The sequence below is a fragment of the Oculina patagonica genome, chromosome 7, assembly GCF_052425735.1.
Source record: "Oculina patagonica isolate OP01 chromosome 7, crgOcupat, whole genome shotgun sequence".
Lineage (NCBI taxonomy): Eukaryota > Metazoa > Cnidaria > Anthozoa > Scleractinia > Oculinidae > Oculina > Oculina patagonica.
The window spans coordinates 8,711,102-8,853,572 of record NC_135764.1 but is presented as its reverse complement, the minus strand read 5'-3'; the positions used below and the strand labels follow the sequence as shown (position 1 = coordinate 8,853,572).

Below are 142,471 nucleotides of genomic sequence, written 5' to 3'. Positions count from 1 at the left end.
AATTTTTAATGTCCTTAACGCACTTTTATGCCCTGTTGCACTTTCACGAAATGTTATAATTATAATATTTTGGGCGCGCACAAAAACTTTTAAAAAGGACCATTGTTTAGCTTTTAGAACTTATTGTTTCACATACTCACCAGAACATCTTTGCAGCCAAAACCTTCGCTAAAGTTTGTGCAGGGATTCCAGTCAAACACTGACCTTGAACCAGGAGGCACCTTAGTTAGAATATTTTTAAAACTAGAAAATAAAAAGAAGTAGAAATTAGTTTTTTTAAAAACCTGAAAAGAAATCAATCAGAGAAATAAATTATCTCAGTGTGTTATAAAGCGCGACGGAAGTGCCGTGTGAACTACCCATTTTTGTCAAAAAAGTCTAGTCGCAGACCAAAGTTTGGTCCCTGCGACTAGTCCTATACAAAATTTAACTGGTTTTAATCCGTAGGACTAGTGGTAGGGACCAGTCCCATATAATTTTACTTATCCCTTGTGTGTTCTGCTCGTGCGACTACTCCTTGCAACCAAAAAAAATTACCAGCCAATAAAAAAACCAAAGCGGTCGGTCTCTGCGACTAGCCCCTTCGTTTAACCACTACAGAGGACATATCCCTGCGACTAGTGGCACGCTTTTAGGCGGATTAGTCCCTTCGTGTGTACTGTGTGTGACTAGTCACAGGGACTGGAACAAGTCCCTTCGACCAGTCCCCTCGTGTGTGCCGACCTTACCAAAAGTACTGCTATCGCAGTGCGCCCGAGCTAATCCTTACCTTTCGAGCAGGGTTCCCTTACTAGATCTTCCTTGAGAAAACACTGGGTTTTTTCTGAAGATCGAAGGGAGGTCTGCTCATAGGCTGGCTAATTCTGGAAGAAGGACAATGTTGAGAAATAGGGAATGTGGTCACCCATAAGGCAAGATAATTTGAGAATTTTTAACTCTCTTCGTGAGGTAGATTATGTTCGGTGTGATAAACAAAACACTTTTTTGTAGAGCCATAGTTGTCCAGCGCGCTTGTAAACTACTTTCTCGATTTAAATATTCCCCCCACAGGCACTGCAGTACACTTGAGCCCTCGTCCTATTCATTGGCATATATTAGGAAATGAAAATGAAAACTGTAACTTACGCTGGCCCTTGATGACCTCCATCAATTCTCCTCAAACTGATGACTTTCCCGTTGCTCTTAAGACAGGTGCAGTCGTCAATCCTTCGACAAACTTCGGCAAGAATCTCCATGAAATAAAATCCAAGCAGAATCCAAATAACGAGAGACGCTTTCATTGAGTGGAAATTTCCTCTCGCCATCATAAAATACTCGCAATATGTGTATCGCGCAAAACAAGAAAGGTCCGTTGCGTGACTTGAAATTCTATCTGGGCACTCGTACAGCAAGTGTTTGATGTAAACATTGAATTCATAGTTAGCATTGTTAGGGACGGACCATTATTTAAAGGAAGGGGGGGGGGGGGGTGTCGGTTGGGCAGTTTTTCTGGGCAAGAAATTTTTTTCACTTTCAAGTTGTGCAAGATTTTTTAATTTTTGATATATTAAGTCCCCATGGCTCCCCTTCCACGATATTTTTTAAGCTGTGTTTTCCGTGCAGGGTCTCTTTTTTGTAAATTGCCCAGTCTTCTCCTCTCGTCTCCTTCTCTCTGACGATACACTATGTTCTGTGAATATAACTTGTCACAACGACAATATAAAATGCACTCATTCTTAAGACCTTACGTTTCAAAAAGCAAAACCGTTTCTTTCGTTACCTTTGAGGCATAACGAACTTAAATTGTAATTATTTTAAAAATCTGATTGGAATTCCCATTGGTTCTAAAGCAGTTAGACATTTAACATTTCATGGTCTCGACCAAACACGAACACTTTACAAGTAAGGCAACAGAATGTCCCACAGAAAAGCGTATAGTAACGCTGCTTCCGGCGAAACATCCAGTAGGTGGCACCTCTCATAGTGTGGGATGAGTGGGTGAGTGGAGGTGGGGGGGGGGGGTGGGGGTGGTAAAGAACGTGAGCTAACGTCTCTCTCTGGTTGGAAGCTTAATTTAAACCTCCAGTAGGATTTGACACCTCGTGTGTCTTTCTGCGAGAGGATTCGGCAATTTTTTGACTTACTGCTTGCTGCCTGTCTTAGAATGCCCAGGGAAGTGAGTCACTACTAAGGAAGATGTATCAGATTTTCTTGCTTATTATCAAACCTTTTTGTAACAATAGTTTTGAGAACTTTATTTTACCTTTAAGATAATATTACTAAATTTTGCTTATTAGTAGACACTGACTCAGCCGTGTGCTATTCAAAATCTGCGAATCTGATTGGTTCTAGCATCGTTCTCTATTCAACAAGGACAGTCTAGCTAGTATCAAAAATCTTACCGCCCTTGCGTAGCTAATCAGATCGCGTGTTTCCTTTATACTCGGTTGGTCACTGAGTTATGCTAATCGCTGATAGAACCAGCTGTTGATGTTAAAAGGGAAGTTAGGATTCCTAAGTTTAAAATGCACAAAATTTTAGGTTTTCAACTATAATCCTTTGGGGTGTCTACTTAAATAATACACTACTCGCCTTGGCTTAGCAGTTTCTTGGTGTTGCGGATGGTACAATCACGTGGACCAAATGACGTTAAACATAGGATTCAAAAGACAATAAACAATGCTCAAGCCACGGCACAATAGCTAACTAAAGAAGGGATCGCCCAGTTATTATACTTTAAAACATAATTCTCCTAATTGAGGACAACGAGCAAGCGTTTTCACTGGCTAAGCCACTAATGAGACAGCACATCCTGAAAAACAAGTTAAGAGGAAAAAATTACATGAGTGAAGTATGGGTAAACTAATCTGAATAGCCTGTGGCCTAAGTGAACGAAAGAACCAAAGAACCAAAGAACGAAAGAACGACAGAACAAAAGAAGGAAAGAATGACAGAACGAAAGAATGAGAGAACGAGAGAACGAAAGAGCGAAAGAACAAAATGAATGAACGAAAGAACGAAAAACAAAAAAAGCAAAATGACGAACGAACGAACGAACGAACGAACGAGCGAGCGAGCGAACGAACGAAGGAACGAACGAACGAACGAACGAACGAACGAACGAACGAACGAACGAACGAACGGGAGGTATAAACAATCAAACAAAAAACAAACGAACGAGCGAACGAACGAACGAACGAACGAACGAACGAACGAACGAACGAACGAACGAAGGACGAAATGACGAACCAAACATCAACTTCATTAGCATGATATCTTGGCAGGTCTCTAGCTTGTTTCTATTAAGTACTCTGACCATTCAGTGGCCCTGCTTTTCAAAGATAACGACGACAGCTTGCGAAAGAATATGTTACGCACGCATTGAATATATAGCCGTTATACTTACAATTTGTTTATGAAGTTCCCAGTCGTCTCCAGGAAACCTTAGAACATCACATCATCCGAAATACAACCATCATCACATGCACACTTGGATGTAAGAGTAGCGCTCTAGGACGAGATCAATTGCAATTTTATAGGATGGAAATAATATGTAGGAGAAGCCACAAAGCCTGCTCGTGAAACAAGTTATCTCTCGAATTATCGATAACGGCAAAAGTGAAGGTGTGAAGTAAATTCAATAACAAAATATAAAATTAATAGTTCTTGTCTGTCCAGGCCCTAAACAGCTAATAAGTTTGTAAATCAAATTATTATTATTAAATAAGCAAAGAAAAACAAGTTATCAAGTTATTTTTCATGTAATAAGAACGAGAAAATGCACAAAGTCAGTTCGTCATGCTGTAACTGGTTACTTAATGAAATGAAAGAAATCTGCTTCGAGCTAAAACAGCCTAGTCCCTAGGCGTTCTCGGCTCAAGCGAGTCTGGGCTTCATCGTGAACGGTGACGCCACCAGCTCCCGCCCCAGGCTTCGCGCGGTCTCCGAAACAAGAGAGAACGCCTAGGACTGGGCTGCAGCCAAGGTACATACATAGGTTGAGTACATCAGCATGTAATCTTCTGTAACACCGCTCATCTCTCCAGGCAATTTGTTTTCATCACATTTTAGATTAATCCTGACAGCCCTGACAAAGGAAGTACACCTGCGGTAATACATTTGAAGAAACCTAATTTTGAAATTTGGAGCGGGTACGGGTGTAGATTTCTAGACATTAAATTTTCACGATTTGACCTAATTTCTTGAAACCAGGGAACTCAAGTTTCCATCATAACATTCCATGAAACTAACTAAATATTACCATCCGTCCCACCAATCACCTCACCACCACGCCCCAAATAATCCCATATTATTGGATTTTACGGTATACTGTTTAAAAAGGATTATATACACGAAACGCGTTGAAAAACAGAAACCGGGCATGACCATAAACAAAAAAACTAAACATGAAGGAAAAATAAAATGTACTATAAGGCATCTCACTGTTTATACTCTCTTCACTGAAAACATATAAACAAAAAACAAGAAAAAAAAGGAGAAGGACGAATGGCATTTTTTTAGCATGTATTCTCAGGCTTTTAAAGCCGCTGTGATTCCTAGCTTGGTTATCAGTAACTGAACGAATTTGTTAAGAAATATATATATATTATTTTCATGTATTTATTTTGCTTGTTGCCCTCAGGCTTACAAAAGCACAATCACAAGACCGACATAGGCATAAGCACTAGCATAAGAAAAGGAGAAGCCACGAGCCAAGCGGCCCACACTGCCGGAGCTTATCCCAGTTTCCGTAGCATTAAGCGGCTAGCATAAGAAAGCAGCGTATTAATTATTCTACCTTTTTATCGGGTTATTATCATTATTTAGGTACGGCACGAGTAAAGAGGGACGTGCGATAGCCCAGGCTGAATACAAGGATAGGCGCCACGACTTCTTTAGATTTCTCTTCAAGTAGAATCACGAAAGCGTCTTTTTTTTCTTTATGTGACTAGAAAGCCAATGATTATGGCTATTAAGCTAAAAAATAACAGCCATCCAGGGGAATAAGCACGTTCCCATCCACCTTAACACCAGTCCCCCCCTGAATGACATTAATGACACAACCTTGGCAGAACTTACGTATGGTGACTTTCACATTTCTTTTCTCTAATAAGAGTTTTGTGATAGGAGACTTTACCTCGCTTGGCTGTAAAAGAGTTGTAAGATTTTTTTTTCTGGTTTTATAAGTCAACGGCGAATCTCAGTGAAACGCACCTTTTGAAACCCGTGCTATCAACAAGTGGCTCATACATTATGGTGGTAGTTCCATCACTCTGCACTTTAAAGTCAACAACAGTGCTAGCACATGGGTGGGTATCTGCAGTACTATCAGGATCTTTCTGACACATCTTGAAGAAAAGGAAATTCAACAGTAATCTCTCGAATTCTGCCGCAAATGGCAGCATTACATATCAATTAAATTATTAAGACAATTTGTCTTTTCGATTGGTAATTCAAAGAGCCTTCGTACATTTCAAAAGTTAAAACATTCAAAAGTTTCACAGTCCATTTAACAAACTAGCGTCGGCTTTTTATGCGTCTGTCTTCTTATTGATAGTAAAGTATTGTCGAGCCGCGGCTCGTGGATCCGCAACAAACATTGACAATCTTATGACGCAATTTATCATCAATAAGAGAACAGACGCATAACAAACTGACATCAAGTTTTTTTTAGATAAAAAAGGCTAAAAGGTCAAATACAAGGTCAAATGAAGAGAAAGCATAAGTAAACTTGAACTGTTACAATCAGGGCGCAACTATAGTCAATAACTTTTCTCGCCTCCTCATTGGCTCCTGACAACACACAGTAGAATTTCATTGGTTAAAAAACTGACAGCATGCTTATCACTACCTATTTTTAATTTGTATATTTCAGTACCTCGCGAACATGGAGATCTAGAGCCGATTGCGTACTATGAAAACGATTAATGTATGTTTCCGTTTCCCCATTTACTTTTGGTTTCTTTGTTATTTTTTTAAGTGTTTATCTTTGTTAACTAAACGTACAAGTAACTTAACTAAACTTACTAAACTAAACGAATGAAAAATATATTTTAGATGATACTGTAACTACAGTCAACTTTCGCTCGGGGCGTCGTTTAGTATCCGTAATAGCAAGAGTGCGTAATAGCAGGGTGCGAGGCAAACATGTGCCTTTAACATACGTTATATAATATAGACTATGAAGAGCTTATAGTGGATCTGATAAGTAGTCGCTGGGAATGGAGGATGCGGGCTTGATAAAGAGTCTGAAGGGAAAAGGCAAAGTCATTTGTACCAACTACCAAAGTCCACAAAAACCGAGAGCGAGCCTTTTAATTGTTGTAGCATAACCCGAAAGAATTGATTAATTTTGTTATCCCTTTGAGTTTCCTTTTTAGTTCCCTAGTGACTTCCCTACTGAGTTTCCTACTGAGTTCCCTAGTGAGTTCCCTAGTAAGTTCCCTATTGAGTTCCCTAGTAGTGGGTTCCTTAGTGAGTTCCCTGGTGAGTTCCCTTTTGAGTTCCCTTGTGAGTTCCCTAGTGAGATCCCCAGTGATATCCTTTTTGAGCTCCCTAGTGAGATCCCTAGTAGTGAGCTCCTTTCTGAGTTCCATAGTGAGTTCCCTAGTAGTGAGTTCCTTTCTGAGTTCCCTAGTGAGTTCCCTAGGAGTTCCCTTGTGAGTCTTGTGAGCTCTCTTTTCGACTCTTTTGAGTTCTGTTCTGAGATCCCTTTTGCATGGTTTCCTATTGAGTTCCCAGTGAATTCCCTTTTGAGTTCCCTTTTGAGATCCCGAGTGAGTTCCTTGGTAAGTTCCCTAGTGAGTTTCTTAGTGAGTCTTTTGTACCGTTACTGATGGAATTGATGTAAAATAAACATTCCTGTAGTCTTTTGAAGTGTGTTTTGACAAACGACTAGCATTAAGACTGCAATTTTATGTTTTATAACTTATATGACAAGTTCATGGTGTACCGCTTTATCGAGAGTCTAAACAAAAAAAACTGTGATGTTGGTAACAACAAAATGTCCGTAATTTCGTAATAGGGAGAGTCCGTAATAACGGAAGTCATTTTCAGTAAAAGCTCTATTGCCACCGAGGATGTGGATTTTGTTCCCGATAGCGAGTGTAATATCGGGGTGTCCACAAGGCGAGAGTTGACCTTGACCTTAATACAATCCTGCATTATTTGTCATCGCCGTAATGCCTTAACGTTTTGCTCATCACACAGCCTGGTAGATACTTTTCATGAGTTAAACGTCTCTTTGTTAATTCCCTTTCCCAGTGGTACGTCGCTGTTAAGTTAAAATTCGTTCTTGTTGCTTAGCATGCACCTTAAAAGGTGTTGGAAAATAAAAAAGGGAATTTTCAAACATGCCAGAATGTAGATCTTATGAAACTATTACTGAAATAACTCTAAGGGACGGACCATTATTTTTTTAGAGGGGGGGGGGGGGGATGAAAAATATTGAAAAAAATTGTTTGCAGGGCCTGGAAAGACAAAATAAATTGTTTGCAAACACGATATGTATAACAAAAAATAGCAAGAATTTCGAAAAAAAATGTTTGCAGAGGTGCATAAACTAAAAAAAAAAGTTTGCAGAGGAAAATTTTTCATCCCCCCCCCCCCCCCCTCCAAGAAAATAATGGTCCTTCCCTAAGGTCAATCACATTTTTTTACGAGAACTAGCGGCTACGATGACGGTCTGTCAGCTCTTGATAATGTAGATTAAGAGGTACATAAAAGACGAAGTAAATCTATCAGGGCCGTTACCATACCTTGGCATGACCGCCAAATAATTTTGACATCTAGAAGCTCTGAAACTCTTTCTTCAACATTTTTCATAAGGTCAGTTTCTTGAGAAAAATCAATCTTGTTCAACTTGGGATTTTTTCAACAAAACCTATTTCGTTTTTATTTTTGGATTAACAACCAAAACAAAAAGAACATGCAAAATAACATCCGTATGCAGCTGACTTCGTAAGGCAAGCATTACCAATCAAAACTAGAAAAACACGACTACTTTTAAGGCAAAGTTAGCCTTGGTTCTAATTAAGGAAAGCAGTAGTCAAAGTTGCAAGAAAGACAAAAACATGTTCACAGGTGAGGTGTTTTTGTGAACGTAGAATTACTGAGCAAACAGGAAAAGTGTGTCGGCTAATCTCAGCTTGCCAAAACGCCCTTTGATCAAAACTTAAAAGTTACAGTAGATGCACATCCAGTTGGTCATGTGACGATCCATATTTTAGTAACTGAACAACAACAATAATAGCACAGGGAGATTATAGCCTTGAAATCTACTCACCATCGACCTCGAAAAACGACGTTCCACTGAACATTGAATAACACCTAAACTGGAAGCCGTGACTAAATCTTTAAAAACAAAAATTTCTTCAAAAATCATTTGAACCAGGAGCCAATGGGCTCCTGTTTGAACTAAAAGAAATGAGATCATGAGCTAAACATAGTAAAATAGATGTTTTAAAAGCAAATAGTATTTCACAAAAACGCCCTCTATGCGCTGACCAAAAGTTACGAGGAATAGAGGTACGGAATGAAAACTAAGAAATGGTTCAACTACCATAACATAAGAACAAATATTTATAAATTCAACTATGTTATCAATTTCACAAAATAAAAATCGACCTGAAGGTAAAAACAGAAAAACGAAAACAAATCAAGATATTGCCAAGAAAAAGCACGAGCAACACTAAATATAAGAGAGTTTGCCTAGACAGTTGGCAATCAACAGCAAGCTTTAAGTTAACATATAACCCGCTAACTGAAGCTAACCGAACAGCTTCAACCTCATCTAGCTGCCTAGAAAAAAAAAATACTTGGTGTTAATTACGTAGTTCATATAAGTGTTAAACAATGTTCAGTTCGTGAAAGTTTCTTTATGAAGTATTGGATGATCGTCTTTTCCAAACACCTTTAAGGCTGGGCTTCCTGTTTAACTGAATGCTCCTGTTTCTTCTTGAACGTAATAACGTTCAACGTCTTCGTAAACACTATCGTCCCCTAAATCGGAATGATCACCAGCACAAAACGAAATTTCCGAACCTTTACTCTGGGTAGGAATGATACTCTCGGGAACTAAAGCAGGCGGTGGGGTGTTTGTTCTCGGCGAACTGAATAACTCGGCTTCCTTAAAAGTCTAAATGGCTTTAAAATACATCGTTTTTGCGGCTCAGGCCTAGGGGGAGGAGGATCGGGCCATATAAATGAACCAGTTCCAGCTACAGAATCTAACTCGTGACTTTGATTTTGCTAGGCCAGGGCTCGAGCTTTCTCAGTCTGTTTAAAACCGGCAGGAATGAAACTTAATTGAAAATCTTCTTCTTCAGCAATCTAGCCAACTAACAAGCTAACTAACTACCTTTAACTTGTACAATGTGCAAGCTTTTTATGACATCCTAAGGTACGCTTTGGACGACAGCAAAGCCTTAGCCAGGTGGCTAACAACAAAGTATTCGGATGCACATCCCAAGCGTATACAGCTGACTTCCTAAGGCAAGCAAAAATTAACCAATCGAAACTAGAAAAACACGACTATTTTTAATGCAAAGTTAGCCTTGGTTCTAAAAGTAGTAGTCAAAGTTGAAAGAAAGACAAAAACAAGTTCACAGATGAGGTGTTTTTTGTAAACCTAGAATTGCTGGGCAAACAGAAAAACTGTGTCGGCTAATCTCAGCTTACCAAAACGCCCTTTGATCAAACGGTTAAACGAAGGTATTTGGCTTTATAACAATAGAGGGTAAAACATTTTACTTAATGACAATTTGAATGATTACATGGACGATCTGACTACAAACAATATTTTCGGCATGACAGAAAAAAAATTTAAATTGAAAGGAGAACAAACGCCATTTGTTGGCAGAAGAATTTTGAGAAGGACCGTGGTATAGCTTTTGAGAAGTTGTTGTTCAAGTACTCACCAGAACATCTTTGCAGCCAAGACCTTCGCTAAAATTTGTGCAGGGATTCCAGTCAAACACGTACCTCACACCCAGTGGTGACACAGTATTAATATCTTTAAAGCTAGAAATAAAAACAATCAAAGCAAAAATAAAATATTAGTCTATCTATACAGCTCAAAAAAATTCGTAAAGGAAGGTTGAGGGCAGATTTGCGATTTCAAAGGCTTATCCTGACGGAGAAAATGAAAAAAATAGGTATGGGGTCATCCCTCATATTTTTAGGATCGCGAACTAATTTTTATTTTCCCAACGGAAACAAAGTGTACTGGTCGCCTGGGCTTAACTACTGAAATATTCCTACACCACCACCACCATTCATATGGGTTAAGGCAGGACTTTATTGTAAATACGACTTCCAAAACGAGGTAAGCAACCGACGAATATATGTTCTTTGTTTTAAAAGCCACCAGTGCAAACGGAATAAACCATCTACGACTCACTACGGGACTTCAGACTGCAACAACAGTTGATTATAATTATAATTTCACATTGAACCACTACGAGACTGGAGGCTGCAGTACAAAGATGATTTCAGCACTTGCCAAACTTTACAGTGAACTACTGCGGACCACGGTCCGTGCTTTTCATGGTAATGCACCCTAATCAGGCTGGATATTTTATAGTGAGGTTTTGGTCAAACGTGACATGAAGTTAAATTATTCTAAGAGGCAATCAGATCGCTCATCTTCGTGACCTGAAAAGACGAGATTTAAAACTATCCCTTGCGATCACTCGATCACGAGAAATTGAAAAATCAGACCGTCCCATTGAACACCCCTCTGTAACAGACCTGGTGAAACCCGACCTGGTGGGTTATTTTGCCCTCCCTGGTGGAAATTTGACCTCCCTGGTACCTGGTGGTTTTCTAAAAAATCCCTGGTCAATTTTATTTCTCCCTGGTGAAGAATTGTGTTTACCTGGTCAGGAAAAAATCAGCCAAAATCTTTATAAACAAAAGAAAACGACGCGCGGCTATAACTTGATGTAAATATATAGCAAAAAGTAATTGTTAACTTTTTTTCTATTGTTTTTGTCGCTTGTTCTGCTGTCATGCACGTCTGCTGTCATGAAGAAAAAACAGATCTGTATCCTTTTCTGTATGAAATACGAGCTGGTGAATAATTCAGAGCGATTTGAACAGCCCGCGCAGCTCAAAATAAATGTGTAGAAGTATTTTTGATCCAGCTTTCTACAACATTTTATCGAATAACTACGCAGAGGATTATCAGCTTAACCGACATAATTCTTGGTGAGTATTGAGGGGCTTTTTTCCCGTCGCTTTAGCAGCCTTGAGCAGTTTGGGAGGCGTTTGTGCATAAAATGTCGTGTTTAACATTGTAGCCCGCCGACAGAATGTAATGCAAAAAATACGAAAGTTATTCAAGTTCGATTTAAGTACATACAAGATCATTCAAGCGGCGTATTACGGTAAATTTTAATTAAGCTGCCTCAAATTGTAAGTACTGTCTAAATATTACTTTGCGTAGCTTTCACCTGCATGAAATTATTGATGCCTTGCTGGAGGACTGCAGTCATCATAACGTATTTTTCCTTGCTCGCTTAATCCGAAAAAGAGACAATTTATTCGACCTGTAAAGTATATAAGCAAACGATTTTCCTATTTTGACGTCTTTATTCTTTGACCTTCTGAAAATGGAAAAACGAATAAGGGCCGGAATTTTGAACATTTTGCAACATTAACGGTAAACGGACCGTTTAAATTTAGGGACTGGTGGGGTGGAGGTGGGTCAACAGTTTCTGAGCCCTCGAAAAGGGGTGGGTTATGTAATTTTGAACTACACGTAGGGGGTGGGGCATCTTATTTTTTAACTAACTTTAAATTTATCAGTATATAAAACTGATAAATTTCTCCAAATAAACATTTTAAAAAAGAATTTCTAGCCATTTTTAGAAGGCCCAAATATAAAAATTTCCCAGGGGGAGCAAACCCCCTGACCCCCCTAGATGGCTTTTGATCATAACATCAGGTTTGCCTGTCTTTCTTCGACCTGCATAGAATCACGCTCAGCTTTTAGCCTTTTAAGAACAAAACTCCCTCTTTTACCAGTAAATTCAAACTCTTTGCAAATATGGATGATGGACAGTGGTTTTAGTTTCTGTTATCAATTTCCGTATAAAAATATGAACTCTTAAATAGTTGTTTATGAATTAATATTGCATACACAGTTTCAGTTTTCGCATATGTTTTTGTCTGGACAAAAATACGGAGCTTTGGTATTAACTGAAAAGTTCGAGAAATAATGGTGCTTTTTTAAGTTTACTTTAAGCTGCCTAGTTACATATGAAACTCCCTTCAAAACTCACGAAATGTTATTTCTGCATGTATAATTTTCAAATTATCCAGGGGAGGCATGCCCCCTGGATCCCCAGTAGGTTACATCTTCGGCGTTCATGTTTCAGATCTTTGGCGCTCCGAAGAACCATCGTTTTAAATCATGCGTATAGGCCTGCTAAGAACTGGAAAAGTAACATGCATCTAGAGGAATCATTTTAAGGCGATAACGTCAGTCCATCGCCTTATATCATAGACGGTCGCTTCTGCATGCATTGCGTGCCGTGTATGATACTCTGATCGACAACAACGTGCTAGAATAGCCCAATTTCGATATATTAAAATTCAGCCTAAAACAATAGACCTCAGGACGAGGCTCCGGGGACTAAAGTATAGAGTTTGTGGGGATTATTCCCCGGAGCCTCGTTGTGATGTCTATTGTTTTAGGCTGAATTTTAAAATATCGAAATTGGGCTATTGCAGAAGATTTCAGGAATACAACCCCGGCGACTGATTCACGTTCAAGTGCGTATTGACAGTGTAAATAGTATGATAACTCATTGGCTCATTGTGACAATTACATTGCGGATCTAGTACAGTGGTGGTAATAGAACGAAGAACGCTCGGGGATCGCAAAACGGCCCGTTTGCCATATAACGCGAATGCTTAAAAGGACTTTTATCATCACCCTTACCTGGTGAAAAAAAGTAATCAACCTGGTGGATATTTGACTTCCCTGGTCGATTTTGGTTAAAAACCTGGTGGAAAATCAGATGTCACCAGGTCTGTTACAGAGGGGTGTCATTGATGAGTCATTTATCTATCTATCTATCGATATGTGGCGTATTCAGCTGCATTTGAAATTAAATTTGCTAGAAAACAGGTTAATTTCGGCCAGTTTTCTAGTTACGTTTCGTTCAAAAAAATGGAATAAATAATTAACATTTTTAGGCCATATTCCAATAGCTGTCCATGGCACTTTCCAGCATTGGATCACAAATGCTCTTCTGATGGACTGCTTAAAATTATTTTTCCCACTACAGTACACTCGTGTACACATGCATTCTCATTAATGGCATAGTTTAGGAAATAAAAATGAAAACAATAAAACTGTAACTTACGCTGGCCTCCAACCTCCATCGATTTCCCACAAGCTGATGACTTAACCGTTGTCTTTCAGGCAGGCACAGTCATCAATCTTTCGGCAATTATCGGCAAGACTCTTCACGAAGTAAAATACAAACAGAATCCAAATAACGAGGGAAGCTTTCATTGGGTTGAAACGTTTTCTTCCCATCTTAAAATACAGCAAAATGTGAATCTCGCAAAACAACAAACTGTCTGTCGCGTGACTTGTAATCCTATCTGGGCACTTGTACAGGAAGTATTTGATGTAAACAATGGATTCATTGTTAGCATTGTTAGGGTGTAGATGCTGGGTTTGGGGGGGGGGGGGTCTAAGAAACAAAGTGCTTACTTGTGGTAGGAAGCCTGAGTACACGATTTTTTTTTCACACTCTTACTATGCATGAACCCCCCCCCCCCCCCCCCCCCCCCCCACCATTCGCAACGTCCAGCGCTGTTAATCGCTGTTTTAGAGTCTCGCACTGCCGTCCTTCGCTCAAGACCACGATTTTAATATCGGTGATCGAAATGTCAACAGGACGGGTCGAGTTGCTATAGCCAAGCCTGTCATTTTGAGAACGACAGTGACATCACCTAAGTGCCAATGGCACACCTTCCTCTCCCGGGGGGGGGGGGGGGGGGTGGACAACTCTCTCAAAGTGCAGCACCAAAGGGTATCGTTTTCGCGCAGTTTTGGACCATCTAAAATAGGGCATGGTTTGTGTACTCAGGTCGGCAATTTGGTGGGTGTGCTAGAATCTAAGGTATTTCAATTTTCGATAAATTTTTCAAATTTTATATTTCAGCTATCACTGATTTTAACACCACCCAGACCTAATAAACAGGGGGAATTCAAAGTCCTTATTAAATTTTCAGGCAAACCGAAGCAGTTTCTTCGTAGAGTCTGGTATGAAACAGGGTATCGACTTTTAGGTAAGGTCTAAAATAGGGTTGGGAAAATCGCATATAGTTTGGTCTGCAATGAGTTAAGGGAAGTTCAGCGCACACACCGCACACCCCATCTAAAATTCCGTGAGTAGGCCTTTCCTTGGGGCAATATACCAAAGTTCGAGGTATGTATTCACCCACAGTTTTAAATTCTTTAATCACATTTTAATTCATACATTCTTTTACATAGTTCAGTGACTAAATTTTTAAGGCATTCCAACAACTTAAACATTCATTCAGTAGTTCGTAGAGTGCGATCGTCCGGTTGAGAGTGGTCTCGCGACGTAAACAAAACCAACAACGAACCACATACAGAACGGCTTAATTTGACTAACAATAGACGAATCGAAACTGATCAATTACTGTTAATAAACTTTACATGTTACGTAACGTAACTTAAGTAAACTAACTTACTTAACTTGACCTAAATTAACTTACTTAACTTAACTTAACTTAACTTAACCTAACCTAACTTACTTAACTTAATTTAAATTGACTTGACTTGACTTAACTTGACGTAAAGGAATTAAACTAAACATAGAAATCCCCAACAGTCACCAAGACAGTATGGCTTTGAATCACTCTCCCTGCAAACCAAGCGTATGGGGGGAAAGTTAGCAATCTTGAAGCGCTAGATTTAGGAGTACAAAAGAACTTAAAAAAACAACACGTTTTTTAAAGATTAAATTGAATTTTTTGTCGCTACGGTGCTAAATTTTTCTGAACTTTGCTAGATATGCACTTTCGCACACGGCAGCAAGAGTTTGACGAAGATTTCATGTCAAAATGTACAATGTGCAAATTGATGACGACACAAGTGGTTGAATGACCATTCCTCCAAACCCCGGAAAAATCCGGGTTTGGCACATAAGGGTCAAGTTTGCTGATGATAATATCATCCAGACGATCATAAAAAAACACGGCAAAACAATGTTTTTGTGCTTATATATAAACTGGAATCTGTTCAAGATAAAGTTTTGCCATCATCAAAAGATTGCCGGCTCGTGTTCATGTCTTTTGGTCATTGATTTTACCTTCTGCTGAGGATGTGATTAATCCTCGAATTACACTTCGCTTAGCCGACTTACGCTGGCTACGCCTAGAACCCGCCGATAAAAAATGCTACGCACGCCTTTTTTTATGAAATGGCTATTGTACTTACATTATGAAAAATGCTTCCAGTGCTAAATCCAACAGAATTCTTAGAAAACTCCATTATCAGGAATACAGCCATCGTCACATGCACACTTGGATGTAAAGGTTGTATTCTAGAGCAAAATCAATTGAAATTACATAAGATTAAATCACAATGCAATAATAACAAAAGCTAAAAAATCCTGAAAGTCACGCGACGCAGCAAAAACTGGGGAATAAATATACAATAGCCTCCACTTGGCAAAAATCTGCAGTGATAATCGTTCGCAGACATAATCTTCTTCGAGGAGGGAACAGTTTTCCGTAAACGAAGCTCAAGGAAAACTGTTATTGCGGAACAGATAATATCTAAAGACAAATATCTAACAATTATTCTACGAAATCGCGCGGAATATAGCCTGATACTTAGCCGTAGGCCGACGAGGCCGTAGGCCAAGTTGGTTAAAATCAGACGACATTCCGCAAGATATATTGGGAAAGATAGTTGTTTTATAAATCAACAAATTGTCAACGAAACTTATTTTGCAGATTGAAAATCTGTAATTAAAAAGCCTTTTACAAGTCTTCGGAGGAACATCGCAGGATATATATCTGCTATGTATGGATGACAGAGAACGTTAACGTTTTGACCATATATGGGCCGCGCGCGCATTTGTTGAATAATAACAGTGCATAGTTATTATATGGACTCGTTCTGGAATGAAAGTCATTCCGGAAGTATAAACTATAAAGGTACATACATAGATCGAAGACCTAAGTGAGAGCCATTCTTCAACACTGCTCATCTCTCCCGGAAATTTGCTCTCATCGCACTTAAGATTAATGATGACAGACCTAAAATGTAAACAGGCGTAAAATACACAAGACCAAGGCCAGTGTAAAAAAGAAAACATTCCATTATTAAAAAAGCAATAAGCTAAGTTAAGGAGGCTCGATGTTGTTTTATAACGCCATGGATTATCAGTAAAACGACTGTCCTTTTACTATCCATAATTAGCCCTAGGGTGGTTGTTTAAAAAATGAAAATTATCCAGGAAGCCAATCTTCGATGTTTGCCAAAATACACCATAATGATCCAATATGATCAAAGTTTAATTTTTACTGGTCACTTATTCACAAAGGTTAACTTAGCAACGATTGTTCTGAAACTTCTGCGACTCCAAAAACGGGCAGCTAGGATTATCCTCGACGCCGAAAGAACAGCATCTTCTGTCAGCCTATTTAACACTTTTAAGTGGATCCCATTCTATGCAGAATCATATGTTAACCGATGTACCTTAATCTATAAACGGATAAATGGCACCACGCCAGAATATATAAACGATCTAGCCTACTCATCAGAAACTCTGATACTCATAAAAGATCAACCCGTTTTTGTAACCTAAACTTAAGTTGCCCTCGATATAAGAGGAATACTGAAGGCGGCAAGACGTTTAGTGCAAGGACAATCAAAGAATGGAACTCACTTAGCGCGGACTTAAAACGGAGCCCAAGTGTTAACTTTTTTAAGCGTTCTCTTTTTAAACAAATTTTAAATAATCAAATCCATACGCAATCATTCATGTAATTTTAATTCTTAATTGTCTTATTGTATTTAATGTTGTACATAGTTTTATCTAAATCAATATCTATTTTTAAAGTTTATACCATTGTTATATTTCCGTTATTGTTATATTTTTATGAGGGCCACAAGTTTATCAGTTTGATTACTGTCAGGTGTCACCCTCGTTAAATAAAGTCATACTTACTTACTTACTTACTTACTTACTTACTATTTTACTATTATAGTTTTTTAGTTTTCTTTTGTTTTCAAAAAAGCCTGATTTTCTCAAAATCTAGATGGATAATTTCGATATTATAAAATGTTTACTTGGCGGCACTTAGGAAAAAAAGCATACTTAATCATCCTTCAAATCCTTCCATCCCTTGAAATGATTTTGCTTTTGTTTTTATTTACGTTAAAGAGGTACTGCGAAACTTTAACAAAGGTAGTTACAGACACTCAGGGGGGATGGAATGGATATACGAATCGAACAATGAGATTAAATTAAAATTTTCAGAAATCATAGACTCAGCTGCAAGGAATATATTAAGTACGATTACCCACCAAAACAGGGTAAGATATTTTAAGGGTGACGTTAATTCCTGAGGATTTCTCCCTGTAGTTGACTATATAGTAAGGCCCCGCCCGAAAGGGGTGCTTTTTTTTAAGATGGAGGTGTATCAAATGGTAGAAATTTTACGAGTTATCCGTAGTTATTTGTTTGTTTTACAGTGCGAATACTCGAACCGGGGCAGTTGGAACAAAGTTAACCAATCACAACGTTAATTGAGAACAAAGAATGGCGACCTTTTTCGTTAACGGACCAATGACGTTCAAGAACGCAAACAATAGATTTATAACAAATTTTAAAACTCAACAACGTTGCAAATCGTTGCAGACCGCTCAGGAAACTCACCTTGTTTTTGATTGGTTAGTTTCGATCCTTAATTTTCAAGAGGTCAATATGTATGTGACCCTATTTCGCAAAAAGTGAAATCCCCAACGTTTCTATTTATTTTCTGCTCACAACACGCAACATGAGCATTTGAGACGTTCCTTGAAACTATTCCATCCCATTTGCGCGTCTTCACTTGTTGTGATAAAAGCGTCCTGCGTTATTCTTTACTGTGCTATCATCAACGAAGAGCGATTGAATTTTATCAGAAAATTTCTTCTGAAGAATTTTTCAGCCAGTGAATGCAGACTTTTGATTACGGTTAAAAACAAAACGAGCGCTAAAATTCGGTACAGTCAGTGAAAATTAGCATCGAAACTAACCAATCAAATACGAGTCAAGTTTCCTGAGAGGTCCGCAACTGTTTCAAACGTTGTGACTGTTTAAATTTTGTTGCAAATCTATTGTTTACGTTATTGGACCTTTGTTCTCAATTAACGTTGTGATTGTTTAACTTTGCTCCAACTGCCCCGGTTCGAGTATTCGCACTGTAAATGTTTGCACAACTTCTATGTACATCTAACTAAAAAAATATGCAAATAATGAAACAAACCTGGTATGGCCAGAGTATGTGACGGGCTGGTAAGTTATTTGGGTCATTCCATTGTCGTCTACTTGGAAGTCGGCCACCGACATGGCACATGGATACGATATAGAAGTATCAGCGAATACTTGACACATCTTGTAAAAAATGAAGAGAAAAATGGCGTAAGGTTCTTTCACACTAAAATGGGGGCTGGGCCCGAGTTGGGATGTCACGTGTCAAACCATAGTTAATAGAGGGAACTGGTTATGAATCTCGGTAAACATCAAAGCAAGAAACAAAGAGGCCAAGATTTAGGTTGAAAGGTCCACGAAGGTGCACATCTTTTGTTTTTCACTCATACACTATGCATGAATTACGTAATCGCAATGTTTCTATTGGTTAGTTGCATGAACTCACGTAACCACCTATTACGTTTTGCCATGTTTTGTGCACTCTCAACGCCCAAAATAGCGAACAAAAACCTACAACAAAGAACTTTGCGGGGTTTCATAACCATTTCCCTCTATTAACTATGGTCAAACTAAGTGCTGTAACTCAGTTTTCTGTCTTTTTGACATACGAACAACAGCTTTGTTTTATTCGTGAAATCCAGGGTCACTAAGCTGTTTTCTGTTTATTTTCTTGCGAGGCAGACGAATGGCGTTCAGTGTGTGAGAAAAACATAATTTATTTAACCCCTTTTCGGACGACCAAATTGAATTGCTTTATCTTTCTGTTGTAGAGGCAATTGTAATTTTCTGTTTGAGAATTTTACTATTTTTGGTACTTTATACCAGTTATCACACGATTTCTAGTATAAATTAAAACAAATAACCAGGAGTAAAACGAGTTGTTGTATTTATTAAATAAGAAATTGAAAATTTCTGTCACGCTTTGGTAATCTTCATGACAACTTTAACTTGACAACTTTAACAACTTTAACTTTAACTTGATTAGCTAATAATTCTTCATGTTAATGATGTGCATTCTCGTCCAAGAGCCGCTTGTCCCTCTTGGCCGGCAGAGCCTGGGGCACGAGGAACAAGTAGCTCTGGGAACATGTGATTTGATTGGCTAGATTTTTAACAAAGATAATTTAAATCTTTAAATTTGTTAAAACCTGGTTTGTGTACAGACTGGGCCAACGTTTTCAAATAGCCCTTATGCATGTTTACGTCAGACTGGCTTGTTTCACCATCAAGCCTCGCTTTCAAAGTGCAAACTTATAAATATTATCATGAACGAATTCCCAAAGCAGCAAAGATGAAAAGAATACCCACGTGAAAACTGCATGAAGGTGGCGAAAGGTTGCGAATAATTTGCGTAAACGAGGCTTGGTGGTGAATTTTGAGCTTATGACTTATCATGCATAAGGCCTATTTAAGGTCGCGGGGGATAGACAGTAAAGACTGCGAATAGTTTGCGTAAACGAGGCTTGGTGGTGAATTTTGAGCTTATGCCTTATCATGCATAAGGCCTATTTAAGGTCGCGGGGGATACCTACAGCATGAATAAATTCATGAAGGGAAATTTTGCTTGACCTGCATCTTTTAAAACGCTTATTTCTCAGCTGTTATGGGTGCGATTAAGCTCAAATATTACAGAGACATAAAAAAATGATGAAAGATTGTGAATGCCATCTTTTATTTGGTAGATTGCATTTAACGGCGATGTTATAGCCTCGTTAGTGCCAAATTGGGAAAAACATGATTTTGTGGCAGAGTTTGCGGAACGAGTACGAGACAGCACACTGTGATTTTGTCAAAAACTAATCAGTCAAAACCTCTAGAGTGTCATAACAGAAGCGGATTTTTTAATTTAAAGTTTGCCAGCAAGTTATGGCGGTTTAAGTGCGCAAATTTGAATTTAATGTCTTCTACCTCTTTCTAAAAGCGCTCATTTAAAATTCCGCTTCTGTTATGACACACTACAGTATTCATAGTTTACCTATCTGCAGTGGCAAGTCATGAAGTTCTGCATCCGTGCTGTATTCTCTGCCACAAAATTGTCGGAAAAGTCCAAACTTTGAGATTTCCGAAGGTGTCCCGACCTAAATACGATCATTTTGCCACGGAGAGATGTAATTATGGTAATTATATTCCACGCTTTTATGGTGAGAACAATGCGTTTTTAAAAAGGACACGATTGTTCATGCCAAATATTTTTGTGATTACTCTGAGTTGCAGAAATATTCAAATTTAAATGAAAATAAGCTCAAAGACTTCCTACAATCTATATGAACGTATATCGCTAAGTGTTGTTTTAAATTGGTTAAAATATCAAAGAAACAGGGATTTTTTACAAATCACGCGCACACGCCCATATTTTTGTCCAGTCTTAAATATCTCGTAAAGTTGTCGATGTCAGTCGTTGCACTTCGTGCATACGCTTTAAATAAATGCATAATGATGAGCCTAAGGTGTCCCCCGCGACCTTAAAGTCTTGGAAGACAATTTCTTGAAAACCATCGATTGTAGGGTATTTACATCTTGGAGAATGATTTTTTTTTTATTTCAAAAGTTATTTTGCTTAACAGTGAGTGCATCCTAGTAGTTCAAGAATATTTTACACCGGCAAAACTTAGAAGAGGGTCTGAATGGGGCTTAGTGTTAAGGGTTATTTGCCCAAAAATTTTTAAGTTTGCTGTTAAATGCGCGATTTTTTTAAATATTTACTGTTTCCGGAAAAGATACTGTTAAGTATTTGGAGGGTACTTGAAAACCCATAGTCTTTGTAATTCTTATCTGCTCTTCGAAAATCGGTAATAAAATCACTCATGAACTTTGAGCCTGCGCTATTCGTCTCCTCGGAAATCTTCGGTAGTCTTCGTTCTTCGTCTTTCATCTTCGTCAGCCGCCTGGAATCCTCGGTAGTATTCAGAAATATTCCAAAATGATCGGGAATCTTTGGAAAATGGCCGAAAACTTCTTGATATACTGAACAAAATAAAATTGGCATTTTTTGAGCAGTTTTTTTTTTGCATTCTGGATAAAATTTACTATTACAGTGATTATTTTGCTGTTAGCGTTTAAATACTTAAATTTAACTGTATTATGTTACAGAGTCAATAAATAAAGTGTTTAGTGTTATCGAGGTACCCCCGTTGAGACCCTCTTGGAAGATTTCTTGTGACGCTGTCACTTTAACCCTCGGACGTACAAGCAAACTCATACCCCCATCATCGTACAATGGGGGGGGTGGATGGAACCCCTCCCCGGAGTTTTCGTTATATTAAGGCATAGCGAAATGATTTTGCTCTGACAAGAAAGCCCTTAGCTTACTCTACAAGATGACATAATTTTAATTGGCTGTGACGTCATATGACGTCACGTGACGTCATAAGAGCCGCCATCTTGGATCCGCCATCTTGGATTTCAACATTTTCTTAGAAAGTCACAAAATAACGGAAATTGATGCAAAATCAAGCTAGAATGCTTATGGAATGTAAAAATAAACAAATCTTGCACTTTTGTTTTAAAAAACTGGAAAAAATCAAGAAAAATGTTAAAAATGACGATTTTTGGCAAGACCTGCTTGTGTATATGACGTTGCCATGGCAACGTCATATACCATGGGCACATGGTTGACATATCAAAATTTCCGCAAAGGATGAATGAACAGCTACCGAAAGTTTCAGCATTGTAGGGTAAATGCTTTTTTCAAAATTCGGAAAAAACCTTACGGGGGGGTGGCATCCACCTCCCCCCTTGTACGTCCGAGGGTTAAATCATCTACCAGAGCTGTTACCTGCACTCACCAGTGTATCTTTGCAGTCATAACCCTGGCTAAACTTTGTACAGGGATTCCAGTCGTACAAGTACCCATGTTGGGGGTTTAAATCCGTAATATTTCTAAACCTAGTAGCAAACAAAAATCGTAAAATGAATAGTAATTTCATAGCGATTGCTGTTGAGGCAGCAACAAACAGATAACCCGGGATAAAACACATGCGGGGATTGTAACCAGACACGAACACTAACACATAGGTATTTTTTTGGTTCCAGACCTCACATTAGCCAACTGCGTATTTTAAACTCAAAATGGCGGCCACAATTAACCCTATTCAGACCGGGGGGGGGGCTTTTGAGGCCCGCGCTGACTTTGATCTTTTATAACTTTTTTAAGATTTAACCAAACGCTGCCAAACTTTCTGAGTTTTCCTAAAATTTATCTGGCAACAATTTGGTAAGGTTGGATGATGCGTCAGGAACTTGACATCACCATGGCAACGGCATTTTGACAGGCATGTTTTCCCAAATTTGTAATTTTGCGTGTTTCTGTTAATAAAAATCAACTTAAATGAACCTATTTTTACATTTTTACGGGTTTAAAGCACATTTTTATTCATTTTGAGTACTTTGCAGTGATTTTGGGTGGTTTTCTGGCATTTTGGAAAAATTTTGAAATCCAAGATGGCGGATCCAAGATGGCGGCTGTTTTGACATCATGATGTAATTGTCACGTGATGTGACGTCACAATCCCACGTGACGTATACCAAAAGAAAGAGTTTCGGACGTACAATACATCCTATAAGTTTCATGGTGATTGCTTAAATATTCTGGGAGTTACATAGGGGGGCTTCCGAAGCCCCCCCCCGGTCTGAGAAGGTCCAAAAAAAGCCCGGTCTGAATAGGGTTAATTGACCTTATAGTTTCAACTTCATTTCAGGTTAGCTGTCCCATTTCAGGCCATGTGATGGTACTCTTGAGAATTAGTTCTTTCAAATTTGAATAAATCCACGTGGAAATGAATAATAATTTTTAGATAGATGTTGAATGGATATTCCAAAATCAGAAATTCGCCGAGAGGCCGGAAACCATGCACTTCAGTGTGTCTGCGGTTAGTTCCACACCGGGTGCTTGCGGTTAGCTAATTTATTCAAGTCACGAACAAAACAAATCTTGAGAACATCACATGATTTAAAATGGGCAATTTACATATGAAACCTAAAAGATCTGTTTTGAGAGTTCCGTACTCCTCTCGAGTAGAACTAACTAGCCTAGAGGTGCAGGAGGGGGGGGGGGGGGGAGGCACTCAAATATATACGGGGAGGCTTCGCCCCGAGCTCTAACCCTTACCCATACCCTTTTATATACCATCTTGCTCTTGTCGTTTTCATGTAGCGCGTAAGAAATTAAAATAATACAGCCATAAATTGCAGCTGTTCCAAATATTTTAATTACAGGCCCTTTTAAAAACCTAAATGGCAGATTTCCATACCCTTTCGTATACCTAAACTTTTGAAATCCCTACCCTTTAATATACCTAAGGTACCCCTTTAGGGCGGAGCCTCCCCGTATAGGCCATTATAGGGAGTACCCCCTTTCCCCCAGCACAGAGGCGGCGGAGCACATACTCCCCATCAGAGGGGAGTGGGGGACGCATCCTCTAACTTGAATTTCCAAAAATGTCTTAAACAGAGTCTGGTGTATCTGTAATCGATTTAGAACAATGCACAGCTTCATGTTGCTTTTTGGGTTGTTCTTTAGAAGTCGGAGAACAGAAATGTATGCTCTGAAGTCGCCGATGCCTGTCACATACAATTCTAGCAGACTGCGGGCCACTCCAAGTAGCATTTTCGGGAAATCACAAAAAAATAGTGTCTTGGGAAACCAATTTTATGCTGCGCTAGCGATGCTTTCGGCATTGGAATGTGTTGGGCCATTGCCCCCAAATTTATGTCTGGGGAGGTACAGCCCCCCCCCCCCCCTCCCCTTCCCTCCCCCCACAACTGCTGTGCTGACTTTGTAGCCAGGATTATTTGAGAATAAAACTATTTCCATGTTTATAGAGTATTCTATAGCTATGACCTATGTCCTATAGCTATGCCCCCTGTACCTCGTTCGAATTTAGCACTGGGTCAGAATTCACGCTTATTAATTGACTTATAGATTTCCCAAAAGAGCAGACATAATTGGAGTATATTTTAAGAAAAAAAATGATAATAAAAACTGTAGCTTACGCTGGCCCTTTACAACCTCCATCGATTTCCCTCAAGCTGATGATTTTCCCGTTGCTTTTTATGCAGGTACAGTCGTCGATCTTCCGACAAACTTCAGCAAAGCTCTTCACGAAGTAAAATACAAACAGAATCCAAATAACAAGGGAAGCTTCCATCGAGTTAGAACGGTTTCTCGCCATCATAACAGCAAAATGTGAATGTCGCAAAACAACAAACAATCTGTCGCGTGACTTGGTCCTAAGCCTTAAATTCCATCTGGGCACTTCTACAAGAGGTGTTTGAGGTAAACAATAAATTTGTTGTTAGCATTGTAAGAGGAGAGGGAATAGAGCTAGAGGTCATTATGCATAGGGCTGAAGTGGGCCGGGGGGGGGGGGGGAGGGATTTTTTTGAAAAATGACTGTTTACTTTTACGGCTGAGGTGAGTGAAATTATTTTGAGGAATGACTTTTTATTTTCACTGCACTTTTAGTGGCGGAGCTGCAGCGCGCAAAATACGCCAGCGGAGCACCATGGTTAAGGAAATTGGTAAAACTATGCAGCTGAAAAAATATGCTCACTCGGGCGGGTGGGAAAAGAAAGCCACAAGGCCAACCGAGCGGGGGAGGGAAATGCCATCTTATCATACCTAAACGAACGTTAAGGTTAACGTCGTCCAGTTGATATTGGGCATCTTTGTTATGGTCAATTGACAGCTGTCAAAACAAGATATCCGCTGAGCAATATCACATGACCATATCGGTGGTTCGGGTGTACAGCTTATCTAGGTCATGAGTTATTTAAGCTGACCGCTGAGCAGGTTGTTTTCCATTGTATCGCGGGCTTAAATCTTACGGTTTTGTCTGGGGGCAATGACAGGATTTTGCAAGCGCAATTTCTGCGAGTTGGCGATTTTTTCGGCTATGGATGTTGCTTGAGTAGTGAACTTTTTTATAACTTCAATTACAGTAATTTCAATGTGAGTATTTTCACAAACGTTCAAAAAACCAGAACGAAGTGTGGAGCGTCGCCTTTAGGCTTGGTTAATTCTAGATATTTAGAAGTACTTACCTCACTTCATTGCCCCTCTTCATGCCAGGCGGGTGCATTCGTCAATTTGTACTACTGCAACGTAAACAAGTGTTGTGTCCGCGCAAACATTAAGGGGGAACAATGATTTCGCAACAATCTGTTTCGGGTCAAAATGCCGAGAAGGTGGGGAGGGCGTACTGGTTAAAATTTATATACGGTGAGGCTATGCCCTGAGGTATAAACCCTTACCCCCTTCATATAATTTCTATAGAAAACGTAACCCTTTCGATTCGTAATCATTCGATAGGAAAATGGTACCCTGTGGCTTTCATATACCTACATAACGGATATTCAATCTCTTTTCTTAATGTTTCACAAGAAAAAAGCCCTTAATATAAAATACTTCAATGAATCGACTTTTCGTTGGATCTGTTAGAGCTATTTTGAATGGGCCTTTTAAATACCTAAACTATAAAAGTTTTTCCTACCTCATTGTATACAAAACTCGTGTGAAATCCCTACCCTTTTCGTACACTTACAGTCTCAAAGAGGTACCTCTATCGGGCAAAGCCTCCCCGTTAAGACCGCTATAGGGAGTACCTCCAACACAGGGCGACAGTGTTTTCTCGTTTGCGGGCCCTAGAGAAACCCTTCGTGAATCGTTCCGTGATATATTTTCTGTTTGTAAACGCCCTACAAAACACTTACACTGAAAGAATTAAGTTACCAAGTTTATTTGATGTTTGACGGAAAATTTATTTGAATAGCACTTACATTATCTTACAAATGGTTCTTGCTTAAAAATATTTTATATGACATTTTTTCTTAATTTAAGCGTCTATCAATTTAAATAGAATTTGTTTTTATCCAATGCCGCTTGATCCCATTTCTTTAATGGGTTCAATGTTTCTAATTCTATACTGCGGCTCTCTCCTCCGAATGAGCCTCTGCGGAGGAGAGAGATACTGCAGTCAATCTAACGGAAGAACCTTTGTGAACTAATTCGATCTCCCTTGCTGGGCTTATGCTAAAAAATAACAAAAGGATTCTAATAAATAGCTGTATTACAGTTGAGTTCCGATAATATATCCTTATTCCTTTTTAAGAAGGCATACAAACGAGGAGAAAGGGTCAACGGGTCAACAGATCTGACCGTCAACAAAATACAGAATAACGTATTGTACTCGTTTGCATGTCAAGCCGCTGAATATTAAAGTAACAGCAGCTACAACGAATCACGTGTTTATTGTGCCCATCGAACACAGCCATGCCCACTAAAACTTTAAACAATGCTTCACTTGATTATTTTATGAAATGTTCGCTACATAAATACTGTCGAACGATTTCTTTGTGACATTTCTTATGAGGGAACCTCTCCGATGCAAGCATTGATTCGAGGTTTTGGCTACACAATAACAAAATAACTTGTAAGTTAGTGTAAGAACATTAGCTATAGTCTTTTTAGTCACCACTTATGGTGGTTCGCCTATTATTATTGTGTACAATAAGCGTCGGTAATTATAATTTAAAGTCGGAGTGCCTAACTTCTTAGTGCGGCTATGTCTCAAAGTACGAAAAAGCATAATTATCTCCTACATGTAAATAATTAAAGCTGATTTCCAGTCCGTACTGCGCAGACTCGGGGTTTGTTTTCGTTTTTGTTTTGAATTCGTTGAAACGTTACACTTCGGTGACAGCATACATGAAGATTTTTAGTACGCCATTGCAGTTCGTTTCGTTCAAGATTTTCCGATGAGCTGAAACGTCGGTTTAAAATAGCGTCAAGGTTCCTCTACTCGTTATTATTTGTTCTGCAAGGATATCTGGCGTTAATAATGAAGAAAAAGGTAAGTTTGTCGCGGAATTTTAAGTTTTGCTTATAAACATTACTTCGTGTTGGGCTCACATAAACATTGCAGCCGAGATTGCGCAGTACGGACTGGAATTCATCTTTAAACCTTTAAACAATCACTATCTTAGAGATACAAAATATAATAAAACCAAAAAAACTTCTGCTTTTTGCATGTCAGCCGTTAACTGTAATCATTGCTTAACTCACTGATACGAGTTTTTACCTTTAAAAATATTATTAGCCGAGGTAGCTATTGCAACCATTCTTTCTTGATTGAAGTCTGCAAAAACGGCGGTTACACAACACAATAACAATTTCAACTGTGCATCCCGACTCTAAGCATTCATTACTTCTTGTTTTCTTCCTCCTGTTGTTTTTTCGGCTGTTTACAATTTTATTATACAAAGCAATTACCAAGTGACTATATTGCGGCGTAGGAGTTTCCTTTCATTTTCAAGTAGCAACTTCTGCAACAAGCAGATACCCCTTGAAACGTGAAGACACATCCATCCTGTGTAAACAAAAGAAACAGGAAGATTACTCTTTCGGTCCAAAAGACGGGTTATTTACCCGCCCTTCTGGACCATGATTCTTATCTGGATCATCCCAAAGTTACCATTCTTAGTTGAGTATCGTAAAACCAAACCAAAGTAATCCTTCTAGCTGATTACAAAGGACTAAGGCAATCTAGGGAAGAATTAAATCAAAACTGGAAGCAAGTACGTACACTGCAGCCGGCGTAAAGCGCGGCAAAACCTGTGTGGGCAAATCATGATTTCTTTTGATTTTCTGATAAGTCGAGAAAGTGGCCCAAATGGAATCATCATGTGATCTGAATAGCATAGCAACAAGGACGTATACATGCTAGCCGAATCCGTCTAGTACTTTCACAGGCAGACCACCCTATGTGTTCGTGGTTAATTTATTGTTGTTGACATAAGACGAACAAAAGAAACTTTGAAATCTATAAAGGCTAGCTACTGAAATAAAACTCTGGAAATTACATATCTAAACTACATTTTAGAGCGAAATGTAGTTTAGATATGTAATTTCCAGAGCTTTATTTCAGTAGCTCTTATAGATTTCAAAATTTCTTTTGTTCGTCTCATGTCAACAACAATAATTACCGTATTTATTCGATTAAGCGCCCTGGGCGCTTATTAAATTTCTGGACCTTGAGAGTGGGCGCTTAATCGAGGTGGGCGCTTATTCGAGGCTGGGCGCTTATTAAATGTTCACGATTTTCAGCAAATAGTTAGTTTATTTTCGTAACAAAACAATGAATAATAATAAAACGTGGAGATGTACCAAAGCAGAATTTTAACTGTTCATTAAATGTTTCTGCAAAATACTAAGAAAACTCGGTCATGGGGGAAGTCCCTTAGTAGTACTTAGTCAATTTCAATAATCAATACTCCTCTTGTGCACTTCAGTTGTTTTTGTGGGGTGGAGGGTGGGCGCTTATTCGAGGCTGGGCGCTTATTAACTTTTCCTATCTTCAGGGTGGGCGCTTATTCGAGGTGGGCGCTAATTCGAGGTTGGGCGCTTAATCGAATAAATACGGTAACCACGAACACATAGGGTGGTCTGCCTGTGGTACTTTTGACACTCAGGTGAAAATCGCTGTATACAAGTAATCAAGTAATCGGGATATCCAAACACCGAGAAGAGAGTTGAAAATACGACGCAGAGCGGAGTATTTTTGACGAAATTCGAGGTGTTTGGATAGCCGATGGAACACTGTCTCGAGTGTTTGATATATCTTCTCACTCGAAACAAAATCTACGTAGTAAGCGGAGAAATAAACTCGTAAAAATCTATGCTAATTAAAACCAGGTATCCAAACCTTCTTCACGGTTATGATTTTCTTTGTTTTAACTTGATGAATAATTAATGAGTCTGAGAAGAATCGGGTGAAACATAAAGACTACACTGGATCTGCGAGTTGAAGGGCTTTTCTCGATAACACAGTTAACAACTGGCTCAGTCACTTTGATTTGTAAACTGACTTGTTTTGTACGTGCAAGATCTCCGTACATGTTCGGTGAACACAAGAAACGAGTTATGTCAATCAGTTTACCGTATGACTTACCTTGACCAAAAATGAGAAATCTGCCCAGAAAGAATGATTTGGCATCATTTCTGGAAAGCTTTCAACACCTCTATTGTATTTATTGAATAATAAACCGGCAACAATATAAAACAGAATTAGCAGAAAGAACCTACAGAAAAAAAGGAAAACGAATTAGTACAAACAAATCAAAACAAATAACAAATAAATAAAAAATATTTTTTGCGTCTTGACGGGACTTCTTTGAGGTAAAAATGCCTTTTTTAAAGGCGACGTTTCGAATAGTTTTACAATATGAACGTTAACATCTTCAAAGTATAAAATAACCGCTTCAGCGGACTAGTAAGTGTTCATTAAACGATAATACACAGATCTAAATGATCACCAAAGGTAGCCAATAAGTAAAACAGCAAGGATGATGGTGACATTAAGGCACCATTAATAGCAACACAATTGTGCCGACCACGACTGGGGACAACTTTCGTTCCGTTTCGAAAGTGGTGTATTTGAATGTTCAATTAATGAAAGAAAGTCAAGTTACCGTATTTACTCGAATAAGCGCCGCGGCGCTTATTAAATTTTTCGCGCCTGAAGTGCGGCGCTTATTCGAGGGCGGCGCTTATTTTAAATATGGACGCCACAAAGAATCTAATATTTTGCAGTTATTGAAAATAGCGTCTTCTGATTTTCAGTATTCGTCTCTTGCTGAAGAGGGAAGTGGCGCTAGCTCTCCTGGTAAAGTTCGCGGCCTTCACGACCTACAGAACTATGTATTGTAAGAATGTTGGATAGAAAACTAATGGGCGAGCAGTAAAACCATCACTGTGAACTGCGAAACATCGCTTTTGATGAAAAGAAATGTCCAAGTTTGTTTTAGATTTGCTTTGTAGTGCTGTTTTAAGTAAAACGGAATTCATCGAATAAGCACCGCGTCAGGACTGCAGTGCTTATTCGGAGGCGGCGCTTATTAACTTTTTATCCCAAATGCGGCGCTTATTTGAGGGAGGTGCCTTTTCGGGGGCGGCGCTTATTTGAGTAAATACGGTATGTTAATCTAACTTAGGCTCAAATTTACGTACACTATCAGTAGAATACTGCCAGTACTCAGCCCTTTACTTTGTTCAGCGTTTCCTCCAGGGTTATCTGGGCAACCTCCATCACATACACATTTGGAACGAAACGTTGTAATCTGTAAATCAAAAGGGGAAAAAAACTCTTGTTAGGTGGGAAACATCTCCTGGTGGAAATTAAACCCGTTACTGTAACTAACGTTTTTGTGATATGTCTTGGAATGTTGCCGATCTGCTCCCCCAACAAAACTTGTTAACAGATGGTTTTATTTCCTCTGTTAACATTTCATCTTGAAGTAGTTTTCAAACAAAGTATGAAGAGCAAAAAAGTCGATGAAGTACTACCCTAAAATATCTAACAACGCCGGGCATATTTAACGCAAATGTATTTAACAATATAATCAGTCAATTAGATTATTCGCTTCAGCCTCAGCAACAAAATCACCCCATAAAAATGTGGGACTTGCACTGGATGAGCTGTGTACATCCAATTGGATTGAACTATATTTCTAAATGATCCGGCCTACATCTTCCTCCAGAACTTTAATTAATTTTGGAGAAATGAAAAACACGCGAGAATTTTGTAGAGGACCTCCAGCCTTATAATGGCTGGTGGTAGAATTCTACTAGTATACTAACATGATACTAATACAACTGTGACAATCTGGCAATCTACTCATATACTATCAGCCATTATAGTTCACCACTAAATTTTCTCCGATTCTGATTGGTTTAAATTGAACACGTGACGCGATAGTGCCCGCGCGCCGGAGGGCACTATCAGCCCATAGTGCCCTCCCGTGAAAATTGCCCGGATCGATAGTGCCCGCCCGTGACTGTTTTTTGTAAACAAGCTGCCTGCAGACAAAAAAACCCAACCAAATTCACTGCATTTAGTGGGTTTCTCGTCTGGTTTTGTTTTGTTTGTTAAATTTCGGCTTTCAATTGAGTTTTTTATCTTCCAAAAGTAAAAATAATTCACGATGCTTGTTTTTGTATGTGCGCGCGGAAGAAAATTGAGTGGTGAACAATAAAGACAATAGAGTGTTTCTGTCTCGGAACTATTGGTCTGATAGTTGCCCCTTGGAAATTTGATGTTCTTAAAACTAGCATATTTGCCCTCGAAGCTTCGCTTCTCGGGCTAATATTTGTTTTAAGAACATCAAATTTCCGCGGGGCAACTATCAGCCGATAGTTCCTCGACAGAAACACTCTATTGTTAAATTAGCATAAACCACTGACCATCTATTAGTTTGGCTATAATGTGACCTTGCACGCTTTTTCGTTTAACGACTTAAATCGTTTGTTAGTCGTTAGATTACCGTTAGAACGACTTAGAAAATCATTAGAAGCGTTAGAATGGTCGTTAAAAAAAAATTCTTTGTCGTTAAAAGCGTTAGAAAAATCGTTAAAAAAGATCATGCAAGTCGTTAGATGTATCAAGAAAGGCCGTTCAAATCGTTAGCAATACACAGTTGTCGTCTATTGATTGTTAGATGGCTTTTGAAGCCCGCGCGGCTCAGTTTTTGCTGATTTTTATCAATCAAAACCTTCAATAAATCATTTCTAGCGACTTTCTGCGTTCAATAGATCAGTTCAGTAGATCGGTCAATGGGTTATGCTAAAACAGTTTGATGGCTGGCTTTTGGCTTCTATCGACTTTGATAGTTGACAGGGAGCAAAGTCTCGAGCCAACCGTCTAATAATTTTGCTAATAATTAGTAAATGAGTTTGACAGAGCTCAGAATGTGTGAAGAATAATTTTGCTTTATAATGCAGAGATATTTAGAAATTGTTCAATTGGACGTACTTTAGTGAGAATTCTTGTAAAACAGTTACATGTACTAGATTATTTGCTCTCCATTTTGAGCAAAAAATCTAAAAGGCCGAATACATGATCTGGTCACAAGGTACACAATCAGCCATGCTTGCTCCCCAGGGCGCAAGTTATGCATACCATGCAGTAGACACAAGGTACATGAGGTCTATATGTCTGCATGTCTTGCAAAATAGGCATAAAATTAACAGCGTTTTTATAAACCTGTTATTTTTATTTGACAGCATGAATGAACAGTAGAAGGAATTGTAAGTGTAACAAGTCATGTTAATTAATCTGATGCAAGAAACAAAAAGCATCCCTTGGTACAATGATGCAATTCTACAGTTATACAGGTATAATACATATATAACATTAACTGACTTGTATGCAAATAACTACAGCAGGCACAGACATACACAGTGTGAACAGATTTCTTCAAAGGTACTTACATACTGCGATATATCTGTCCCAGTACCCTTCTCCTCTTTAAATGTAGCAGGCTTCCCAGGATTCTGGCTTTCATCACATACCAAATTAAATTTCGCTATTCTAGAAAACAACAGTGACCAAATAAAGTACTTTAAAAACTGTAATTAAATGAAACAATTAACCCCTAATTAGAACATCGATTGAAACAAAAGGAAATATAGATGTAGACAGCTCACACATCAGAAAACCTGTAGACAGACTGCACAATTGCCTGTTATCCATTTCTCCTAACTAACTGTCAAAAAACTTCAGAATAGGCTATAAGGGCAATTTGCAACATTTTTTTCAGGTGGGCTTTTATTTTCAGGGGCAGAGATTACGGGGGAAGGGGGGGGGGGGGGGGGGGCAAAGGAAACAGATTTGAGCCTGTGCAACCAGAGTATATGTATCTTATCCAAGTGCCATACCAGATAAAAGTTCATTTTCTCTTAAATACCGTATTTACTTGAAAATGCGCCGCAGCGCATTTTAAATTTTTCGCAACTCAAGTACGGCGCTTATTCGAGGGCGGCGCTTGTTTGAGGGCGGCGCTTATTTAAAATTTGGATGCCACAAAGAATCTTATCTTTCACAGCTATTGAAAATAGCTTTTTTGATTGTCAGTATTCGTCTCTTGCTGAGACAGAAGTAGCGCTAGCTATCCTGGAAAAGTTTGCAGCCTTCACAACATTTACAGAACTACATATTGTAAGAGTGTTGAACAGAAAAACTAATGGGAGAGATGTCGCTTCTGATGCAAAGAAATTATCAAGCTTGTTTTAGAGTTGCCTTGTAGTGCCGTTTTTAGTTAAACGAAATTTTTCAAATAAGCACTGCATTGGGACTGCGGCGCTTATTCGGGGGCAGCGCTTATTAACTTTTTTGTCCCAAATGCGGCGCTTATTCAAGGGCGACGGTTATTCAGGGGGGGGGGGGGGCGCTTATTCAAGTAAATACGGTAATTATTGTTGGTCCCTAAATTTTTCCTATTATATTTCACAGAGTTTGGCTTTACCTAGTGTGGCCACTATAGAGGACTTTCTCGTAAGTCAAAGTAATAGAACCATCATTGTTTTCAGCAAAGCTGCTAGCTGTCTTTGCAACTGGGTAAGTTAGCTTTCCACCACCATCTTGTTGGCATAACTACATGAATTTAAGTAAGGAAAAAAAAACATGAATAAGCCAATGTAGAAAGTACAAGTATTGCATATTTCCTTGCACATTTGTAGTTAACATTTAAGATGAGAAAAGTGGATCTCGCCTGTCATCTCAGGAAAAAAGACAGTCAACCAAAAAACTAAATTTACACAAGGATAGATAAAGAGAGTTAAAATAATTTTGGTTATACATGTAGGGCTACAAGAAACTGCTTTGTTATTATGACATTGTCATGGCAATGGCAAAAATCATGGACACATAATTGACATATGAAAATTTCTGCAAGGGATGAATAAGCAGCTACTGAAAGTTTCAGCATTATAGAGAAAATCCCTTTTAATTTTCAAAATTATAAAAAAACACCAACCCCCATTGCACATGCAGTTAATTAACAGGTTACAAAAATATAGAATGTACAATGTTCAGCACCATAATTTTCTAGTCAAGTTGTCCATGTAAATTATACTCCAAATTTCAAAAAATTGTTTTCAAGCCAATACTACAAGAATTTTTTCCAGGGCTCTCCCTGTTTTTGAAAGTATTAAAAAAATATCTTTACATTTTTACTGCTTATCTTTTGGCTAGACTTTGCACATATTCTACAGAGAAGCACAGCCCAAGCATTACTCACCAAAACATTTTCACATTTGTCATCAGTAAATTTTGTGCAAGGATTCCAGCTAAATGTATAAGTTTGAAGTTTGCCTTCTTTGGTCCCTTTTATACCTGTAAATCTGAGAAAATAACAAGGCAGTGCTTACAATCATATTCAAAGGTGCAGAAACTGTTTATTAAAATATTATTCAACTACAGTTGAACCTTCACAAACAAACTCCTCAGAAATCATAACCAAAGCTAGTTGTTTTTGAGAATTGAGCACTCGTAAGCTATCAGTCAGCACTTTTTTCAGTCTATGGTCAACACTCTTCGTCCAGCTGTATATTATCTTGAACTTTCAATCCGACATCTTTGTCAGCAAACATACAGTCATGTAATACAGGCAATGTTCTATAATTTTAGTAACTGTAGTGGTTGAAGTACTGTATACTTCTTTTAAAATGCTCACTAATAATTTGAGTGCATGGTCACTCATGAGAGCTTTAAATAAAACAAAGTAAAAGACCAGTCGGTAATTCGCAAACGTGGCCACAGTTGTTCACAGGAGCTTTTAATTGCAGAATTTGAGTAACACCTCAAATGGAATTTCACAGCAGTGGTCCTAACTAGAGCTGCATGCTTATAAGGGAGGGATCAGTCAACGGCAGCTTTGGCTATGTACATGTAGTAGGAACCTACTATGTATCTCAAACTACCAAGAGAAAGAAAAGTTGTTTGAGACGACAGGCAGTTTGAGATACTGGGTTATTTTAACAGTGAATAACTGAAAAAAAAAATACAACTAGGGAAATGACAGCCGGCCGAGAATTTGAGATAAGCAAGTTCAAGATGAGTCCCACTGTATCCCATATTACAAGGCAGGCCTGATCTAGTTAATTGGAACCGGCTCTCCGAGGTTGAATGATCTTGAAGAGGCTGAAATGTCACAAATTCTTGTCACTTATTTTTATTGCAAGATGTAAAAAAAGGCCAAGAAAAACTTAGCTGGCACATTAACAAGCCCAGCCAGCCCAGGTCTCTACAAATTTTTTTGCCAAAGATCTTGAAGGATCCTCAACTGGATCTTGCCTATATTTTTGCAAGAATCTTTGCTACATGTATGTAATTTTTGTATCATCGTTAATATCAAGAAAAATATCTTTAAAAGATTCTTTATGGATCCTTTAAACGTCCTGATCTTTTGGGGCTAGGGTGTTTAGGTTATGACTTTGCTCAAAGTCATCACCAGTAGATTCTGAAGATTTTTCGCCAGAGCTATCCTAATCACTTTATGCTATAAAAACCGGGATAAGCTCTGTTGGTGAAGGCCATAGTTACACAAGTAGAGACTCTTGATTAAAGTTGAAAGCGAAACTAAACAGAGTCAAGCTTACATGTACAAAAATTGTACAAGTCATTAAGAAGAAACAATTAGTAATGAAACTTAAAATAACTACACAGTATTGAAAGTGTGCAAAGGATTATTTTCTGCAAGAAAGTTCTTCTCGATACTATTTTCAAATATTAATTCGATGTTGAAAAACAGACCTATCGCTGCATGCTTAAGATTATAAAAAAACAAAAGTTCTCTTATAAAGTTTTAAACTATTTCATCACGCGAAAACGGTCACAAATCTGACCTTACCCGGGCTTTGAGGTCCCACTATCCACTGCCTTTAAGCTCATAACATTACCATTGCTCTTTTTACACTCGCAGTCGTTTATCTTCGTACAAACAGCCGCAGTTGTTTCGTCAACTGCGACAACAAACAGGAACCAAAATATCAACTTGCAAGCCGCCATTTTGAACGAAACGGGAAGTAAACCACACCGTGGTAGCCTGGGACGAGGAAGTGCAGGTTCCAATGATGGGGAGTCGGGCAAGGGGGCAGGGTGGAGCGTCAAATAGTCAATAGAACAAGAAAATGTAATTCTCAAGATAATAAAGAATCATTTGAAGTTGCTGGTTGCTGGGATCGAATCAGAAGCGCGTTTCTCCACTAAACCTCCCTGAAAGCCTGTCACGCATGCTAGCATTCTACCATCTTGCCGCGATGGGAACAAAAATCCTCATTACAAAGGGCGATGTGCTTTAGTTATATACCTGCCAACTTTTTCTGGGTCAAAGGCGTGAGATTTTTACCCTGAGAGTGCCAGGATTTCCGAAAACAACATGACCATGTCATGTTGTTTCATGTCATACTTCATGTCTGAAGTATTTCCATTCTCGTCCCCATAGCCCTTTTCGTTTCTCCTAGCCGGCAGGGCCTTTGCACGAGAAACGAAGTGCTCTGGGGACACAGGATTTCCAGTCCTAGATCCTAGGACTTCCGTTCTTCATGTATGCAGTCATGACGTTTCAAAAGAATGAACGAGAGAGTCGTTACGTTTTCGACTTCCGTTTAGGAATTCTTTGTTCCAAACAGCCAATCAAAAAAATTCGAATTAATTCAAAAATCCTATGTCAAAATCCAAGTCACTCACTGACACCCACCCCTGCGGGACTGTTTGCGCCGTGTCAAATGTTACTCTAACCCTCTCGGCGGGGAAAATTAATTATAACTCCGCTTTCGCAAAAAATTAAATTTCCCGCGAGTGCAGTAATCGGAAACGTTGAATCTCCCTCGTGTATTAGCAAGTCATTGTTTTCGCCACTCCTCACGAAATGGACCTATATGGCCCTTTAACAACCGGTTAACAATACCTATTGTTTTCGAATTCGAAACCCAATTCTTGATACGAAGATGTCTTTTACGACCAGCTACAGAAGGTTACAGACAATTAATAATGGGTGACTAGAACGATTAAGTGGGAGAGAGAGGCAAGAAAAAAACAGGGAGTAATGGCAAAACAAGCCTTGAAATGCGCAAGAAATGACAATGGAGAAAAGTTGGCTGCATTTGCGCAACAAACAACCTTGTAAACAAATCTACAACATTTCCACACAAAAGTACACTAGGACATCACCCAATGGCCACACACGTAGGTCGTACAGAGGTGCCATGGTTTCGGATCGATATGCGTCTAAAGCTCAGTAAAGTCTTTAAGATTAGAAGGCAGAAGGCACAAGTAAATTTGCATGCAGCAAACTCAGGAACTGCAGTGGGACAACAAATTGAATTAGAACTGAGAAACAGATTCAGTTGTCTGATAGATGATCATGAACGTTTATTCGTTTGTCTCACGATAGAATCGCTTTGAGATGTTGATCGCGACGTTTCGACTGCAATACTGCTAGTCTTCATCAGGCGATGAGGTCGATTGTTTACGCGTCGCTATTTATGCACGTTGGTTCGCTGTGATTGGTGCATTTCGATCCTCATTATTATTCCGACTAACAGATGATGTTCCCTCATAGGTCCGCTTTGTAGTTGAACGGCTGTTATATATACTTTGCCGCATTCACATGGAATTTTGTATACAACACCATCTTGTTTGCCTGGTTCTAGGGCGTCTTTCGGTCGTACTAAGTAAGACCGAAGAGTTGTGTCAGATTTAAAGACGGTGCGAACGCCTTGTTCTTGTAGGCAGCGGCGAAGAACCTCTGATACACCTTTAATATAGGGTAAAACCGCAGTAGATTTAATTTCCTGCGTGGGTTCGTTGTTGGCTGTTGGTCTTGTGGTCTTAGTAAGTTTTCGTATGAACGAAGACGGATAACCGTTAGAAACAAGTACCGACGATAAATGTTTCTTTTCTTGAGAGATAACTGATGGTTTTGTTATCAGGTGTTTGGCTCGGTCATATAGACACTTAACAATACCACGCTTCACTGACTGAGGATGGTGTGAGTCATAGGCTAAGTACTGATCAGTGTGTGTGGGCTTTCTATATACACTGGTAGTAAGAAGGCCGTTTGAGTCCCTTATAACTGACGTGTCGAGAAAGGGAATGCTGTTATCTTTCTCGGTTTCCATGGTAAAACGAGACCACAAGACCAACAGCCAACAACGAACCCACGCAGGAAATTAAATCTACTGCGGTTTTACCCTATATCAAAGGTGTATCAGAGGTTCTTCGCCGCTGCCTACAAGAACAAGGCGTTCGCACCGTCTTTAAATCTGACACAACTCTTCGGTCTTACTTAGTACGACCGAAAGACGCCCTAGAACCAGGCAAACAAGATGGTGTTGTATACAAAATTCCATGTGAATGCGGCAAAGTATATATAGGGGAAACAGGGAGAGCGATGCAAGACAGGATAAAAGAACACGACAGAGACATAAGGCTTGCTCATACACAATCCTCCGCAGTTTCGGAGCACGCAAACGAAACGGGGCATATTCCTTTATGGAATCAAGTCAAGTTTATCGATCGTGACCCTCACCGATACACACGCAGGGTCAAAGAGGCTATCCAAATAAGACTTCATTCTAATAACATCAACAGAGATAGCGGAATTGAAATTCCTGAAGCATGGATACCTACGATCAGAAAGCATAACAGCCGTTCAACTACAAAGCGGACCTATGAGGGAACATCATCTGTTAGTCGGAATAATAATGAGGATCGAAATGCACCAATCACAGCGAACCAACGTGCATAAATAGCGACGCGTAAACAATCGACCTCATCGCCTGATGAAGACTAGCAGTATTGCAGTCGAAACGTCGCGATCAACATCTCAAAGCGATTCTATCGTGAGACAAACGAATAAACGTTCATTACCTATCTTACACCACGATGAACAATATTCACATCTTTAATGACATTGAACTGAAATATGGGCGCACAGCCCTAAGGTTGATTCGTCGCCACGAGCGTTGTTCACGCAAGCTCGCACGTTTCAGCAACCATCTCACCTTTCTAACAAGGTGTATTAAGAGCCACATTATTCCACGAGACCTTCGGGTCCAACCACCTGTTCCAACTAAAGGCGCTTGCAGAGTAGCCGAACTAGCCTCTAAAAGATTCTTGAGGGAAAGAATACGACTAACTCAGAGAGCTAAGGGAGATGCGAAACGAGAAACTGAATCCACAGCCGAGGGAATAACAGCCACCCTTACGGCAAACGAAGCCAGTGAGATACTTGAAAAGATCAGAGTTAATACCCAAAGAGTATTTAATGCCACCAAAGATCGACAACAACGCAAGTTCTTAAAACTTGTACAGGAGAAACAGGCCTCTGTTTCACCACATATTGACCCAACACCGCGAGTCGACAAAAACAAATGGGTGATTAACTTATCATCACGGCCTCTTAGTGATGCTGAGGTATCATTACTAGAGAAAGGGTTAAATTTCGCAGTAACACCAACCACCATTCCAGCCACTGAAATAGTTGCTAAAGTTGAAACAGCCATAAGAACGCTTGACTCAGAACAAGCTGACACAATAAGGAGAACCGTTAATAGCGTCCTTCAACAGGCTGAACCACCAAAGCCTAACATCACGAAGGAAATGCATGAAGCCCTTAACAACTTAAAACAAGACGATTCTATTATGATACTACCAGCCGACAAAGGTCGCGCAAGTGTAGTTCTAGACACTAACACCTACCATGATAAAATGAAGGCACTAATCGAAACGGGTCCATATCAACTTCTTAATAAAGACCCCACGGATCGACTCAGCCGTAAACTCACTGAGAAGCTTCTTAGCTTAAAACGAAGTGGACATCTATCAGAAACTATCTACAACAAGATCAGGCCCAAGCACAAACAGCCGCCTAGGATCTACGGTCAGCCTAAGATACACAAATCAAATATACCTTTGAGACCTATTGTATCGTGTATAAACACCTTTGCTTATGACTTGTCGGCTCATTTAGCTGACATCCTGTCCCCACTGACAGGCAAATCAGAGTACGCAGTTACCAACTCTACTCATTTCGTGAATACCATCAACCATGAACGAATACAAGAAAAGGAAATCATGGTATCATTTGACGTAGAATCTTTATTTATATAGGGGAAACAGGGAGAGCGATGCAAGACAGGATAAAAGAACACGACAGAGACATAAGGCTTGCTCATACACAATCCTCCGCAGTTTCGGAGCACGCAAACGAAACGGGGCATATTCCTTTATGGAATCAAGTCAAGTTTATCGATCGTGACCCTCACCGATACACACGCAGGGTCAAAGAGGCTATCCAAATAAGACTTCATTCTAATAACATCAACAGAGATAGCGGAATTGAAATTCCTGAAGCATGGATACCTACGATCAGAAAGCATAACAGCCGTTCAACTACAAAGCGGACCTATGAGGGAACATCATCTGTTAGTCGGAATAATAATGAGGATCGAAATGCACCAATCACAGCGAACCAACGTGCATAAATAGCGACGCGTAAACAATCGACCTCATCGCCTGATGAAGACTAGCAGTATTGCAGTCGAAACGTCGCGATCAACATCTCAAAGCGATTCTATCGTGAGACAAACGAATAAAGGTACAATTCAGTCTGTGTTTCGACATATGGAATGCGTGACTAACTACACGACACGATGTCACGCTTGACTACTTATTGTAACATCTCCCCTCTTTTGAAAACTGAACGAAGGCTAACATAACAAAAATGAAAATGAAAACTAACTTTGTAAAAATAAAAATAAAAACTTATACATAACCATGGTAGCTCTACAGTCTTAGAAATCAATGTCTCTTTGTGTGCAGAGTTCTTAACTTGATAGACCTAGCTAAAATTTTTAGTTCCTTTGTTTTCTGAACTAGACTAAGTGACATAGTCTTTAAATCTTGAGGGAACCTTGACTACTCGGGTTCTAGTCTTCAGGACAGCAGGAGGTGTCTTTGCAGCGGTCTGTTTGCCTTCAGGAACTACTGGCTGCGTACTACTGCTCAAGGGCTGACTTTCCTCCACTGGAACTGGTTCTGAAACTGGTTTGTGAGAAACTGAGTCAGAGGTAGGAACTACTGGTTTCTCAGCTGGTTTAAGGAACTCTCGATTTCGACGAACGACTTGGCCGTTTCCTTCAGGTTTGACCAGATAGGATCTGTCTGACAATTTCTCCAGGCAGGTGCCTCGTTTCCAAGTTTCGTTCTTCTGTAAGGGTGCAACTCGCACTTCTTGTCCTACTTCTAGCTCTGGTAAAGTACGGGTGGAACGGTCATGATACCACTTCGCTTTTTGCCGTTTTAACTTTAACTTCTCGGTGACACTCTCAGGAACTTTCGGATAAAGGAGGCTTGTGGCTGTGGGCAGTCTGGTTCTGGTACGACGACACATTAATCTCTGCGCTGGGCTTGCCCCAAGTGACTCGGTTGGTGTGTTTCTTTGATCTAACATTGCAAGCCAAGGATCTTTGTTGTCCTTAAGTGCTTTCTTCAGTAAGGACTTAGCCACTTTCACTGCTGACTCCACTTTACCATTGGACCTGTGGTGGTGCGGAGAGGATGACACGTGTACAAATTCCCAATCACGTGAGAATTGTTGAAATTCATAGCTAGTAAACTGAGGACAATTGTCAGTTACGAGTGTGTCTGGTATGCCATATCTGCTGAATTGCTCTTTGAGAAACTCGATCACTGAACTGGAAGTGTTCTTTTGCAGCTGCTTGACCTCAATGAAGTCTGAATAGAAGTCAACAAGGACAATGTACTCTTTGCCATGAAGTTTGAACTGATCGGCAGCAACTCTGCTCCAAGGGCGATCTGGAATCTGATGACTTTGCATAGGTTGCTTCTGGTTCTTGGCCTGAAATTCGTTACAGATGGAACATTGCTTGATCAGGTCCCGTACCTCTGCGTTCATGTTAGGCCAAAAGACTGTGTCTCGAGCTTTGCGGAGACAAGCTTCAACTCCCAAATGGCTGGAATGTATTCTTGATTTCACTTCGGGTCTCATGACACGGGGTATGACCACTCTTGAACCTTTAAACAGGATCCCATTGTGTACTGTTAACTCTTCCCAATATGACCAGTATTCTCTGATGTTGACAGGTACTTGCTCTTTTTGCATTGGCCAACCAGTCAGGACTGTGGTCTTTAAGGTTTGCAATGCTTCGTCCTGTCCAGTACACCGCTGTAACTGCTCCAATCTCTCTGGAGTTACCTTCAGGGCTTGCATAGGGTTTAGGCTCTCTAACTCCAAGGAAAACACTTGGAAGGACTCTTCTGGCATGGTAACTTCATGCTGTGCTGCTCTTGACAAGTGGTCAGCCAAGAACATCTGAGAACCAGGTTTGTAACTGACTGACAAATTGTATCGCTGAAGTCTGAGTAACATTCTCTGAAGACGGCAAGGTGCTGATAACAGCGACTTCTTGAATATGGCCTCAAGAGGCTTGTGATCTGTCTCCACTGAAATGTTCTCTCTACGAGCCAGATATTGGTTAAATCTTTCACAGGCAAAGACGATTGCCAGGCATTCTTTCTCTATGGTCGCATATCTCTGCTCTGTCTGAGAGAGGGTTCTTGACGCGAAGGCCACAGGTTGTCCGTTTTGAGTCAGTACGGCTCCCAACCCCTTGTTGCTGGCATCTGTCTGAATGGTGACTTCTTCTTCTACGTCATAGAATTTCAGCACTGGATGCTGGATAACCAACTGCTGGATAGCGACAAAAGCTTCATCGTGTTGTCTTGCCCATGTGAACTGAGCTTGGTTGGCAGTGAGTTCTCTTAATGGTGCAGACACATCTGAAAGCTTGGGTAAGAACTTGGAGAGGTAATTCACAAAGCCAAGCAAGGTGAGTACTTCAGACTTGGATGTCGGTTTGGGCATGTTCTTAATAGCGGTGACCTTGTCTGTATCTGGCTTCAGCCCGTCCTTCGAGATCACATGGCCCATGAATTTCACTTCAGCTTGTCGAAGCTTGACTTTAGACTTGTTGAGCTTTAGGTTCACTTGTCTTGCTCTTTCAAGTAGGCGGATGACATTCTGATCATGATCGCGTTGCGCCTCTGAGTCGTTTTCCCCATAGCCAACTACCAGGATATCATCTCTGATGACTTTCACACCAGGCAGGTCAGCAAGGCACTCTTGCAGTTTACTTTCAAAAACTTCTGGTGCAAGACTTATTCCAAAAGGCATTCGTAAGTATCGGTATCTCCCCAGGGGTGTCCAGAAAGTAGTCAATTTACTACTGTCCTCATCGAGACTGACTTGATAAAATCCATCCTTTGCATCGAATGAACTGAAGATTCTGGCTTTGCTAAGTTCAGGTAAAAGTTCTTCAAGAGTTGGCATTTGGAACTTTGGACGCTGAATAGCACGGTTTAAGTCCTTTGGGTCTAAGCAAATCCGAATCTTCTGTGGCTTGGCTACTACCACCATGCTACTTATCCATTGTGAGGGCTCCACTGCTTTTGTAATGATTCTTTTCTCTTCTAATTCCAGAATCTTCTTCTCTACATCTTTCCGTAAGGCTACTGGTACACGACGAGGTGAATGTTGGACTGGTGTAACACTCTGATCAACCACTATCTTGGCATCGCCAATGTGTCCTAGCCCATTAAAAACATCATGAAATTTGCTCATCAGTTCTTCCTTTGACAGAGGCTCTGGAACAACACTGTCCTTTAGCTGGTGAACACTATCCGTAACACTGGCATTTAACTGGATGAGCTGTAACTTCTCACAAGTTTCTGCTGACAGCAAGGGTTTGCACTTATCTTCAATAACTTGAAACTTCAGAACATGTTTCGTACCATTGTGCTTGATGTGCAGGTCACATTCTCCAGCTGGCTTCATTGTTGAACCACCAAACAGCTTCAACTTGACTGTGGAGTTTTTCATAGGTGGGTCTCCTAACTGTGTAATGGCTGAAAGATCATCTAAGCATAGTACATTGCAGGTAGCACCGGTGTCGAGTTGACATGCCAAAGTTGTTGAGAACTCTTCCTCAGCAGAATTGAAGAATATGATATCTGCAAACCACTGTCTTGACTTTGTTTGAACCATGGATACTGTTTCAACTCTCAGGCAGCTCTCATCTGAACTTGACTCATTGCTGTCTTCTACCTGGTGTACTTTTCTGGAAGAAATGCACACCGACGCGAAATGACCTTTCTTTTGACATTTGCTGCATGTTTGTCCGAACGCGGGACACTCCGTTCTTCTTACATGACGTTGTTTACGACCACAATATCTGCATTTGGTTTCAGAGCTTTCACGTTTCGTCTTCTCGTCTTCATTCTTCTTCGCTTTGGACGATTTTTCTTCTTCCTTCTTACGATGAGGTTTTTTTTGCTTTTTCTTTCTGTCATTAAACTTCTTAACTTCTTCTGTCTGCTTGTCTTCGGCGCCTTGAATGTTCTTCATTTGCCGCGAGGCGACTTCACTCGTTGTGCACATTTGAATCGCTTTTTGTAAATCCAGCTTCTTTTCTCTCAGCAACCTGACTTTATCTCCTTTGTCCTTTAAGCCGATGACTAATCTGTCTCGTATAAACTCATCCGTCAGTTCGCCGTATTCGGAAGAAGCGGCCAACTTTCTCAATCTTGTGACATAACTTTGTACGGATTCTTCGTTTTGCTGCACGCACGTATTAAAGACGTATCTTTCGTACACCACATTTCTGCTGGGCTTGAAGTAATTCTCCAGCGCTTCCAGACATTTGTCGACTTTCTTTTTGTCTTCCTCTGTAAGGTTTAGGTTGAGAAACATTTGAAGACATTCCCTGCCCATTGCCGATCTCAAGGTCGCGAGGCGGACCGATTCGTCTCGCTTGTCGAGGCCAGTTGCTATCTCGTAATCACTCCACTGCTGTTTGAAGAAATCCCAGTTTCCGACGACATCTCCATGACATTTCATTGCATGTGGCAGCGGGAAATTGTGCGGATAAACTTGAGGAACAGCTACTTGAGGAACAGCTTGTGATGGCGCTGGAACTTGCGAACTCGACTCCACGTGGTCGGTGTCTGGCATCTTCGTAAACTTTCGACGTACGTATCCCTGTGAAAATTAAATACGGTCGACAGAAGAGGATAGCATCTGCTTTCCGTTGACAGCGTTTTTGCCCGTTAGAGCGAACGTGTTCGACGTAAAATACGCTTTTGTTCTGACACCATGTTTCGACATATGGAATGCGTGACTAACTACACGACACGATGTCACGCTTGACTACTTATTGTAACAGTCTGCTCAAGAAACAGAAGATGTAGAAGGAGAAGGAATCGAAGAGAAGTCTGTAAGGCTACGAGGAAATTGTGCAATGACGAGTTGATATTAAAGGGCAGGGGAGGTAAATTGCTAACAAAGGAAGATAAAGCACGGAAGAGATGACAGGGCACTTCATAGAAGTGTTAAAGAGGCCTGATCCAAAACGACAGCATTTAAAGGTCGTGGATGACTGCGATATCAACGATATTAGCGTAATCAGGGAGCAGGAGCGGTATTTGACAAACTGATGAGTATCCGAAAAACAGCCAACTGATTAAGTGTTGTTGTAAGATATGAATCATGGAGGACGACAAAGGGACATTTTTAATTCGAGGGCCGCTTGTTTAGCAGTTTTTTGATTGTTTGATTGATTGATTGATTGATTGATCGATCGATCAATCGATCGATCGATCGATCTTTATTGAAGGAAACTCCTAGGCTACTCTACATCAATTTAAATTACTTTAAGGTAATGGGCTCCTGCTATTTAGCATGGTTTTTTCCATGCGCTTAAATGTTCGGATTGGCTGTGCCTACCACATTTAAGTTATTTTGCTTTGCGAGACTCCATCGTGACACTTTGAATTCCTTGTCCCCCGAAACACGTGATGTGGCAGCGCGTGATTCGGGGGACAAGTGAGTTCAAAGTACGGAACTTGATACAGTGTACGGGTTATTGGGCAATTTATTTGCGTTGGCCCTCCGAGCTGGCGTCATTTAGATTCGCTACACCGCACTGAAGAGTCCCAATAAGGACGAAACAGCTGTCTGCGGTTGCAATCCTGCTGTATCGGTTCTAGTCGTGGTGTTGTCTCGCAAAGTCTATCTTTCAAGTAATATGATCAGCCTTGCTTGCAGTTGTTTGTTCCTGCTACTTTCCAGTTTCAAAAAATAGGTTTGTTTGGCATCGATGTTGCCATAGCAACCCAGTGAATACGTTATGTTTTTTAAATATCAAAGCTTAATTAACGGGAGCATGCAGGATCTACATGTATGTATGGGGCAGGGTTGAGAGAGAGTTCGCATCCCAACAATGTGGCCCGGATTCGATTCCCTGACCCGGCGTTTTATGTGGGTTGAGTTTGTTGTTGGTTTTCTTCCCTTTTCTGAGGGTTTTTCTCAGGGTTCTTCGGTTTTCCTCCCTGCACAAAAACCAACACTTCTAAATACCAATTTAGTAGAGAATCCGGAGGCCACAGGTTTATCAGTCGCAAGACTTTTAAGTGCAACCACAGAACCAAAGACATCCCAAGCTCATAAACGGTAGGCGCTACGAGAGGAACGTGACTGTCTGGGGAAAGCGGTGTTGTGTTACATTGTAAAATGATGTGAGGAGCGGAACGCTCTTGTCTCGATAAGAGATACGATGTCGGCTGTTGAGAATTTGAACTTTATTACCGTGAAATTCGGCGTTTAAGGGTGATTTTTGGTTTCTTCTGTTTTTAGCATTAATAAAGGAATAATTTAATAGCGTTCCTCTGCAAATCGAGACGAAGAAGAAGCTTGAAGTCGGCCAGGATGAACTGAGCTCAGTGTGAGCTGAGCTCTTACTACAAATTTCGTAACTTAACGAAATTATGCAGGCAAATGATTAGTTTGAAAATCATTCTGGAAATTCACTTACCATTAAACAAAAGTTGCGTGCTTGTCTGTCTTTCTTTCCCTTTGTCCCAAACACAATCGTTTCAAAAAGGAAAGCCCTGGCTGCTCAACGAATACCAGAATGTTTTATCAATAACTGAATTCCATTCCTTGGCACGCGTCTTCAACAACTGCAACATGGGAAAACCCGTTTGCTCTTGAAGTCTTGTTGTCTCTGCTGTTTGAAAGCCCTCTGCCTATGAACCTCCGGGATCAAACGATGGATAATCAAGGACATCGGAATTTTGGTTGAGGAGAAGCGAAGAACGATTATCCATATCTTAAAACGATGACCCTTGTGAATGTCCTTGAAGATCGCCCGCTATTATGTTACAAGCATAACCGCTGTGGGTCACGGACTGCTGTTATGTGATGTCGTCAGATATAGTACAACAGATCCTACAAAACAAGTTGTTATTGGAGGGGCCGGGGAGTTAATAGGGGTACGCAAATCCTCTGATCTTTGTTGTTTGTTTGTCTGTTTGTTTGTTTGTGGCATGGTTTTAATGCATCTGACTGTAGATGCTTATTTTTTAATCCCGATTTTTATGCCGATTTCTAACGACGTTCTCTTGTTTATAGGAATGTAATGTGACAGCATTATATAACAAGATTATAGATCATTTGAGTCTCGCCCCCCCCCCCCCCCAAAAAAAAAAAATAAAAATAAAAATGAACAATTACTCGTGTATTCAACGAACTGCGCCAGAAAAACCGACTCACTGCCGACTTACGAATTTAAAGCAGTGATATGTATACTTTGAAAAGATATGGACCATGTTCGATTCTCAAGAGGAAACTGAGATGAAAAAACTTTTACGAATACTCAGGAGCTCTCAGGGAAATAGTGCCAAGTGCAGAAAATGATTTTTTTTTTCTTATTATTATTTAGAACACACATATATAAATCATATATGGCTTCATGTAGGCCACACGCAGCAGTCAACGCTCACCGCTTCCAGAGCACAAAAAATCGTGGATTCAACCAAATCTAGTTGTTGTTATATAGTTTGTCTTGTTTTGTTTTGTTTTTTGTTTGTTTGTTTTTCAAGCCTCGGCAAAGTACAGTAATTAATTTGACTGTCTAAAAATGGGGCAAGAGGCACTGCATTTTCCCTTGAGAACTACGAAATATTAAAATATAGAATATCTTACACTCGCTTCAAAATCGGAAAACAATGGTCTACAATTTCAACAGGAAGTGCGTTCGTAGCTTGCGCAGTTGATGGAATTCGTCTGAAGTCAATATCGCCTACAAAGATCAAGTAATCTTGGCTTTTTATTAGGATATTATAAACCACTATCAACTTGCGTTTTAGGCTTTAATATACTGAGAATAGAAAATAATGAAGCAGGAGTGTTTGAGTTTTTATCCACTCTGATAGGACCTAACAGCAATGCGTGACTCAAAACTGACATCTGTAACATAATATAATAGCGTTTAAATAAAACCTGGCTATCTGCTCGGAAATTTTCATAGGTCACGTCCACTGTACAGCTGTCGAGCTATGAGTGATCGCTCCTCGCTTCTCCGCAACAAAAAGTATCCCAAAGCCCTGGGCTACTCCACGTTTGATCCTGGAGGTTCTACAGACAGTGGGCTTTCAAATAGTACAGGCGAGAGAAGTTCAAGGGCAAATGGGTTTGCTTATGCTTCGGCTGTTGAAGACGCCAGGGAAAGGGTTTCGATTTCTTGGGAGAACATTCAGGTATTTGTAGAGCAGCCTGGGCCTTCCTTCCTGAAGCGATTGTGTTTTGGAACAAAGGAGAACGAAAGACCGACGAACAAGCAAGTTTTGTTTAATGGTAGGTGAATTTTTAAAATATTTTTCAAATTCAAACTTAAAATGATCGCGTGAGTCTTCGGTTGTGAAATCAGCAAAAGCTTCACCATGGACGGATTTCTATTTTTTTAACCTTCGTCTGACCGCTTCGCAGAGTCTTTATTTTCTTTATTTATACAAGAAACAGAGTGCAAAATCTTGGAAAATAGCACCTCAAAATTTCGTTTTGCCTTCTTGTCGATGTTCTATTTTGAGTATCACTACAAACAGACTCTCGGGTCAGCTTGTCACGTGACTCGCATGCTTTATCCTGTAAGATGATCCTGATGCCTTCTTTCCCCACCACTTTTACCGGTCACGAACATTTTAACTTTTTCAACATTTTAACGTTTTTGAAAATTTAACTTTCTTTAATTAGTTAAAATGTTCAAAATTTAACATGGAAAGCAACAGTTAAATACTGCCTGTTTACTATAAAACGAATTTAGGGCCATGATTCACACGTCAAAAAGATTTCCTTTCCAATTTTTAAAGGGCTATTTTGAAAGCTTTTCATGAAATGTTTACCACACGAAAATAATCCTCTTCTCTTTGGAACATTCGCTAAATTATTTATTACAGTCAATTCATTGAATGCAGTCGCTCTCCAATATGTAGATTGCTGACTTGTCTCCAGTCGTCTTCATATAGCATGCGGCAAAGGGAGAAAAGCGCCAGAGGTGGGGGAGCAGGGTATGATTCCCATCTCACCTTGCGCTCCCTTTCTCGGTACCAATCTCTCCTTGCGCTGTATGAAGACGACAGGGGACGAGTCAGTGTAGATTGTTAGTCGGTGAGCCCATTCTCGTCCCCAAAGCCCTTTCGTTTCTCTTAGCCGGCTGGGCCTTGGCACGAGGAAAACGAAGGGCTCTGGGGACACAGAATTTCCAGTCCTAGATTCTAGGACTTCCGGTCCTCATGTATGCAGTCATGACGTTTCAAAAGAATGTATGAGAGAGTCGTTTGGTTTTCGACTTCCGTTTAGGAATTCTTTGTTCCAAACAGCCAATCAAAAAAATTCGAATTAACCCTATTCAGACCGGCGGGGAGGGGGGGGGGGGGGGGGGGGCTTTTGAGGCCCGCGTTGACTTTGAACTTTTATAACTTTTTTTAGATTTAACCAAACGCTGCCAAACTTTCTGAGTTTTCCTAAAATTTATCTGGCAACAATTTGGTAGGGTTGGATGATGTGTCAGGAACTTGACATCACCATCCCAAATTTGTAATTTTGCGTATTTCTGTTAATAAAAATCAACTTAAGTGGAATTATTTTTACGTTTTTACAGGTTTAAAGCACATTTTTATTCATTTTGAGTACTTTGCAGTGATTTTGGGTGGTTTTCTGGCATTTTGGAAAAATTTTGAAATCTAAGATGGCGGATCCAAGATGGCGACTGTTTTGACATCATGATGTAATTGTCACGTGATGTGACGTCATCATCCCACGTGACGTAAACCAAAAGGAGTTTCGAACATACAATACATCCTATAAGTTTCATGGTGATTGCTTAAATATTCTGGAAGTTACATGGGGGGACGGAAGCCCCCCCCCCCCCCCCCGCGGTCTGAGAAGGTCCAAAAAAGCCCGGTCTGAATAGGGTTAATTCAAAAATCCTATGTCCCCAGCTGCCCAGAGCCCTCCGTTTTCTCGTGCTAAGTCGGCTAAGAGAAACGAAAGGGCTATGGGGACGAGAATGCGGTGAGCACAGCCACAGCTATAAACCGTCATCTTAATTAAAGCTAAACAGTGACTCTTCACACTCAGTAAGTAAACTAATGAACGGTTTTTTTTTTTCTTTTTTGGCTTGTGTAGTAAGTGGAAACGTAGAAGCTGGTACTTTATTGGCTGTCATGGGTGCAAGGTGAGGCTAAATGTATCAATTTGCTATTTACATCTAATCTGATCTATCTACATCTAACTTTTTTGCAGGAGCTGTCTAGGGACTGCAAAAAAGTTACAAAATCATCGACGTTGATTCCAAATTGTAAAGAAAAATAGATAAACATAGAAGTTTGATGAAATCGACAATACTTCGAAACAGTAGCCTCCTTTGAACGCTGCCCGTTTCATCAGCGAAATTTCACTGGCAAAATTTGATTCAAGTCTTAATATTTCCGGTCAAAATAGGGGGTGGTGGAGAACGAGTCCCCTCCTGTCCCTCTCCCTGTTATAATTACGAGCCTGTGTTATTGTTTCTTCAGTCGTCAATGTCAAGCTCGTACCCGAGAATTTCCCACGAAAAAGGGAAACACCCTGGCAACGAGGTTCGTCGATGTTGGGGTTGACCGGGGCTGTTACTGTCGATGCTGTCTTTTGTATCGTGGTTGATTTTTACAGTCGATTCTCGTTATAGCGGACACGCTCGGGACGTCGTTTAGTGTCCGTCACAGCGAGAGTCCGTGATAGCGGGAGTCATTTCCAGTCAAACCTCTTTCGCCTGGGATCTGAATTTTGTCCGTACAAGCGAGTTTCCGTAATAGCGGGGTGTCCGCAAGGCAAGAGTTGACTGTATATGCAACCCAGTAGGGGTTCTTTAGTTGAATTACAAGAAATTGCAAGTAATTCCTTTTGAGAACCCCTTGCACACTTCGTAGTAAGTAAATTATCTGCATATTTTTCAATCTATTTTTTTTTTTGTTTTCCCCCCTCCATAGCGGGGCCGGTAAAACCACTTTGATGAATGTCCTAGCTCATCGTAACATCAATCAGATGGACGTGAGAGGTACTGTGGAGGTTAACGATCGACCAATTGGAACAGAGATCACTTCCATGTCCGCTTACATTCAACAAGAAGATATCTTCGTCGGATCGCTGACTGTTAGGGAACATTTAATTTTTCAGGTGAGTAATGATGTCCCTTTGTTCGAACTAGGGCTGGGTATAGGCAATGGAGGATGTAGGGAGTAGTTTAGCAACTTGAATTTAAAGCGTGTAGGACGTCTGCCTCATTCTGCCTACTCTCAATCCTTCAGTCTTCCATTTTTTGCTGAATTAGGTTTTTCTTATTTTACAAAGGGTTAGTGATCCTTAGCGAATCTCCCACCTTAAGCAAACTCTATTTTGAAAAACTACAATGAAAACGGACACTAAACATTAAAAAAAAAAGCGTTTTGAGCGGTTTTCAATTGAATTTCTAAAGATATCTGCAATTGCTTTTCTTTTTTTTTTCTTTTTCTTCTTATTTTTTTCTTTTCCTTTTCTGGGCTTTTTCCCCCTTTTTTTTTCCTACGTTCTGTGGTGACTCGACCAATCAAAAACAGGCAAGATTAAACCAATCGCATCTCAGTAAGACGCGTTTTCACGCGCTTGGCGCTAGTTTTGGTTTTATTGCCTCGAGTTCTCGTTGCTTAATTGCTTTCTTAATGCAAGTTCAGACTCGTGCCCAGTCCCTACTTTGTCACGCTACTGTTTTCGAGAGTGGATTTAGTGTGTGGGAATTCCTTTCTGAGTCATGTCCGTATGTTTTCTGCTTTTGTTTTTTTTTCCTGCTCCCTTCCCATCACTCATCGCGTGCCACGTTTTAATCGATCCCAATCTTCCCTAACCTGAGAATCAAATAAATAGCAATGTTTCATTTTGACTTTTCAAGGCTTTTCTACGCATGGACAAAAAAGTTCCTGATGATCAGCGGATAGGACGTGTCGAGGAAGTGATACTTCAGGTATGTTGCATCAATCGTCCAGGTATTTCTGCTTACAAAACATAGCAACGCCTTAGAATACAGATAAATATACGAACTTGCTCAGCTTCGACGTCAAAATGTAAAAAAAAATGATCCTTACCCAGAATTATTCGGAAAGAAGACCCAAACATTTTGTTGCGGCGTTCGGCCTTCTACACAAGGGATATAGGGTAACCGCGACTAGGCTCTTACCGATAGTGCTCGTAAAAAAAGCATAAAATGCTTAAAGCAGTGCTTGTTTTTTGCCAAAAAAGTGCTAAAATAATGCTAATTTTTTTTAAAAAAGTGCTCGTGGGTTACATAAAAATGCTTACTTTTTTCCATTTTTTTTAAACATATAATATTACATTTTTCAGTTTTTCAGTTACATTTTTCATTTTCTGACTTGGCTGGCTGACTTTCATTGTTCCTCGATGACAACGTGGATGACGTCATCTTTGGAGTGTGACGGACTGGGTTTCTAGATGGCAACCGCTGACCTATCAAACCTATTCCCCAGGCCTCCACGGCTCCTTTGACTAAAATGAGAGCAAAATGCATCTGGGAGGCTTTGGACGCCATAAATAAAGTCAGACTGTGCTTTTTAACACAACATTATACAAATAATCAGTGGAAAATCAAAAATAATGCTAGCAGTGCTTTTTGGGATAAAATGTAAAAGAAAATGCTCGCGAAGCCAAATAATGCCAAAGAAAGTGCTAGCGCTATCGGTAAGAGCCTACACCCAAGATTTCTTCTCTGAACTGCTTTTGAGAGAGCAAGACTTGAATTTTCGAACACAGAACCGGCAGCCTGAAAAATCATCATGTGGTATTTGTGCCTTTATTATAACGTAACCAATCTTTTCAATTGACTTTTTGGGAACATCAGAAGAAAAGGAAAACAAAACTGGGAACACCGGTATAAAAACATATATTAGGGAACAGGGCACACCAAAATCAAGGCAATACTTTTAGGGAATACGGAAAAACGCGGAAACGTTCGTTGTGAACAAGGAAACATCCCCTCGGGGCAGGCCCTCTGTTGTTGACTAACATCGGGGTCCATTTCTTCCTCTTTTTAGCTTGGCCTGACGAAGTGCGCTGACTCATACATAGGAATACCAGGGAGGATGCGAGGGATCTCGGGAGGAGAAATGAAGAGACTGTCGTTTGCTTCCGAGGTACAATATATTCATGTATCATGTCATCAAGGTCGTACTATTTATAGTCTGAACATGATGTGATGTGGTTTGCTTAATTTTCAAGGTTTCATGTAATATTTGCCAGGTCATCACAGATCCTCCACTGCTGTTTGCTGATGAACCAACTTCCGGTCTTGACTCATTCATGGCTCAGAGTTTAATCGCAGCACTGCAGCAGTTAGCAGAACAAGGAAGAACCATAATTTGTACGATTCATCAACCTTCGTCACAAGTGTACGCCATGTTTGACAGGTAAAATCCTGGCTAGCGCTAACAAAAATGATACAGCCAAAGTGCTGTATCTTTTCTTCCCTTATACATAACTGTAAATAAATATTAATGTGAGCTAATTATTAAGGGTTTATTTTCTCTACCAAGTATTCTGTTACTGGCTGAGGGAAGAACAGCTTACATGGGGTCAAGAGCTGACGCCATCCAGTATTTTGACAGGTAAGGGTGTATATGTATTTTCAGTTTTCAGTGTGCCTGCTTCAGGAAGATTTCATTTACTCTAAATCTAGCAAAGAGATGGAAAAAACCTTGCTGAATTTCCCATCCAGCCAACTTTTTTTTCAATTAATTTTTAAACGTTCAAAACTCCGTGTAATCTTACACCTGAACATGAATGGTCTCAAAATTGATAAACTTTAAAATCAATCGCGCACTCTCTTTTTGATCATACTGCCCTTTTCCTGCTGTAATTGACATGAGCAAATGACGGGTCTCTACAGAAGACCTATTTATATCAAGCCAAGATGTGTCTTGAATGGGCTGGTTAAGGTAATTTTCCCCATAGCGCAACCACACGAGCTTAAGTTGAACACTCTCTAGACTGTCCAATTGGACCATAAATTTATTTTACTCTTTCCGTTTAATTTCGACAGCTTGGGATATCCTTGCCCCGTCAACTATAACCCTGCTGACCACTTTGTTCATACGTTGGCAATTGTTCCTGGTAATGAGGAAAACTGCCGCAAGAGAGTCCAGGTTAGATGTCTAGTGTTTTACGGAATATAAAACGAGACGGTGGCCTAATGGTTAGTGCTCTGGACTCTCGATCCAGCACTCCGAGTTCCAGCCTTGGCCGGGCACTACGTCGTTGTTCTTGGGCAAGCAACGTTACTCTTATAGCGCCTCACTTCAACCAGGTGTATAAATGGGTAACGGCGAATTACATGCTGCGGGTAACCCTGCGGTGGAGTAGCATCCAGTGTATTGGGGGGGGGGGGGGGGGGCTACGGATACCGGGATAAGCGCCGGCGTGATGGAACAGTTGGCTATGGAATAGTTGGCTCGAACGCAGACTCAACCTTTTATTTTAAACCGCACCAAAGCATAAGTCAATTGTAGGGCGAGGCTGATTTGGCAGAGGAGCAAATTAAAGTTCAAATAATATTTCTTTCATTTAGAGCTAAGTGCCGTCAATTTTCTCTCTAATATAATACGCACGCAGAATGGGCTGGATTTATCACAATATAATGTTTACTGGAAGTACAGTGTTATCGAAGCAAATCTAGTCTTGTCGAGAAGATTATTGATTTTTTTTTTCCTAACTTCAACTATGTTTATTCAGGACATCTGTGATGTGTACAGTGCACACGAAGCAGAAGTCACCGAGCCGGAGACTAGAGAGAGACAGGCGAGATTCCAATACTTCGAATTATTTTAGTTAATCTAACTAAGTAATTTACTTGGGTTTTGATATAGGTTGTTAATTGAAATAAAAGAAATAGGTACAGGGAATAACAAGAAATGAAAATACCCCAAATTTTTCAAAAAGAGACTGATTTAGCAAATTAAACTAGGCCAATAATGGCGAATCAAACGAAAGAAAGATCATAAGATAGACATATATTTGACAGATTTTATAACGTAGACTAAAGGGGAGTTTTATTTGCCTTTTTTAAAAAAAATAAAAACAGTATCGATAAAGAAAGTTTTATTTTAACTTTTATTTGAAACTTTGTTCTCCTAGGACTCTTTTAAGGATGATGTTCACGCACTGTCTCGTTCACCGTAAGATTCCCTTGTCTATTTATTGTCACCGTACAATTCGCACTTTAATCAGTTGGACATCATCCCGATTTTGGAACAGCTTTCATTTAATTATCAGGCTCTGTACTCTAAGTGAGAGTAAAACCCTTAATTAGAGCGGTTTTCACTTGAGTGTCGGTGACTTACGCACGCTCCTCGTCCCCCCTCCCTACACTCTATACTACAGGCCGACTCGACTCGACCGAACTTCCACCACATCTCCCCTCCAGTGAGAAACAACTGGGTCATCATTCGCCTCCACAAGAACGCCACTCTGGTCCTACCACATACTGTCTAACAAACCAACGGCAAACCTACGCAACAAAAACAACAACCATACAAACAACGTACAAACAACAACACCCCACCACACCCCACGAGACCGCGCTCATTGGTTCGTGAAGAGGCCCGTCTCCCTCGGTCCGCGGTCCGGTCTCGGGTCGGTCGGCTGTCTATTATTGTGTAGAGATCGGCGCGATCTGTGGAGGGTCTCTGTGCTACTGGGCGCGACGAGAGACGAGCGCGGGAGTGTCACTGGGCTCCGATAGTTTTTTCGGACTTTGGGGGGAAAACATAGGTTCTAGGCAGGAAGATGCCAGTGCGCGCGGTTTTTATCCTTCTTAATTGCGTTTGCTTTGGTGCATACTACGATCGGTGATTGGTTAAGCGCCTCGAAACATCTGATGCTCCGCACTTTTTCCCCGCTGCGTTTGATTGGTTCATGTGTCTTTTCTTTGTGTTGGCAGAGTAAACTTTGGTTTGGACACTCAATTGAAAACTGCTCTATAACAACAATTTCTGCATGACTGGTAAAGAAACAGAATGCTTTGCTGATACTTTCGGAAACATGCAGTTTATTGCTTCGGGGAGAGCAGCTATTTTTTGCGTGTGGTTTCATGCCGATGGCATAGCCCCATAGTAATCCATATCAGTCTTATTAGAGAGCTTAAGGAGGCTCGATGTAGTTTTTTTTTAGCCCTAGGGTGGTCGTTTTAAAAATGAAAATTATCTAGGAAGCCGATGTTCGATTTTTGCCAAAATACACCATAATGATCAAATATGACCAAAGTTTATTTTTTTACTGGTCACTTAGTCACAAAGGTTACCATAGCAACGATTGTTGATTCCTTTTGTTTTAAAACAAGCCTAATTTTCTCAAAATCTAGATTGACTTTTGGTATTCATTTTTTGATATGTTAAAGATTAGTAGATTAACTAGTAAATGATAAATATGGTAAATTTTAAGCTCGGTAATAAATAATGAAGATGAAGTATTCAACATGACACGAGCACGGGACAAAGAAAAATTCTGAGTCCCCGACGGGAATCGAACCCATGGCCTCCCAGATACCGGTTGGGCGCTCTAACCAACTGAGCTACGAGAGACTCGTTGTGAGCTGGGCCATTTAACTAGGTTAATAAGTGACACGCGTCCTGCATACTGCTAGGATCAGCAATGTCGAATTCATCAAGTTTGCAGTAAATAATAAAGATGGTAAATTTTAAGCTCCGTAATAAATAATGAAGATGAAATATTCAACATGACACGAGCACGGGACAAAGAAAAATTCTGAGTCCCCGACGGGAATCGAACCCATGGCCTCCCAGATACCGGTTGGGCGCTCTAACCAACTGAGCTACGAGAGACTCGTTGTGAGCTGGGCCATTTTCCTAGGTTGATAAGTGACACGCGTCCTGCATACTGCTAAGATCAGCAATGTCGAATTCGTCAAGTTTGTATTAAATAATAAAGATGGTAAATTTTAAGCTCGGTAATAAATAATGAAGATGAAGTATTTAACATGACACGAGCACGGGACAGAATTTTAGAAAAATCTGTCCGAACGTTTTCAAGTAAATCAAGCATGAAATTTTCAGAAACATTTTGTTTTAATGTGAAATAGGTGCTTTTAAATTGTTTCGTAGTATTTGAACGCAGTTATTCAAAATGGAATATAAATACTTACACCATCAAAGACCATTAACTAAAAGCAAGAGAGTTTTTCTTTAATTTGTTTAAATATATCGACTGCTAATTGTAGGCGGAAACTACAAGAAGTTACAAAAAACTTCACTCTTGATTAACTCTAAAACGCTCTTACATATTTTTCTGAAATTTTGTCTACAGGTAGACAATCCACTGTACGTTAACATATCAAAAAATAAATACCAATTGTCAATCTAGATTTCGAGAAAATCAAGCTTCTTTGAAAACAAAAGAAAACGACAATCGTTGCTATGGCAACCTTTGTGACTAAGTGACCCGTAAAAAATTAAACTTTCGTCATGGTGTATTTTGGCAAAAATCGAAAATTATCTTCCTAGATAGTTTTCATTTTCAAAACGACCACCCTAGGGCTAAAAAAACTACATCGAGCCTTCTTAAGCAAACTACAACGACAAGGTGCATGAACGAGAACGACCGAAGAAAAGGTAAGAGCAGACAATAACTCTGTAGGTGCGTTTTGCATCTTGGTACATTTCATGGCCGTTCTCTACAAAACAAAACGTGAAATGACGTAATTCTACGTATCTTGGAGAACGTGAATGATGACGGTAAAATTTTCGTGTTTCTATTTAGGGTTGAACGCTCTCTTTACATATTCTGCCGGAGCAAGTTCCTAAACCAATAGATACACTGAATTGATTGATTGATTGATTGATTGATTGATTGATTGATTGATTGATTGATTGATTGATTGATTGATTACGTATGGATAATCGCGAAATTCTAGAATACAAAATAAGTTCATTTTTCACTAGGCGCTGTGCTGGGCGTCACCGTTGTTGCTGCTTTATCTATCGTCTTATTTGGCGAATTGGATATTTGCCCTAAATTGTCCGTATGAAAACGTGTCTATCCCGGAACTGCGACAAGCTTGCATTTTCCTCAGTTAACTTGATATTCGCTTTTTATGTTGTTTTAGGTACAAAGCTTCTTGGTGTAGACAGTTTCGTTCCGTTCTCTGGCGATCTTGGCTTACCAATAAACGAGATGTAGTCATTTTGAGAATTAGACTCTTCCAGTGTTTAGTAAGTGCCATTATCCAAATTATTATTCAAAACTCGTCTTTCATTTACTTCCCAGCCGGAATTTCTAAAATTGCCTTTTATTTTTATGATATTTTTTTTATTATTATTAACTTTTGTAAATGATAAACAATCTGTACCTCTAACATTTTTCGACATTTTCCTCAAGTTTGTAGGCCTTATTACAGGAGTAATCTACTTCCAAACAAGCATTGACCAAGATGGTGTTTATAACCTCTATGGGGCATGTTTCTTTTTATGCACTACCGCCACCTTCGCCAACATCGGAGCAGTTACATTTGTAAGTGTAACCCTAATAGTAAACCCTTCGTTCATTCGTTCGTTCGTTCGTTCTTCCTTCCTTCCTTCCTTCCTTCCTTTCTTTCTTTCTTTCTTTCTTTCTTTCTTTCTTTCTTTCTTTCTTTCTTTCTTTCTTTCTTTCTTTCTTTCTTTTTCTTTCTTTCTTTCTTTCCTTCTTTCTTTTTTCTTTCCTTCTTTTGTTCTTTCTTTCTTTCTTTCTTTCTTTCTTTCTTTCCTTCTTCCTTTCCTTGCTTCTTTTCTTCCTTCCTTTCTTTCTTTCTTTTTTTCTTTCTTTTTTTCTTTCTTTCCTTCTTTCTTTCCTTCTTTCCTTCTTTCTTTCTTCCTTTCTTTCTTTCTTTTTTTCCTCTTTTTCTTTTTTTTTCTTTCTTCCTTTCTTCCTTTCTCTCTTTCTTTTTTTCTTCTTTTTTTTTCTTGAATTAATTCCTCTGTTTTTTTTGGTTGGTTGGTTGCTTGTTTTTAGTGTATATTTAAAAATCAGATATAAATATACTAATTCATTCATTCATTCATGCATTCATTTATTTTTATTTATTTATTTATTTATTTATTTATTTATTTATTTATTTATTTATTTATTTATTTATTTATTTATTTATTTATTTACCTGTCTGTTACTTTGTTTGCCTGTTTTTATCAGACATTCCCTGTAGAACGTACTGTGTTTTTACGAGAACACCACAACAGAATGTATCGAACAGATGTTTACTTTTTGGCCAAAACCATTGCCGAGGTAAGTACCCGGTAAAAAAAATTACGCTATCACACGGTAGCGGGAAGATATGGGGTTTTTTTTATTGGACAGTCAGACAGACAGACGGACAGGCAGACAGTTTTTTTTTAACTCGACATTCCTTTATTTCATGTAATTACAGGGAATTGGTTTCCAAGAAAAAAAAAGTGGATCGAAAATTGTATACAAACAATCATTGAAATCGTATACGACAGAAATAAACAATAATAAGCTAGGAGACTGATAGTCAAAGTTTCCAGGTTAGGTAGCTCACTTGGTTTGACGAGAATATTAACCAGTTAATGTTTGATCGTACTTCTCTTTTTCAATTGTAGACTCCGCAGTTTTTTCTTGGTGCGTTCCTTTTAGTTACCGTTGCCTACTGGATGATCGGTGAGTAGCATAATAAAGAAGCTAGCTACGCAGGAAACACTATATTTGGTAATATGTGACACAAAATGAAACAGCTATACCAGACATGCTCCAAAACAGTCTTATTATCTTCTCAAAACAGGAACAAATCTAAAACAAATTATGGAAAATTTAATATTCGATTTCAAGGCCCTAAGATATTGAATGCTATTAATTATGACATAAAGCACTTGTCTATATATTTCGTTATTCAAAGACAAACTGAAACAGAACTTTCTCTAGAGCTTCTAGTCAGCTCTTCCACTACGATTATACCAAGTTTTTTTGCAATGTCCTACCATCTGGTGTACATTTCAGTTTGATATGTTCTTACATTGACATATATCTACTTTTTTTCTCTTTAATGTTAAAGTTTACTGCTGTAAGTTTTGGCTTCCTTTTTTTCTCTATTTAACAATTAGATTATGAGCTCACGATTTCAATGAAGTGACAGTTCTGTAAAACAACAGCAACCAGGGAAATCAGCCTTGTTACTAGCTAGTTTTATTTTTACGTTCTTATGTTCCCTTTTTTCTTCAGGACTGCGAACCGACGTGCTCAGGTTTCTTATCGCGTATGGAATACTAACCTTAGTTACCATGGCAGCGGTCTCATACGGTTTGTCAACTAATTTTTTGTTTCGTTTTTTCTTCTATTGCAAATTGTTTCATTGACAGCTACAAGTCTCACTACACTTCTTAAGGAACAGGAATTGCTAAAACTCTAAAATGAGAAATACATCTACAGGGAAACCGGCCTTTGTGTAATGAATGTTCTCAAAACATGGAAAACGATTTCTGGAAATCCAGTAACTTGAAGCAGTACAAAACAAAGAAAACACAGTCATCTCTAAACTCGGTCGAGCAGTTGCAAAAAATATGCTCCCCCGACGCCCGACACCTCTATTTTATTGACAGCTCACTTGTTTCCATAGAAACCAGAACTCATATTATATTTACCTTTATAATACAGATCGGGCACATCTGTAATACGGACACTTGGCTCTGTCCCTATAGTGTCCGTATTAAAGAGACTAGCTGTATTTTGTTTTATATTTCAGCTTACGTCATATCGACATTGTCACCAACCGACTCAATTTCAACCGCGCTCTCCGGGCCGTTGACTCTGCCATTGTTAATTCTTGGTGGTTTCTTTGTTGAAAACACGTGAGTAGACGAGTGTAAATTAAAGGAGGCATGGTGAAAAACTCTTAAAATGAATATCAGTGAGACTTGATGTAAACACTCATATTCTCATATTATACAGAGAATGAAGAAGCAATTGGTAATGGTCTATTGGGCTCGATTGCGGACTCAGTGGCTGCTAAATACGTCTTAAACTGTGGCCTGCCGTGTGCGGGGCTTTTTATTGCAAGAAAATAATAATTTCACGCAAAATCGTGCATTCTTAAAGGTCGTTCATCAATCCAAATATTGTATATGACAATTCATACATGGACTATTGTTTTTCTTTACTTTTTAGACAAGAAATAAGTAACGTTATGTTTCACTAGTCACGAAGTGTAGGTGATCGAAAATAAATATACAACTTTGAAACACAATACAAAAAAGAAAAGTTCGTGTACATAGTAAACACGGATTCAAATAGATTCAGATTCAGATTCAGATTTTATATTTCACACTATATATTACTGGATTCAAAACTCCGTCATTTTACAAGTTTCTTTAACTTTGCGCACTTTAAATTTCTTTTCGCTTGCGTTTTATTAGGACTATACCAGATTGGCTGTTCTGGTTGAAGTATCTGTCTTGGTTTAACTACGGATTCGAGGCCCTGGTTGTTAATCAATGGGACAACTATGGCAATATAAGTATGATATTTGAATTTGAATTTAAGTAAATATTTAACATAGCCAGAGAATTTTAAATAAGTACAGTAGAATCCCGATTTTGTCGAACTCTCGGTTTCTCGAAACTTACGATATCTCAAACCAATTTTCGTTTTCCTTGAATAGTACTTCTTTATAATTTTACCCCTTAATTTCTCGAAGCAAGTTTCGTTTCCCCGGCTGGAGGTTCGAGAAGTAGGGAATCTGTGTGTGCTATCAAATGGAGAAGAGTGGAATTAGGAAAAAATTACACGTTGATTTTATCACAATTCTAAACGAATTTGAAGCATTCGAGCAAAAACGTTAACTGCGTAGCTTTAAGCTTCTTCATGCTTCTTGTTTTAGAGTATGCCAATTATTTAAAAACTGCAAAGACAAATCCAGGATTTGTGGGAGAGGTTGCCAACAAACAGTCGTGCAGATCCAATTTCCTGAAACTCGCGAACATTTGATCAGATAGCACACAGCAAAGGAAAACAAAAAAATATTTATATCGACTTGATTACTTTATAGAGCGTTGAGAACAGTTCACTAGCGATTTGTTACTGACGTGTACTGTAAATCAAGTGATAATATATGAGTAACTTTTTTTTTATATCTTTTCTTTTGCAAAGCTTGTACCGAATCTAGTAATGCACGTTGCATTTATAATGGCAACGAAGCTATCGAAAACCGCGGTTTAAAAGAGGTTGGTATTTAAGTACGCTCTTGCAAAATCGTTTGACTTCCAATCAGGACATGCCCATCGAAATTTCATGGGTTCACAATTCCCCTGGATGTTCTTTAATTACATACATTCCACGAAGGCCAAAGTGCAAATTTGACAAATTTCCACCCAAAAAAAAAGAAAATGTGCAATATAACATATAACCACTTACTCGGCAGCTTTCATTTAATAATGGATACATACACCTTGAAGAAACGTTGACCATGTGAAAAGCATAACCCATGAACGGTATGACCTAATTGCGGGTAGACAGCCTTGGAAAGCTTAGTCAGTTTATTGATAATCAAAATATTTCCTTCTTTGAAAGCCAAAAGAATCTGTCTTATTATCATGTTTATTCTGTCAAAGACGACGATTATTATTATTATTTCGAATTCCCAGTTAACATTGGAGTCGCATCCTTCATGGTTTATACTTTTCATGGGTCAACGATTCTTCAATTAGGTGTATACTAGAGTTTCATCCAAAGCTAGATTCATTTTGTTTGACATGGCATTGCCATATAAAAGAATAGCGCAAAAGTCTTTATTAGTGTGGTCATATACTAGGGTTTCATCCGCAAACTTTTAAGATAGAGCCCCCTTGCACACAGCATGATAAAGAGTACCGCGCGAAAGTGATGTTCAGAAGCCTTCATTTAAATAGACCTTTTCATGGTTCTCGACGCCTTCTTGACGGGCAGGCAACGCGGTTAGAAATTACAGTGTTTGAATGGGAATCCGACGGCAGATTTTTTTTTCAAAAAGTTGAATTCTGTACAACTTTTGAATCGTCAGATACTAGGCAAAATGTTTTATTCTCCAAGTTTGAAGAATGTTGGCTAGAAAGCGTTCAGTATGCTTTCAATTTCCCATACATTTGTCCATGAATTTTTCACCGCGAACCACGTCCATTTCCGGGCCACGTCCATTTCCGGAAGAAATATAAGCATATGTATGGAAATTTAAAACGTTATTCTAAATGATCGCTTTCTAGCCTAAGTTGTACAGAATTGATTCAATTTTCGAAACAATTATTTGCCGTCGGATTTCCATACAAACACTGTAATTTCTAACCACTTTGCCTACGCGTCAATTTTGCGTCGAAAACCGCGACAGGGTCAATGGACACACACCAGGATTCCATCCACACACAAACTCAAAAGTCTGAGACAACTTGTACACCATAACGTTAACGAACGCTATACTGCTTAAAAGCTTAATTTTGAACGTTCACATAGTAGAGCCTTATCCACAGATTTAATTTATAGCCTGTATCTCTAAATGTTGCACTTGATAGCATCCATTTAAATGCTATCACACAGAGCGGGTTTCATCCACAGATTTAAGTTAAACAACCTTAATTGTTCAGGATAATAAACAGTACTAACACGGAAAAACTGCTCAATAGCTACCGCCTTAATGTTCACAAACATAAGGGTTTTATCCACAGGATCATATAGTTGATGGATTGACTACAAAGTAAACATCAATATTTGAATTATTTTAATTGCATTTTTTTTTCGGCAGGAAAATCTACTGATTGACGTCTATGGGCTGTTGGCTTTAACGGTTGGATACCGTATCATAGCTTTCTTGTTTCTCTTAAGGACTGCTTTTAAGAAACCTTAAACTATAAGATTTCCCTTGGATTTAGAGAAATGACACCCATCCATCCTGGCCAGCAATAATCTTTAATGGAATGCTCTTTCTTGCTGCAACAACAACAACAACAGCAACAACAACAACAACAACAACAACAACAACAACAACAACAACAACAACCACGACAGATAACCAACAATGTAACGACGAACGTTTTCAAAAAGGTGCTGTCATGGATCACACAAAGGGCCGGACCGGTTTCAGAGACGTGTCAGCAGCGACATTTAGCAAGGACAACGATGTGCCTAGGGTCATGCTGCAGCAACGCGTACCTGAGAATTATTAGCACAGACGAGGAGATTGTCGCTGCTACATTTACATTTTTGTGCGTGTATATGTTATGATTTTGCCCCTGCTTAAAGGAGAAGTTCACTCCAGAATGGCCATTTATTTTCTTTAGGCCAATAAAAAGTTTACACAAAGATATGTTATTCTCCAAACTGGCAGCCTCCAACGTTCACTATAACCCTACGAAATCTTTCCCAAAACTCGACAACTGAACGCCGCCATCTTGGAGCTGGTAATGTATGCGTGACGTCAAAGAGCTCAGCCTTGGAGCTCTGTTTGAGCAAAATGGAGATGCACAAACAGGCATTTTGACAAACAAAAGCCACTACGAAGAAGCAATTGAGTTTTGAGCAAAATGGAGATGCACAAACAGGCATTTTGACAAACAAAAGCCACTACGAAGAAGCAATTGAGTTTTGAGTATTTAAATTTTCCCGCCTAACTTCAGGCTGAGCTCTTTGACGTCACGCATACATTACCAGCTCCAAGATGGCGGCGTTCACTTGTCGAGTTTTGAGAAAGATTTCGTAGGGTTATAGCGCACGTTGGAGGCTGAAATTTTGGTGGATAACATATCTTTGTATAAACTTTTTATTGGCGTAAAGAAAATAAATGGCAATTCTGGAGTGAACTTCTCCTTTAATGGAGCAACGTCACGGGGATTTCGCAGATTTTTGGTTTAAACTGCTCTGAAATTAGTGATAGGCAACTTAACCAATTAAAAAATTATGTTTGAACATCTAAAGGAAGTTATAACCTTAATTTGCGGAAAGAAATCAAGCTACGGCTATAAAAATCGATTTTTTTTTTGGAAGACGCGCGGAAACAACTTGAAAAAGTAAGCCTAACGTTTTCAAGTTGCAATCCATTTGAGCCATCCGCAGCCAAAGGTGCTCGTTAACAGTTTCAGTTCTCTAATATAGCAATTTTTTAATAAAAAGGGACTATTATTTTTAGGTTTCCTGCGAAACGAATATAAATTTTGGCTGTTCAAAACTCTGGTAAAATCCGCCGCTTTCCCTCGAAATGTTCGTGTGCGTGTCATGATTAACAGAGGCATTTAGCTGCAGGCTACAGAAGTATCAGCTGGTTTCTACACGTCTAAATTATAAAAGTGGTAAACTTCAAACTCGTCTTCGAGTATAAAAACGATTATTTTTGTAAGGAATAACTTAGGCTTTGTTCACACTTAGTGCCCGAGCACTGGTACTTGAGCTATGCAAAATTAAAATAGCGCTGTGTTCAGACACAGAAAACCAAAGTACCCGTACCTTTAAGTGCCTGAGTACAAGGTCGAGACGTTGTACTCGGGCACGGGCACCGTGCTCAAATTATGGCGTGGGTTCTTGAAAAAGTAGTATGTTCACATTGCTGCCCAGCGAGAATCGTACTCGGCCACCGTGTCCAGTCACCAAATGTGAACACAACCTTAGAAAATTATTCCTTGCCATGTAGTAATTTATTTGCATAATTTATGTATTTTGAATTGGTAATAAGAGCATGCTTTTCTTTAAACGGGTAACTTATATGATGAAAGTCTGGATGGGGTTTAGCTCATATGACGAATTAGTTGGAATTTTAACAATCAGCTGGGAAATGACGTTTTAATTTTTTTTTAATTGATAGCTTAGATAGAGATTTGCAAAATTTGCTGATAGCCAAGAAATGTGCTAAAATTTTAATCCAGCACCCTATCCAGACTCACACTTATCAGTGATGCGAAAAGAAACTATAATAAATACTGTGTTAGAGCTAAATAAACACTGTTGTAAGTTATTTGGTGCTCACTAACCAATAAACTTGATGTGATTTCTCGCCATACTTCTCTTGTTTGACTTAGGTTACGGCAGGCTCTATAGCTTTTTCAAGGCAAACGATAGGTAGATCGCAAACGAAAGCGTAGTCTAAAACGTAGGTCACTGGTTTAAGTCGTGCTACATTTACTGAAAATCAGTAGGGATCTGCTAGCCAAGGAAAAAGGGAACTACATTTCAGTCTCTTTTTCACAGTTTTATTCGACTGGTTTTCAGATTCTAGCCGTGAGTTCTCAGTATCGCTGCCGGCCCCAAGTTCGTCATCCTGAAATCCAGTGGATCCGGCCACCGTGATTATTAACCAAACTTACGTTAACTAATACCCGAGGCTTTACATTTCTTAAAAAAGAAAGATGATAAACTTCAATATCCAGGTTTAACTACTGTTTTGTTACTGTGATATACACATTTCCTCTTCGTGTCATTTAAGTGATTGCGTTACGTATTTTCTTTTTCAATAAGCCGTAGGTAGCGAGGAATCAAAAGCGCCAATTGGATCGGCTTCTGGTGTGACTGGGATCCTGGAGGTAGAGCAATAATCATGATTAGTGGATTCACCCGATATCCCAGTTAGCCATTTCCCTCGTTTAACAAGTAATGATTCATTTTCGCCTCACCCATTTTGATGTACTTTTTCATCACGTTATTGAAGGACACCGGAAAGTCACCATCTTCAACGACAGACTCAGAATAATTGAAGGAAGTGGTCAACGAATCTATTTTTGATTAAGCACTAATTCTTTGATTTGTCGCTACGGCAATTGTAGCATACAAAAGCCAGTCATTGTTTAATGTTATCTGAAGTCTTCCCGCCTCTTCGCTATTTAGAATATAATTGAGCCCGCGTTTTTTACTGAGCCTGCTAGAATAGTCGGGTAGCTGTGGGTCCGGCAATCATATTGCAAGCATGAAGGTGAGAAGAGTTTAACTCAACGATCATATGGAGAGTCTCACTGAAGTATGGCCACACCACTGGGTGCGGCTTACCAAGGTAAAAGAGCCTACATTCGTAGATACAGGTAAGAGGGAAGAGTCAAGGGGACATGTCCTATGAGTAGTCCTATACGTTTAGCTGAGCAATGCCTACGCAGTCAGTTAGAATTGAACTGAAGTACTTGAGTGACAATAGCATGTTGGTTTTTAAAACCGTATTTATTAACTTGGTTTTCGCTTCTTTTCTTAGAAGAAAACAGTATAGCTAAATTCCTTATTGTTGACAAAAAAATCACAAGCTTGCTAAATGACACATCCTCTTAACAGTCATTGTAAATTAATTCTATCACCATATTGCGCTCGTTCTTCTCTTAACGACACTTTTTAGACTATCACAGCTAAGCTGTCATTTACTTCGAATTTTGAACTTTTTTGCAGCTGGGGGTGTTGCCATTGTTGCCACTACTACTCCTGTTGTAACTGCTTCTGCTTCTGCTTCTGTTTGCGCTTCTGATGATGATGATGATTATAATGATGATACTTCTATGGCGTTGTTGTTTGATGTTTTTGTTGTTGCCGTTTGCTGTTGACACCAGGTCCGCAAAAACCCTCATTTACAGAATACTTGCTTCGTGATCTCCGATGTCTTCTGCCATTTTCACGGTCTTTTGTAAGCTTTTCTCAACAGAAACAGAAACGCTATGATACGGAATCCAACAGTTAAAGCCAACAGAGCGATGATGTCGGTCAGCACTTTATCCTGTCAAAAAAAACAATATAAGATAAGCGATTTTTAACCAGGTCTTCTCTTATTTGCGTTTTGTCTCTTTTTAAAACTGATCTCTTATGGAAACATTCGGCATGAGGCCAGTTTGACATTGTTGAATTCACCATAAGACAAAAAAAGATGGGGGCTATACATTTTACCGCAATAATACCTTAAGAACCTAACACAGCCAATAGACACATAAAAACTAAAGGCTTTTTTAGGGCAATTCGTCCCTGTACTAAAACATTGAGTATTCTAGTTTTGATGTTTTCTTTGCGTTTCTATAAAGGTTTCTAGAGCTTTCGTACTCTCAGAATTATCGCTAAATTTACCAGTCACCATCCTTTTTCGGTACGGAGGGTGAATATTCATGGATGAGAGTAAGAGTAAAACTCTGTGGAAGTCTTCAACGGATTCCGTGACTTTCCACTAATTTTGCTCTAGCGCGTAATTGAGGTCACGTGACATGGGTTTTGCACGTAGGGCAAGTCATTCCAGTCATTCCATTAATTGCTAAGGTATTCGAGAGGATTGTGTATGACCAGCTTTATAGCTTTCTAATTAAAGTGTTTAAAGAGAACGTAATTTCTGAACAACAGTCGGGCTTTCGCTCATTGCATTCAACTGTTACTGCTCTATTAGAAGCTACTGATAGTTGGGCGTTAAATATCGATCGCGGAAACGTTAATGCTGTAGTTTTTCTAGACTTTAAGAAAGCGTTCGACACTGTTGATCATGAAATTCTTTTAACTAAAATGAACATTTACGGAGTTCAAGGAGTAGCTCTTGACTGGTTCAACTCATATTTAACTAGCCGTACACAACGATCCGCGATGTCTTGTTAATGGTTCTCTTTCTCAAACCTGCTTGCTAAAATGTGGGGTACCTCAAGGAACAATCCTTGGTCCCTTATTGTTTCTTATTTACATTAACGACTTGCCCAACTGCTTATCATCATGTCAGCCTAGGATGTATGCTGATGACACCCACATCACATATGCGGGAGCTGATCTGAGCTCTATACAGTCTAATCTAAATCACGATCTAAGTAATTTAAATAAATGGCTTACCTCTAACAAACTTACTTTAAACGCGACTTAAACTGCATTTATGTTGATTGGTTCCAGACAAAGATTGAGTACCCTTTCAGATACACTTGAGCTCTCAATTAATGATGTTCCAATAAATCGTGTATCCTCAGTCAAATCGCTCGGTGTGTTGATCAACGAAAACCTAACTTGGCAAACCCATATTGATAAATTGTCTAAAAAGATTGCATCTGGGATTGGTGCCATAAAACGAGTTAGGCCTTTTGTTCCACCAGCTATGTTGACACTGCTTTATATATACAATGCTCTAATTCAACCTCATTTTGATTACTGCAATCTTGTCTGGGGTAATTGCGGTAAACCTTTGTCGGACAGGCTACAGAAGCTTCAGAACCGCGCCGCTCGCCTGTTAACTTCCTCTAGTTATGATGCTGATGCCAAAGATCTAATACGACAACTGGGTTGGAAAGATTTGTGTACCCAGCGTCAAATTCAGAAAGCCTTTTTTTTAATGGCTTGGTCCCTGAATACCTATCGTCTAAATTTCTAAAACGTAACGGAATGTACTATTCTCTAAGGGATTCCGAAAACAAACTGGTTGTACCTCATCCACGAACTAACTATATGAAAATTTGTATTAATTTTTATTATAACTGTAATTTAGTAGTATCTTCCTGATGTTTTTAACCGTGTATAAAGAAATGTAAGCAACAGCAACAAGAACAACAACAATTTATTAGTTTAAAATAACTTTACAAACCTTGTCTACGCCAATGAAATCAAGAGCTTCATCACCGGTATCAATACAAGATGTACTTGAACGATTATTTTTGACGGCACAAGCTAAAAAGAAGAAAATTAGTAAGCTTATTCACGGGCCGGACTACTGAGACCTAAAACTGATACTTATCAAAACACAGATCGTGGCTGTTGCAAGGCTAATGTAAGCAGAACTTTTAAAATGATTTTACGGTTGAAAAACCGGCCAAATCAATTGTCATTTTCAGTAAAATAAACCCAAAGAAAAAATAGAGCAGATATGGCGCAGTGGTGAGAGCGCTCGCTCCGCCGGCCGGACCTGGCGTAATTTGTGAGTTTGATTTGTTGTTGGTTCTCGTCCTTTCACCGGGTGTTTTAATCAACATTTCTACATTCCAGTTCGATCCGGAAACAATAGATGAATAGCCACTCTGTGGATATGCCATGGCAAATTCATATATATTCTCTTTATTTATTGTTGTTGTTGTTTTTATGCCAAACTTTGTCTAAGCTTGTTACTGAGGAGTTGTTCAGTTTTACTTTCATTCACGTTAGGTAGCAAAACTCGCTAATTGTCAAACTATTTTAGTTACTTACTGATATTTCCATATCCGTCCCATTGGTTCACGATTAAAGCTTCAAATCCGTAGTTAAACCAGGACAAGTACTGTAGCCATGACAACCAGTCTGGTATAGTTCTGAAATAAACAAAAGGGCAACAGAATTTACGGTCTTAACGGTTTAAGTTGCAAATAAGAATAATTTTCACCTGTTTGTGGAAGTATCGGCTTTTGTGTACATTATATTAGTATGGATCGTTTGAGTAAGATAAGACAACGTAAAACTTACGTGTTTTTGACGTAGAAGCCACCAAGTAGTAACAGCGGCAGAATTAAGGGTGCACTGATAGCTGAGGCGGCTGCCACGGTTGGCGACATTGTGGACACGATGTAACCTGAAACAACGAAGAATATATAATAGTGATACATCCAGGTGTATTATTTGCCGACACTACCAACCTTACGAAACAAGAAACAATCAAATAGGAAACCTCTTTACTAAAGTATATGCAACAAACAGACGAGGGGCTGCTTCAAAGCACTGGGGAAAAAGTTCGTGAACGGTTCGCCTAATCAGCCAATTAACGGCTTTTATTCATTCAAATACAGCAAAAACTCATTTAAAAAAGGCAGTTTGTACGTAAACAAACCGTAAGAAACAGCGACCATGCTGACCAAGGCGAGTATTCCATAAGCAAAGAAAAACCTCAGCACTTGGTCTCGCAAACCTGAAAAAAGATACACATTTTAGGTTTTAATAACAAATAAAACATGAAAAATGAACTAACTACAGTAGAATTCCGATTTCTGGAACCTTAAGAGGAAACGAAAAATGCTTTGGGAAATCGTGAGGTTGACCTGAAAATCGAGGGGGGGGGGGGGGATTACAGAGAAGTACTGTCCAAGAGAAACAAAAATTGGTTTGAACTTGAGAATTGGGAGATTCCAGAAACCGAGGGTTTAAGAAATCGGGATTCTACTCTACTTACTTTGTTTTGTAAGATATAAAACTTATGAATTCAACTTTACTCCATTTCCCTTTCGGCGAGAGCTGGGTGTATCTAGTTTCCATGCCAGCTATTTCTCTGTTCACATTATGAAGCGTACGAAATAACACTGTATAAACGTTGAGCAATTTTAATTAATATTAACAGCCCCATTACTGTCTACTCACCGATCATCCAGTACGCAATGGCAACCAAAATGAGAGGATTAAAGAGAAACAGAGGTGCCTGCAATGAGACAAAGTGAAGTTAACGAGCGAGACCGTACGGATAGTTCAGATTTTCGTTTGAAATTATCAGTATCCGAGATGGCGGCTGTGTTGTAAAAAATATCAAGAGCTCCAATAGGATTTTAATTCAAGACTTTTGCTTTACCAGTGCGATGCTTGACGGTTTATTGAGCAACAAGGTCGCATTCCTTGGAGAGTTGGCTAATTTTAAGACAATCCTGACCTTTTAACGTTTCAGCGATCAATTGTTTCTCTTGAAAGTTATGCGGTAGATTGCACCACGTACTCACCTCAGCAAAGGTCTTGGACAGGAAATATACATCTGTTCGATACATTCCATTGTGGTGTTCTCTTAAAAACACAGAAAGTTCCACAGGAAATGTCTGACCAAAATAAAATAAAAAAGTAAGAGTTTGATTTAACACACAACCCGTTGAGACGTCCTGTTTTATATTCTGCTTAGCCTGTGACGGAATTTGTTTTGTTAATTTAAATTCGGGAGATACAAGGTTTATCTGTGACATGAAAGTGATAAATTCTGATACAAAGTCACAAAACAATTAAAAAGCAAAAGAAAACATTCAATAAATTAAGATATTGACAGTTTTTTTTACTGTGAGGGCAAGTTAATCAAAATTAACAGTAAACAAATATTTAAACCAGCATCGCTCTTTACTATGGATCACTCCAAAAGACTATTGCCCATACCTTGCAATTGGTAAGGGGAAACATATCTTTAAAGCCTGGCACATCTTGATTCGTTTGTGCCCTTTAATTGTCCTTATCATAAAGGTTTGTTAGCACTTCTTTGCATTATGTCTTGGTTTTTTCAATGTTTATCAAATTTAAATGACCACTGCTATACTCACAAAGATTACGGATGCGATGTTGTTAAATGTGACGGACGTTAACAGGAAGAATACTGCACCAGATACGTTCGTAATGCCTGCTTGGTTGATATCCGTTTGAAAGTAAATTATTCCCGCTATCAGACCTATAAACTAAGGAGAAATATTAAAACAATAAGAATTATAATGAACGTTAGAATGTGTGTAATTTTGATTTGTGGAGCAAACGATGGAAATGATAATACTCACTATGCTCTGGTAGAGTCTGATTCTAAAAATGACAACATCTCGATTAAAAGTGAGCCACGATCGCCAGAAAACTGAACGGAACTGTTTGCACCAGGACACTTTGTACCTAAAGAGAAACAAAAACGATAGGTAAATAGACAAACAAACGGACCGACGAACGAACGATTGAACGAAAAATCGAACGAACAAACGAATGAACGAAGGAAAGAACGGACGAACGAACGAACGAACGAAAGAACGAAATAACGAAAGAAAGAAAGAACGGAAGAACGAAACAACGAACGAAAGAACATAAGAACAAAAGAGCGAACGAAAGAACAAGCGAACGAACAAACGAATGAACGAACAAAAGAACGGATGAATGAAACAACCGTCGAACAAAAGAACGAACGAATTAACGAACGACAAACAAACGAACGAATGAATGAATGAAATAAATACATTGATAACCTAATAAAAGCTTTTGATTTCTGTGCAGAAGAGGAACCTTGCATTTTATATACAAGCATATTATAAACATGCAAAAAGGGTATCTTACGGTGAGCGAGTGTAAACGTCATCTTTGAAGGAGTCCTACAAACAAAATAAAGATTTTTAGTACATTTCATCTTCATAAAATAATTCTTGACCATATGATGAGCGGTTAAAAGCGAGTAAGTAATATATGTTAGGCCGCTTCGGGTCGAAGAGTTTCTAGCTATAGACTACGAGAAGTCGGGTTTTGCTCCTGAGATCCTACGCCCGACGGGAATTTGCCTCTCACCCTCTCACCGCTCTACTGTATCTCGATCCCCATCATTCGCAATCGTGTTTTCGCGACGCAAGCTTTGAAATGAAAGAGAGTGTGTAAAGAGTTGCGTGACGTGACCCATTTTTTCCTACCCGTCTTTCGGCAGTCTCCGGCTCCGTGACCTCGGCTTCATTCGCGCTGTATACATCACAGATATCCTGAAAGAAAACATTTAAATAAACAAAAATGCTGACTAATGAAAAAACTTAGTGACTCACTAATCCTGATTCGCTCACATGCGTTTTCCGCGCTTTGCGGGGTCCACTTGTATTTGCTTTGTTCAACTTTGTGTTTTGATTGGTTGACTGGATTTTTGGGCCTTTTGTCATTGACTTAAGTGATTACTTTAATTCTGGTTTTAGGAAACTCGAAAACTGCTCTGTCACAAATTCACACGAATACATGTATGTGCATTCTAGATCACTTTACGAACATATTCATGTTACACTGGAGTGTTGGCGCGTGCAGAATGCCAACCAAGCAAACAGATGTAATTTCTAATATTGATGATAACAAAGATTGACGGATCTAACCTGGACTCTCTTGCGACAATTTTCCTCGTCACCAGGCACAATGGCCAACGTATGAACGAAGTGATCAGCAGGGTTAAAGTTTATGGGACAGGGATAACCCAAGCTGTTGAAATAAGCCAAGGAAGTAAAGAGTGTTTCTTAGTGGGACTGTCCACATGTCCATATTGTACATTTAATTTCTCCCCATTTAATAACACGCGAACTTCAACTCTGCGCAATCAACGGGGTAAGTTCTTCGCTGCCGTCAATCATTTAAGCGGACCTCTCAGGAAAGTGAAGCTCGCATCATCCAGCTAAAAAGGTGACGTCTGTCGGTTGTGATTGGTAGATGTCCATCCTTTTGTTTGTTTCAGTCTGTTCTTTCAAGGTTCGTTGGCTGTCACCATAATTATGATTGACGGCAGCGAAAAACGCAATATAGTTTGATGGTTTTGAAGTTAAAAGTAATCAATAAGTAAATACGCTACACATAAAATTATCGATGACATAATTCAGTGGCAAGTTTCGGATGAGGGAAGACCACAGGCAGCCCAAGCTAACGATAAGAGCCACAGCACTCTAAGACTCAATTTATAAGGATTTGTATGGGAATGAAACAATTTTCTTTTACGATATAGAAATTCGAACGTTTTATGAATTAAATTGACTTACACTGTTGCTGTGTCGTGTTCTTTCTTGTTTGCCAGCTCCTCGGGCCAATTTGAAGCGATTTGGACGAGTTATTGCTTTGCGAAATTTTGAACACGTGTACTTTATTAAATATTCCCAAGGCTGGAAACTATTTTCGACAGCATCACACTCGAAGCGAAATATCTTTCGTGAAATTGGTTAAATTGCTACAGAATTTCCAGCACCGTAATCTCCAGTAATTTCTCTTTCCTATCGTTGTCCATTTGGTTCCGAGTGCACTAGAGAAGCGTAGAAAATTCTTCCAAAGTGCGATTTTTGCTTTTCTTGTTATGCGCGGCCCATCAAACCACACACAAAATGGCGTCAGGTCGACAAAATCGCCCTCAGTGGTGGAGGGCATGGCGATATTGTCACTAACTCTTAAATACGCTGTGGGACCCGGAGAGGTCGATTTTCTACCGGAAATAGAAAGTCACCAACACGTGATTTCTTAAACACCGTTTTCTATTTCCGGTAGAAAATCGACCTCTCCTGGTCCCACAGCGTATTTAAGAGTTAGTGACAATATCGCCATGCCCTCCACCATTGAGGGCGATTTTGTCGACCTGACGCCATTTTGTGTGTGGTTTGATGGGCCGCGCATAACAAGAAAAGCAAAAATCGCACTTTGGAAGAATTTTCTACGCTTCTCTAGAGCACTCGGAACCAAATGGACAACGATAGTAAAGAGAAATTACTGGAGATTACGGTGCTAGAAATTCTGTAGCGATTTGACCAATTTCACGGAAGATATTTCGCTTCGAGTGTGATGCTGTCGAAAATAGTTTCCAGCCTTGGGAATATTTAATAAAGTACACGTGTTCAAAATTTCGCAAAGCAATAACTCGTCCAAATCGCTTCAAATTGGCCCGAGGAGCTGGCAAACAAGAAAGAACACGACACAGCAACAGTGTAAGTCAATTTAATTCATAAAACGTTCGAATTTCTATATCGTAAAAGAAAATTGTTTCATTCCCATACAAATCCTTATAAATTGAGTCTTAGAGTACTGTGGCTCTTATCGTTAGCTTGGGCTGCCTGTGGGAAGACATTAAACTTGAATTAAATTTCATTTGTCGACTATAATTAGCCCGTTTTAGTCGTGTCCAAGTTTATCTTCATGCACTACCCCGGCAGCATTTTTGTTGCGGTGTTCTGTCGCTTTAGACAGAAAAGTTATCTTGATGCTTGGTTAAAAGAGCAAAAACCTCGCCCCTTTGAGTCATTTGCCTCAAACATAAGCATTCATCCTTCAGTAGAAGTATCTTCAATTAGTCTGTCATAGACTAAACCTATTGACACGTTAGTAAAGATTTTACATTTCTTCTTTTACATTTTTATTGGTCTGTAAAAAAATGTCAAGAAAGCAATATCTAACCAAAAAAGTAGGGAGATGGCCTTTATCAATGACAGATCAAAATTGATTACAAATCAAGGCCTCGCTTTGTAAAAACTTGATTTGCAAATGATTCCGATTCCTCATATCACAAAAGTAGGGAATACGAGAGCTCGGGCCATTAACAGTCTGTTATAGAAACGTGTTTGATTTGTAAAGTAGACATACCCGTCAAAATACTGGATGGGGTCAGCTCTGGTGCCCATGTAAGCTGTTCTTCCCTCAGCTAATAAGAGGATACTAAGAAGAAGGGAAAAAAATGACTAAGTTGATTGACAATAGAACTAGCATGTTAAAAATAGCATATAGACTAGTTATCACTTGTTGTGAAATTTGTATTTTCAGCATTTGAAAATGTAAAAAGGTAAAACTAGCCTGAATTACAGACGACTTCCTCTGGTCGCGTGCTCCCGAGAAAAGCCGTTCTTTTTCCCGATCCCGGGAGCGCGCGATCAGAGGAAGGCGTCTAAAACTCAACAAGCTAAATAAAAAATTAAAACCAAATTCCGGGGCGGACAATATACCAATTTTCACACTGTCAAGTCACTGTGCATTCTTGTTAATATTCCCGTTTTTGGTATAATGCTGCCTTGTTTTGAATGTCAATTTTTTTGCTCCGGTTTTTCCTCGTCCGAAGTTCAGCTGGTTTCCGCGTTTCTGGATAAACAAACTCCGAGATGGACTTTATTTTACCTGTCAAACATTGCGTAAACTTCAGAGGAAGGTTGATGAATCGTACAAATGATGGTTCTGCCTTGTTCTGCTAACTGCTGCAGTGCTGCGATTAAACTCTGAGCCATGAAGGAATCAAGACCGGAGGTAGGTTCATCAGCAAACAGTACTGGAGGATCTGTAATAACCTGATAATTATCAAATGACCATATCAGCACAGTTATGGAAAATATTTTATTACTCACCTATAATTAAGCAAGCGAAAAACGACGGGCTAATACTCGAAGTCAAACGTTCACTTTTTAAATCTTATACTACGCGCGAAAATAAAGTTATATTACGAAAATAAAGGTCCGGATGACGGTATTAGGTTGGAGTAATCGCGCGCAGTCGATCGTAACATTTCCCCCGATCGCCCGCTGACTGACATCACCGCCTTCGCTTAACTGAACGCGTTTCCTTATTTCGTAGCCTACAGTTAAAGTTTTGTCCAATTATCAGCTATCAGTTTAACCCCATCTAGTCCCTCACAACTGTGTACATCTATTAGATCTTGTTGTCTGACATTTTAGAATAAAGTTGATTTTAGAATAAAGTTGAAAAAGGAACGACATTATAGCCAACTACCGTAAAATTCCGGTTATAAGCCCCCCTCCCCCCGCTTATAAGCCCCCCCCCCGGTTTTAAGCCCATCTACATGGAAACAGAAAAATACATCCGATTATAAGCCCCCTCTGCTGGATGACAGTACTGAACAGGGCTAAATATTGCTTTATTATGCGTTTTTAACTTAAAAACGTATTTCGATCAACACTCCAGTGGGTCGTTTTGAAACGTTTTTTTTTTACTCCGCTTAGAAGCCCTCCCGGATATAAGCCCCTCCGCTTATAAGCCCACACAAAACCCCTTACGAAGTTGTATAAGCCCAGGGCTTATAACTGGAATTTTACGGTATGATACACCACGGGGGAATTTCCACTCATACCTCTGCAGCAAATGACAGTCTTTTCTTTTCTCCTCCCGAGATCCCTCGCAATCTTCCTGGTATTCCAATGTATGTGTCAGCGCACTTGGTCAGACCAAGCTATAAAAAATAATAATAATAGTAATAGCAGTAATTAGCACCCAGGCGTCCTCTTCCCGCTCCCGCTCAACTAATTTGGCGTGAAAATTTTTTATGACGTCACAAAGTGACATGACATGCAACCCGTCCAAACTTCTAACGTGTACTTCGCGCGGGAGGAAGAAAACGGCTGGGGTATAAAATAAATTGTTGACTTGCTTATTTTTTTTTATTTTATTTCAAATCCAAGCATATGGGTCATGTCCAGTTTCTTGATGAAATACTAAGTTCTTCCAAAGAGGGCTCCAAAATATATGTTTATCAGTGAAAGCTAGAAAAAGGAAACTAGATTTCGATTTTGTGACTAAAAGAGTAGCTATTTCAGAATTATTTAGTTTTTGTTTTGTCTTGTTTCATTAACCAGAAATGTGTTTGCACTCAGGTCAAAGTCGCTCACACGTTCAGAGTTTGTTCCTGGATCCGAAGCGCATTCATAGGGTGTAGTTGAGAGATATTTCATGCATCATACCTGAAGTATTACTTCCTCGACGCGTTCTTTCCGTTGTTTGTTGGGAACGTGCTTTTCCATGCGTAAGAAAGCCTTGAAAAGTGAGAATCACAAGTTAGGACCTACAAGTACTGATTACTTAAGCGAGCTAAAGTGAGCTCATATTGACTATTGATGTTTAGGAGGCCTCTACACGATGCACGCTTCAGTTTACGTCTTCCACCGCTGATGTAATATCATGAAATCAAACACGAGCGACAGTGTTTCATCGGGATATATCCAAACACCGAGAAGATAGTTGAAAACACGATGCGCAGCGGAGCATTTTTGACGAAATTCGAGGTGTTTGGATAGCCGATGAAACACTGTCGCGAGTATTTGATATATCTTTTCAATCGAAGCAAAAACTACGGAGTACACGGAGAAATAAAATCGTAAATATCTATGCAAATTAAGACCGGGTATCCAAACCTCCTTCACAGTTATAATTTTCTCTGTTTTAACTTGATGAATTATTAATGAGTTTGGGAAATAATTTTGACGCATACCTGAAAAGTCAGATGTTCTCTGACTGTCAGAGATCCAATGAAGAGATCTTCTTGTTGCACATAAGCAGACAAGGCGTTGATCTCTATTCCAATTGGACGATCGTTAACCTCTACAGTACCTCTTACGTCCATCTGACCGATGTTTCGGTGCGCTAATACATTCATCAGCGTGCTTTTGCCGGCCCCGCTATAAAGCAAAATCGATATTGATATGATTCACTCAGTACACGAGAGATTAATGAATACAATCTTTGTACCGGTATGACAGCTTTAGCTAGTTGGTGATTCTATTTCAATTTGCAGTATATCAAGCTTATTACGTAATTCATCAAAATATTATCGTGCAAAAAAATAGGAGTATCCACACGACAACATCATGATCAACAGAAGCAGTGGCCAAAACAACAGCTTTACAGAGGAACACCACCTCCACCGACTCTACCACCACTAATGACAACAACAACCATGATACCAACGGTAACAGAAAAAGAAACGTCAACTTAAACAACAACAACAAACGCAACCCTCAACCCACCTGCACCAACAGAAAACAATGACAACAACAGTAACGGGAAAAAAGCAGTAACAACAACATAAGACAACCGTTGCAGCAACAAAATAACACATGGATATAGGCATTCCTCGGAACGGCTGGCTCACCCAATTCATGTAAATGAAAAGTCAACATTCTAAGTGTCATGTATGATGGTTCATCCAGATGGAGCCTGGTTACCTACTAACGAACAAATTTAGCCTGAGAGCAGGCCGCCATGCATGTTTAGAGATATTTCGCATATAGACAGAATTTTCTCCTACCTGGCGCCCATTACAGCTAACAAAGAACCGGCCTCAACGCTTCCGCTGACTGAAGAAGAAGAAGAAGAAGACAGTTATCAGGCAGCGAAACAAATATCATATATATGGATATAGGAAATTGCCGAGTTTTTCTTTTCCCGAATTGTGTACTAGCTCCAGGGCGTAGCTAAACGTTTAGACGCTGTACTTCCACGAGAACGTCAAACTTTTTCCGTTACACCTACATGCGAACCCTGTGGCCCGAGTAATTACCGTGGAATCTAAGTTTTAAAATAAAACGAGTTTATAAAGCAAAACTATTTTATATTTGAAATGGCATATTTTGCAGCAAGAAAATTATTTTCTCTTGTATGCAGCCATCACTACAAAGGACCAGATTTCAGCGCTAGCTGATGAGCTATAAATTCACAGAGCGAAAAACATACGTGAAACGCGGAGATTGACGCTTATTATTTTGCAATAATGAATTCATCGATCGTTGCAAACAGAAGTAAAAACACGGTAACTACTGCAGCTTTATTTTAAGCGATTCTGGGGATTTTTGACATGTCCGGCCGCAACGCAGGCCACCTAAAATCTGCTCAGTCTCAGTCTATTAAATAGGTAAAGGCAACCAACTGCATATAATTTACATGTGTGATCGGCAAAAGTAAGCCGAGTACGTGCAGCGCAGTGGCAAGCAGCGTCCGTTATCCAACTTTGATCACGTGGCTGAGTAACGCGCATCGCACACCTGTTCCCTCAGTTTCATTTCGTTGGCAAAGAGCCAGTGAAATCGAGGCAATCTTCCGTTATTGTTATGCAATCTTCAAAAATTTGGACAGCAATATAAAGTTGCCAACCACCTAAGAAATGGGGAAATCGAATTCTGACAAATGGAAAGTATTTAACTAGTTTTTTTTTACTGTTGGATTTTCGATATCGTTCGATTTTGGCAGAAATCAAATGGGACGAAACGCCAGAAATGACCTTTAAGAATTAATTCTTGGTCTCTTATATTTTTATGCAACTGATCTTAAAGTAAAAGGGTAATGACTTGATCATCTAAAGAAACTGAAAATGTAAGATTCACACAGTTTATAGAGTTTTGTGGGTATTAACAATCTTTTAGACGCCATGCAGAAGCAATTTCATTCTCGACGCATTTAGCATTTGTTTAGGGCTGATTGCGTGCGTGTGTGCGATTTGTTACAAGTCACCCGTAAACAAAACGTCAACGCAAAGCTTTCTGCAGAAATTCACTTACCATTGAACAAAACTTGTTTGGTTGTCGGTCTTTCGTTTTCCTTCGATCCAAAACACAATCGCTTCAAGAAGGAAGGCCCAGGCAGCTCAACAAATACATCAATGTTCTCCCAGGAAATAGAAACCCTTTCCCTTTCGATAGCTTTGGCTCTAGGAATCCCATTTGCTCTTGAATCCCTGTAGTCTGAACTGAATGAAAGCCCACTGTCTATAGAGCCTCCAGGGTCGAACGTGGAATATCCCTGAGCTTTGGGAGCTTTTCTGCTGTGGAGAAGCGATTGAGATTTGCCGTTGTACGTGTCTCCCATGACTCGGCTGAAAACCGACTTCTGTAAGACCCTGTAACCTTTCGTGTATATAATGCTATTGTAGCTTTTCTTCAAACAAGATTATGTTACCACGCTGTCGACGTAAGTCGGGCCGGGTGGAAGGTCACCTTGAATCACGTATTGTTTTTTACGCAGTGATAGGTATGGTTTTATTTCTTATTCTCGCGCTTTTTCGTAAAGGCAAGATACAAGAAAAACGCAAAATAAGAAAGCATTACAAAGATCACGTACCACATGGCATCTTCCATAGACCGTATCGAGTAAGAACTGACTACGAGCAGTGATGCCGTAAAGTTACTATTAATCAATATCAAGTCGCACATCCGGTTACAGTATTTTTCTAGTCTCCTGCCTTTGCAGTTGTTTGCCCGCCTCCGTCACCAAAAGAGCATTGCGTGACAAGCACAACAATGGCTGCGAAAGAGACTAGCCTTTTTTAAAATTCTTTTTCACGCGCGTTTTATGACTTCCTAGACTACTCCCTCCTGGAGACGACAATTATTTACTAAAATAGAGACCATTTCAAAAGCCTAATTTTCAATTAAAAAAGTTTTCACGAGGCAATGTTTCCTTGCAAATTGCAACGGAACGATGACGACTGAAAAACACTGCTAGCTTGCGATTAGCATGTCACACGCAGCAAGTCGTCACGCAACGTTACGAAAAGTATAGTTTTAAAACATAATTTCTTGCAACGGAAAATCTTGTTGCATTGTAGGGTGTTGCACTTGGAGTATTTTTGGCAACTGGCAATGCAACGTTTGCTGCGGTGTATTGCCAGTTGCCAGACTACGGAGAAGCTCCATCCGAAAGGGGTGTAGGTGTATAACAGGGAAGAGATTTCACGAGTTAGAGAATACAAAAGGGTTGGGAAAATTGTCCTTTAGGTATTTAAAGGGACCTTTTAGAACATTTCGAGCGGACCCACCGAACGGACAATTCATTTTAGTATTCAAAGAGGTGAAATATTAAGAAAATAAGATGCAGTGTCCCTTGTACTGGAATGTGAAAGGGGTATCATTTTATTTTTCTATCGAAGGTATGAGAAAGAAAACCTTTTCTGTCGAAAATGGTATATAATTGTTAAGGGGTTAGACCTCGGGACTATGACTGCCCAAGCAAATTCTTTTTGAGTATCCCGCGGGTATCTGGGTAGGAAGAGAGCAATGCAAATGCCTTATTTTGACCGTTTTTAGCTAATAACTAAAACAAGACCATACAGTTGGCCGTTTTTAATGTACTTATTTGATTGGCGTATAATTATAAGGCTAAAAATTATAAAAAAATATGTATATAAAACTGATAATACTAAATGTTCTCGACTATGTCATCATAATTATATTTAGACAATTAATGAAAATACTATTTACAAACGTTTTAGAGGCACCTTAAATAAATAAAAAGAGTGCCTTTGTAGTCTTTTTTTTTTTTTTTTTTTTATTGCCCGGGGGGGCGGGGGGGGGGCTGTTTGTTTGGTTTTCCCCCCCCCCCCCCCGGGGGGCCCGGCCTCCGGGGGAACCTGCCACACGGAAACCGGGAAAGCCCGGCCTGTATGGGCCACTAGGCTCGAAGCACTTGGCTAAATAATGTTCGGCAGGGACAACGGAATTTTATCTCAATACATATTGCTTCCACGACATGGGGGGAAAAAAAAAAAACCCCCCAAAAAAAAAAAAAAAAAAAAATTTTTTTTTATAAAAATTTTAGACACGGTTTAAAAAAAAGTTAAAAAAGCTCAAATGTTTGTCTAGAAAAAAAGGGAAGTGGGTTAAGGAGAGCTTCTAAACAACTATTGAGCTCGGCGCGACCTTACTTCGCTATATAGTGATGCAGTTTCCAACAATTCTCCTATTCACTGTTCAGCGAATAGCAAGGAAAACAATCTAACTGAATAACATGGATGTTCACTGTTCCTTATAAGCTCTTCTAAGCAAGAACAAGAACGAAATTAAACGAAATCCAACCAGCAATGCCAGAAGACAGTAAATGTCAAACGAGAGGTTGTCCTGAAAGAAACAAAGAGAAAAAAAGTTGCATCGATAAACAATGAATTATCGATTATGTGGGCATGCGAATAATAGGAAGACATAATTGGTGTTGGAGCAGTTTTCGATTGAGTGTCGTAAAACCAAAACCAAAGTAACTACTCTGGCCAATAACAAAGGCCGTAGAGCAACCCATTGTCCAATCAAAACTCGAAGCAATTACACGAAGCGCGGGAAAACTTGAGCGAGCAAGTCACGATTGGTTGAGAAATTGGCGCGAGACTTTTAAGCCAATCACTGAGCGTAGTAATGCAAAACAAAAGTAAACGCAAATTACTTTCGACACTCAAGTGAAAATCGCTCTAACTTAAGAGACAAGATAACCAAAAAAGGGAGATTATACGGCGAAGCAAACAAACAAACAAAACAAACAACAGACAGACAGACAGACAGACAGACAATCAAATAAACAAAACTGATATTCGCTTACTTTATCAAATCCAAGGAATTTGATAGCCTCATTTCCATTCGGTATACAAAACCCTCCCACTCCCCCAAAAGAACTGTTTAATATCGCTGACGTTTGTATACCAGTCGTATTTGCTCCAAGATCACAATCTAAAAATAAAATGGGAAAAATATTTTATTCATTTTATTTCTTCTAAATACACTTAGCCAAAATATAGTTTTCAGTGCGCATCTTACAGCAGAAGAGGTGAAAACGTCTGCGTAGTATGTTTTATCGACACCTATCTACTGGATAGCGACTTATCAGAGGTATAGCGTTATTCCCCCTTTACGTAACTGGGCCCAAGTGTACAGCTGGGAAACTTTTCAAAATGCTTAGGGGGTGAGGGGTGGGAAAGCGGCTACAAGGTTCTCCATTTGCAATAAGTTAAGCCAAAAGACTGCTACCAGGAAACCACGGCCGAAGCGAATAATTAGATATATTCCCACTCCTCCCGCGTGAGGTGCTAGTCCATTACAGGTCCACCCTCCCCCCCCCCCCCACCCCCCACCCAAAACAATTATGACAAGTTTGCCAGCTATACACTTGGGCCCAATTGCTCAAAGGGGGAATAACGCTATCCCTCGGATAAATCGCTATCCAATGGATAGGTGTCGATAAAACATCCTACGCTATCCTGCGGACATTTATTTATCCAGTGGATGGCATTATCCATCATTTGGATTACCGCGGTTTAGGTGGAGTCAGACACTGTGAGAGTAAAGTTCTTTCTCAAGAACACAACACAATGATATCAGTGAATGCTGGAGCCCGCCAGATAGGTGGTCCAGCAATCTAACCGCTGGGCCACCGCGTCTCCCATAGTAAACGAACTACAGAAAAATTGGTCAAAATTATTCTTACTACACATACCTATTGGTCCAAAATCTTTCCATTGATTGATAATAAGAGCCTCAAAGCCATACATGAACCATGAAATGTACTTGAGCCACACAAAATACACGGGCACAGTTACGTTCTATATCCGAGAGAAAGAAATATTAGAATTCAACATTACAAGCCCACTGCGTAAAAGCAGTGTTTTCGTTATTCTAACACATCCATGATAATGATCTATTGGGATCTGAAGGAATTTTTCCACTATGGGAAATTTGTGTGCATGCTGCGGTATAACGAGTATCGCAAGGAGCGGAAACGAGTAAGGAGAATCTGTATGTAAACATTGCGGTTTCAGGGGTTTTACAGTGTTGTAAAACCCCTGACACCGCAATGTCATGCATCACCAAATTCTCCAAACAAGTACATGTACTTTAAGAAAAGGAATTCGTATAAAACCGAGAAATGAGTATTCCTAACTTCAATTGACGACTTAGCTTGTTCCAGGCGTTCGATTAGGTAATAAGCAATGCAAAAAACGAGACTATATAGCAGCTGGAACGGCGATTGAAAAAAATGGCTTTTTTTTTGTCGATTGCCGTTTTTTTTTCTTCCTCTACAACTAATTGAATGCCTGGAACAGGCTTTTGACGACTCAAAGAGTAAGTCCTCATTTCCTTATTTCCAAAATAATTGTGCTGCTTTGTTCTTGCAAGCAAAGTGATCAGGTCTATGTTTCCAGGTTTGCTCAGGTCATGGTTAACATGCACTTCTAGTATTACAAATGACTTACGTATTCTTCAAGAAGAATCCTCCGAAAATCAAGAGAGGTAACATGAGTGGTGGACCAAGAGACGTCGCAGCGGGTATGGTTGGTGCGATTGTTGATATGATATAACGAAACACAAAAAAAAAAAAAAAAACCGCGGAACAGGAACAAGATTATATTAACTGAAATAATGACGACAAGGCAAGACATATCAATAAGACTGTTCGGCATAGGACATCGCTTTGAGTGCAGTTTATTCGCAGTAGTTTTGTTAATGTCCAGTGGTATACAGTGTAGCTGTGAGAGACTTAGACACAAACAATATTGTACTACATGAACTCGCATGTTCACAAAAATTTTTTTAATAACTGTAATACAATTGTATAAAAAAGCTTACCAAACGAGACTGCCACGTTAGTGAGTAGAGCCACAACACCATAACAAACTAGGAAATGCCAAAAATCCTGCCGCAAACCTGTTGAGAAAAAGAGAAAAGTTATCCAATTGTTTTAAACGTGTTTTAGAAGTGAGAATGAGATAATGAGTTAACGATCCTCGACATGCAAAAGCTACTTGGAAAAAAATTCCAATTTTTCCCAGCAGATGTCAAACCTATGACCTTCTGCAAACCGGTCGGATGCTCTACCATTAAGCGACGGAAGACTCATAAAATTGGCCATATAATTATCTGTAATTAAATTAAATTAAATTAGATCAAATTAAAAATATATATTAAATTAAAAAGAGACGCCATCTTTTCTTCCTTTCTTTTGATTTTAAGGTCCAGAAGAAAAACAACTGAACATATCTTTTTGGACCATATGAAAATAAAATCAATGTCACAACGTTGTGGTTAGGGCATGGACAATTTTTCACACTTGTCAATGGTAAATGCTAGTTTTCGTATGAAGCAAGGTGTACTAACCAATCATCCAGTACGAAATAGTGGATAATAGCAATGGAGTGATGATAAAAATGGGCACCTGTAAAAGAATAATGGTTTAAGCCCTAAGTACACTCCCATTAGGTTTGTGACTATATTAATAAGTGATGCACTTGTTAGTACTGTAAGTAACGTGTATTGTATGTAAGTAGTAAGTAGTCTTTTGAAATAATTAATAAATTAATACAATGTAACTTATTGTAGCGTAAGCAATTAATTGTATTGTAACAGTAAGTAATTATCCGGTAAGTGATGTAGGTAATTGTCCCGTAAGCAATGTAAGTAGTTGAACTGTAAGTTGTTTTTTTCCCTGTGTTTTGCAATAATAATAATAATAAAAAAGGTTTGTGACTATATGAGAGATTAACAAAATCGGACGATAAACACAGTAAAATATCCAATCGTTTTTGAGTTCAGTTCTTTATAGTTATAATAACAACAGAGCTCAGTGAGTTTCACCGTGAGCACATATTTCTCATGCAGAAAAATCCCGTTTTCTTGAATCTCCAGGGGAAAAAAAAAAGAAATGTTTCAAGAAGTTGGGAGGTTCGCGTAATCGGGGGTACTGAGAATTGCAGAGAAGTACTATCCAAGGGAAACGAGAATTAGTTTGAGAAATTGGGAGTTTCAAGAAACCGAGGGTATGAGAATCATGATTCTACTGTATTTACATTCCGTTCCGGGTGGCGGGGCGGTTCTGTTCGCCCCTCGGGGTTGGCTGGTGGCGGGCGGTGTCTGCTGGTCTCGTCTCTGCGCGTCCCCCCTCGGGCTCCGCCTTGGGCCTTGTCGTTGGTGTGGGGGGCGGCGGTGTCGGGCCTCTGTCTCGTTCTCTTGGTCTCCCGGGTTCTCGGGGTCCCTCGCCCGCCCGGCAATATAAAGCTTGTGAGGCCAAGTTGTAAAAGGGGTGCCGCTTCAGCTAAAAGTGTGGTGAAGAGCAAGCAGGTGGGTTGGCCGTTGGTGGGTGGAATTCTTTTGTGATCCGAAGGCTTATTATGTTCAAATTAAGGGTGTATACACCTTGCCCTGTGGTCATCAAAGGAGATAAGAGAATCTGCCATCTTACCAACAATGACAATTACTAAAAAGGAGACCAAAGATTGATATAGAATGCTATCCACTTATTAATGAGCAAAAAAATGCCGTTTAAAGGAGCTATGTCGCGGTATTTACAATAAGTCATTTTTTCTGATTTCTTTCAAATTAAAGGAAACCTCAAAATAATAGTTTTCTAACATAGAAAGGCACCACGGAGTAATAAGAAACCGAAAATAATCGAGGATGATTTCGACTGATGAAGATTAAGACGGATAACGAATGTATCCTGAAGAAAAATTGCCAACTGTTTCAAGTTGTTTTGTCCGTGACGTAGCTCCTTTAAAGATGAATTCCAGTCCGTACTGCGCAATCTCGGCTGCAATGTTTATGTGAGCCCACACGAAGGGAATGTTTACAAGCAAAACTAAAAATTCCGCGACAAACTTACCTTTTTCTTCATTATTAACGCCAGATATCCTTGCAGAACAAATAATAACGAGTAGAAGAACCTTGACGCTATTTCAAACCGACGTTTTAGCTCATCGGAACTTCTTGAACGAAACGAACTGTAATGGCGGACTAAAAAACGTCATGTATGCTGTCACCGAAGTGTAACGTTTCAACGAATTCAAAACAAAAACGTAAACAAAGCCCGAGTCTGCGCAGTACGGACTGGAAATCATCTTTAATAGTATCTCATACCTCTGATAACGTCTTTGCCAGGTAGTAAACATCTGTTCTGTACATTCCATTTTTGTGTTCCCTTAAGAACACTGGAAGTTCAAATGGAAATACCTATGAAATGACAAGCAAACTTTATCACAAAATTGGTTACATTATCAACCATAATAATCACTAATCATAATAATCTTTAAAATATCTTTCAGGCCGGGCATGAAAAGGCAGTGTCAATTAAAATTTACAAAAACCTATACAATACCAACATTAAGTTTGACATGTTATTATGATTTATAGTTGGAATCAAACATATTAATATACATTGTTCACGAATCTTGAATTTTATTTTATTTTACCCTTTTTTAGATTACATCCAAATCTTGTGCAATAGTCAAAATTAACTTATTTCAAGGCATCCTAATATCCTTGTCAATGAGCAAAAAAAAAAAAAAAAAAAAAAAAAGAACATGCCAAACTTGTACTAGTACTCGTGTAACCCCCACATTATTCCTCCTAAGTTAGGATTAATTCCCTAAAAGTCGTATTGGAACATGCATTTTAAAGCAAATAAGGCCAGGCACTTGATGCAATGTGCAGTATGTCTGAAACTGATCATGCCGACTGTAGCTGCTACAAATTACTTACAAAGATGACTCCTTGCAGGCTGTTGAATGAAGCAGAGGTTACAAGAAAGAAATACACGCCAGCAATATTTTGGATACCATCCTGATCATAAGGTATTTGCAAGTAGATCAATCCCGCAATCAGTGCAGTCATCTGCAAGTAAAAATAAGTTTATTCATTGCAATTAATCGACGGACGGACGAACGAACGGGCAGACGGAATACTGTTAAATTCCAAAAATAAGCCCAGGGGCCCGTTTCTCGAAAGCCCCGAAAACTTAACGGGCCCGTAAAGCCATAGCAAAATCTCAAACTCTTTGATCAAAGAGCTGTTTAATTCCATGAAATTTTTAATATGAACGGAGGTTTCCTTCATTCAAAGTTTCAGGCTTATACAATTCTCTGTTTTCAAAACACAGATAATTTAAAATGGCTTTACGGGCACGTTAAGTTTTCGGAGCTTTCGAGAAACAGGCCCCTGGGCTGTACATTGTGTGTATATATGCTCAATGTCCCTTTCAACCCTATCAGGTGGGCTCCTTTTGGAGTTCTAATTAACAATTAGACTACGAGCCCGAGTTTTCTATGAGCAAATAGTCAACGAGGCGCAGCCGAGTTGACTATCGCTCATGAAAACGAAGGCAGTAGTCTATTGTGACTCTGATTGCAGTCCAAACCTACAATATTGTCACTTTGAGACAAAAATCAAGAAATTCCGCTAAAAACTACTCCGCTTCTCCGAATGAATCAGTGGGAGAACCAATCAGATTCGGATTTCCAATGAACACAGCTGAGTTCTACTAAGGGCTTATATAAGTTGGGGGTGGGGGGTTCAGTTGGAAATTTGCATTTCAAAAATGTTTGGAGTCCTATTTGAAAGGGATAAAGGATCTAAAAGCTTTTAGGTGTACAAAAGAATACCACATGTTAAAACTCTCTTAACATAATAACAAGAGACTCAAAACAAGTAATAAAGTTGCATAATTACAGGTCTGTAAGCATACTCTAACAACATAAAATATAAAAGGAGCTATACAATAGGGTCTTATAATGGGAAAAGCTATGTCTTTTTTCTTGAGCTAAAATTTTGATAAGCCCATAGGCTTAAATTCTGGAGCGCTTTAACTCTGAATGATGTTTGTGTCTGAGACTTCTTTTTTTTTTTGGGGGGGGGGGGGAGGGGGTTTGAGGGGCTCAGACGGGAGTATTTACGATGAAGCTTATTTTCGGGAGTGGGAGAATCAGAATATTAGGTAGCTTGCTTTAAAATGAACTTACAATCGCCTGAAAGATCCTAATTCTGAAGATGAGAACGTCTCGATTGTTTGTGATCCACGTTCGCCACAACACTGCACCAAGCTGTCGACACCAGGAGGCCTTGTACCTACAACACACACATAACATTGAATTACAGTAATTGTAGCCGTTAAATTATAACTAATAAAAATAAGTTTTAATTTGCACAAATTATATATAATGAGTATTAAATGTTAATATTCTGTTACATGAAAATAATGTATGTAATTTATTTGATCTGGCTAGTAATTAAAAACCCCTCTATTTCACGATTATTACACAAAATTAACAAGGACAAGTATAAGTCAGTGTAAATTAGCGCTTACGGTGAACGTTTTCTGAAATGTGTATCGACTGTGAAAGATTCCTAAAATAGTGAAAGAGAAAGTAAACTATTGTCATTAATATGTTAGTAAAGCTTATATACAGTATGTTAGCCAAAAGTTTAGAAGCAAAGCTAGTGCAGTGTTAGTTCAGTGAAACAAGGCAGCAATCGAAGAGCAACTAGGAGGCAGAGATGAAGAAATAATTGGCCCTTTTTTGTGACACTTTATGTGACAAATAGCACTCAAGGGCAGCAGTAATATCAAAAGGCAGTAGGGGACAGTAAAATTTCATTCCAATCAATAAAATTCAAGATTAAAAGACAATCAAATCGTGATTCATTTATAACCAGGTTTGAAGCAGCTGGGAATTGGGGCTTACAAGTGCTTTGGCCTATCAGCCCCAGCATGATCTGCAGGGGTTCTTCCTTTAATGTTGTTCACCACAAAGTGAATCTGATTGATGCTTGCTGTGTCAGCTTGTTTCCTCAAGTCCCTCCAGCCCACCTCATCCCGGTAATTGTGGGCTGTGGTCCGTTTAATGGCATACCACAACCAGTTCCCCCAAGCACTGGGAGACTGCAGGTCCCAGCCCAGAACAATTAAGCTCCCATCACTAGTGAGTATAGCTGTCTTGATTCAAAAAATGTTTTTCTTTGAATTCAATTTTTGCGTAGACAAAACTAAAATAGAACTGCATAAAATTATCAGGATGTATGTACCCTATTTACTCGAATAAGCGCCGCCCCCGAATAAGCGCCGCCCTCGAATAAGCGCCGCATATGGGACAAAAAAGTTAATAAGCGCCGCCCCCGAATAAGCGCCGCAGTCCCAATGCGGCTTATTTGAGAAATTCCGTTTAACTCAAAACGGCACTACAAAGCAACTTTTAAACAAAGTTTAACTTGGACATTTCTTTCCATAAAAAGCGATGTTTTGTGGTTCAAAGTGATTGTTTTACCGCTCTCCCATTTGTTTTCTATCCAACATTCTTACAATATGCAGTTCTGTAAATGTTGTGAAGGCGCAAACTTTGCCAGGACAGCTAGCGCCACTTCTCTCTTCAGCAAGAGACTAATACTGAAACTCAAAAGACGCTATTTTCGATAACTGCAAAATATTAGATTCTTTGTGGCGTCCAAATTTTAAATAAGCGCCGCCCTCAAATAAGCGCCGCCTTCGAATAAGCGCCGCACTGGAGGCGCGAAAAATTTAATAAGCACCGCGGCGCTTATTCGAGTAAATACGGTATACAAAAATGCATAAAATGCCAACTTCAAAGTGGTCATACTGAACATTTGACCTGTTTGCTGAATGGTTGAAGATCTGTTAATTAGTTACATGATTGCTTAATAACAGTTTTATTTGGCAGGTCTCCCAAAATTATTCTTAATAATGCTGGCTTAAAACTTGATTATATACCACAAGGCCTAAAATAAGCCACTGCTAACTGCTTGCAGTTTACAGCCTAAAAATTTTAAATCTTGGAATCAAAGTTCAGTATAAAATTCACCAATTAATTTGTACCTGTCTTGTACATGGCTTTTTGTTCAATCCAGTTTCTTCTTTAGTTGTTGCTTCTTGCTCTCTGTATGCATTGCAAATTTCCTGTCCACCCCAATGTGAACAATAAATAATTATTTTTGGTTAAAAGTGACAGGGAGCAGAGGGGATATGATCCTCTATGTTCCCTTGCCTTTTACTCGACCTGGTTTTTGCCATTTCCTAAGGAGTTTCCACCTCTAAAGTTGTGCTTTTTCAATAATTGCAAATTATTGTCAGGGCTGCAAATAATTTTTCCCTTGAAAGGACATGCATCCAACTTAGTTAACATTTTGATCGATCGGACAAAACAAAAGTGAGGTCGGACATCATATGAACTTGCCAATTATCTAATGCGTTTTCAATGCAGAACATTGGTGTTTGCACTGGAAAGCAAAAAGAAAGGTTGTCTGGACATTCTGTCGGACCACATTTGGAATTTCATTGGACATTGGCAGATTGTGGTCGGCCAGTGTCCGATGTCTGACTCTTATTTGCAGCCTCGACTATGCTATAGAAATGCTGGAATTTTTTTTTCACTTCAATCCACCCTCGGAATTTTGCTTTGCCCCAGTCTCTCCTCCAACCTCCTATAATACCCATTCTGTGCCTTTTCTTCCAGGCTCTCCCGCCCCCTTATCACCCTCCACTTAAAATGACAACTTCGCATAATCAGAGGTTACCCATCACCCCTCTCCAGCATCATGTAAGGTTGTCCTACACTTTGCGCTGCAGACCATTTATACTCCAGGGCTGGGTTGTTCAAAGCACAATAAAGCTAATTTGGGATTAGAGTGAATTTTGATTTTAGCTTTTAAACTTTTCAGTGAGATTTTCTGTTTATATTTTCTGCCGTTCAGTTTTCCCGCCGACTAATCTCAAACTCCACAAACACAAGCAATAAAAACACTGTCATATAACAGAAATTGAACCCTCGATTTACTTTTAAACATGGGTTAGTGCTAATCAGCTTTCAAACATTACCCAGCCCTGATGGACAGGGAGGGCGAGATAGCAAAGTGTCTTGCCCAAGAACACAACTTAATGAACCTAGCCAAATCTGTACTCCAACAGGCCGGGAACTAGGTCACCACGCCCACCACTGGGTACACAGCGGTAGAAAAGTGTGTTTAATAATGATGACCAGAAGACCCAGTGTCAGACCACATACAGTACCTTCACTCTATCCTTGCATTGTTCCTCATCTCTAGGTACAATGGCCAAAGTATGAACAAAATAATCTGCAGGGTTAAAGTTCACAGGACAGGGATACCCAAGGCTGCAAGACAAAAATTTTATTTACAAAATAAAAACAGTACATGTATATCTTTTATGAATTCCATTTAAAATTACCGGGGTATTAACCGTTTCTCTTAACCAGTGTGAGCTTACAAAAAAAGAAAAAAAATTGTACAATTATAAACAATTATCAGTGTGCAATACCCAGTTCCCTCTATGGCGCGCACCTGCAGGAAATCACGGTAGTTGTATTCATCAAACCATGCACAAGGCTCAGCAACAATGCACATTGCTAAGTCTCGCGCAAGGTTTGATGAATACAAGTACCATGATCCCCTGCAGGCGCGCGCTATAGAGGGAATCAGGTATTAAGCTCAAAAGTGGTTTGATTACAGTTTACCAACAGTTTGCGCTTGCGGGAACTTAAATTTTTGGTGTGGCGTGTGCATGTTTTTAATATTTAATATTAAAAATTAATTGATAACAATTTGAAAGCAACATGATTACACAATATTATCAACTAAGAAAGATCTCTCATTTAGAAGTGTAACAGTACCTTGTGAAGTATGTTATTGCATCAGCTGCTGAGCCCATGTATGCTGTCCTTCCTTCAGCTAACAGTAAAATACTGAAAAATACATTATTTTACAGTAAAGATACAGTGAAGAAGTTAAGCTCTCATTACCATTTATGCCCCAATATCCACATAGAAATTCTCCAGACTGGTCTCCATACATTTCTTTGGTATCAGTTAGGAGAATTTGTTAGAATATGAAAGCATTTTTCTCGTTGGTGACAATTTAGTTACTTCTCATAAGTTTTTCTATTGATTAAGTATTGGAAAGTGTGAGGAGAAATTTGATGTTGATCACTCTTGGGACTAAGCGCGGGGGGGGGGGGGGGGCATACTGCCGGGGCTCATCCCAGTTTCGAACAAGAGGCTAAGAATTTTTCCTCCCCCCCCCTGAATGGGATGCTAATCCATTGCAGGGTACCCCCCAGCATTATTTTGCCGGTACCTATTTATACACCTGGCCCCGGTTGTTCGAAAGCTGGATAACGCTATCCACCGGATAAATTGCTATCTGGTGGATAGCGTAGTATGTGTTGCTAACAGTTCTCCACTGGATAGCGATTTATCCGGTGGATAGCGCTATCCAGCTTTCAAACAACCGGTGCCTGGGTGGAGAGAGGCACTATGAGAGTAAAGTGTCTTGCCCAAGAACACAATTCAGTGACCCGACCAGAACGTTCGCTCCGGAGTCCGGCACGCTAACTGTTAGGCCACTGCACCTCCTTTGGGACTAAGAGGGTTACCGTTTAAGAGGAAATCCGCCAGGACTTCGAGTAGTTATTGGACAAAATTATGTACCAAAACTATTTACACCTGATTGCAAGCTTTTGTGTTACTGCTTCAAATATCTTATCGAAAGAAATCTTTTCTAACAACACCACACATTGAAAACACATTTTGAAGTTCCGCTGAATTCCACTGAATCGCTTAAAAGATGTAAGCTTTTGCCCATAGCTTGTGAACTTGAAATATCATTTTCTCAGACTCTGATAAGAAATTGTTGTACCAGAATTATTTCCACCTTATTGCAAACTTTTTTGTTACTGCTTCAAATATCTTATCAAAAGAAATGTTTTCTAACAACACCACACATCGAAAACACATTTTGAAGTTCCGCTGAATTCCACTGAATCGCTTAAGACGAATTTACAAAATGGCTACACGTGAGATTTTGCCTATACCTTGTGAACTTTGAAATTCATTTTCTCAGACTCTGATAAGAAATTGTTGTTGGTGTTATCACGGATAATTACTTACATCTTTACCTTTTATTAAGGGTAGGAAATAACGCAATAGGGTTTAAATTATTTTGGAAATTGATTTTTGTCCAACTTTAATAAATATTACTCGACTTCCTAGTGGATTCCGTCTTAATGTTCTTTAAATCTAGCTTCATAAGTCTGCAATGCGTGCAGAGAGCTGGAAAATAATCTTCATAGACTCGCAATGCATGCAGATTGCTATCATTATTAAGCTTTAAAGGTCTGCAATGTGTGCAGGGAGCAAGATAATAATTATTTTAATAACTTACAAGATATTGTAATTCAACAAAAATAGAAAATGTGACACATAACCTAAAACCATGATTGGTATCTCATAGGAACAGATTGATTTAACCTGTCCGCGTACAGCAGGCTTGCTTAACAGATACTTGAAAGTAACCAATTCAAGCTTCAAGGATAAATATTAAGCTATTAATACTTAAAAAATAAAGAAATGGACTGAGGTTTTTGGTTTACCTGTCAAACATAGCATACACCTCAGATGAGGGTTGATGTATGGTGCACATGATGGTATGACCGGTACCATTGGCTGCAAGATGCTGAAGTGACGATATTAAACTCTGAGCCATGAATGCATCCAGACCAGATGTTGGTTCATCAGCGAATAGCAATGGAGGATTTGTTAGGACCTAGAAATGTTATTTGTGAAACCCAATAATGCCTTATAATTGTAACCAACGACCAACAAACAGAGCTATCGGTTACTTCAACAGTGACATTGGGTCTCTATTCAGAGAGTACTTAACATAACTTGACAGGTATTTTAATGGAAATATTGCAATACATGAAAGAAGTGACTTTTTAAGGGGGGGGGGGGTAAAATTTCAGGAATGTAGCTAAGAGCCAGCTGCCAGCTAATTTCACTGGCTGAAATTCACTAGAAAACAAGAGACTTCGGATAATTTTGAGGATGTAATGACCAGAAAGCCCGGCTGGGCTTTTCAACGAGCCAGCTTAGTTTTATCTTAGATATACATCCCTGAAATTTGGTTCAGGTGACTGACCTGTTTTTATTTTTTATTTGACAAAGTGGGGAGGAGGCCCGGGGGGTGGGGAAGAAGGGGGGGAGTCTAAGTTGCTTGGCTGTTAATGTATAGATGTCTCTACAGATTTCAGTTTAAAACACTTAAAAATTAAGACCATTTTATTCAGCTATATATAATCGGTGTATACTGTTTACTGACAAATCTCGGCCTCATTTTTCTATTAGGTACTCCTGCTTCCTTTTCTTGACCCCTGTCTACTCCGATTCACTGTCCCCTAAGCAATAGAACAAGAAAGAACAAGAACAAGATATCTTATTTACCTCTGAAGCGAAAGCCAACCGTTTCCTTTCTACACCAGAAATCCCCCGCAGTCTTCCTGGAATACCAATGAATGTATCAGCACACTTGTTCAAACCAAGCTAATAAATGGAAGAAAAAGAAAGGAAAACATGATTGTATTTTAAGCTACTAGTCAGCACTTGATGCAACTTTACGAGGAAATACAATTTAGACAATCTGGCAATAATTCATACCTCAACCATGACCTCCTTTACTCGTTCCCGTCTTCGTTCCTCAGGAGTGTGTTTTTCCATTTGAAGAGCAGCCTAAAAATAAAAATAAATTATACACAAAAAATCAAGGAAAAAAGCCCTTGAAATGTTGATAATTTTCCTGACCCATTTTGGAAACGGGGCATTAGTCAAGACCGAGATCCCTTTTAGGACTAAAACCTTTGAGATTACCCATATATACTGTATTACCGGTAATATACAAATGTATATATGTTGTGCACAGTTAATTTTTTTAAATCTCAGTTAATTTCTTATTTCATAACTAGTACGTTTTTTAAGGGTTATTATTAGGGTTAGGGTTTGGATTGCAGTCAATTATACATTATTTTTAAAAAAAAGGTGGTTCACTCAACGTTTCCTATATGGCAAAATGGATAAGATGGAGGTTGGACAGCAACCTGTAATCAAATTGGCAGGTTAGTAAAAATGCAAGAAATTAGACGATAATACTTAGGGGGGATAATACTGGTTGCAGATGGTAGGTAAGTAAGTATGGTGGAGAGGGGTTCAAGACAGTGGGGGAGGGGAGGTGCCCTAATTTTAATTTTTTTCACTTCTTAACTACATATTATACACGTTATTAACAAATAAGCACGGAAATCAATTAGTTAAAAAAAACTAAGGTTGAAATTAGAAATTAACTGAAATCAAAAATTAACTGCAACATCATTTAAACATATTTTTCCACTCAAACCTTGTTTAGAGCCAGGTTTACCGCTTAATGCAAAAAGGTTGGTTAAATACCTGGAAACTCAGATGTTCTCTGACAGTCAATGTTCCAAAAAACAAGTCTTCTTGTTGAATATATGCTGACAAAGAACTGATATCAATGCCAATGGGACAGCCGTTCACCTCCACTGTTCCTGCTATCTGTACATGTACCTGGGCGATGTTACGATGCGCTAACACATTCATCAGAGTAGATTTACCTGCACCACTGGAAAAGAAAAAAGAATATTTCAGTTTTAAAATGAAACTAATCCTGCCGACTCATAGCAATCAATAAGCTAAAACACAACTTCCCTGAGCATAGTACAAAGTTGTCAACACTCTTTGTTGGCCATTGGTGTTTGCTGAAAGCACTTTAATTTTACTCCATTAGAAGTGGAAAGAACAATGTATATGTTCATGTTTTCTGTAAATTCTTACCACCTCTTTAATAATAGACCATTTTTGTATTCTCGGTATTGGACTGGAAATAGCTTGCAATGGAGGCGAATGCTGGGGAAACATAATTTAATAGAGCTTCATGTCATTTGCATTTGAAAAGATTACCAGCGTTAGCCTCCATTGCAAGCTAGTTCTAGTGCAATACCAAGAATACGAAAATGCTCTATAAGCTTTCAGTGGGTCACACTAAGACATGGTAAATTTTAATACTAGCCCCATGCCAGTTCACACCCAGTAGATTTTAAACCAACTTATATTAACGGTATCAAGATCGACACAATCAGACTTACATGTACATGTATATTCTTTTTTATTGCCATCATTAAAATCCAATCATTTTAACAAAGTTTAATTGATGTGCAATGACTTACTAAATTATGGCAGGAAATCTTAGCAAGCTTGTCAGCTTTTCAAAAAAAGAAACCCATAAAATGTGTATGCTATGTACCATAGAGCAGATAAATTAATATAATTATGTGATTTATATACTATACTACATTACTATAACCCTATAAAATATTTTCACTTGCAATTAAGATCTTGAGCTGTTTAAAAGCCTCAATGTTATCTTTATTTATTACTTATTTACCAAAAAGTAACGTAAATAAAGGGCTTCTGTCTTGGCTGAAAAGTTGCAAAACCAATTCACAATTCTGACTATATTTTCTTCCACATTCAACTTTTTTATGTCTAAGACATTTCACATTAACAATTATTTCTTCTATGCTAATATGCTTCATACTAAGTTTTTTTATATGCTTGTTATTTATGCTATAAAGGTAAATATGATTTATATACAAGGCTACAAAACCTTTAAGAATTATAAAGAACCAAACGTTTTTGATGTGTTAAAGTCATCAGCTGGCTTGGCATTAACACATTTATCGAGGTACTCTACAATCTATAAGCTCTGAGGTTTTGAAACTAATAATTAATAATAAGAAAAAAACTAATAATTATTGTTCATTGTAAATTAAAAGTGTGACAGTGTTCAAAATTGGTGAGCAATTCTAGGTAACTGGGGCACATTCTTTCCTTTACTGGAATCGTCATGGTCCCTTGACCAATATGGCCTAATCCTGATCTGATTTAATTATGTCTATGATGTCAGTTGCATTTGCTAGTTGTTGGAATATAATAAATCATTTTTTTGTGAAATGTACTTCCCAACCCCCTCCTCATTCCCCCCTAACCCCCCCCCCCCCCCCCCCAAAAAAAAAAAAAAAAAACATCTATCACAAAAAAAAAATAAAACAGGTGAGCAATTTAAAAAATTCCATCTTTGGTGAAAAAAAAAAAGCAATTAACGAAAATGCAAATTTTAAACAAACGACAACAATGTCTTAACTGATTACAGTGTATTTAAGCAACCTTTGGAAGGCCAAACTTTTCAATGTACTTCAAATAACTCTCTTCCCATGCAGAACGTTCTCGCAGTCTGATCATACCATTGACTCCAAGCTGACCTCCTGTCATGTTCCACCGTGTGACATCTTCCCATCTGCCTGGTTCATTGCCATTTACATATGTTTTACATTTTTGTACCAAAGCTTTGGCATTGTTATCAAGACGAACTTGAATCTTATACTCACCATTGTCAATCTGATCAGGAGACAGCCCATCATGATCTTCCTCATGTAGCATGGATACATGTACACTTCCTTTTGGTGGTTTCTTGTGGTGAACAAGTTTGATTCCTGTATGGATATTGGTGTTACCTTTTTGAAAATGAATGTGTGCGCAGATTGACAAGTTAGGGTTTGGATCTTTCAGCAGAAACAGGCCCATCGGAGTTCCAGCTTTCTTGTGTTTCTTGAGTTTGTAGTCTAGAACAACAAAGATTCTTGATTTCAAAAATTCTTCTGCTGAGTTAGAATCAAGAACTCTTTCCTTTGCCTCTAAACATCTTCTCGTCCTCATACTCATAGACTTTCCTGGAACAAAACTTAAAGAAACCAGGATCTTGAAACAGTGTCAACTTGAAATTTTGAACTTCCCGTTCCATTGTCACATCCTGAGACTCAGCAGTGGACTGGGGCCTTGTGGTCACTACCATTGGAGATGGGCGGTCAATCGATCTGTACTCTGCTTTCTCTTGTTCTTCCATGTTTTTCCACTGATCTTTCAACTCATTCAACAGCCCAACATTCTCAGGTTCATTTAGGTAGACAAAGCTAGGAGTGAAGTAGCCGCCATATGTGCGCTCATCAGGGCCACAGGCAGCTTGTATGGTTATGCTGTTTTCATCCAAAAGAGTTTGGTCTATCTCTTGCGCTTGCTTTTTAAAGTCTTCCAACTCTTGAGCAATTATTCCTGAATGGCAGCTATCTAGGATGATGACTAGATGCTTATTCTTCTTCTTGGCACCTTCAGCGTTAATCAACTCTGTCTCTGACAGCAGCAATCCAAGGCTTTAACAGGCCATAAAGATCACAAAAACCAACCTCATGCAGACAGAGCTCTCCTCCTTTGACTTTCCTATTTTCCAATTCCTTTACAAACGCCTTTGCAGCATCATTATAATGAGGATCCACCTCAAAATTACTAAGGCAAGGAGTTGAAGAGTAGTCCAGTGTCTTTGCTGTTTCCTTGCCAAGCCCATGACCTGCATAATACCAGAATACCAACTCTGGAAGTTCAGGACTAGCTGTGTTACGCATTGAAGCAAAAGCAGCGTTGAACGCAAAATGGATAGAAGAGCCAAACTCACCGGTTTCAAGCTTATCCGGTGACCTTTTCTTTGAAGGTTGCTTTCCAGATGGTGGGTTCGGATATTTTAAACTGGAATATCCCATTTCAGCCATTTGCATTAGTTCTTTATCCGTGCGGTAAAAATCAGCGTTCAGCAATTCTTCCTTTATTACCCAGCCTTTAACCTGTTCAAAGTCTTCTAGAGTGTATGTCACATCTGACCCTGGAGAGTCGAACGATTCGTCCAGCTTCTCAGGCGACGGGAGCAAGGCACAGCGAGCATGTTTTTCCATTGACCTGATTCGCTCGGTCTGAAATGCTTCTCTCTTTTCTTTACCAGCACTTACCATTGCTTCTAATTCCTTCCCACTTGGTACCGGAGGTTCCGGACCTTGATTTAAGAGGCTTGCTTCTACAAACTGCGTTCCTCGTTTTGACACGGGTTTTGAGTGGTGAAGACCTTGTGCGCCTTGTGCCAGTTGTGGCATGAAATTCGCCATCTTTGAATTTTGCCGAAGAGATGATTTTCACTTCACCCTTCTAACTTTTGATGTCCACTTCAATATCGTAGCTTTATAAGGCATTTTCTTCATAAAAATGAAATGAAAACAAGACTCCAGAACGACGGGCAAGGACGCGTATTAAAAAATCAAAATGGCCGCCTTAAGGGGTAATGGTCACATGTCTTTCCTCCACAATCCCCTCGCGGCTTAAATTAGTGGTTCGTGGGGAGAAGTGTAACACAATCGCCCCAATTATCTAAGAACGACTGTGTGGGAGCCAGCGAATGCACGACATGTAGTACACGTATATACCTCGTTGTAAAAATATATGGCCACAATTTCATGTGCGTAATAACAAGCGATTGCAAACAACGGCACACAAAACAAACACCCGCGAAACAACCAAAAGCAATCAAGCGGATGTACCGCATGTAACGCGCGATTGCAAACTAACGGGACCCAAAATAGAACACCGGCCCGTCACGGCCGTGAAGCAACCAGAAACAACCAAGCGAATGTACTACATGTATATACCTCGTTCTGAAATAATGTGGCCACAATCATTCATGTAAGTGCGTAACTACAGTCTGGTCAGGGTGCAGTATGCAGTCACTCACGGTGAGGGGGGTGGTTGTCCATCTGTTCCGGAATTTGAAGCCTTTTGCATGTCTCAGACTTTCAAATGCTTCCCCTAAAAATCCTACGCTACTTCAAGCTGTCTGAGCTGTCGTGGTCAAATTTTGGAAACCGGAATGTGTGTAAAATACAATTTCCGGAGAAAAAGAAAGATCCAGTGCCAGTCACGTGGCATTGCTTGTCAAACCAAACAGGTGAACGTACTAGTCCTCGTTAAATTACTAGTGCGCGTATTACTGTATTACTAGTCAACGTTATAGTCCACGTTTTACAGTATGCCTCCTATTAACATTATTGAGAGCAAACCATAAACAGGTGCTAACCAGGGCAGCATTCGGTCTAACCGGAACGTTCAGGCTAATCGGAGTGCTACTCTGCAGCCTGCATTGTCGCACAGCGTGTCACAGCCGAGGTGACATGTTGATAGAAGCGATAGCAAGTGAAAGATAAAAACTATGAGCTCTCCACCCGTTTCCTATTTTTCACTTACCGAACGCCTGGAACAGGCTAGGTATAAGAAGCCATTATGAGTGCTCATTACATTTTAGCTCAAGCATAAATAATTCTTTTTGCTTGTAAATGAACCATGTGATAACTGTTATCACAAAACTGCAACTTAAACAAAGTTTGGTTTTAAAATCATCCAGATCTGTTGCATTTGAAAGAAAATAGACCAGTTCCTCAAGCATGCGCCCGTGTAGCTAGCTAATGGACAGCAATCGAACACGCAATCGTTAGTGGTATTTGATTTTTAAAGCCGTTGTTTCTCATATGATCGCCCGATCGTTTCTATGGCATAGATCGTTTGCAAATGCGGAGACGATCGTACGCGATCGAAGCGATTGGAAACGATCTCATATGATCTTCCCTGACGATCGCCTGGCATGAGAGAAGACCAACGAAAAACAATTACTTTAGCCCTAGATCCAACACAATAGCAGCATTCAATGAAAGAGCAAAGTTCGTGGCCTCCTATCTTCTCAGTTATTGCAGTTTTACGGCGAAGAAGGGAAACAGAAGCTAGAAGGATAGAACACGGGCGATCCAAGCGATCGTGATCGCCCCAATTGCAGCAGACCTTTGCGATCGTCTGTGTAATGTTCTCATATAATCGCCCCGATCGCAACAAAACTTTTTGAAGCAACATAGATGATAGAAACGATCTGGGTGATTATATGAGAACCAGGTTTAACCATGCCTGAACAATTAACTACAGTATTAAAATTACTAGTTGTACTTACGTGTTGCATAATGTTGTAATTATTTTACCTTGATCCCATGACAGCCAACAAGGATCCTGCCTCGATTTTCCCATTTACTGTTAAAAAAAAAAACAATAAGATCGTAAGTTCGATTCCTGATTTATTGTTTAGTCATTTGGGATGAAGATATCATTGTGGTTTTCTTTTTACGAGAATTTTTTTCTTCAGAGGCCCGGATGGGAGGCGGGGAGGGAGAGGAGGGGGGGGGGGGTAGGAAGGAGTGGAGGATAGGGAGTGGGAGTGTATTCGAGTCTTTCTTTGTGTACCAGTACAGAAGAACCGGTACAAAAGACCAAAAAAAATTGCTCTACAACTATACAGTGAATTCTAAACAAAGAAGACGAGAGAAGGAAATCACCCGCACACCATGGCCAGGGCCAGACTCGTACCCAGTCGTTACTCTTTTCTCGTTTTGGCTACGTTCGAAGAGGATGATGGGAAGGACGTAGAAAGAGTAACGACTGGCAGAAAACAAATCCAAGATGGCGGCCGATTTTCCCGCTAAAAACAATGCACTTGAAGAAAAGCCATTCCACTGCTGTTTTTTAGCTCGTAATCTTCTTGACGGCATGCTAATTGCTCTGACAGTGTTTCCTGTTATTCTCGTGATGGAATCGTCCACTATTATCGGGTTAGTTACAATTCTCATATAACCCAAGACGATATTCTAAACGTAGTCTCCTTCCGAAAAATAACACTCAGAAGAAACCCTTTATACATGTCTGTCATTCTTTCGAATGAGTACGAGTCAAAGGTATTTAAGTTGATCGCTATCGCTGAATGTAATAAGGAGTAAACCTTGTTGAAACCTAGAGCGAAGGACACGAATTCGAGATTCAACACGATTCTACTACAATGCAAATATGCAGCTCAGCAACTCAAGCAGCTAAACTCTATGGCACAACTGTAACACAAGGGCTATTACATCACAAGATTACGAGAAAAGTAATAGGCGGCAGATAATTATTGTTGACTCGTTCTCAGTGTTTGTGAAGTTCAATGTATTCGAAATGTAATTCCACAAGTCTAGCAGTACTGTTGAAATTGTCGTGGAATCTTTTTACGTGAAGTTGGTAAGCTTATGTATAGTTATTAAAAGAGGTACTTCTGTATACTGGTCTCTATGCTTTTGTTTGTATATACATATACTATGAAAACAGGATTTCAACTTGTAAAGATTTCAAGCTATCAGCACACAAATTTCACAATATAAAGGTCATTCATACAAATTCCACAATATAAAGGTCATTCATAGGCTTATTTTATCACAGGCAGACCACCCTATGTGTTCGTAGTTAATTATTGTTGTTGACATGAGACGAACAAAAGAAATTTTGAAATCGATAAGGGCTACTGAAATAAAGCTTTAGAAATAAAATATCTAAACTACATTTCGCTCTAAATATCTCAATAAAGTTTAATGACATGTTTATCGACTCATGTGTCATATTTTTTCGCCTGCGCGGGCCGTTTTAAGCGCTTTTTTAACTGATTTAGCCGGCCGAAGGCCGGTAAGAGAAGAAAGAGGAATTTTAGCTTCATCCCTCCAACATTTTCCGAGAAAATCCATGCTGAAATCATGCAAACGGCTTTCTGACTATGATCGGTGCTCGACATAGCGACCAGGGAAATTCCAAACAGGCCGGCCGTTTCAAATTAACCAATCAGCGCTTACAGCAGCGGAAGTGTCAAAACTCCTGTGCGGGGCAGGGTTGGGTTTTTGCCGCGGGAAGCCAAGCGCTGATTGGTTAATTTGAAACGGCCGGCCTGTTTGGAATTTCCCTGGTCGCTATGTCGAGCACCGATCATAGTCAGAAAGCCGTTTGCATGATTTCAGCATGGATTTTCTCGGAAAATGTTGGAGGGATGAAGCTAAAATTCCTCTTTCTTCTCTTACCGGCCTTCGGCCGGCTAAATCAGTTAAAAAAGCGCTTAAAACGGCCCGCGCAGGCGAAAAAATACGACACATGAGTCGATAAACATGTCATTAAACTTTATTGAGATATTTAGAGCGAAATGTAGTTTAGATATTTTATTTCTAAAGCTTTATTTCAGTAGCCCTTATCGATTTCAAAATTTCTTTTGTTCGTCTCATGTCAACAACAATAATTAACTACGAACACATAGGGTGGTCTGCCTGTGATTTTATATTACCACATAGCAGAACTGTAGGTCTGCTCTACCTATACAATTCTTGTTGGTGCAGATGGCAGCTCACTTGATATGATTATTTATCTAGAAGCTTGGGTTCAATTTCCAAACAAGAACATGGTTTTGTGCACCTTTCTGCTCTTAATAATCATTAGAGCTTATAATTAAACCATATAATTTGTGGAAACATGTGTTCTTGAAATCCATGTTCCATATATTCTAGCCAATCAATTTCATGAAGAGGATGAGTTTATTGTTTAGCAAGTGTCTATTGTGAAGTTCTTTTGGTTTTCCACAATATTTGAAATTATTCTTGTTTTAGCTTCCATTGAAAACATGCATGCTAACAAACATAGCAATTGTCCCTAAACTTTATTAGAGTTATTTTTATTAATTTACAGTGGAACCCCGATATAACGATATGCCAAGGGGGCAGTAAAATTATATCGTTATATCGAGGAATCGTTATATCGGGGTTCCGTCCCATATATTTTACTATTGCCGGGACATAACATATTCATCGTTATATCGGGAATATCGTTATATCGAAGATCGTTATATCGGGGTTCCACTGTACATTAATTAATCAGTTAATTCATTACAAACAATTTCTGTAGAAAAATCAATTTCCCTAATTACCATTTTCATGTATCTTGCAATATTATACATTATCATAGTAATTTTCCTTCCCCATATGAACCCAACTCCACACCAATATTATTATAGTAACTCTTACTTTGTCAACATGTTCTTATTTACTAACATATCAGTAACAATATTATACATGTACTGTAATGTGTGTCACAAAAGCCTTTGGCTTGGGAATTAACAAAAAGGGCACGAGATTTGTCATCCATCTCACTATCCCTGAAATTATCCATGGAGGATTACTTCCAGAAAGCAGGTCGTGATCATATGCCCTGAACATGCATTCTCTTCTATAGGTTTGAGGGCAGATCAAGTATTCTAAACTCCATAAGCAGAACAACAGACTTGTACCAAAAATATCTTAGATAGTGAAATACTGCATGCTGAGCCATTGCTGTAGATCTGTCATACTATGATAGGGACAGTGACACATCACAACCATGTGGCAATTTGTGTGATAATTGCCAGAATCCAAATCTATTGGTAGCTAAGATTATACTGAGCTAAGTGTGCAAGCAAGATGTACTAAAAAAAACTTCCAATGCGATATGGGCTGGGAAAGTACAAGTTAAAATCTGAAGAGCAAGCCATATGATTTTTTCAAGGGAACTTGAGAGATTAGACAGAGAACACATCTGCACCATTTTTAACACTGACCGAAAAAGCATACCAAGTCAGGAATGGAATAGGCACAGTTGTTTATAATAAACAAGAAAGAAAATACTAATATATACCTGGAAAATAAAGAGAAAACAATACACCTGTGAAATGAAAAGCTAAGAAGAAAGTGCTAAAGTTTGCTGATTCTTTGTTTCCTAGTCTATTGTCCACTGTGTAGTAGTAATTAAGACTAACTATTTCTCAGGTATATTGTTTGTACTAAGCCATAACATTAGGTAACTTGACAACAGATATGAGAGTGACATGATTCTCTTATGCAATTTGATTTTATTGTTTAAGCCATACAACACTGGAGATGCTGAGAGCCTCTACTATAATATGTCAATTCAATACTAATTAAAAGTGGTATCACTTTCTGTCATATCAAAAGTATCCAAAAAATTCAAACTTTTGTCGTGATGACTGTCCATATTAAAAGAAAAAGAACAGATTGTGACAAAACTGTAGTAAGTGCATTTCCCTTTGTCTCAATACCACTACCGGTACTATCTAACTAACAGAAATTGCATAGAAAGGTTAACCAACAAAATTTTCTAAGTTTAGACAGAAATTGTTGTGCAGAATTTCCACAGCATTTGGGAGAATGGACTGAACAATAAAAAACTTTCAAAAGGTATCTATATAACATACCAGGATAATTTTCAGCTAATTCTTAGACTTATACTTATACAACTAATAAAACCATATGTCAACCAGGCTTAATGCAGCTTAATGCATTGACAAATCATTTTTGAGATTTTTGAAAATATCCCTTATGCAGAGAAAATTTTGGTTCCAATAATAGCTATGACTAGTCATAAAGAGCACAAAATAATTGTTATGAGACAGTCTTCACTGGTCACAAACAAAATGATGTACAATTACAAGTCAAATTAGTAGGCTTGTACTTGAAGCCTTCGTATTGTGAGCTGTATGTTGTAAGAGAGTTCTTCTACTTGATTCTGAGTGTTCGTCACGTCCGTCATCGTCTGAAAATATCAATATAGGCTGGAATTTACACAATGATCGTACTAAAAACATAACCTATTCCAAAATAAATGTAAAACATTCCCACTTACCCTCTAAATTCAGCTTGTGGAAAGATATATCCAGACTCTCGACGTCAACTGTCAGCTGCATCCGCCATCTTGAATGGCAGACTTAGAAAATGTTGTATTAATTCAACAAATATGAGCTGTATAACGTCCAAACTTGATATTTAGTCTTGAATATACTACTCAAGAAGAAAGAAGTCTAAAAAGTTCCTCAAATCGGCTGTATATTGATGCTTGCAAGAAATGTCGAATTTGTGCAAGAAAATTTTGGTTTTCTGCCAGTCGCTTCGCAAAATAAGTTCGTCCTTCCCTTGATGCCTTACACGCCGCTCAAAAAGCAAGAGAAGCGACTGGGTACGAGTCTGGGCCAGGGCAGAGTCAGGGTATACATGTTCTTACCATCAGACAAAATCTGCTTGAATTTTAGCCCCTCATCCTTTTCCCCACAGCACAATCGCCGGCATAAAGAAGCTCTGGGTTGCGGCACGAAAACATTGATGTTCTTCCACGATAAAGTCACCTTCTCTCTCAAGTCTCCAACACTCGTCACGTTCGCGATCACATTGGTGCTGGGGTCTTCGTACTTTGTGTTAAAAACCAGGCTGTCTCTGCACTCCGCTGTACCTGGAATGACAGAAGGTGAAGAATCGATGCTCTCCAGGGTTTCTCGGTGGTTTGAGAACGCTGGACTTCCCGAGTCTTCAGCCCTGTTTTGGGGTATCCTCGCTACATTTTGGCTCCCTGCAAATATTGCGTTACATGATCACTGGCGCGTCACGTAATATTAAAATGTAAATACCCATTCTCGTCCCCAGAGGCCGCGATCCTTCTGGTCATCCCGGGTGCTGACCAGAAGGATCGCGGCCTCTGGGGACGAGAATGGTAAATACCAGAAATTTAAAAATGTTAATCATTAACTCTGTTAACTTGATTTCTCTCTGCAAAACCGTCCGAAATCCACCTGCTTGTTTTAGCAACAACGAAAACAAAAGGAACCTTAAAACATGCGAACGAAGCTTGAATGAACCTCGACCAATAAATGCGCTATTAACGCAGCTGATAGATTTATGTAAATTTTTTTTCCGAAAACCTAAGAAACCCCTCGAAAATAAAGGCCGCTTCGCAGTTCGGCGAGCGGTTGTTTAGAGATATCGAAAGATCCATCGAAAAAAGGTCATGAATCAATTCTTCAGACTCCTCTATAGAAAGGCTTAAGCTTGTAACATTAAATTGTTTATCGACCTTAATATTTGAAAGCCGGCTTGTCGGAGAATCATTACTAAGCCCTTGTAAATGAATGTAACCATTATTTCCTACCCGCTGAGCTGTTCCTCTCTGACATGGAGAAAACATCGACGACCGACTTCATCTCCACATCAGCCATGTTTTATACGAACTCTGATGAATGGAAAAAATACGTCCGCCGCTCTTTTATATTAAATATTCTTGCGTGCTGAAATCAACATACGTAGACAAGCCACCTTCAATGAGAAAATCGATGTTTTCCTCGATCAGAACTGCCGTTTGGTGGTAAAATATTGCGACTTGGAAAAAAATATATATTCCCGTAGACCCCTGGGCACCAAGCGGGAAAAGAAGCAGAGGACGGCCAAGGGAAACATGGCGGAGAACGGTGGAGAAGGAACGCGCTGAGCTGGGACTAACATCGTGGGCTGCAGCAGCAGCTGTAGCCAAGAATAGGGACAGATGGCGAGCATTGATGTCCAGGCCCTATCCTCCACCAGGGGGCAAGGAACTAAGAAGAAGAAGAAGAAGAAGAAGAAGAAGAAGAAGAAGAAGAAGAAGAAGAAGAAGAAGAAGAAGAAGAAGAAGAAGAAGAAGAAGAAGAAGACCCCCGTAGAAACTGGTCAAGTAAAAAACCTTCAAGTTTTTCTCCTGTTCCAGAATCTATAGCTCGCGCTGAAAACTTTTGAATTGATAAGATCGATTTTCAGACATTCGTCAAATATATGCGTTGTCTTTTGTATAACTGACGTCATTCCATTTTCAAAAGCCTGAAAGTGGTCTGTTTTTGTGTTTACATGTTCTAGACGACATTTGCATAGTCATTTACATTGATCTTCACGCAAAGGCTCAGTCGGGGTTCGACGAAGTTAGGCCACAGGCAGACCAAGGTCATGCTTGGGTGCTTTCACTGTTCATAGTCAGACCACCAGGACCAACAGGGACCGATTGCTGTAAAATGGAACGACATTTTCTGATTATAAACCGGGCCAACCGTGTGGAACGGTCTTTTCCATTTTGCATTTCTTTCCCCAGCTACCCTGCGAGCAGAGTTCCCTTCGATCTTCCGAGAAAAATCAGGAATAGGAACGGACTTGAAAATTTCCTTTATTTATCTTGCCGATTTTTGTCATTTTTCTGGGAAGATTGAAGTGGGCCCCCCTACTGAACTGAAGTAAGGCAACTAACCAGTTTGTCAAAATGGAACGGTAAATCTCGGTCCAACTGGTCCAGAGGTGGAAACTGGCTTTTCCATTTGACTTCCGACCGAAATTTCCGAAGATTTTGAGTCGGGGGAAGGGGGAGGTGGGTGGGAAGGAAAAGCAACTTCCCAAACAATCTTTCAATTGATGATCGCGCGTTGCAAGTTGTGAGAACATCGCTATTCGTTCCCAGACCTCGTTTCTATCCCCCCCCCCAACTTTGTTTTGAAAAGCACCGTACAAATCAGTGTGTATGAGAACGCAAGACGTGAACCGTTTAAAAATTTTATTTGGCCTAAATACGAAAGATTTTAGAATATACATGTCTTACGAAGGGTGTTTTCACTAGCACTGGGCATGGGTGTAAGTACAAGCAAAAGGATTTGGCCCTAGAAAATAAAATTGATTGTTCTTCATGTAACCGTGTTCCTGTATGCATATGTTTTGTTGCTGTTTCTGTACGCATCTCTTGGGGCGGATTGATTGAAGCGATTGCGACGAGTTTTATGTTTTGTATTGTCTGGCCAGTCTGAAAAAGAACATAACTAAATGGAAAACAGAAATGAGTGATTTATCTTATTTGACAAACAACAAGCAAACAGAACTGACGCTCTGGATGAAAATTGAATTTACACAACTTTATTCTTATCTTTTTTCAATGTAACAAATTATCGTGATGATTTTTGACTTTATCCGACCCCGTTCCTGGGGTCTCTCTTTTTCGTTACGTCACGGCGGCCATATTGTTGTACTATGAAGTTTCTCTTCTTTGGAAAACAAGCTCGTTTCTTATATAAAAATTCCTATTGTTTTGAAAAACCAATATGGCCGCCGTGAGGACTGAAGACGCTCTATAGTAAATATTCTCATTATTAAAATCCAAGCACAGCCGGTTTTGATGCCAGCTGGATTTTGTGTAACAAAAAACTTCTACAAGAATATAAAATAAATGTTTTAAAAATATACAATTCACTTGTTTATCTTGCTCATCAAGTATGTCCGTGCTTTCACCAGCAACATAAAATCAAAAGAAAAAACAACAAAAACAAAAAATCTTAAACTAGTTTTCATGCATGCGCTTGAACTTACGAAACTGGCAAAAACCGGTTGAGCAAGTAACACAAAACCTGTTTGCACAAGAGCACCACTGAAACTAAATATTCAGAACTAAAAGTATACAATTAATCATCGAGAATTGAAAATTCTTAATTTCTTTCGTATGGATTAGTTATGAATAATATAATAATATACTTGATGTGAAAAGAGGCTTGTCTCACGATTATAGCTATAGCTATAGTTTATAATCTTTAGCTATAGTTACTATAGCGCTATATAAATTATCGCTAGTTAATTGAAAATATCATATAGGTTTTTAATTTTATAGTTTGCTACCTATGACACTAGTTTGGCTATCAAAGTGCTCTTTGAAATAAACAGTCGCCCAAGAGCCGTGCCTTGGGGTTGTCACACAACGCAATGTTCATTTGGGCCGTCACGCAACACTTTTCCATGACCATTGAATTAACGACTGTGAAATTGTATGGACACAAGGTATGCGAATTTATACCCAAAAGGCACTTTATTTGTGAATGACAGTAACTCCCATCATCAATTATACACATCAAAAAATTTGAAGCAACTGTCACTTAATCACTCCAGAACTTGAATAAATTGATCAATGATCAAATAAAGTACACAACTCTTATAACATCAAATTAGACACAAAGTAAGGGGAAAAGGAACTAGTTTTGTCTCCAGTAATATACGGAGCCCAGAGATATTGCTTACTAAAGAAGCCTGGGGGTGAAACATATGCTGGATACATGATAGTGCTCACACTTATTTTATCTTGCACTTTTCTGATACGTTAACTGTTTGAGTTCTTGATTCCGCCATGAGTTAACCTCTTAATGTGACTTTACCTTTCAATACTCATAAAATGGTTCTCTAACTGTTTAAAGTTAGCTTATATATCATTATGTACCTAAAATTATATGCCCCCAGAACTTCAGTTCGCTAATTGATTTCACCAAAAAGAACTGAACTTCCGAGTTGTTCCAGCGAACAGAAACTATTACAAACTAACTATTAAAATAATATGAAGCCTTGAATGGTACATGGGAGACCAAATCATTGTTCCTTGTAGGCTCTTCTCAATAAAAACAAAAAAGAAATAAAACGGAATCCAACCATCAAAGCTATAAGACAGTAAATATCAAACAACATATTGTCCTGAAAGACAAAAACAAAACAGAAACAATAAACAAAAATTAGTTGTTTTTTTTAACTGACAAAATAACAACAAGCATAAAGAACTAATATAAAAAAACATGTCTTAAAACTAAGACTAAGAGCAGTCTCGCTTTTCCCAAAGACTTCACACTGCCAGCTTTTCTTATCGCTTTTCTCGCTTCTCCTACTACGTAAAACGGAAAAGACGAACTGTTCGTTTGATCAAGGGTTTGATATTAAGCCAACCATAACTGAAACATGATTGGTGTTAACTTACTGTTTTTTCTGTTAAAAATAAATAGAGGTGTAACAGAAGTCAGTGCGTGTGCCATGGAAAATGTCAAGTAAATCGAAACGTGTCTCTTCGCCCCATTCGACAAGACGTCTGACATCCGACCGAAAAAAATTCCATACTGATGACGTCCCTACCTTTTTCAGCCATTTTACTGTAACTTAAACTCCCTATAAGACAGACACCTCTCTAAGAAGGACAGTTGGAGCCGGTCCCGCCGTCTTAGAAAGGACTGTATGTTTTTATTTTTTGGGTCGAACATAAGACGTCTGTTCTACAGAGCTGTTTTAACATGTCATAAGCTCATCATTACCACGATCCTTTACTGCTCACTTACTTCCTTAAATCCAAGAAACTTGATCGCTGCATTTCCATTTGGTATGCAAAACGCTTCGTCTCCCATCCCCCCAGAGGATCCGTTCCCCATCGCTGAGAATGGGACGGCAGTGGTGTTCAGAGCACAGTCTACAAGCAACAAGCAGAAAAAAATTACTCTAAAGACAACACAAGATGACCTACGACGCGTGTAGGAGTTAGTGCACTTCCGGTAAATGGAGCGGTTGTGGTAGTGGTGGTGGTTTGCACGCGAGAAATTGTTACAAGTATGAATTTTGTGTGTTCCGTATTTTTTTTCTTTTTTTAATAGATGCCCAACTCTTTGCGGCGTGAGTCGTGTTCTGACGGCTACTTTGAGTGAGTTGGGTGGGGTACGTTTAGGTTAACACACAAGGTTTGATCATAGACTATTTAAGCTAGGGCTTGGAAAAATTAAAGTTGAGTTTGATAGTGTTATGTGTGTGGTGGTCTAGCAGGTTTGTGAAGTTCTTAACTGTCGAGGAATCCTTTGAGAGAGTTGATGACAACTCACTGCTCACAATTTTTTCCCAATGTTGTGATGGAAAAAAGTAGGTGCATAGCCTGTTCTAGGCGTTCGGTTAGCGGTTGGAGATTATCGCGAAAAACAGCGAGTGGAAAAAAAAATAATAACAAGATATACAAGGCGAGGGCTTTGGTGTGAGGGGCTTCACTCCGACTAACTTTTTTTTTTTCACTCGCCGTTCTTCGCTCTGCTTTCCAATTAACCGAACGTTCACATACCTATCGGGCCAAAATCTTTCCACTGATTGATAATAAGAGCCTCAAAGCCATACATGAACCACGAAATGTACTTTAGCCACACAAAATAAACTGGCACAGTCCTGTAAAACGAAAAACAATATTGTAATAGTTTTATGATTGCTTTCCGTAGTATTAATCAGACATTTCGACCGACCGATGGATAGACTAGTTGAATTCAAGTCGTGCAAATACGCCCCCAGTTTTGCTAAAATCTGCCTAATGTTTTAGTTTATATCACGTTAGAGCAGACAAGTCTAAAACATATAACTTACGTATTTTTCAGGAAAAATCCTCCGAAAATCAACAGAGGTAACATGAGGGGAGGGCCAAGAGATGTCGCTGCGGTGATTGTTGGCGCGATCGTTGAAACGATATAACCTGGAAAAAATAAACATACACGCAAATCCACTTGAAACGTTACTTGTTCGGCTTGTAACAAACACGTGGCCTTTCAGATATCAGTGTACTAAGCACTTACCAAATGAGACAGCCACATTGGTAACCAAAACAACGATACCATAACAAACAAGGAAACGCAAAAAATCATCCCGCAAACCTGTTGTAAAATAAAAGAACAGTCAACTTTTTCTTAAGGAAACCTCCATAAGATGGACACCTGGTGTTGGTCCCGTCCCTGCCTTTGTCAGTCATTTTACGGTGGACACCCTTCTAAGACGGACAGTTGGAGCCGTTCCCGGCGGTGAAAGGAGAGGCGATAGGAGGAACAAATTATTTTCATAAAATTAATTATTTATTGTATTATTCATCGGAGGTGGTATTCCGTTTGCAAGACAGTCATTGTTCTTCCTGGTCCGAAGGCAAGAAATAGTCCAGCAAAAAATATTGTGGCACTAATGGAAAGAAAGATAACTTATGTAGTTTTGCAGTCTAAGTTTTACATGTAAGTTATCAGTCCCACAGGACCTTACGTTTGTGAAGTAAATATTTTAAGTTGTAAAATAATTATTTTAAAACTATATTTTTTTCAGATTTCAGTAAAATGTTTACGCAGTACACACAAGTCTATTTTGCCATTAACACCTAAACGGTACAGTAATTTGTTTCACACAACTGTACTAGTCACACTTTAAAATTCTATGTTCGTGTTAAGCACACAAGATATGTACTTAAGACAGATCCACGTAGCTTACTCAAAGATAGAAAAGAAACGATAACAGCCAATGGGGAGGATTATTCTTAATCAGTGAGTGCATTCATGAACAGGAGTTACAAATAATCTCTTACCAATCATCCAATATGAAATAGTTATCAACAGCAGCGGAGTGATGATAAAAATGGGTATCTGCAACATTAACAACATAATAAGCCATAGAACATTCTTTTTAAATCATTGCAAACCATGGCCGAACCATACAGCCCTGGCCAAACGGTAACGCAAGTAATCGCATGTTGAACTTGCGTACAGACTATCGTTGCGTGGCCAAAAGAAGACGCAAGTTTAGTCGCAAGTGCACGCAAGTTCGCGAAAAGCCATTTAAAATGCTACGAGGTGCAATTCAGTTTTTGAAGTAAACTGCAAAAAATGCGATGACTTGCGCGCGTTGGGTGGCCAAACTTAAGAAACTTGCGTTGACTTAACTGCAAATTTGATCTCGACCAAAGTGAACGCAAGTCAACGCAAGTGCACACATGTTCTGGCCAAACGGATACGCAAGTGGACGCAAGTTGAAAACTTGCGTCCACTGCGCTGCCGTTGGTGTGATCATCCTGGTGAGAGTTGTTCTGAAAAGAACTGTTGTTGGTGACTGACGTTTCGACAGGTTGAGCGGAAGTCATCTTCAGAGTCAAGTGACTTTCGATTCAAGTATCTTGACTTGACTATGAAGATGACTTTTGCTTAGGTTGTCGAAACGATAGTGACCAACAATAGTTCTTTTCAAAACTACCCTCACTTCGGACGATCATACTATACGAACTACTGATACTCCCTGGTTCAAATAATTTACAAAAGTCTCTCAACAACAACAACAACAAACTTTATTTCTCCTAATTTCTTAAGCTGAGAAAACCTCGAGTGTGCAATAGCCTACGTCGAAGATGGAACTGTATTGGTAATTTAAGGGGGAAAGACAGAGAGAAACATTGCGTCACAGCTTTGTAGTGAAGGTCAGAAGAGAGAAGAAGACCGGGCCGACCAAAAACAACATGGAGGAGGATGGTAAATGACGAAAGGCAAACAGCTGGGTGGCAGTCATGGGCGAATGTCAGAGCCCTTGCAGCAAATCGTAGTGGGTGTAAAGAGAATGTCAAAGCCTTGTGTGCCTAATGTGGCATGGAGAAATATGGGTAGGAGCAATAGCCTCCTCCGCAGACGTTCTTTGGGATCGTCACGGGATTCTTGGTTCCTTCTTCGTGTAGAAGCACAGAACACGTCACAAAAGAATACTGCCTCGCAAACCTATTGTTTTTATTATATTCCTCGTTCTTTTGTCCTTTTGTTCTCTATTGTTATAGGTGAATTGTGTCTTCTACACGAAGTAAGAGCCCGTTTCTCCCCCACGAGAAATGCGTGACGATCCCAAAGAACGTCTGCGTAGTAGGCTTAGTGTGCAAAGGAAACAAAATCTCTATTTTACTCTGACTAGTTCGGCTAAGTACAAAAGAAGTTGTTTTCAATTTGGTACCACTATGTGGTTTGTATAAACCACTATAAATTATGTGAAAATCAATAACGATTCTAGAACTCCAGAGACAAGAGAGTACACTGTAATAGTCGTTACCTCTGATAACGTCTTTGCCAGGTAGTAAACATCTGTTCTGTACATTCCGTTTTTGTGTTCCCTCAAGAACACAGGAAGCTCAACTGGAAATACCTGTCATTGAAATGATAAGAGGAAAGTTCAAACCTAACTGGTAAATGTGGTAGAAAGGCATTCTAGTTAACAAAGAGACCATATAAATGACGTTATGCAAAAAAAAACCTTTTCTTAATAGGCATTAGTCATACATCGCATTTGAATAAATGTAAAGTGAGTTGTTTCGGTCAAAGTGCACGCGATAAGACCGAAAGGTAGTATGGGTAGAAATAGAGAGCTACTGCACGTGCTGAATACTAAGGAGATATAATGACATGACAAACGCAAATTTTTCCTTCTCTTCAGACATGTGGAAACATTGGGTACCGGTATTTCCAGCTACGCTGAATTTTAGAAGAATATTCAAAACTCAAAGACATGGGGCAGTAAAAGTAAAGGTACAGAAAAACGCCCCCTAGAGGAAAAACAAAATCTTCACGTGCAAAAATGTAAACTTGTATATTTCCTCAAGCCCAATATGCAAAATTCCAGTGAATACCCAGACCACCTTTCGGTCTTGGCACGCGCAATTTCGTGCTTTTTCCCGGCAACCTTTCTCGAAATAGCTGTATACTAAACATGTTACGTTAATGTCATTTCAACGAAACATGATGCTGTAAATGTGTTATTTTTCCCCTTGTGAGTTGAAAGATTCTTAATTTAACATGTATCCGATCTGTTTCATTAGTATTCTAGAGGGAAGTCTATCTTTTTAACTAAATAGAGGATTTTTCTAAACATCTGCACTCTGCTACTTACAAAGATAACTCCCTGAAGGCTGGAAAACGAAGTAGATGTCACAAGAAAGAAATAAACACCACCAATGTTCTGGATGCCGTCTTGATCATAAGGTATTTGCAAGTAGATTAATCCTGCAATCAGACCAGTGATCTGTAATAAAAAAAAATTAATTAATTAGTAAGACCACTATCTCCAACTCGCTTATCTTAAACTCCGAGTTCACACCTTATGTGTCTCTTACAGTAGTCCAGTAATCTTGCTTAAAAACTTACAATGGCCTGAAAAAGTCTTATTCTGAAGATGATTATATCTCGATTATTAGTGATCCATGATCGCCACAACACTGCTCCAAGTTGCCGACACCAGGAGGCCTTGTACCTGCATGTGTAACAGGAAATACAAACATTACTTCTTTTAATTAGTAGCTGTAGGACTGGTGTAGCATATATACAAAACTTAAAGTGTTTAAAATCACTTTATTTTTCAACATGAATTGTCTTGTCATGTTTGTCATTTCAGTGTGTCATTTATTTTTACTGAGGGTACACCCATTTTAGGTGAAGAGGGGCGTGGCCTGTAAGAATAGGGTGCCCTACTCAAAAAGGCAGCATCATTAAGGACAATGAAAAGTTCAAGCCCCACCCTCTCAATTTTGAGCCTAACAAACTCACTATTGGGCCACCAGATCCTCTCCCCACCCTCTGCTATAAGTTGCAGAAAACATGACATGCAAACAATGGTTAATTTCTTACGGTGATCTTTTCTCAAAATAAACATCATCTGCTTTGAAGGAATCCTAAATTAGAAGGAAAATACACAAAAAAATATAACTCGTTAGGATCCAATAATGTCATTTCTATGATCTATAAGAGTGTTGACCATGAAAAGATGTGGTCGATTTGTTTTATACAATAACACGGAAAATTTACCGGTAAATTAGATTGAAAATCAGTGCAAAGTTCAACGATCACTTTTTTCTTCACTTAAAGCAAACGAATGCATTTATGTTTGATTAATGTATTTTGGAGAAGTCGTCTCAATATCTATGTTTTCAAAAATTTGTTTTGTGTTGCATTCACAGGTTACAGTCATTTTCATGTTCTATACTCTCATGGACCACAACTTTCGACCAATACATGCACGAGAATTTTCTCAGTTATCGTATAAATTATTGTACTATTGAATGGTTTAACACAACACTGTACTACACAACTCTCCAAACGTTTTTCCTTACCTCCCTGTTGTATCCATGTTCTTCTTTGGCTTCTTCTGCTGCCCGTTCCCTGTAGGCATCACAGATTTCCTATGGATGGTGAACACAGTTTAAAAAGTGGGCAATATTATGCTTGTCAGGTCATGAATAACTGCTGGTGCTTGCGCTGTACATGTACATGTATGTATATCAAAACCAGGCCTACATCATACAAACAGTATACCGCCCGCGAAATCCGTGAAGTTTACGGAAGACAACATGTTGGAGCAGGAGGACATCCGTAAAGTTCTAAACACCATTCAAGATAACACAAACAAACTTCTCGAAGAAAACAAGGCTTTACGTAACCAGTATTCTGAGCTCCAGAAGTCATTGGAATTTCATATAGCTAAAATAGAAACGATAACGACGGAAAACGAAGCACTAAAGAAAGAAATGAAATCTATGAAGAAGCGTTTAAATGAAGCCACCGAAGAACGTGACGAAATGTACGAAGATTTGGGGACTGCCATCAACCAACTGGATGATTTAGAACAGTACACTCGCAAACACAACCTGGAAATTCATGGCATTCCAGAAACGCCAGATGAAAACATCGCAGAGCGAGTTACTGCACTTGGAAATGTGCTCAACGTTACGATCCGCACCGACGATATAGACATATGTCACAGGCTTCAAACAAGCAAGAATCCCAGTAAACCCAAGCCAATTATTGTCAGGTTCAAATCTTATAGAGCAAAGAAAGAACTATATGGAGCTCGTAAGCAGTTAAAAGGTCAGAATCTGAACCAAGTGTTTAATGGAGGTGGCATTGTTTACATCAACGAAAATCTAACAAGAATGCGACGCGAGCTGTTTGCCAAAGTGTGGAAACGAAAGAAGTCGGAGCATTGGCACAGCGCCTGGACGACAGACGGTAAAATCTTTGTTAAAATAGAGGCAACTGACTATCCTATAAGAATTTATAATAACGAAGACTTGGATAGGATTTACTGATCGATGTTAATTTTTCACACTTCGCATTTACTTCATTTATCTGTTCTGACCGCTTCAATCGTTACTTTTTCCTTTATGCTATGAAATTAATTTTGAGTATTGTCACTCTGTAGTTTTATAATGCGGGGAATCGTAGAGGGGATCCTTTCCGATCGATGAATTTATTTTATTTACTAAGGCTATCTCCTCTATACATGAAGTCGTTCAACGGCTTGATTAGATTTTTGTTTAGTGTTTCGTGGTATTTCTTTCTTTTTTTGGTGGCACGACATCTGGGGACAACTTTTTTTGGCTGGGGCTCTGGTGCAGGTGTTGAGCCTTAATAACATTTGCAATGGGTTTAAAATGTGTTTCCCTTAATATCAGAGGCATAAATAAGTCGATCAAACGTAGAAATTTATTTAGGTGGCTCCATAATGGCAAATATGACTTAATTTTTCTGCAGGAAACCTACAGTGACAAAACAATCGAAAACGTTTGGCGTGCAGAATGGGGTGGTGACATTTGCTTTTCCCATGGCTCTAAACATAGCAGAGGCGTGATGATTCTTTTTCGACCAACCTTAAAAGCAGAGAATATTTGCATTACTAATGATAAGAACGGAAGAATGCTTATTGTTCGCTTCACACTCCAAGACGAAGAATTTTGTTTAGCCAATGTTTACGCTCCCAATGACCAAAATCAACAATTAAATTTTTTTAACGAATTAACGAGCAAGCTACGTCCTCATGTGAATGAAAATCTTATAATGGGAGGCGATTTTAATTGTCCACTCCAAAATATTGATAAAATAGGTGGAAAAGATATCAGCGGTAAGAAAAAAGTTATCCACAGCATAAAGGAAATGAGCGGAAACTTAAATCTCGATGATATATGGAGATTTCATCATCCAAATGATAAGCGCTTTACCTGGCAGAATAGTTCAGGAAAAATAAGATGTCGATTAGACTATTGGCTTATTTCAAAACATTTAGTTCCACGTACTAGTATGACGGATGTGCTATCATATTACGACTCAGACCATTCTCCAATTTATGCTGAAATCGCGTATAAAAATAAGCAAAAAAAAGCTGGCCCTGGGTTTTGGAAATTTAATAACTCTCTTCTTGACAATGAAGAATTTATAACAAACCTAAAATTCTTTTTACTTCATGCCAAGAAAAAGCATAGTGGAACAAGTGACAAAAGACTCTATTGGGAGATGATTAAAATGGAGATTAGAGACTTTTGTATCCGTTTCTCTAAACGTCTTGCTAAAGGAAAAAAATCAAAAGAAATAAATTTACTCTGCAAGTTAAAACAATTAAATATGCGTTTGGATCAAAATCCGCTAGCAGCTAATTTAGCAACAGACATTGAACGTGTCAAGCTTGAACTTCAAAGAATCGCTGAACATAAAACAAAAGGCGCGATTATAAGAAGCAGAGCACGGTGGTACGAACATGGCGAAAGAAACACGAAATATTTCATGAATCTAGAGAAGCGCTCGCATGAAAGGAAGCATATTGTTAAATTGAAAACCGATCAAAACGAGTATGTTGAGGAACCGAACAGGATCTTGTGTGAGATGGAAACTTTTTATAAAGCTTTATATGCCTCACAAATAACAGATAACACATTTGATGCTTCAGCCCCGTCATTCTTAAATCTTGACAATGTACAGAGACTTGATAGCGAGCAGCAAAAATCCTGCGAGGGCCTTATCACTGAAGAAGAATGTTTAGCCGCTCTTAAAACGTTTGAGAAAAACAAAACCCCAGGTTCAGATGGACTGACTACAGAATTTTACTTATGCTTCTGGGATTCCGTGGTAACTCCTTTAATAGACTGTTTAAATGAAGCCTATCATAGAGGTGAAATGTCGATCTCGCAAAGGAGAGGTGTGATTTCTCTGTTACCTAAAAAGAATAAAGACACCCTCCTTCTCAAAAATTGGCGGCCAATCACGTTGTTGAATATTGACTACAAAATAGCAACGAAATGTATTGCAAAACGATTAGAGAAAGTCTTACCAACGTTGATAAATAATGATCAAACAGGGTACGTTAAAAACCGCTTTATTGGAGAAAATATTCGGCTAATATCTGATGTAATTGAGTTTTATGAGAAAAAACAACAACCTGGCATGTTACTTTTCATAGATTTTGAAAAAGCATTTGATTCCCTAGAGTGGAAGTACCTGTTTAAAGTCCTTGAATTAATGAACTTTGGGCCAATTTTCCAAAAATGGATCCACACCTTCTATTCCAATATCACCAGCTGTGTGATAAACAACGGATTTGCGTCCGATTTCTTCCAGCTTCAAAGAGGAGTCCGACAAGGATGCCCCTTATCGGGGCTCTTATTTGTCCTGGCAATTGAGGTACTTGGCCAAGCGATTAGGAATAATGAAAATATCAGTGGTTTGAAAATAAAAGACACCGAATTAAAATTAAGTATGTACGCGGATGATATCACAGCCTTTATAAAAGATGATCGCTCAGCTAATCACTTGTTTAATCTTTTAAATGATTTTGGAGGCTGTTCAGGTTTAAAAATAAATACTTCTAAAACGGAGGGTATGTGGCTGGGCAGTCTTAAATGCAACTTGGGTCAACGTTCTAAATTTAATATTTCGTGGCCTGAAAAATATGTAATCGCGCTAGGTGTGGCCTTCGCATATGATCAGTCTGTTAGTTACAAAATTAATTTCGAGGAAAAACTTGTTGCGCTAAAGAAAATTTTAAACCAATGGACGACCAGAGGCTTAACTTTAATGGGAAGAATTTGTATCATCAAAACCCTCGCTATCTCCAAGCTTGTTTATAATACCTCCGTTCTCACAACACCACCAAATTTTTCTTGTGAAGTTAATGATATTTGTTTCAAGTTCATATGGAACTTTAAGCCCGATAAGGTCAAACGTAACACGCTTATTGGTCCTATAGAGAAAGGGGGCCTTAACATGGTAGACTTCAACATGATGAACAAATCTTTAAAGGGAGCATGGGTTAAACGTTTATATGAAGCTGGTGATAACAAATGGTGCTCCCTCTTCTCATCTGCTACATCCCAATATGGTGGTTCGTTTCTTTTGGAATGTAATTTTAATGTATCTGATCTTAATTTCGTCTCGTATGTACCGTCCTTTTACAAGGAAGTATTGAATGTCTGGCAGGAGCTACATTCTAAAGACCCTTCTTCTGCTAAGGAATATGAAAACGAAATTATTTGGAATAACCGCTATATTAAAATAGATGGTAAATCAGTCTTCTATCCATCTTGGCATAGAAAAGGAGTTATTAAAATCGGTCACCTGCTAAATGAGAACAGAACGTTTTTATCCTGGTCTGAGTTTCAACATAGATATGGTATGACGGTAAACTTCTTAACGTATTACGGCCTTCTCACCGCGATCCCTGAAGAATGGAAAAAATCAATTTCAAATTCCGAACGAATGCTTACCGATGTTGACAGTAATGAGCTTCCTCTTGCGAATGTCACCGCCAAATCGGCTCGCGAACTGCTTGTTATGAAAGTGTTTAAAGCCCCAAACATAGAAACTAAGCTTATAGAAAAACGTCTTCCTGCTAAAGCCATTTATGAATTGCCATTCAAAGTTACAATAGAAAATAAACTCAGATGTTTCCAATACAAGGTCATACATAACATTCTACCCACTAATAACAGACTTTACAAAATGAAATTGAAAAGTTCTCCCAGTTGTGATCGTTGTAGCTCTTCATACGAAACTTTACCTCATTTGCTGTATGAGTGTCCGACGGTACAATTATTCTGGAAAAAAGTTATTGCATGGTGGAATGAAAAACGTTCAGAAAATATCACCTTAATTGACACAGATATTTTTTACGGTTATAAACCAGATTTAAGTAATTTTTATGCCCTGAATCATTTCCTCATCATCGCCAAGTATCACATTTATCTGTCCTGGTTGAATTCAGCATATCCGAATCTAGATATCTTCCTTCTCTTACTCAATCAAAAGATTCTCTATGAACGCACAATCGCTGTCAAAAATAATAGTTTGACGAAATTCAAAGCAAAATGGACAACACTTTGTGCCTAAGGTCCCCCAAGTTACCCCGCCCCCTGCCCAGAGGTTGTGCCGCAATCTATTTTATTTATTTTTTTTCGTTTCATAGTAAAATAAAATACATACAGTTAGTATTAGAGTTAGTAGTAAAAAATTGAACTTTGTAAATAGATTGTAACTTTAAAATGTAATAGTAATATAATGTAATATTTTTTTGTAAGAGCGCTATTTGTTATAGTAGGTATTGTAAGACGTGTTATTGCGATATTATTATTTAAAAAGAAAATGTATATTAAATAATGTAATAAGTAATGTCTTGTAATTAGCATCGTAGGTAGTGTATGTATTTGTTTTGTTAAGTAAGTAGTGTTCTTTGTGTGTCAATAAATAAATTAAAAAAAAAAAAAAAAAAAAAAAAAAAAAAAAAACTTTATTTTTTCTCGGAGTTACAGAGTAGCTGGTTATATTAGCTAATATCTCCAAGGGGAAAAAAAGTAAAGATAACAACCTACAAAATTATAAAAAAAAAACACTTAGCAGAAAAATAAAGTGGTACAATTAAATTAAAGTTACCTAAAATAATAATCATAATAATAAATCAGTTTAAAAACAGAGTCAGCAGATATTAATCTGATTACCTTAACTCTATCCTTGCAGCGCTCCTCCTCTCCAGGTACAATGGCCAGAGTGTGAACAAAATAATCTGCAGGGTTAAAGTTCACAGGGCAGGGATACCCTAGGCTGCAATTTAACACAAGTTAAACACAAACTTAAATGTGACAAATAAAAAATCATTATTGAAACATGACTTAATTTGCAAGCTCATGCACAGCAAGTGTACACTGTTTACCCTTACAGAAATGCCTGAGGTTAAACCTACTATCTGAACATTACCTAACAAAATTAATTAGATGAATAAAAGCGACTATATGAATACATGACTGTCTACACTAGTAAGTAAATATAATGCAACTGGTTAATAGTTCATGCAATATTAACAATAAAAAATTAAAAAAAATAAATTGAAAACTTAGTGCAACTAATTTCACAAATGCACTGATTTGTAATTTACATAAATTTACAATAATGTATCGCTACAATTTAACAAAGTATTTTGCACCTTTCAAAGTATGTTATTGCCTCGGCTGTTGAGCCCATGTATGCTGTTCTTCCTTCAGCTAACAGTAAAATACTGGAAAAAATAAGCAGGGTGAAGTCAATAAACAATGCATATGTAAAGCATTGTGTACTCAATATAAAGTTCTGCATGCACTGACATAAGAAAAGATAGGTCAAAGCACGACCATGGCCAAATAGGTACACCGACATTGTACATTGTGAAGATGGGTACCAGTTACCCTTCAGCAAAATAGCATGATAATAAAGAAGAAATACATACTTCTAATCAATCACTTCAAACCACAGAAACTGGAGTCTGTTTTAACTTGGCTTCTCATAAGGGACAGTTCATTTTTTATGAGATAGGGGGGCTGGTGGGATTTGAGGGGGGCCATCCGAAATTTGGCTTTAAAGGGGGGGGGGGCAGCCAAAAATTGGTCTGTAGGGGGGTCACTAAATATAATTGTCTTTTGTGTTGTGGGCTTCTGTAGAGTAAAAAATGCAGATGGAAATAATTCCTAGGTTCTCAACGGGGGCAGCCCCGACCCCCTACTGTATGTACTAACTTTTTTGTACACTGATAATCTTTCACACTCCGATAATTTTATTTCACTTGAATTTTTTATTTTATTTTATTTATTTTTTTTTTTTGGGGGGGGGGGGTCACAAATTTATTTTGAGGGGGGGCCAGGCAAAAATTTTCGATGAAGAGGGGGGCCATTATATATAACAGTGACTATCTATCAATCCCACCAGTCCCCCCTACCCCATAAAAAATGAACGGTCCCTAAGAAGCTAGATTAGTTTCAAGTAAGCACTTGACTCAAGTGCACTTGAAAAAGTAAATTACTTGAGGCAAAAGCTGTCAATCATCTTCAGAATCGTGACAATGCTGCATGCTGATTTCATTTCCAAGGCTTCCATTTCCTATTGGTCAAGTGCATTCTCAAATTAAGTGTGGTGTAGACCATACTTGGCTTGGCTTCTTCAAAGTTTCCATGGTCACCAAGTAAAGTTCAAGTAAGTATGTTTTACCCCATCACACTCAAAGTAGGTTCCAAGTGTACTTACAATACATCTGTAGATTATACTTAAAAGCTCTAGTGTGAAGCCAAATAATATTGCCAGCCCTATAGACTACCTTAATGCTTGAACACAGACTTTGCCCATTTAATTTCTATAAACGAGTAAAGAACCAATAGGTTTCATAAGCCATTACCTGTCAAACATGGCATACACTTCAGATGAGGGTTGATGTATTGTGCACATGATGGTATGACCACGGGCTGCAAGACGCTGAAGTGACGATATTAAACTCTGAGCCATGAATGCATCCAGACCAGATGTTGGTTCATCAGCGAATAGCAATGGAGGATTTGTTAACACCTGGACATAAAAGTTATCAGGGTGAAAATAACCCATAACCAGTACCCGGGTAATGGCAATTATGTGCTTACATGCAAGTAAACTACTGAGGGTAAAAGTTGTTTCAAGGATACACACACATATTAGATCATAGCAAATTGTCACTATAAATAACAGGGGGTGGGTGGAGGGATGTGGAGCCCCAATTTCCCAAAGCTCCAAGATTAACAAAAATTGAATTGAGAAATTGGAAGGTTCAAAAATTTGGGTTAAAATTGCCGTAGTGCTTGACCAAGGAGAGAGAGGTCTTTTGGTTCAAGTTATAAGATCAAGTTAGAAAACAGAATTCCACTGTAGCATGGGAATATTTATAAGAAGAAGACTGGTCAAAAAAGGGAAATGAAAATGGAATTCCTGCATAGAAATATAAAAAGGTCATGTACCTCTGAAGCAAATGCTAATCTTTTCTTTTCTCCACCAGATATTCCTCTCAACCTTCCTGGTATTCCGATGACTGTGTCAGCGCACTTCATAAGCCCAAGCTAGCACAAAATGACAACAACAACAAAAAAAGATTCACTCTCAACATCTTTAATTCACACTAGGCGCGGTTAAGCCTAATGGTTAGTGCGTCGGACCCTCAGAATCGAGCAGTCTGAGTTCGAGGCCTGATGGGGGTCACTTTGTTGTGTTCTTGGGCAAGACACTTTAATCTCATAGTGCCTCTCTCCACCCAGGTGTATGGGTACTGGTGACATTATGCTGGGTGGGTACCCTGCGATGGACTAGCATCCCATACAGGTGGGAGTAGAAATATTTCTAGCTGCTTAATGCTACAGAAACCGGGATAATTTAAGGCAAGCTCCAGCAAGTATGGATGGGAGGCGCGGTGGCCTACTGGTTAGTGTGCCAGACTCTGGATCGAGTGATCCAAGTTCGAGCCCTGGTCGGAGTCACTATGTTGCATTCTTGGGCAAGACACTTACATGTAACTCTTATAGTTCCTCTCTCCACCCAGGTGTATAAATGGGTACCATGCAGCGACATAATGCTGGAAGGGTACCTTGCGATGGACTAGCATCCCATTCAGGGGGGAGTGCTGAAGAAATATTCCTAGCTGCTACATGCTACGGAAACCGGGATAAGCTCCGGCAGTATGGGCCCCATGGCTCAAGGCTTCCCCTTTTCCCCTTCCAGCAAGTATGGGCCACTTGGCTTGAGGCTTCCCTTTTTTATAGCCTATATACCCGGTAAATGTCTATGCAAAAGTCTCTGTTGAAGCACTTGTTATTTTTCCTGTGTTGCATTAATTTTCTTACTGATTATTGATCTGTTTTAACCTTAACACTCCCATTGAAAGGGTAATAAAATTAATAATGACATGGACAGTGCCTAAGTCGCACTGACATTTTAATCATTTTCAAAATCAGTTTTTATTTAGCAGGCATGTAGCTAACACCTGGCTACTGGCTGATTTCACTGGCTGTATTAAGGGAGCTCATTATTACTATTTTGGCTGAAATTTTGCGCAGTCGGGGGGAATGAGACAAGTACAAATATCGTGAGATATTTGTACTCGTTTTGCGCATTATTTGTACTCTACGAAGCAGAGTTGGATTTATATAAATTCTCAATCTGGTTTACTTAATTTTTTCTTCCCTTAAAATTTTTAGATTTATGATAGTGAACAATTATGAGACAATCAAAAATAGAAACCAAACTGGTTTAAAAACCACAAAAACCGCAACACATCAGGGTCGTAGCCAGGCTTTTGACTGGGACGAGGCAAAGGTTGTGAATGTCAAGAACACGAACCCTAAAAATAGCAGGGTCTGGAAAGAAAATTTTGAAATATAGTAACTCTGAGACACTACTTTGAGCATATTTGTATATAAAAGTCAATCAGGTTTAATTGGGGATTATTTTCCCACCTGAACGTATTTGTTTTTTTTAATGTTGGGTTAAAATCTAGACGAGGCAAGTGCCTTGTCTTGCCTCTTGCTAGTTACGGCCCTGCATGTACATCCAATTGGTAATTCTTGAATTTAAGAACAATTAAATTGCCATGAAAATAATACAAACTATAAGGCAATGCAAACCTCGGTCAAAACCTCCTCGACACGTTCCTTTCGTCGTTCCTTGGGAGTGTGTTTATCCATACGAAGAGCAGCCTGAAAAAGAAAGAATTAACAAACTAATTTTTAATTAACTCTTTAAAAAACAGCCTTCCTGTTTCAAACGTGACTCAAGTGGATGTCACATCCACTTGACTAACTATGTTACCCTGCAGAAGTCTGCAGAAGAGCCTAGTGGCCCACCAGGCTGGAGCTTATCTTGGTTTCAGAAGCAAGAAGTGACAAGGAGTATCTTGACTTCTGCCTGGATGGGATGCTAGTCAATCGCAACATTAACCCCAGCACTAAATTTGCTGGTAGCCATTTATACACCTGGGTGGTATGTACCAAAAGTATTATTTTTAGTTTGAGAATAAGTAACGGTATATTCTAAAATCAAATGCATTTTTACATGACTTGTAGTGGGTACAAATACAATCACAGCCTTTAACTGTCTAATATATTTATTAAAAAGCACCATATACTACTACTAACAGAAATATTTGTAGATTAAATTAGCAATCAGAATTTGTATGTGGACTAATTTAATACTATGCAAGAAAGGATTAATACCTGGAAGGTCAGATGTTCCCTAACTGTCAGTGATCCAATGAACAAGTCCTCTTGTTGAATATATGCTGACAAGGCATTAATACCAATACCAATTGGCTGACCATTCACTTTAACTGTCCCCGTCACTTGCACCTGGGCGATGTTACGATGTGCTAACACATTCATGAGGGTGGATTTACCTGCCCCACTTGAAAAAGAAATAAAAGTATGTAGTTATTGACTCTGGTCATGCAGTGTTCCTAAAATGAAGCAGCTACTCTACTGAAGGAGTCTTACAAATGTGCAAGGCAGCAAAGCATGCAAGGCGTACAAGACAGCGAGGCATGCAAGGCAGAAATCCCTACTCAGGGGCGGATCCAGGGGGGGTGGATTGGGTGGCTAGCCACCCCCCTTGATCTTCCAGAAAAATGACAATAAACACATTAAAATAGAAAATAAAGACAAAGACACTGGGTAAGGTGAAAAAAGTGTTAATATTTTTAGCTAAAGTAAATTTGACACCTTTGTTATTAAACATCCAGAATTTCATTTTTCCGAAAGAGAATTTTGACAGCCTGTTTTGAAATTTTGTGCTTAATGTAAAAAAAAGTGTGTATATTTTTTAAAAAAAAAAATTCCTTTTAGCTTTCAAGAGTTGTTTTAGCCTTGCTGGCATGATTTTCGTCACCATAGTAATCTCTTTATCGAGTTTTCTTACCGATTTCTTCGCTTTGAAGAAAGAAGATTTCTTAAGCAAAGACGCTGTTCTAAAAACATTAACGTACCAAAATGTCCTCAGGCCACTTTGCCAAGAGCTAAAAATTTTCACGCACGTGGGCGAGCAAAACAATGCATATCTGTTATTTTGTGTTAGTTCGAGGCTGTCAACTTTAAATTTCAATCACTGTTCATAAGAACTAGAGTTTCTGTCCCAAATATAATTTAAGGTAAGTTGAGGAAAGAGTCGTTTTGCTAAATTATTAAGGAAAAACAGCGGTTTGATAACTTAATTGAAAGGTGTTTAATTAAAGCTGCTCAGAATCGCGGAAATCACGTCTAAGAGGCATCACCTTTTCAAAATTTTCTGAGGGGACATGTCCCCAGACCCCCTAGGGTTAAAAAGCATACACGGCCCCATGAAATATGGGTCTCAGGCCCGAAATAATTTCGACTCCCACTTTCAAAATGCTGTCTAAAAGCCTGATACCCCCTCCTCCCACCCCCATAAAAAAACTGGGGTTTAAACAAGATAGTAAACAAAAATATTGCTAAACAGCCACCCCCCTTTGAAAAATCCTGGATCCGCCCCTGCTACTGCAAATAAAAAGGCTAACCGCAAGCTACCTAACCTAACCTAACTGTAGGCTAACCGAAGTGCTATTTAGGCTAACCGAAGCGCTACATAGGCTATTAAACAGAATGGATTACATGCCTCGCTGCCTCACACATTGTGATGACCTCTACTGAACTATATATACAGGACACTAGAGCAGTCTTTCAGAATGTAGTTGCTCAAAATGTTGCTTCGCTAATTTAATAGAAAAAATTTGAATTATAATTATCATTAAAATTATTTATTATAAATTATTATTCAAAATAATAATATCTTCTTAATCATGAAAAACCTAACTCACTGGCATTTACTTTTGACACAATAATTTTCTTTTATATGGGACTTACAAAACTAGTTTCATCTAAAACCCCGTAATGTCAGTTGATTGCCCTATAAGATGACATTTAGTAATACTTTTTTTTGTCTCGACAAGCAAAATCTCCCAGAAATATTATTTAAATGTACTGATATTAGCTAGATCCTAATTTTTACCTTGATCCCATGACAGCCAACAAGGATCCTGCTTCAATTTTTCCACTCACTGTAAGTCGAAGGAAAAATGTTTTCAATATGTTAATGTATATATGGCCATCCCAATAAAATGTTTCGTTTCCAATCGCCCGACCGACCCATTTTTTTCGAAAAGTAAAAAAAAAAAAAAATCCAGATACACTAGTCAAAGAAGCAAGTACGTCAATTTACAAGCACACAATCTTGTTTTATTAACAACAACTGGTAAGATGTGATGTCTTTATCTTAAATAAACATCGATACTACGTTATTTAAAGACTGTTAAGGAACAACGAACGAAAAGACCACATTTTCAAGTTGACTTTTGTAATCATGCTTTCTTTCTTAGCAGCCCGGCCCTTTTCTGGAACCCAGAACCCTTCAAGTGTTCATCTTTTTTTTTTTTTTTTGCCCGACCGACCGACCCACCATGACAAGAGTCGGAGCGATGGGAAACGAAACATTTTATTGGGATGGCCTATACATTTTTTTAATAAATTGTATTTACACAGTTCATTGTGTATCAAAATTTGGTTTCATACACAATACTGTGTCTCCCATACATGAACATGTACTGGTATTTGGCATAACCTTGTAAAAGTACCTTGGAGAATTCAACTCTATATCATTACCTCTGACTAAGGGGTTTACATGATAATGGCGCAACTTTCATTCCGGTGTGAGATGAAAAAGTCAAATTGTGTTTACATAATTTGTTTTTATTTGGATGTAAGTTTTATACTGTTGTATAAAACGGAATATGAAAGGAAACAGTGATCAGCTGAGTCATAGTGTGTTTGCATGACACCGGAATGAATTTTCGTATCGAAATGAAAATCTCGCTCTGGCATAGAAACTCTGGTATGACATTTTGTGTAAACTGTAAACAAACCCAGAGCCACAAGAGGGAACCGGCGTGAACTCACACCAGTGCGACAGTTGCCCCGGTATCATGTAATCATCCCTTAAACATGCATATACATTCAAACCTCTCTGTTGCTAAGAAAATAAATTATATACAGACTATGAAACAAATAATAGCAGGCATGGATTCAAATTGGGAATTAGACGACTGGTAGCCAAATGGAACATGTAGTGATCGATATAATTCAGTGTAACATTTCTAATGAATAAGCAAGCTTACATGTATATCATGGTTCGCCAAAACTTCGTCATGATCCAATATCTGCTTGTTACGTAATCGTAAAACCCAGTGAAATCACCAGACCAAGACACATTATATATTACACAAACAAACTAGAACTGTATCATAAAACATGCTAAAATGCAGGACTTTGAAAAACTTATGAATTTATACGAATAGTTTCATATATAAGCCATCAACAAGGAGCTGGGTAAAATAACATCTAGCTGACTTAAGAGAAATTGAAATAAAATTGAAACACGGCAGTAGCGTAGCATACGGCCTGGGGGAGTATAGCTAACTGTTGTGGGTCGTGGGTGGAAGTCGTGGGTCGTGGGTGTGGGTAAAGTCGTGGGTGTGGGTAAAAGTCGTGGGTAACAAAAAAGACTAAAATAAAAAAAATGCTGAACTAAAATTTGTGACAAAATAGTTCGTTCATGGCTAGTCCGATGCAGAGTGATTAACGAATTTGTTGGGATGTCTGTAAAACAAGGAACACCGCGAAACACACCTGAAACACCAATTTTTATTTTTTTTTTTAAACGCAGATAAACAAAACGGTGTTATAAAATTTAAATAAATTTAAACAATTAAAATAAAGTAAAAACATTAAAGAAATAAGTATTATGATTAATCCGATTGATCGCTCAAAAGTGGACTCAAACTGAAGATCTCCGGTAATTTTAACGAAAAGTTCCGAAGCTGTCTGAAGTCTCAACATTTATGAAGCCTCTTGTCAGAGAGAAGAACAGCGGAAGAAAAGAGTCATAAGTACAACATTCACATGGAAATTAATATTAAATTCCATTTTATTCTGAGTTGCGATAAGCATTTCGCGCTCGCACACTCCCCCATCCCACAAGAATGGTAACTTAAAATATTGCGTGACATTTTGCGTTCTAGACTGAGCGGCATTTTTTCCGTGGGAAATTTTGATGGTCCAATTTGCGATTACAAAAGGACGCCTCTGGTTGGTTTACTAATAAAACTGATGTAATGGCCTCGCTTGTCGGCCAAAGCGACAAAATGTGCGACTCGGTCTCGGAAATGTTGCAGCCAACATTTTTACTACAATCCGGGTACAATCTATTACACACTTGGAATTGCGAGAGCTTAGCGTGAGAGCTTTTGCGAAAGCTTTCTTATTAAACCGTCACCCGACGCACTGCATATAATTTTGCGCCTACCTCTTCCAAATTGTTGTGCTTTAATATTTTTATAACGAGCACGTAGTATTACTATTATTTAAATTGATTGGTTAAATTGGTTAAAAATCACGGACTGAGGTGTAAAACGTGGGCTATGGGCTGCGGACGAGGCAGTAAAATACGTACTGCATCTTGAGCGACGCTTTACGAAAGGGTTGCAGGGGTGTTTCGGAGTGTTCCTGGTTTGGGGGAAGTGTGCGAGGACGAAATACTTATCGCAGCTCGGAATAAAATGAAATTTAATGTGCACTTCCATGTGAATATTGTATTTATGACTCCTTTCTTCCGTTGTTTTTTCTCAGAGAAGAGGCCGTGTAAATGTTGCGACTTCGGACAACTTCGGAACTTGTCGTTAATATTACCAAGATCTTCAGTCTTAGTCCTTTTGTGAGCGATCGATCTGATCGCAAACTTCTAATTAAGCACTGATCATGCTCCATTTCATAATACTTATTTAATACTTTAATAATACTTTATCTGCGGTTAAAGAAATTGGTGTTCCAGGTGTGTTTCGCGGTGTTCCTTGTTTTACAGACATCCCAACAAGTTTGTTAAGCACTCTGCATCGGACTAGCCATGAACGAACTATTTTGTCACAAATTTTAGTTCAGTATTTTTTTTATTTTAGTCTTTTTTGTTACCCACGACTTTTACCCACACCCACGACCCACGACTTCACTGAAGATAACAATTCAATGCAAATCACTTAGCTGTCATTACCATCAAATAAGATCTGCTTGATTCTCGGCTCGTCTTCTTTCTCCCCACAACACAATCGCCGGCATAAAGACGCTCTGGGCTGCGGCACAAAAACATTGATGTCCTTCCACGATAAAGTCACCTTCTCCCTCAAGTCTCCAACACTTGTCACGTTCGCGATCACATTAGTGGCGGGATCTTTGTACTTCGTGTTAAAAACCAGGCTATTTCCACTGTTAGAGAATCCTGGGATTGCAGAAATTGTATCAAGGCTCTCCTGTGTTTCTTCGTGGTTTATAAGCGTTGGGCTGCCCGTTTCTTCCATTCTCTTCGCCGCTTCGTGTTCGGCGCTGTCTTGGTTCGCTGCACAAGAAATTTTGTTTGATCGTTGATCACGAGGCATATGTCACGCAGAGAAATATGAACACAGGATCAAATACAACTTAGTTAAACATTAACTTGAAGACTTGCTTTGTACAGACAGGTGCATAGATGTCTGCGGCTCTTCGCAAAAAGGACGCAAGCGAAAAAAGAAAACAACCCTTACGTAACCACTATAATAAGCTAAATTGATTTCGTTTACATTTGATTTCACGAAATCACCTTAACAAGAAATTATACAGTGAAACACACAAAACAGCCGCCAAAATCTTCAATGAAAGACAAATTCTAAGCAACCCCTTCTGTCCATAGCAACCGAGAACGAATTATAGCCCAAAATCGCATTTGAAGTTCTTATAAGCTTATATTGTTTATCGCCTGTTTTGAATTTAGGTTTACGCATCAATATCGTTTTGTTTGCAGGTCGGGATACAAAAGAGATTCCGGCCTTTTTTCTTGCGGCTTGTACCTAAGCTTCTAATAGATCATAAGTACCTTCAACTGAGTGCTGGTTAATCCTACCTGAGCCATTTTTGTCAGGTGTAGTATTAACGTCGACAATTGTCCACATTTCCACAGCAGAAGTGTCGGCCATGTTTGTAATAATTGATTTGAAAGAATCAAAGCTTGCTTGGTCACTTTCAATGGAATTTGCATACGTTAACAGGTACTGCTAAATCGGTGTTTTGTCTAACACCTGCAATTTCGAAAGATTTCCTCAAAAGTAACCGGCCAGAAAGAGCTCAATCTCTAAGTTTCTGGCGTTGCTTTAAATTTGACACGCTTTCCGCTCAATTACGTTCGTGATGGACTTCATGCCTTCACTTCCATTTGGCCTCGAGCTCATTGTTGCAAAGAGAGGGGGGGGGGGGGTACTTTCGTAAGCTGTTGTCTACCAACACTTTTTACCGCAAAAAGTCAAATAGTCTTTTATACCACGTGGTACATGATAAGCTTATTAGCAGTGGACGTTGATTATCTTACAACTCTTGCCGGTGAACAATAAACTGATTGTCTTATTATTTTTCGAGTGAAGTGTTGCCTAGAAATCCAATCAACCCCCCCCCCCCCCGCCAACATGTTCCCATGTCCCTCCCCCTTTTCAGTGTATGTGTGCACTGGGCGTTTGATGCCGGGGTATATTTGTGAAACCAGTATTGCGATCGGTATAGGACATAAATGAAATTAATTGAAATGGTCTTTTAAGCCGATATTTGTATCGCGACACTGATTGTGACTGTAAATATTTACGTGTCTGTTAGTTTGTTTGTTTTAAATATTTCAAGAGAGAACAAACGTCACCAAGTGGTCAATATATATTCAAGTGAATTGCATTTCGCATCCTTTCTGCGCAGAATATTTGCGTCATCTAGTGCGCGCACGAGCTCGCGTGCACAGAACATTTACGAGGCTTCATAATAAAAGGAGAACGAATTTCTCTCGGCTAGAAAACGCGAGTTTCCAGGGGTTTTTTTGTCTGACGGGATATTTGTATCCATAGACCTGTATATATGCCCACAAAATGGGACCTTCCAAAAGAGTGTCAAACTTCCCGTACTACGCATAAATTTACGCGTGATTAGCGCGCGCACATCAGTTGAGAAAATGGCGGCTTTTTCTATACGACTTGGCTCGCAGGAGAGATAAATCGTCGTTTTCTTGTAAGCGAGTACCGGGTCCTATCACCTTTTTTTAATTTTTCTGAGTCTAGCAGTCACCTTCTTTCTTTAAAAAGAATGTGAAGAAATTTCTAATGCAGAATTAAAAATAAATAATAAACAGAAATGTGAACTTAGCCAGTAAAGACAGTAAACTAGTAAAATGAAGTTCTCTTAGGATAAACAACCTGTAGGCAAAGTTTGAGCGAATCGAAAATTTATTGTCAGCTCTATATTTCAATGGAATGGTCTTAAAAAAGCACGACTCGGCGAAAGTGCTTGCGTCAACGAAAAACCACTGTTATGGTCCTCTCAATAACATCACTTGGCTTCACACTCGAAGCTAAGTTAGTTTCAAGTAAGCACTTGACTCAAGTGCACTTGAAAATCTCAAGTCGCATTTTGACAAAATCTGGCTTCACATTACGTGACTACGATGCACGTCGCTCTCATTTGGCTTCCATTTTCTATTGGTCAAATGCGTTCTCAAGTGTGGTGTAGACCATACTTGGCGGCGTACTTCGGCTTCTTTGAACTACGAAAGTTTCCATGGTCACCAAGTAAAGTTCAAGTAAGTACGTTTTACCCCTTCACGTGCAAATTAGCTGGGTTCCAAGTGTACTTAGATTATACTTACGAGCTCTAGTGTAAACCAAGCTGTTTACGAAGAACTGGCAAAGAAGACTCACCAGGAATTGCTCCAAGGAAAAATATAAATATCTATGGCTTCACAACTCATTCCGAGAATGCGAAAGAAAGTGAGAAATGCCAGCCATGACCCATAGTCAGTATACGAATTTCTCTCGGCTAGAAAACGAGTGTTTCCAATTTTAACCAATGTTTGTGTTTCAACAAAATATAACATAACCATTATTCCGACAATTTTAACAATTACCGAAATAAAGGTTTCAATACACTTTTAAAGATCTGAGTTTTATAACAAAAACAAAACAATTTCTGAGTGCACACTTGCATATATTTCTCATAACAATCTGTGCCGAGAGTCGTACTATTTTCTAAGATTGAAGAAGGCTTTTGTTTAAAGTCTACGTTAACTCCTTACGTGAAATTTGTATCTATAGACCTGTATATGTTATTTTGTTATTTTTATTAATGATTTATGCCCAGAAAATGGAAGCCTCCAAAAATTGTGTCAAACTTGATAGAATTTAAAAGAGCACGACTCGGCGAAAGTGCTTGCGTCAACGAAAAACCGCATGATGGTCCATTTAAGAGCATTGTTTACGAAGAACCGGCGAAGAAGGAATTGCTCTGAGCCTGAAAATATAAATATCTATGGCTTCCCCGTTTTATTTCGAGAATAAGAAGACAAACGAGAAATGCCATCCATGACCCATAGTCAGTAAACCAATTTCTCTCGGCTAGAAAACGCGAGTTTCCATTTAAGGTGGCTCCGTAGTTATTTCGGGCGTATTCATCAGTGACATACTTTGCGTCAGAACTTTTTCGGCTTTAACGCGATGGCTTTGAAACTTTGGGAAAACTTTCATGTATCATTTAGCAATAACATGATAAAGTTTGATTGCAATGGAGAAATATATTTTGAATGCTATTGGCGTTTAACTGGACCCATGTTTTTGAACAAAATTGAATCCAAAAAAAAATTTTTGCCGATATATTTTTGCTAAATTTCTGGAATAAGCTAATATTGACTTGACACATGAGATAGCCAAGTTTCAAGAAAATCGTTGGAGTAGAAATGAAGAAATACTGGGAAATATTAAACTCATCTAAATAAAACTCTTAAAATTTACTGTAATTTTATACACTTCCCGCTTCTTCACGAAATAATCTACAAACCCAATATTTTGCGAAAAGCCTCTCCAATACTTGCTAAATAGAAGTGCCTAACCGATTGTTGATCGAGCTAACCGTTAAAAAGTATTCGTTAGTTCTGTAGGTCTCTGTAAACATTATAAAATGATCGAAAATCCTCGCGCACCTCCAAGGTTGCGTTCTACATTTATTTTCGAAAATTATACCGCAGTTCTCTCTCAAACTCCTGTCACGTAAACTTCAGGCCACTACAAAAAATTTTGCAACGACTTTTGCTGCTGTGCCGTGCTGTAATTTGGAGAATTGGCGTTGAGATTGTGAGCTACTCCGCAACTGTTCTTTGGCGAAGAGAACGAGCAGTTTTCAGTTTATATCATTATGAATACGAAATGAGCACGTGTGGCATTCATGACAAGAATTCGCACTTTTGAAAGGGGGGTGTCATTTATATGCACGCCGACCATCCAAGGAGGAGTAGGAAGATATTTGTCGCATTGGAGTCACATGAGGTGCGTTAAGCTTGACTATGCTACGGCTCAAAAAATCGTACACCCTAAGATATACTCTCTTTACAATGTCACACAGCTCCTCGATATCATCAGGTCGAGGGGGTGTCTACGTCACTGATGATATTGTTTGAGCAGATTATAACGGTGCAACAGTTGTAAAATCTGTTATAAAAAATGTAAATTTGAACGTTTGAGAAATTGTAAATCCACTTCGATTATTGATATAAAAAAGCTGGAATCACAGAATTGACCAGTCCCCACGTTTAATACTAACGCACCTCATGTTACTCCAATGCGACAAATATCTTCCCACCCCTCCTTAGATGGTCGGCGTGCATATAAATGACACCCCCCTTTCAAAAGTGCGAATTCTTGTCATGAATGTCACACGTGCTCATTTCGTATTCACAATGATATAAACAAAACTGCTCGTTCGCACAGCAAAAATTTTTGTAGTGCCCTGAAGTTTACGTGACAGGAGTTTGAGAGAGAACTGCGGTATAATTTTCGAAAATAAATGCAGAACGCAACCTTGGAGGTCCGCGAAGATTTTCGATCATTTTATAATGTTTACAGAGACCTACAGAACTAACGAATATTTAGCAAGTATTGGAGAGGCTTTTCGCAAAATATTGGGTTTGTAGATTATTTCGTGAAGAAGCGGGAAGTGTATAAAATTACAGTAAGTTTTAAGAGTTTTATTTAGAAATTTTTTTTCAATTTTGTTCAAAAACATGGGTCCAGTTAAACGCCAATAGCATTCAAAATATATTTCTCCATTGCAATCAAACTTTATCATGTTATTGCTAAATGATACATAAAAGTTTTCCCAAAGTTTCAAAGCCATCGCGTTAAAGCCGAAAAAGTTCTGACGCAAAGTATGTCACTGATGAATGCGCCCGAAATCACTACGGAGCCACCTTAAAGCAATGTTTGGGTTTCAACAAAATATCCCAAAACTATTGCTCCGACAATTCTAACAATTCCCGAAATAAAGGTTTCAATACTCTTGTAAAGATCTGAACTGATCTGGCGTTCCGAATTTTCCGTGCACTGAAGAAGGGGCAGTAACCCCGAAAACGTATGGAAGACAATCATGATTTCCTACTATCTGGTACATTATTAACAATTTAAAATTATCGTTAAGAGAAACTAATTGTATGCGCTACACAAACGCACGAACTGAAATTTCTGCTAGAGATTAACCATTTCTTATAAGATTAACCATCTCTAGCTACTGCTTGCGTAGTTTGTGGTTTTGTTTTTGCCCTCGCGATCGCGGCTTCGCCGCTTGCTCGTGGGCGCGTTAATCCCAACAAAACCGCTAGCTACGCAGGCCAAACCATCTCTTGTTTTCTACCTTTTTTATTTTACCACATGAATTCACGTCGTTGAAGACACACAGGGCTCATTCCGTCCAAGGATTATGAATTCCAGAAATGTCAATCACCGCGAGATTCCTCTTGAAGTTGATTAAATGAAACTGAACTATAAAGACACATTAAAAAGCAGAAATAGTGTGAACACTACACACCGTTCAGATATGGAAACGTTCCAGATGAAGTAAGTGTATTGAAGAGGACCACAAATTTATTAGTTAAAAAACTATTACGTGTCACCCTCGATAAATAAAGTTTGATTGAATGATTGATTGATTGTTTGATTGAGATACAAAAAAATAAGGGAAGTGGTCATAACAAGTGTACTCGACGAGGACCAACCTTGTGTAGGGGTAGGGGGCTATGCAAGACACCATCTGTCTTATAAGCCAAATGGACAAAATTTTTTGGCCTCAAATTTCAAGTTGAGACTTTTATATTAGCTGTGCATGAGGCTTGTATTGCTGGAGAATTGGTACTGGGAGGTTTGAATCTTTTTCTTATTTTCTACTCCTGATAGAGTGGGGGCTGTACAAACAAGACACCATCTTTTAAGGTGACCACCTGTCTTTTTGTGCAGTGGTGGGTCCTGTCTGACGAGTGCAATAGTTTTGACCGTTTCCCTAAATTCGGTGTAAAACAAAATACAGTTTTACTGTCAGTGTGAAAATACTTTTGGAGATGCAAAACGTGGGAAAGGAAGAAAGTAGGGTTCCCCAGACTCCCTCAGATCCCCAGAGATTTTTCTTTGCCCCGCGGGAACCCTCCCAAATTTCCTTTAACAGGGTGTATATCCGAGGGGATTTGGTGTATCGGCAGTTTGCCTACTACCGGCACTCCAACACATTAAAAATAATTATTTAATATCCTATTTAAACGGGTGCCACGCGGTCCTATCTATATCTCTCTCCCTCAGATCCCCATTTTATACCCCAGGCCGACCACTTGTTAACGGCTTAATAAGGTTTAAATTAATCTCTCTTTTTTACCTTACGCAGTCAGTGAATCAGACAAAATCCCCCTACCAACAGTACTTCTGGAAAGAAAGTGACCGACCACACGAGCAGTCCTGCATCAGCTGGGAGCTCAAAGCCTGCTATTAAAGATATTTATTATGAAGTGCTGACTTTCGAAGTCCAACTGACAATGGAAACATGCACATGACATCTCGGTCACAGAAGAAGAAATTTCAAAGCGATATGTCTGATGCAAACCAAAGTACCACTAAGCTGGAATAAAGGCAGGTCAAGTGATACCCACATTGTACCAGAGGTCATTGGGGGAGGCGCGGTGGCCTAATCATTGGTTAGCGCGCTCGACTCCGAGTCAAACGGCGGTTCGAGGCCTGGCCGGGGCGCTGCGTTGTGTTCTTGGGCAAGACACTTTACTCTCACAGTGCCTCTCTCCACCCAGGTGTATAAATGGGTACCGGCGAATTTACTGCTGGGGGGGGGGTAACCCTGCGATGGACTAGCATCCCATCCGGGGGAGAGTAGCAATACTCCTAGTCGCCTAATGCCAAGGAAACCGGGATAAGCTTCGGCTGTATGGGCCACTTGGCTCGGACACAGACTTTACCAGAGGTCATTGCTTTAGGAAACGATAATGAAACACTACAACATGGCGATGACCGAAATGATGTAGGTATGAAGAAATACGCAAAAAGTTCTAGAAAATTTATATCTAATCGCTCATCTGCCTTGTCTGCCTGTTTTTCGTAACAGCCAACTATAACGCTACTCGACAGAAAGCAATGCATAGCTGTAAGTTATCTTGTTACTGTTTATTCTTCAAGTTTAGCTGTATACATTGTAGGTATAATTGACAAATGTTGTCATATTGAGATAAATATGGTTCATGTCTTGGTTAATTATTTTCAGTACCTTGACCTTTTTTGCAGGGACATGTAGAGACGACAATTTAAAGGTTTTCATTAAGACCTTTCTAGTGAATAAGCGACCGCTGAAAATATATATTTGGATGTTAGTTTAGTAGACAGTTGACCAGAAAAGCCACGTCACTCCAAAAGTGCAATCATGATGTAAAGTAGAGGAGAACCTGTATCGTTCCATTCTCTACTAGTACAGCCTAAGGCGTAACTATAAAGGATAATATAACTGAGTGTCAGATTTTCTTTAAACGGAACGGGAAAACTTTGATGGAGAGGAAAATTTAAATTCTGGATTTATCCTCCCCCTCTGGCGAGGAAACAAATTATATCCCTGTGCCCGTTTCTCAGCTTTCAAGAAAGACGATGAACTCTTTTATGGCAAGAAAAACGTTTGATTAAAAATCTCTTTAGACATTTTATTGTTAGTATTGCTTTATATAGAGCGGTTTTCAATTGAGTGTCGCAACCAAAACCAAAGCTTACTCTGGCCAATCACAAGTACAGGACAATCCTGTGAACCAATCAAAACTCGAAGTAAATACATGTGCTGACGCGAAGAGCGGGAAAACGGCGCGAGCGGTCACGATTGGTTTTGGTTTTAGTTCTGATTGGTCGAGAAAGTGGCGCGGATTTTTAAACCAATCACTGAGCGTAAACGCAATAACTTTCGACACTTAAGTGAAAACCGCTCTAACTATATACTCGTCATTTGTATCAAACTCGTCGAACCGTACTTGTGGAAATACTGCAAGGCTCGTAAAAATGTACAGCTGTACTACACACTGAAACGTCTAATAAGAAAAAAAGTGTCACACAGTAAAGTTTTTTAACAGATTCGTATCAGTCGTTGTGGGCCGGGGTTGACTGTTAATTACACCTAACGCAGAAAAATTATTAGAGCATTTTTCAATTGAGTGTCTTAAGGTGATTCCACTGAAATAGAAGGAGTATTAAAAATTTTCTGAAACTTGGTCCAGGTTACAATTATGTTATGAGCATTAAAAAAATGAAATAAAAAATGGGGGTCACCGCGCTAGTTTTTGTGTAAAATGGATGGGCATTATAGTAAATATACGACCTGCGAGGTAGATATTAGGAACCCTAGTAATTCGAATGGGGAACTATTGTTTCTAGAAAAAAATCATTTTTGCATTAAAGTATTAGTCTATTTCAACAAAATAGACTTTGATCTTATATTAAAAACTATTCTTATTGTACAGGAATTAAGATAATGAAAGAAATTAAAGATT

The 142,471-nt window shown here is 39.1% G+C and overlaps 10 protein-coding genes and 1 long non-coding RNA gene across 17 annotated transcripts in view; 3 read left to right on the top strand and 8 right to left on the bottom strand.

Annotated features, from left to right (window-relative positions):
* Window positions 1-1,690, bottom strand: part of LOC144661670 (uncharacterized) — a 14,207-nt gene extending 12,517 nt beyond the window's left edge. The window contains exons 1-2 of the mRNA XM_078522477.1: window positions 1,126-1,690; window positions 141-243 (exon numbers count right to left, since the gene is read on the bottom strand). Coding sequence (XP_078378603.1) covers window positions 141-243; window positions 1,126-1,307 — 285 coding nt within the window. The 5' untranslated portion in view covers window positions 1,308-1,690. The remainder of the gene's footprint in view (window positions 1-140; window positions 244-1,125) is intronic.
* Window positions 1,691-1,696: 6 nt separating this feature from the next.
* Window positions 1,697-24,677, bottom strand: LOC144661671 (uncharacterized). 4 transcript variants are annotated; one of them, XM_078522478.1, is made up of 6 exons: window positions 24,447-24,677; window positions 9,897-9,999; window positions 5,194-5,327; window positions 3,973-4,066; window positions 3,386-3,489; window positions 1,697-2,791 (listed from the first exon to the last, which is right to left on the bottom strand). In XM_078522478.1, exons 1-5 carry the CDS (start codon window positions 24,626-24,628, stop codon window positions 3,424-3,426), a joined length of 579 nt encoding a protein of 192 aa, XP_078378604.1. In that variant the 5' UTR covers window positions 24,629-24,677; the 3' UTR covers window positions 1,697-2,791; window positions 3,386-3,423. The 4 variants fall into 4 exon arrangements, with proteins under 4 accessions (XP_078378604.1, XP_078378605.1, XP_078378607.1 ...); XM_078522479.1 differs by lacking the exons at window positions 1,697-2,791; window positions 3,386-3,489; window positions 3,973-4,066; window positions 5,194-5,327; window positions 9,897-9,999 and adding exons at window positions 14,445-14,891; window positions 15,467-15,572; window positions 16,200-16,293; window positions 18,511-18,638; window positions 22,241-22,340; XM_078522481.1 differs by lacking the exons at window positions 1,697-2,791; window positions 3,386-3,489; window positions 3,973-4,066; window positions 5,194-5,327; window positions 9,897-9,999 and adding exons at window positions 14,445-14,891; window positions 16,200-16,293; window positions 18,511-18,638; window positions 22,241-22,340.
* Window positions 24,678-27,691: 3,014 nt separating this feature from the next.
* LOC144659181 (uncharacterized) lies at window positions 27,692-36,376 on the bottom strand. The gene is made up of 7 exons (XM_078519617.1): window positions 36,138-36,376; window positions 34,527-34,629; window positions 33,753-33,880; window positions 32,719-32,818; window positions 30,460-30,593; window positions 29,402-29,531; window positions 27,692-27,820 (listed from the first exon to the last, which is right to left on the bottom strand). Exons 1-7 carry the CDS (start codon window positions 36,293-36,295, stop codon window positions 27,731-27,733), a joined length of 843 nt encoding a protein of 280 aa, XP_078375743.1. The 5' UTR covers window positions 36,296-36,376; the 3' UTR covers window positions 27,692-27,730.
* A 1,510-nt stretch (window positions 36,377-37,886) lies between these two features.
* LOC144659180 (uncharacterized) lies at window positions 37,887-40,402 on the top strand. Its single transcript, XM_078519616.1, has 2 exons — window positions 37,887-37,908; window positions 38,429-40,402. The coding sequence occupies exon 2, from the start codon at window positions 39,176-39,178 to the stop codon at window positions 40,400-40,402; it is 1,227 nt and encodes a 408-aa protein (XP_078375742.1). The 5' UTR covers window positions 37,887-37,908; window positions 38,429-39,175.
* Window positions 40,403-48,552: 8,150 nt separating this feature from the next.
* LOC144659936 (protein white-like) lies at window positions 48,553-66,741 on the top strand. 2 transcript variants are annotated; one of them, XR_013571994.1, is made up of 20 exons: window positions 48,553-49,004; window positions 50,835-50,883; window positions 51,677-51,863; window positions 52,612-52,683; window positions 53,768-53,866; window positions 53,973-54,139; window positions 54,266-54,337; window positions 54,772-54,874; window positions 55,461-55,526; window positions 55,863-55,903; window positions 58,849-58,954; window positions 59,121-59,252; window positions 59,910-60,002; window positions 60,338-60,395; window positions 60,954-61,031; window positions 61,474-61,579; window positions 62,144-62,244; window positions 62,877-62,950; window positions 64,498-64,999; window positions 65,569-66,741. XR_013571994.1 is itself a non-coding variant. In XM_078520467.1 (19 exons), exons 1-19 carry the CDS (start codon window positions 48,707-48,709, stop codon window positions 64,597-64,599), a joined length of 2,004 nt encoding a protein of 667 aa, XP_078376593.1. In that variant the 5' UTR covers window positions 48,553-48,706; the 3' UTR covers window positions 64,600-66,741. The 2 variants fall into 2 exon arrangements, 1 of the variants encoding a protein (XP_078376593.1); XM_078520467.1 differs by having other exon boundaries at window positions 64,498-66,741.
* Window positions 66,742-67,867: 1,126 nt separating this feature from the next.
* Window positions 67,868-81,830, bottom strand: LOC144661635 (protein white-like). Its single transcript, XM_078522442.1, has 19 exons — window positions 81,377-81,830; window positions 80,131-80,179; window positions 79,315-79,501; window positions 78,788-78,859; window positions 78,181-78,279; window positions 77,217-77,383; window positions 76,692-76,763; window positions 74,459-74,561; window positions 74,018-74,083; window positions 73,674-73,708; window positions 73,136-73,241; window positions 72,908-73,039; window positions 72,329-72,421; window positions 71,979-72,036; window positions 71,455-71,532; window positions 71,094-71,199; window positions 70,842-70,942; window positions 70,246-70,328; window positions 67,868-68,427 (listed from the first exon to the last, which is right to left on the bottom strand). Exons 1-19 carry the CDS (start codon window positions 81,681-81,683, stop codon window positions 68,326-68,328), a joined length of 2,016 nt encoding a protein of 671 aa, XP_078378568.1. The 5' UTR covers window positions 81,684-81,830; the 3' UTR covers window positions 67,868-68,325.
* A 1,711-nt stretch (window positions 81,831-83,541) lies between these two features.
* LOC144661634 (protein white-like) lies at window positions 83,542-109,129 on the bottom strand. 2 transcript variants are annotated; one of them, XM_078522439.1, is made up of 20 exons: window positions 108,991-109,129; window positions 108,073-108,414; window positions 103,167-103,215; window positions 97,642-97,834; window positions 96,859-96,930; window positions 96,646-96,744; window positions 95,796-95,968; window positions 94,039-94,110; window positions 93,420-93,522; window positions 92,229-92,309; window positions 90,705-90,745; window positions 90,361-90,466; window positions 89,105-89,236; window positions 88,484-88,576; window positions 86,729-86,786; window positions 86,201-86,278; window positions 85,828-85,933; window positions 85,071-85,171; window positions 84,180-84,307; window positions 83,542-83,710 (listed from the first exon to the last, which is right to left on the bottom strand). In XM_078522439.1, the coding sequence occupies exons 1-20, from the start codon at window positions 109,055-109,057 to the stop codon at window positions 83,609-83,611; spliced, it is 2,196 nt and encodes a 731-aa protein (XP_078378565.1). In that variant the 5' UTR covers window positions 109,058-109,129; the 3' UTR covers window positions 83,542-83,608. The 2 variants fall into 2 exon arrangements, with proteins under 2 accessions (XP_078378565.1, XP_078378566.1); XM_078522440.1 differs by lacking the exons at window positions 103,167-103,215; window positions 108,073-108,414; window positions 108,991-109,129 and adding an exon at window positions 99,516-99,698.
* On the bottom strand, window positions 100,311-101,383 carry LOC144661665 (uncharacterized). Its single transcript, XM_078522472.1, has one exon. It carries the CDS (start codon window positions 101,256-101,258, stop codon window positions 100,443-100,445), a length of 816 nt encoding a protein of 271 aa, XP_078378598.1. The 5' UTR covers window positions 101,259-101,383; the 3' UTR covers window positions 100,311-100,442.
* On the bottom strand, window positions 106,887-107,980 carry LOC144659790 (uncharacterized). Its single transcript, XR_013571963.1, has 2 exons — window positions 107,698-107,980; window positions 106,887-107,607 (listed from the first exon to the last, which is right to left on the bottom strand). It is a non-coding gene; the product is annotated as an uncharacterized LOC144659790 (long non-coding RNA).
* A 1,610-nt stretch (window positions 109,130-110,739) lies between the features above and the next one.
* Window positions 110,740-134,858, bottom strand: LOC144661633 (protein white-like). 2 transcript variants are annotated; one of them, XM_078522437.1, is made up of 20 exons: window positions 134,483-134,858; window positions 133,628-133,969; window positions 130,538-130,586; window positions 128,734-128,920; window positions 128,146-128,217; window positions 126,490-126,588; window positions 125,901-126,067; window positions 124,683-124,754; window positions 124,201-124,303; window positions 118,555-118,623; window positions 118,073-118,116; window positions 117,593-117,698; window positions 117,339-117,470; window positions 116,505-116,597; window positions 115,009-115,066; window positions 114,242-114,319; window positions 114,036-114,141; window positions 113,743-113,843; window positions 112,982-113,109; window positions 110,740-112,352 (listed from the first exon to the last, which is right to left on the bottom strand). In XM_078522437.1, exons 1-20 carry the CDS (start codon window positions 134,580-134,582, stop codon window positions 112,251-112,253), a joined length of 2,208 nt encoding a protein of 735 aa, XP_078378563.1. In that variant the 5' UTR covers window positions 134,583-134,858; the 3' UTR covers window positions 110,740-112,250. The 2 variants fall into 2 exon arrangements, with proteins under 2 accessions (XP_078378563.1, XP_078378564.1); XM_078522438.1 differs by having other exon boundaries at window positions 134,510-134,857.
* Window positions 118,792-119,546, top strand: LOC144660886 (uncharacterized). Its single transcript, XM_078521614.1, has one exon. It carries the CDS (start codon window positions 118,792-118,794, stop codon window positions 119,527-119,529), a length of 738 nt encoding a protein of 245 aa, XP_078377740.1. The 3' UTR covers window positions 119,530-119,546.
* Window positions 134,859-142,471: the final 7,613 nt, after the last annotated feature.

What these genes read in the sequence shown, in the direction of transcription:
- LOC144661633 (XM_078522437.1), bottom strand. Translation starts at nt 134,582, where the DNA reads ATGGCCGACACTTCTGCTGTGGAAATGTGGACAATTGTCGACGTTAAT. An exon ending in GATTAGCATTTGCTTCAGAG is followed by an intron (nt 126,068 to 126,489) that starts GTACATGACCTT and finishes TTTTATGTCCAG; the next exon opens with GTGTTAACAAATCCTCCATT. An exon ending in GCTGCAAGGATAGAGTTAAG is followed by an intron (nt 118,624 to 124,200) that starts GTAATCAGATTA and finishes CACCATCCATAG; the next exon opens with GAAATCTGTGATGCCTACAG.
- LOC144661665 (XM_078522472.1), bottom strand. Translation starts at nt 101,258, where the DNA reads ATGGCGAATTTCATGCCACAACTGGCACAAGGCGCACAAGGTCTTCAC.
- LOC144661635 (XM_078522442.1), bottom strand. Translation starts at nt 81,683, where the DNA reads ATGGGAGACACGTACAACGGCAAATCTCAATCGCTTCTCCACAGCAGA. An exon ending in CCCATCCAGTATTTTGACGG is followed by an intron (nt 74,562 to 76,691) that starts GTATGTCTACTT and finishes TTATTTCAACAG; the next exon opens with CTTGGGTTATCCCTGTCCCA. An exon ending in TGTCCAAGACCTTTGCTGAG is followed by an intron (nt 72,037 to 72,328) that starts GTGAGTACGTGG and finishes GTCTCATTGCAG; the next exon opens with GCACCTCTGTTTCTCTTTAA.
- LOC144660886 (XM_078521614.1), top strand. Translation starts at nt 118,792, where the DNA reads ATGTTGGAGCAGGAGGACATCCGTAAAGTTCTAAACACCATTCAAGAT.
- LOC144659180 (XM_078519616.1), top strand. Translation starts at nt 39,176, where the DNA reads ATGAACAATATTCACATCTTTAATGACATTGAACTGAAATATGGGCGC.
- LOC144661634 (XM_078522439.1), bottom strand. Translation starts at nt 109,057, where the DNA reads ATGGCTGATGTGGAGATGAAGTCGGTCGTCGATGTTTTCTCCATGTCA. An exon ending in TAAAGGAGGTCATGGTTGAG is followed by an intron (nt 96,745 to 96,858) that starts GTATGAATTATT and finishes TCCATTTATTAG; the next exon opens with CTTGGTTTGAACAAGTGTGC. An exon ending in GAAAGATTTTGGACCAATAG is followed by an intron (nt 84,308 to 85,070) that starts GTATGTGTAGTA and finishes TTTTATTTTTAG; the next exon opens with ATTGTGATCTTGGAGCAAAT.
- LOC144661671 (XM_078522478.1), bottom strand. Translation starts at nt 24,628, where the DNA reads ATGATGGCGAGAAACCGTTCTAACTCGATGGAAGCTTCCCTTGTTATT. An exon ending in GATAGCACGGGTTTCAAAAG is followed by an intron (nt 4,067 to 5,193) that starts GTGCGTTTCACT and finishes TTCCTTTGTCAG; the next exon opens with GGCTGTCAGGATTAATCTAA. An exon ending in TGCTGATGTACTCAACCTAT is followed by an intron (nt 3,490 to 3,972) that starts GTATGTACCTTG and finishes ATCTCGTCCTAG; the next exon opens with AGCGCTACTCTTACATCCAA.
- LOC144659936 (XM_078520467.1), top strand. Translation starts at nt 48,707, where the DNA reads ATGAGTGATCGCTCCTCGCTTCTCCGCAACAAAAAGTATCCCAAAGCC. An exon ending in CACGCACTGTCTCGTTCACC is followed by an intron (nt 55,904 to 58,848) that starts GTAAGATTCCCT and finishes ATGTTGTTTTAG; the next exon opens with GTACAAAGCTTCTTGGTGTA. An exon ending in TTAGACTCTTCCAGTGTTTA is followed by an intron (nt 58,955 to 59,120) that starts GTAAGTGCCATT and finishes ATTTTCCTCAAG; the next exon opens with TTTGTAGGCCTTATTACAGG.
- LOC144659181 (XM_078519617.1), bottom strand. Translation starts at nt 36,295, where the DNA reads ATGGCGGCTTGCAAGTTGATATTTTGGTTCCTGTTTGTTGTCGCAGTT. An exon ending in CTCTATAGTGGCCACACTAG is followed by an intron (nt 32,819 to 33,752) that starts GTAAAGCCAAAC and finishes GTTGTTTTCTAG; the next exon opens with AATAGCGAAATTTAATTTGG. An exon ending in GGACAGATATATCGCAGTAT is followed by an intron (nt 30,594 to 32,718) that starts GTAAGTACCTTT and finishes ACCTAACAAGAG; the next exon opens with TTTTTTTCCCCTTTTGATTT.